At 40.6% G+C, this 121,896-nt stretch overlaps 2 protein-coding genes across 3 annotated transcripts; one reads left to right on the forward strand and one right to left on the reverse strand.

Moving 5' to 3' along the window:
- The first annotated feature begins 7,582 nt into the window (after window positions 1–7,582).
- On the forward strand, window positions 7,583–41,294 carry LOC140737042 (SERPINE1 mRNA-binding protein 1-like). Of its 2 annotated transcripts, none has more exons than XM_073063148.1 (9): window positions 7,583–7,944; window positions 24,618–24,774; window positions 31,916–32,056; window positions 32,584–32,667; window positions 32,776–32,850; window positions 36,885–37,065; window positions 37,316–37,357; window positions 39,228–39,401; window positions 40,965–41,294. In XM_073063148.1, exons 1-9 carry the CDS (start codon window positions 7,692–7,694, stop codon window positions 41,019–41,021), a joined length of 1,164 nt encoding a protein of 387 aa, XP_072919249.1. In that variant the 5' UTR covers window positions 7,583–7,691; the 3' UTR covers window positions 41,022–41,294. The 2 variants fall into 2 exon arrangements, with proteins under 2 accessions (XP_072919249.1, XP_072919250.1); XM_073063149.1 differs by having other exon boundaries at window positions 32,596–32,667.
- Window positions 41,295–49,294: 8,000 nt separating this feature from the next.
- On the reverse strand, window positions 49,295–120,995 carry il12rb2 (interleukin 12 receptor, beta 2a). The gene is made up of 16 exons (XM_073063147.1): window positions 120,712–120,995; window positions 100,572–100,678; window positions 98,304–98,588; window positions 97,590–97,704; window positions 94,150–94,376; window positions 91,583–91,725; window positions 89,015–89,162; window positions 85,101–85,180; window positions 67,905–68,118; window positions 64,698–64,892; window positions 63,522–63,623; window positions 63,281–63,433; window positions 60,800–60,940; window positions 60,101–60,212; window positions 58,853–58,952; window positions 49,295–51,118 (listed from the first exon to the last, which is right to left on the reverse strand). Exons 2-16 carry the CDS (start codon window positions 100,639–100,641, stop codon window positions 50,594–50,596), a joined length of 2,610 nt encoding a protein of 869 aa, XP_072919248.1. The 5' UTR covers window positions 100,642–100,678; window positions 120,712–120,995; the 3' UTR covers window positions 49,295–50,593.
- Window positions 120,996–121,896: the final 901 nt, after the last annotated feature.

Consider the following 121,896-nt stretch of genomic DNA (forward strand, 5'->3'; position numbering starts at 1 on the left):
AGCTTACAGAGAGGAGATGCAGCAGCTAATGGACTGGTGCAGAGCCAACAACCTGTCTCTGAATGTGAATAAAACGAAAGTGATAGTTGTTGACTTCAGCAGAGCACGGAGCAACCAGTCTCCACTGAACATCGACGGCTCCTCGGTAGAGATCGTTAAGAGCACCAAATTTCTTGGTGTTCACTTGGCAGAGAATCTCACCTGGCCCCTCAACACCGGCTCCATAGCAAAGAAAGCCCAGCAGCGTCTCTACTTTTTGTGAAGGCTGAGGAAAGTCCATCTCCCACCCCCCATCCTCATCACATTCTACAGAGGTTGTATTGAGAGCATCCTGAGCAGCTGCATCACTGCCTGGTTCGGAAATTGCACCATCTTGGATCACAAGACCCTGCAGCAGATAGTGAGGTCAGCTGAGAAGATCATCGGGGTCACTCTTCCCACCATCACGGACATTTAGACTACATGCTGCATCCACAAAGCAAACAGCATTATGAAGGACCCCATGCACCCCTCATACAAACTCTTCTCCCTCCTGCCATCTGGGAAAAGGCACCGAAGCATTCGGGCTCTCACGACCAGACTATGTAACAGTTTCTTCCCCCAAGCCATCAGACTCCTCAATACCCAGAGCATGGACTGACACCAACTTACTTCCCTCTACTGTGCCTATTGTCTTATTATTTATTGTAATGTTTTGTGCACTTTATGCAGTCCTGGGTAGGTCTGTAGTCTAGTGTAGTTTCTTGTGTCATTTTATGTAGTTCAGAGTAGTTTTTGTATTGTTTCATGTAGCACCATGGTCCTGAAAAATGTTGTCTTGTTTTTACTGTGTACTGTACCAGCAGTTATGGTCAAAATGACAATAAAAAGTGACTTGACTTGACTTGACATGCTGCCTGCCCTGCTGAGTGTTCTAGAATTTTCTCATTAAACAAAGTCATGCAATTGAAATCTGCTTTAACCCGGAAAAATGCATGTTGTTCCTATTTGTGGATCCATGGCATCTAATGGGAAATTCAACCCCGAAACTTTCAGCAGGACTTTCATTTGTGTGAGCGCTGTTTTTTCAGTATAAAACTCCGCAGGCAATGTGAGCAGGAATGCTACATCCAAAATGCATCATCAATGCAATTTTCATCCTCACTGGTCGGAGGCACAATTCTTACTTATCACAGAACAAACAGCCAGGAGGCTCTCCTTGGACCTTTGCACAAGAACATGCCTTTTGTGGACTATTCCTCACCTGTCTGTCCAAATCCCTCTGACAATTTGGAGAACTCTCAGACTGACACCACTGCCCCATCTTTGCAACATCCATTCTTTACACAGTACTACTTTCATTGGAGAGGTGTTGTAGTGCAAATTGTCCCTTTAAGGACTAGCTCTGTAATTATAGCTGCAAGGCTAATGCCAATAAGTACAAGATCTTGCCAAAGCTCTGTGGAGTGGAGCAATCGAAGTTGACATAGACAGTTTGCACAGGGGACACTGCTGAGTAAACTTTACAATTGTGGTTCGCAGACAGACATTCAATGCTGTTTACACACTGTTAAAATGCAGTAATGACATATCTAGGCCAGTTTTAAATAGAAAGCTCCAAGTTTAAAGCTTAAAATAGCAGCACCAATTATTAAGAGCATAAGAAATAGGAACAGCTATAGACCATTCTGGCCCTTCTACCTGCTACACCATTCAATAAGTTTATAGATGGTCTTTTATCTCACTGGTAATACTAACCTCAAAATCCTTTATTCCTTTAATATCTAAAAGAAAAATATTGATCTCCACAGTCCGTTCAGTCCAGAGTTAAAAAGGTTTACCACTCTTCTTTTCCAACCTTGTCTTTCATGGCTGGCCATTGATTTTCAGAATGACCGCTGGTTCTAGTCCCTCAAGTCAGGGGAAAACTTCATTCCTGCATCCACCCTTTGAAGCCAAGTTTTGTATTTTTCGATTGGATTATTTCTAGTTTTTTTAAACTTTGGAGAGCATAGAACCTGCTTCAATCTTTCATCGTGGGACAGTGTCCCGCCGCAGGAATTGATCTGATAAGCCCTCAATTAGCTCCCTAAATAAGAAACAAAAAGGAGTCGATGAGGGAAATATCGCTGATGTGGTATTTGTGGATTTAAATAAGTATTTGAAAAGATGTCAACATTGAAAGCCTTGAAATAATGGAAGCTGTATCTGGGTGGATAGAAACTAAGCAAGCTAACTGGAAATAGAACATTAATGAAAGGTTAATTCAATTACTGTAAGGAAATGAACAATGGCGTCCCCGCAACTTGATACAAGGACTATTATTTTTCATAATATTAATTAATGATCTGCATTTGGGTGTACAGGATAAGATACAGATGATGGAAAGCTTGCATGCATACTGAGCAATGAAGATGATAGTAGAAGACTTTAGGGAAATAAATGCAGATTAGTCTAATAGGTGGTTGAGCGGCAGGTGAGAGATTTGAAGTATTACATTTTGGTAGCAACAATGAAAAGAGCAAAACTTAAACCAGAGGGCACAATTCTAAAAGGTACAAGAGTCAATTGATCTGGAAGTATATAAGACCATAAGACAAAGGAGCAGAAGTTGGCCATTCGGCCCATCAAGTCTGCTCTGCCATTTTATCATGAGCTGATCCATTCTCCCATTTAGTCCCACTTCCCCGCTTTCTCACCATAATCTTTGATGCCCTGACTACTCAGATACCTATCAATCTCTGCCTTAAATACACCCAATGACTTGGCCTCCACTGCTGCCCGTGGCAACAAATTCCACAGATTCACCACCCTCTGGCTAAAAAAATTTCTTCGCATTTCTGTTCTGAACGGGCGCCCTTCAATCATTAAGACATGCCCTCTCGTACTAGACTCCCCCACTGTGGGAAACAACTTTGCCACATCCACCCTTTCCATGCCTTTCAACATTTGAAAAGCTTCTATGAGGTCCCCCCCTCATTCTTCTAAACTCCAAGGAGTACAGTCCAAGAGTGGTCAAACGTTCCTCATATGCTAACCCTCTCATTCCCAGAATCATTCTAGTGAATCTTCTCTAGATGTGGATAAATCGTTGAAAGTAATAGACCAGTTTGTAAAAGTTGATTTAAAAAAATAGAAGATCCTTCATTAGAGGCAGAGAGGAGCAAAGAAGCACATTTGTAACTGGTTCAGTCACAGCTGTTGTGTGTTGTGCTGAGATGTGGGCAGCACACTGCAATAGAAATGAGAAGGCTTTGGAAAGATTACCGAAGATATTTATCAAACTCATTCCAATGGTGAGGTGACTTCAGTTCTGTGGATGTATTGGAAAATCCAGAGATGTAATTGTTGAAGCAGAGGATCATGCAATAAAATTTAATAGATATATTTATAATTCTGAAGGGACGCGACAGATGGAGCAGATAGGGAGAAACTGTTACTATTGATGCAGAGAGCAAAAACTAAGGGACATTAAATGAACATGATTGGCAAAAGCACCAAAAGTGACATAAGGGAAATATTTTTACAGCTTACACTACTGTGGTAGCACATTCCAGAAACTAAGGTGACGTAAGCAGAATCAGCTGGAAGTATAAAGCCTCTGAAATGTCATTGGGAAGAGGAACTAGCTAGATTATTCTTACAGAGAACCAGTACAGACTCGATGTGGCAAGCAGCCTATTGCATAGAGTAACCATTCTATGACTGTTTATACAAAGGCACTCAGGTCCCTCCAAGCATCAATATGTTTCAAACTTAAACCATTTAAAAAAAAATCTGCTTTTCTATATTTTATCTGCTGAAATGAAAGTCATTGTTCCACATCATGTTCCAACTGCAATGTCACGCCCTTGTCAATATCTCCTAGAAGTCTTTGTCCATCCTCCGTGCAGCCTATTCTGCCACCAACAGCAAACATGGTCATGTGAAATTTGGTTTTCTCGTGTAATGATTGTAAACAGCCGTGGTCTTTAAGTGAAAAGAAAGACAGTTATTGCCAAATTATCACTGTTGAGAATATTATATGAAACATAATATACTCATGTTAAGTGCTGCAATAAGGAAAAACAGCATCTCAAATAAAAAATAATTTGCAATTATTCCTGGAACATGAGCATCAAGTCTACTCCCAGTCTGTTTCCTAGTGGCAGATAACATGATATTCAACGAAGTAGATCAGTAGTCAGACACTAGAAAATACCTTTAAATTCTAAGCCCATTTCTAGCAGTTGTAATATTCAAGCACTGGAGGCAGTCAATCAAGGGGTGACAAAATGGTTCCCTGTACCAAAGAAATGAGTCAATAACACAGAACCAGGCTAAGTGAACATAAGGGAAGAATGGGGAAGATGCTGTTTTAGGATTTTGATGTACAGATTAAGATGGGTCCAATGATTGAAAAATAAAGTGCTGCACATGTTGGAACTATGAAATAAATTGGAAAATACTGGAAGTACTCAACAAGTCAAATTGACACAGTTCAGACAGAAGTCATTTCAATCAAAGTTAGGTGAGCCAAATGACCTTCTACTTCCATAATTGAAAGGCAGAATAGTGGCAGGTTGCCTGGGAGCTGAATTATTCTCAGATTCACAAATGGGACACGTATCATTCCATCTCATTGTGGCACTGAAGATGCTTTAAGAAGTAGTTTAGCTCATACACTTTCAGTTGGATGTGGAATATACATCCACATAATGAGATGTATGAGCAATTGCTTACTTTACTTAAGCTTATCCATTCCCCCCACCCCCACGGGGCATAGGCCGCTGACAGCAGCTCATCTGAGTCTTCCGTATTGAGCCAGTCTTTCAAGCTGTTCCCAAGTGTAGCCCATTGAAGATCCCTCCTCTCCCAGGAACGAGGTCTCTGAAGCTTGCACTAGCATTTCTGTGGCACCATTTTTTTTCACAGGTTGGGATTGCTCGCCCCACGTGTAACCCTCCTGCTTTCACAGCTGGGCTTGGGACTGTCCATGCTGAAGTTCAATGAGCAATTGCAGCATATTAAATTGCCACCATATAGAAGCCTATATGTCTCTCTTCCATTCAATGAGATCATGACAGACCTTCTACTTCAACATCACTCTCCTGTATGGATAACATGTGCCTTGATTCCCTTTAGATCTAAAAATGTGATCTATTGCTCTCTGTATTGGATATACCTGTAATCAACAATAGAGCCTCCTGACATTGTGAGAGAAATCCACATATTTACCACCCACTGGGTGAAGAATATTTTTCTCTTGATGTTCTGAATGGTTGACTCTTCATTGTAAAATTGTGATACAGTAGCTGGTTGTAGATACCCCTGAAAAGGGAATCATCATTCCTGCCTTTGCCCTGCCAAGCCCCTTAAGAATGTTGCCAATTTCAAGGAAATTGTTTCTCATTCTTCGGCTTTAATTCTAATTGGAGATATAATTCAATGAGCTGCCCCTTTCAGACACACTCTAGTTATCGTTACAATATCCAGGGGTGTTTGACTTGTTTGAGGTTTTGGGTCCCGCCGATCTTTGTAGGTGACAAAGGTCACGAGGGATGTACCAGAACATGTTTGGTAATCACTTAGTTTAAATGATTGACTCTTATCGGTACAAACAGCCTTCCTGTCTTCAAAGTCCCCTCCCATATGGAGGACAGATGTTTCCCTGTCAGATGTCTGCTTTCAAATAATAATGAGATTGTGTTCATTTGACCCTCTTTATTATATACTGAGCTCAAATTCACGAGTATTTTGACATCAGTTGTTTAGTCATTGCAATTGGAACACGTCCTCTTTAGATCTTCTTCCCTATTTGGTGGTACTGTTTTAGATTTTTTACATTTTCTTTCCCGTTTGCAAGGATTTAAATTTGCCTTGACCTCTTCTAGTTTACCTGGTAGGCTGAGATATCTTTGTTCAAAGATGAGGGTGGTAATAGTTTCAAAGGTACATTTAATGTCAGAGAAATGCATACAATATACATCCTGAAATGCTTTCTCTTTGCAACCATCCATAAAAACAGAGGAGTGCCCCAAAGAAAGAATGAGTTATATATTACAATCCCAAAGCCACCCCCAGCTCCCCCCACCCACGTGTAAGCAACAGCAAAGTAACGATTCCCCCTCCTCCCCCACCAGCAAAAAAAAGCATTGGCACTCCCCACTGAGCACTCAAGCGTGCAGCAAAGCATCAATAAAGACGCAGACTTGCAGTGCCCCAAAGAGTACTTGTTCACCCAGTAATTCCACATACCACAGGCCCTCTCTCTACATTTCGCAGCAAGAAGGGAGACATAACAAACAACTCGCTGATTTACGATGTTAAAAGTCTATGGTGTCGCTTTTTCCAAGCTCTGTGCCCAAAGAACTTAGACCTCTGGGCACAAAGCCAGCATGTTGCTTTCGATTGTCCGACTCCCACGAAACACCGATTCCCTGCAGAGGCACCGACCATGAGTCTGCCTGCCTCCAGTGCCATGAGCTCCTGGAATTCTGAAGGCCTGCTAACCCTCTAAGCCTCATCTTTGGTATATTGAATAATTGCCAGTTGTGAGACCCCAAGAGCGGGTCTCATTCCAGTAAAGAACTGAAGTCAGCATGTAACTCCAGGTCAGGGTCTTCAAAAGAAAGGGAATCGGTGGGAAAGGGAAGAATAAAGATATTAAAAATAGAAATAGAGCAGCTTCTGAAGATACAAGCCAAGGAGTCGGTGTTAGGCACCATTATTTCCTCAGCTCCACCACCCTAGTGTCTCAGATGTTGGTGGGCAACAACTTCTTGGGGGATGTTGTGGAGCCTACCTGGGGTAAATAGATCTCCAAGCAAAACCAACTCTGGTAATCATGTTGTTGCATTGCAGTGTTTTTTCCAGCATTATTAAAATTCCTGGCTTTTAAGTTTGGGTATTGTTTATTAAAACTGAAAACCAAGTAGGATAATATTGTGGTAATATTGGAACAGAGTCAAGGTATAGGGTCAGTCCATGGATACCAATATGATGGGCAATACATTAAGATACATGACAGGACATAGCAAGATTTTGCTATACTTATTGCAGCTAAGATGGCAAATTCTGGAAAGGAAGGTACAGGGACATCATAGTTGATAAAGGAAGCTATGCTACTGCAGGTGACCATAGGTCGCTGCTTGTGTCCTCGGTAGAATTCAGTGCCATGTGTTACATAGTTGCATAGGATGAACTGAGGCCACTGCGCTTCCTTCCTGATCTTCTTGACAAAACGCACATCCCAGGAGACGGTTGACAATCTCATCCCCATTGCAGCGGCCTCGAAGCCAGCATGCAATACTGCTGGCACTTGGTCTGTGCAAGAAAGATCTGAGAGGGAACTCTTCACCACGAGTCTTGGCGCGGTTTCAAAGTTCTAGATCCGTGAAGGTGCTTTCAGCTATCCAGCACGACATGCGGCGCGCATCCACAATGTGCTTGGCAGGGTTGCAGTTGCGCATCGCCGGGGCTTCGCAACAACAAGGCGGTGCACGCCGGGGATTGTGGTGCCGCCGGGGGTGCGCGCCAGGTAAGTGCCGAGGATTGGGAACTCCATCTCCCGTGGAGCGTTGCGGTCGGGCCGTGCGAGGTCGCCCGGATGGCGCGGCCCGTCATGCAATGCGAGCAAGAAGACCGTCTCTAACCGGCCATTTTAGGCGGATCCAATCGGTTCCTGCAGCCTCGCAGCATCCGAACGTAATCCGACGTTCAGGGGGCCCATCATGCCCGGGAACTTACAGGAAGGCTTCGGCTGTGTCGTGACCAATCGGTTCGACCAACTATTTGATGATGAATCCGACCCTTTCGAGATTTTGAAAGAGGCCGAGATCAAGAAAGACAAGAAGGAGAAGGACAACAAGACGGCAGTCTCCAAGCAGCCCCCCAAGAAGGAGTCCCAGAAAGAGAGGAAGGTGCCCGTTACGTCCAGCGACAGTAAACCGGAGTCTCAGGCGCCTGTGACCTTGAGGAAAGAAGGTAATACGAGCTCCCGCCGCGCTCTTCCGAGCACCCTCGTTACTTGAGGCGGGAGGTCGCAGGCCGCGGGCTCAGCCCCGCTCACGGCAAATGTCAGCCAGCCAGCCTCCCTCCCTCGTGTCGGGGGAGTGTGGGGAGCTGCCCCACTCTAAACGTGCAGCGGGTGGCCGGCCAGGCCTGCTGAGGGTGGGGTGGGTAGGGGTTGTGGGAATGCTCTCGGAAAATCCGCGTGTTTCCATTTGTCCAGTAAAATTAGGTCTGGTGTTCAGGATTACAGGTGAATATCTGCACCGCTCTAAATTTAGGAAAGAGTATTTTTTTCAAATGATAGATCAGAAGGTTTGCACTAATCTGCTGGTTGCTCTGAAGCAAGCTTGGGAGCTAGTTAAAACAGCCCCTCTCCGTCACACCTCACAACTTCACGACTCAAGCAGAAGCAGTCCTTGATCATTTACCTCTCATGCCTATTTTGTTTTAATTCGGGAATGGTAATTTGTGGAAGCAATTTATTTGTAAAGAATAATCTAGGTGCAGTTAGTGTTGTAATTTATAAAGTTGTAAAGCCAGAAGGAGCACGTGGGTGACGTGTAGCACTCTGTGCACATACTCAATTTAACAAAACTAAATATTCCGGTTTGCTCTGAAGCTTGTACGAGCTAATGTATTGGTTCGAAAAAAGGTGCACCTTTTCCTACACTTCCAATTATAGACACTTGAAAGTAATGGCCACCATCTTGTTTCAGCAACCATGTTTTCTACTCCATTTTTTTTAAAGAATTAATGCAGTGTGCTTTCCGGATAATATGCATCTTGCCAGTCTTGTCCTATTCAAATTAAAGTTATTGCACGATTACTAAGTGCACATTATACGCTATAATCTTAAAACTCTTTTTGAGTGTGTATTAGATTTTAGAAACTTAATGTGTTATATGCATTGCCAAATAATGACTTTTGCATTTAATCCCATCATAGGATTTGATTGTTAAAATAGTCTTCTCCATCTGAAGTAATCAAAAATAATTGTATTCTTGGATCACTTTGGATTTTGCTATACTTGCAAAATCAGTGTCGTCTTTAAGCAAAAAGATCTGAGTACTGCATGATAAATGAAATGTAATCCACTCTGTCAAATAAGGTGACCCTCCTGGGATCCTGTCAACTAAAATCCTTGAGTTTTGATATGACAACCTGAGATTCAGAGGAGCTCTTTATACTAATTATTTGTTGCTTATTTTAAGTTATTCCTTTTCTGTGGTATATTTTTGCTATGAGCTAGAGTTTACACCAGTGTAGATTGTTAATACTCAAGTATAGACTTGGAAGCTTTTCAAGCTGTCAACAGAATGTTTATTGTTGAATTTTAGTTCTGTACAGTACTGTGCAAAAGTCTTATACATTCTAGATTAAAAAATGTTTTAGATGTTTGTCTTCTGCATCAGTGTGCCAGCAATAAAGGGGAAATACTAGATTTCCAGACATTCATTTTCCAAAATATTAAACGTTGTAGAGAAAGAAGTAATAGCCACTTTTCAAATAAAAACTTGATTAATTTGTAGGTATATAGCCGAGTGCACGATTAAACAAAATAACGAACAGGTGCTAATGATCAATGAGATACGTGTTGAAAGAACTAAACTGAATAACTGAAACAGAAATGGGTGTAGAAAGAATCAAACTGGGCAAAGAGCAACCAAAAGGTGAAGATGTGACAATTTAACCATCAATTCTTACACCACGGCAAGGGTGAGCATAAGAATAAGACACAAGGTCATCCTACATCAGCAATGTCTCTACAAGCAGAGTTTTCCTGGCTGACAGGAGTTTCAAGATGTGCTGTCCAAGCTCTCTGAAATGCAGAAAAATGGGCAAACATTGGAGACAAATGCAGTGGTCGACCGCAGAAACAAGAGTGCAATTTTCATCTCTTCTAAATCAGTAGTGCAGACTACTTTTAACTCTGAACTCTCAGAAACTACTGGAACTCAAGTACACTCCTCTGCAATCTAGAGAAGTCTTGTTAGAAGAAGTCTTCATGGTATAGATGCTGCCAAAGAGCCATACCTCTGAAGTAGAAACAAGGCCAAGAGACTTGCCTACTCAAACACAAAGACTGGGGTGTTGAACAATGGTGGTAAGTGCTCTAGACTGACAAGTCAAAAATTTTTAGTGAAAAGAGGAACAAGGAGTTCTGTGACAGATGGTATGGCCTCCACAGAGCCCTGATCTCAATATGATCAAGGCTCTGTGGATTACTTGTAGAGACAGAAGCAAACAAGATAGCCAGAGTCTGCAGAAGAATTGTGACAAGTTCTCCAAGATGTTTGGAACAATGTACCAGGTGATTTTCTCATAAAACTGCATTACAGTGTACCTAAGGGAACTGATGCAGTTTTAAAGGCAAAGGATGGTCACACACAGAAATGATTTGACTTAGTGTTTTTTTTACTGTTTATTGCTCTTGATAGTTTTTTTTTGATATTTGGAAACTTTCCTCTTCATTATTTTTGAAAGCATCCTCTCAAAGTTTTTTTAATACATGTGCTTAAGACTTTTGCACAGTACTGTACACAGTGGCCACTTTATTAGGTACATCTTGTTAATGCAAACATCTAATCAGCCTATCTTGAGGCAGCAACTCTGCATAAAAGTATACAGATATGGTTTACGAGAGAGGCTAGAGGAGAATGGCTAGGCTGGTTCAAACTGGCAAGAAAGAGAGAGTAACTCAACCATTCGTTACAAAATAGCGTGCAGAAGAACATCTCTGAATGCACAACATGTTGAACCTTGAAGTGGATGGGCTACAGCAGCAGAAGACCACACTGGGTTCCATTCATATATGCTACAAACACAGAATGGGCTACAATACAGTTGAAGATTGGGAAAACATTGCATGGTCTGACGAATCTCGATTTCTGCTGTGACATTGTGTCCCCCCACTTGCTGCTTTCAGCAGTGATTGTTTCCTACGTGATTCCCTTGTCCATTTGCCTCTTTCCACTGATCTTCCTCCTGGCACATATCCTTGCAAGCAGAACAACTGACACACTTGCTTCTGCACCACCTCCTTCACTACCATTTAGGGCCCCAAACAGTCCTTCCAGGTAAGGTGGCACTTCACTGTGAGTCTGTTGGGATCACCTACAGTAACTAGTGCTCCTGGTGTGCCCTGTCTATATCAGTGAAACCTGACACAGAATGGGAGACCGCTTCACTGAGCACTTACATTCAGTTTGCCAGAAAAAGCGTGATCTCTCAGTGGCCATTTTAATACCACTTCCCATTCCCATTCAGACATGTTAGTCCATGGCCGCCTCTACTGTTGCGATGTGACCACACTCGGGTTGGAGGAGCAGCACCTTGCGTTCCATCTGGATAGCCTCCAACCTGATGGCATGAACATCAATTTCTCAAACTTCAGGTACTGGCCCCCCCCACCTCCCTCTCACTTTATCTCCTTAGTTGTCTGGTACCTCCCTTTGGTGCTCCTCCTTTCTTCCATGGTCTTCTGTCCTATCAGATTCGCTCTTCTCCAGCCCTGTATCTCTTTCACCAATCAACTTCCCAGCTCTTTACTTCAATCTCCCCTTCCTGGTATCACCTAACACCTTGTGGTTCTTCCTCCCTCTCCCTCCTCCTCCCCCCCCACTTTCTTTCTGACTCTTCGTCTTTTTTTCCAGTCCCAATGAAGGGTCTCTGTCTGAAACGGTGACTATACTCTTCCATAGATGCTGCCTGGCCTACTGAATTCCTCCAGCATTGTGTATGTGTGTTGCGAGCATTGTTTAAATGCCCCATGTATTGTTGCCGACCATGTGCATCCCTTTATGACCAGTCTTCCCAACTTCTAATGGCTATTCCAGTGGGATGACATGCCATGTCACAAAGCACGACATTGCAAGTTGGTTTCATAGGCGTGATAATGAGTTCAGTGTCCTTCAGTGGTCTCCACAATCACCAGATATCAAACCAATTGAACACGTATGGAATGAGAGATTTGCAGCATGAATGTACAGCCCATAAGTCTGCAGCAACTACATGATACTATCATGTCAATGTTGACCAGAATCTCAAATGTTTTCAGCACCTTGTGGAATCCATGCCATGAAGAATTCAGGCTTTTTTGGGTGCATAGGGGCAACCTACCCAGTAGTCGAAAGGTGTATCCAGTAAAGTGGCCACTGAGTGTGTATTGCCATAAACGTTTTCGCTTTGACCACCTACCGTCCAAAGTCTTCTGATATTTCACATCCCCATGTGGTAAGGATAGTAAGAATCACATTAAATGCAGTTTATATACAGCAGAAGTGTTTGGGTATTTGGAAATTGACTTTCTTGCTTTTCTTCCATGTAAGTTTGCTGTGAGTTGTAGATTATGAAGGTATTTGCTGTTTATTTTATTAAGGCCTACATCTGAGCACTAGGATCTGAAATTTTCAGCAATGCAAATTAGTAAATTTAATGGTGTTCTTAAGTAATTGCAATGTTGTCTAGAAGAGGAGTACATTGGAATTTTTTGCAGTTGAGAGAGAATCCATTCAGTTTGTTTCACATGAGGTTTTACTTTCATTACTGGGTTTGCACAGTACTTCAAACCATAGTTACTTTTAAGCTTTATTAAGTAATTAGTGCACAACCAGTACCCAGACTGACAAAAAGTTCAATACCCAAATGTACGATTAACACCCAGCAAGATAGCCAGCATCTTGATAAGAGAAATGGTTATTTTGATCGAAGACCCTTTGGAATATCTTGATGGTTAAAGACTAATAGATTTATTTATTATAAGAGCAATGTTAAATCTTTTACAGATTTTTTCCCCCCAGTTTGATTAAAAGATGGCAGTTCAAAGAACATGAAACTCGGGATGCATCTTCAGGTGATGATTGAGCTGTTAGCTTCCTGAATTTGTTATTGTGATGGCACTTTATCTAATTTGATGTCTAATTTCAAGATAGACAGTGTCCCATTAACTTGGAACTCCAGTGCAGAAGGGGCATGCAGTCAAGGCCAATAAAGATGGCTTCAAAATGGATCTTATGATCTGGCCAATTTCAATCCCTGAAATTCAGCTCTAAAATTACTGTACTTCCCTGTGACTGCAGATATATCTGTCCCAAAACCAAGAGCAGTTGGTGCATTCTGATGCACCAGCACTTAAACTTAGCCACCTTAGATCTCAACTTTTCTCCACTGACTGCAGTACAGGCCCAAGTTGTAAAAGTAAATGTCTGTAGTCTATCCCCTTTAAGCCAGTAAATTCAGATAATCACAGTTAAGCATTTCTGTTGCAACTAATTTGCCTACATGCATCATGATTTTGATGCTATAATTCTTGAGTGAAAACAAATAGTAAAATTATATCAAGGAAAGATGCATGCAAATAGATTGTGTATTTTATGCATGGCTTTATATTGTGAAGCAGTTACAAAAGAGTTGACAAAAAGAAGCACTTGTTCTTTTGTAGATGGAGCTAAAAATGTGAAAAGTGGTATAAACAGAGTGACATGCCAATAACTGGTATGACTTTGGAAGTGGGAAATAGTTTGTACTATGTTAAAATGATCACCATATATTAAAGCTTTTTACTCGTTTCTGAAGGATTACATTTAAATGCTCTGAATGCTTGTACAGTACTGCTAATTGCACTTGGGGAAAATAGGCATTGGTAACATGACCGGCATGTGGTTCTAGCCATTATCCCTTTGGAGAGACAAAGTGGCTATGTAGATGTAGTAAAGGATTAAATTTTTTAAAAAAATTAATATTTCTATGATCTGACAAGGCCTGTGCTTAATGCCCTTTTGAGAAGGTTGTAATGAATCTGCACTGAATTGTTGCAAGTTTTTAATTGCATTGAAAGATTTGTGTATACTCGTTTGAATTTAGACTGACTGAATAGTTGCCAAGAGGCAATTTTTTTCACTGGAGAGTTCAAAACAACAACAACAATAGCTGGGCTATTGGGGGGGGGGAGGGTGTAGATGAGAAATTTATCCTTTAACTCTTCTCAATTTTCTGTCTTGGGATGACTGGTCAGTTGTGAGATTAAAATTGATTTTTGGATCCTGAGGGGATTGGGAGATGGAATGGGGAAAATAGACTTTAGACATGGATTAATCCATGGTCTTGGTTACTAACAAAGCAAGCCTGAGGTACCATATGGTCTACAGTATTTTGAGTAGTTAACCAAAAACTTTTAAAGTTGATGCTAAGGAGTCCAGGAGTAAAAGTTCTAGTGTTTTATCTTTTATTTCCCAATGAATTGGAAATAGTAGTGCTTGGTTTCATTGATCAGCTGTCCTGTGGTTAGGTACTACAGGTTAGGGATTTACTGTCATGGGAGTCTTTGAATTGTGGTACAGCATTTTTTAGTTCTAAATGTTTTAGCTTTTTAGCTCGAATGGAGAATTCGCAGGGTGAGGAAAGAGTGGGAAAACCCAGCTTTCTGAACTTGGGATGCAGTAAGATATTTTGGCATGTTTAGTTGCATCTATGTGACAGTAGGATTGAATATATAAACTGGTGTGTCAGTTGCAAATAAGGTGGCTGTTTTGTGCTGGATGATCATTGGGTTGTAGAAAAATTATGAAGTCTTGGAAGTCTTCTGGTTAGTCTCTTTCGCCAAGGAAAATAGAGTAAACGAGAAAAATTTATCTAGTTCTCTGATTTTATGCACCATAATTAAGTCTTGACCTTCTGAACAATCTGTTTTTAATCTTAACTCGTAGCAAAAAATGAGTATTTGTAAATGTACAGTGAAATTTCACCTTTCCAATAATCTGATTAGAGCTCTGCCAAATGTGAGCTATGACCTGATTTGTGTAGTGTTTGTGATCCCTTGTGTGCAAAGCAACTGAATTTTGGGTCTTGTGGGTCTTCCAATTGTTAAAAAGTTTACAGAGATTCAGTGTACATTTATTAGTGAAGAATGTATAAATTTTGCAACCTTGAGATTTGTCTGCTTACAGGCAGCTGCAAAGCAAGAAGCCCAAAAGAATCCAATTTAAAAAAAGACCAACTCTTAATGTGCAGGGGAGGAGGAGGGGAAACACAATCATGCAAACAATAGAAGCGAGCAGCAACAACAGCATATTCTGAATTGAGTCCCTGGATCCAAATCCCCAGAGCTGCCTGGAGTAGGCCCAAAGTTTATCATAGTAGTGGGGCAAAACACTGCAAAGTTCACAGATGTAAAGCACAGCAGCTAGGGGCTGTCTCAGGCTCAGTGTCGTGGAGAGAGGAGTGAATATCGCGGGAGAGCCAGCAAAATCAGCCTGACTCACCCTCCCTCCCTCTCTCCCCTCCAGTCTATCTGAGCCAGCGTTAAAATAGTGACACATACCTCTCGTTAAGACCCGGGCTCCGCAGTGGTGAATCGCTCCCCACCAAGCGATTTGCTCCAGGCCTGTATTTCGCTGCTGATGAAACCATTCTCCAAATCTTGCACGGGGTTTGTTGGATGGGTATTGATACTCCTCTGCCTCGACTTCTCTCTATTTTGCTTCGCCTTCACTTGCCCTTTTCATTACTTGCAGTAATAGTTTACTACAATTTACTGCAAAAAATGTTACTAGTAAAGTTTTCAGTGAGTTTCTTTGCTTTTGAACTACCAGTAGTGTCATCTTAAACAAGAAGAAAAATCTTGTTCCTGTCAGGAAGCAGTTTTAGGGTTTTTTTTAGCATTCTGCCGCAGATCCTGAGGGTTTACCCTCTTTTTGATCAACATGTAGTGTGGGACTTCAAGAACTGTACTAATATCCATAAAAGATAACATCAAGCACACTGCTCTATCAGAGCTTCTTGTAAAGTGTTCAAAATAATCAGTCAGATAAGGCAGGTGCAATTTTCTCTCAACAAATCCCCTTTATTTTAGACACAGCATAGGCCCATCCGGTGCTTCAAACTGAATTGCCCAACGGCCCCTGATTTAACCCTGTCGTAATTATGGGACAATTTATAAAGACCAATTAACCTACCAACTGGTACATCTTTAGACTGAAAGGAAACCAAAGCACTGAGCTCCATGTGGGGGGCATATAGTCTCCATACAAATGATGTTGGAATTGAACTCCACCACAGGCCATAATGGAGTCCAGCTAACTGCTATGCTACTGTGCACCCATTTACTGCCTCCAATTAGTACCATCCAAATGAAAGTTTATTCTATTCCTTAATGGGTTACTAAGATTCGACCAACACTGAAGTAAACTGGTTTATAATTACTTCGTTTATCACTACTTGAAAAAAAATGTCTAGTTCCCCTACTGTGGCCACAGGGGATTGGAAAAGTTATTGTTGGAGACTCTCCAATTTCCTTTGTAGGAGCCAAGATAGACTTCATGGCCTGAAGATTTATCCACTCTTAAAGTTAAGCCCAACTCCTTAAAATGTTTATCCTATACTTGTTCTACCCCTGGGAAACCTAAGCCCCTTTCTTCTGAACCATCTCTTCATCCACTAAACCAACTGTCTGTACTATTTTTTTGCTAGTATATCTCACAATATTGGTGTTGGTCCTCATGTTAATCCATATTTTTTTTGCAACAGATATATGCCAGCGATTTGTGTTTTCATATGTAAATTGCCTTATTTGTCCCCAAGAAGAAACAAGTTCATTTAAAAAAAAGATATAACAATGCTATTAGGATGTCCTGTGCTTTAGTAGAACCCATAAATTTGTAGATAATTGAGTCGGCAATAGCTTCAGCTAACTAGGGTTAATTAAGTTACCAGTTGGAATGGCAGATGTTATCGAGTCATAGTCAGAAAAGTACAGCATAGGAACAGGCCATTTGACCCATCTAGTCAATGCTAAACTATTTTAAACTGAGTAGTAATGACCTGCACCCAGACCACCGCCCTGCATGTATATATCCCTTCCATCCATGTACCCATCCAAAATTCTCTTACACATTAAAATTGAACTCACGTGCACCACTTGTGTTGGCAACTGTTTAACCCTGAGTGAAATTTCCCCTCATGTTCCTCTTAAAACATTTCACCTTTAACCCATGATATCTAGTTGTAGTCCCATCCAACCTCAGTGGGATAAAGCTTGCTTGCATTTACCCTATCAACACCCCTCATAATTTTGTATACCTCTATCAAATCTCCCCTCAGTCTTCTGTGTTCCAAGGAATAAAGTCCAAACCTATTCAATCTTTTCTTGTGACTCAGGTTCTTCATTTCAGGCAACAGCCTTGTAAATTTTCTCTGTACTCTTTTCAACCTTAATTACATTTTTTCTGTAAGGTATGTGACCAAAGCTGCCCACATGCTCCAAATTAGGCCTCACCAATGTCATAAATAACTTCAACATAATATCTCCTCACCTCTACTAAATACTTTGATTTATGAAGACCAATGTGTCAAAAGCTTTCTTTAGCACTCTATCCATCCATGACACCACTTTTGATGAATTATGAACCTGTATTCCCAAATCCCTTTGTTCTACCACACTCCTTGGTACCCTACCCTTCACTGTGTAAGACCTACCCTGATTCGTCATCACATAGTGGAACACATTGCGCTTGTCTGCATTAAATTCCACGAGCCATTTTTAAGCTTATTTTTCCAACTGATACAGATCCCTCTGCAAGCCATGATAGTCTTAACCAATCTTGGTGTCATTTGAAAATTTGCTGATCCAACAAAAAACATTGTACACAATACTGATCCTTGCAGCATTCCACTGGTTACAGGCCCCTGGAAAGACTACCATCTGCTACTGCTGTCTGGTTTCTCCCAAAAAGCCAATGTATAATCTAATTTACTACTTCATCTTGAATGCCAAGCAACTGAACCTTCCTGACTAACCTCCCATGCAGGACTTTAGTAGACAACATCCACTGCCTTGCCTTCATTGACTTCCCAGATAACTTCCTTGACCCAGCATGCATAAAGTTGACCATCCCTGATCAGCCCCTGTCAATCCAAATACTTGTTTATCCACCCTGTAGAAAACCTTCAAGGGACTTCACTACTGATATCAGGCTCATCAGCCTATCATTTCCTGGTTTATTCTTTGTCTTTCTTAAACAGTGGAACAACATTAGCCATCTTCCAATTCTCTGGTACCTCACCTGTTGCTAAGAGTGATTTAAGTGTCTGCTAGGGCCCCTGCAATTTCTGCACTTGCCTTCCATAAGGTTCGAGGGAACACATTGTCAGGCCCTGGAGATTTAAACACCCTAACTTTCCTCAAGACTCCTCTAATATGTATTGAGTCCATGACCTTGCTGATACTTTGCCTCATTTCAGTAGACTCCATGTCTGCCTCCTGAGTAAATACAAATGCAAAAATATCCACTTAAGATCTCCGCCATCTCTCTTGGCTCCATTCTGATCTCACAGAGGGTCAATTTTTTCCCTTGCAATCCTTTAGCTCTTAATGTACCTGTAGAGTGCCTTGAAATTCTCCTACATCTCGTCTGTTAGGGCAACCTCATGCCCTTTTAGTCCTGAATTCTTTCTTAAGTATTCTCTTGCATTTCTTGTACTCCATAAGCACCTCATTTGTTCTTGTCTGCCTAACCTTGTGATGCACCTCTTTTTCTTAACCAGGGCCTCAACTACTCTTGAAAACCAAGTTTTCTTAAACCTGTTACCTTTACTTTAAGTAGGCCTTCTACTTGCCAGGTACACCTTCCCTGACCACATTTGACAAATTATCCCAAAAAGTCCTTGTAACAGTATGGGAATCCCAGTCAATATATGGAAAATTAAAATCACCTATAAAAACCTTGTTTCTTGCAGTAATCTGCAATTTTATTAAGTTTATTCCACTAAATCTAATGGACTGCTGGGTGGTATATAATATAGCCCTATTAACATAGTCATACCGTTCTTATTCCCCAATCCTCAGTTACACCCATAAAGCCTGACTATACGAGTTCTCTAGTCTGTCCTGACTGAACACTGCTGTAACATTTTCCCTGGCTAGTGCACCACCCCTCCCCCTTTAATCCCTCATGCAACTGTCTCTAATGGCTGCAATGTCATAATTCTATGTATTGATCCATCCTCTGAGCTTATCTGCCTACAATGCTACTTACTTTGAAATAGACACAGCTCAGAACATTAGTCACTCCATGCTCAAGCTTTTGCATCCTGACTTTGAGGTCTTAACATAAATCCCTGCCCCATGTAGTACTAGCAAACCATCCCACTAAGATATTAAACCCCCTCCAGGTCAGCTGCAGACCATCTCCTCTGTGCAGGCCCCACTTTTCCTGGAAGAGAGCCCAAAGATCCAAAAATCTTGTCCTCCCTCCTATATCAATTCTATAGTCATGTGTTAAGCTATGACTTTACTATTTCTGGCTTCACTAGCATGTGGCATAGGTAGCAATCCTGAGATCGCAACCCTGGAGATTCTGTTATAGTCATAAAGAGGTACAACACAGACAGGCTCTTTGGCCTATCTAGTCTGTGCTGAACCATTTAAGCTGCCTACTCCCATTGACCCTGCACACCTCCATTCCTCTACCATCCATATACCTATCCAAACTTCTCTTAAAACATTGACATTGAGTTCGTTCCACACTCTTATGATCTTTAATGTCCTTTAACTCAGCACTTAACTCCCTGAAGTCACTTTGTAGAACCTTGTCACTCTTTCTACCTTTGTCATTTGCTCCTACATGGACCATGAGCTCTGGCTGCTCACCCTCCCACTTAAGAGTGTTAAGGGCTTGATTGAAGATGTCCTGGACTCTGGCACCCGGGAGGCAACATACAATCTGGGAATCTCATTCCCGTCTACAGATCCTCCTTTCTGTTTCCCTGGCAGTTAGGAACTATTTTTTATAAATGACCTGGATGAGGAAGTGGAAGGATGGGTTAGTAAGTTTGCTGATGACACAAAGGTTGGAGGTGTTGTGGATACTGTGGAGGGCTGTCAGAGGTTACAGAGGGACAATGATAGGATGCAAAATTGGGCTGAGAAGTAGCAGATGGACCCACTCATCTGGGTTGAAGTGGTTCATTTTGGTAGGTCAAATATGATGGCAGAATATAGTATTAATGGTAAGACTCTTGGCAGTGTGGAGGATCAGAGGGATCTTGGTGTCCGAGTCCATAGGACGCTCAAAGCTGATGCGTAGGTTGACTCTGGTTAAGAAGGCGTATGGTGTATTGGCCTTAATCAATCGTGGAACTGAATTTAGGAGCCGAGAGGTAATGTTGCAGCTATATAGGACCCTGGTCAGACCCCACTTGGAGTGCTGTGCTCAGTTCTGGTCGCCTCACTACAAGAAGGATGTGGAAGCCATTGAAAGGGTGCAGAGGAGATTTACAATGATGTTGCCTGGATTGGGGAGCATACCTTATGAGAATAGGTTGAATGAACTTGGCCTTTTCTCCTTGGAGCAACGGAGGATGAGAGGAGACCTGATAGAGGTCTATAAGGTGATGAGAGGCATTGAGCGTGTGGATAGTCAGAGACTTTTTCCCATGGCTGAAATGGTTGCCACAAGAGTACACAGGTTTACGGTGCTGGGGAGTAGGTACAGAGGAGATGTTGGGTAAGATTTTTATTCAGAGAGTGGTGTGTGTGTGGAATGGGCTGCCGGCAATGATGGTGGAGGCGGATATGATAGGTCTTTTAAGAGACTTTTGGATAGGTACATGGACCTTTGAAAAATAGAGGGCTGTAGGTAAACCTAGTAATTTCAAAGGTAGGGAGATGTTCGGCACAACTTTGTGGGCCGAAAGACCTGTATTGTGCTGTAGGTTTTCTATGTTTTATGAAGTGAAATGAAGAAAATTGATGTCCTTGAGTGGCCTGGTCAGAGTTCTAACCTTGACCTGATCGAACATCTCTAGCAAGACCTCAAGAATGCTGTCCACCACTGTTCCCCAAACTGGCGCAGCTTGATCAATTTTGCAAGGAGGAATGGGCAAATCTTGCTCCATCACATTTTACAAAGCTAATAGATTTATCCAGAAAGACTACTGGCTGTAATAGTTGCAAGGGGTGGTTCAGCTAAGTACTGAGCAAAGGGAGATGAATACTTTTGAACTGCCGACATTACAGTTGTTGTATTTCTAGTGTTTCATGCTTAAAGAGTTTCCTTGCTTTCCTTTGGGCTCTATGGAGGGGTGGGGGGAGAAGGAGGAGCACGTGATTGACAAATAAAAAGTCTCAGTTAAATTGATCAAAATCCCTGGTTGCAATACTCATTCAGCCCCCAAACCTTTGTTCACATAAATACTTACACCAGAACCTCTTGCCTGAATAGAAGTATTTCTTTGGTCATTTAGCAATGGGCAAGCAAAAGAACTTGTGAGAAAGTGAAACTGGGATCCACTTTATAAACAGTTTTTTGCATTTATTATGTTACCAAAAATTCACTGATATTAAATTGTGCAAGTGTTCAGTTTATTAGCAAGGTAACTTTTTTTCAGAATGCTTTGAATATTTAAGTTTAATTGTAAAATTGGTCAGCTTTCTGAATCTAATTTAAATTGTATATCTAACTAAAGAATACAAATTCTTCCATTAATTGGGCTAGGCAAGCATCCATGGAGCAAAACAATTAGAGGGATGCAAGTTGCCGAGAAGGGGTAAGGAACTCTGGTGGATAGGAAAGATAAGTCTCCATCTCGGATTGCAAGACCCTGCAGCGGATAGTGAGGTTAGCTGAGAAGATATCGGGGTCTCTTTTCCCGCCATCATGGACATTTACACTACATGTTGCATCCACAAAGGAAATGGCATTATGAAGGACCCCATGCACCCATCATACAATCTCTTCTCCCTCCTGCCATCTGGGAAAAGGCTCCAAAGCATTCGGGCTCTTACGACCAGACTATTTAACAGTTTCTTCCCCCAAGCTATCAGACTCCTCAATACCCGAAGCCTGGACTGACACCTTGCCCTACTGTTCTGTTTATTATTTATTGTAATGTCTGCACTGTTCTTGTGCATTTTATGCAGTCCACTGTAGGTCTGTAGTCTAGTGTAGTTTTCTCTTTTTTATTATGTAGTTCAGTCTAGTTTTTTGTACTGTCATGTAAACCATGGTACTGAAAAACGTCTCATTTTTACTATGCACTGTACCAGCAGTTATGGTCGAAATGACAATAAAAGTTGACTTGACTTGAAGTGTTGACACTGAATATCTGGAGAGGAGGTGATGAAATGTAGCAAGAATGAACGTTACCAAAATGAGAAACTTGCAATGGCTAATTATTTGAAATTGTTGAATTCAACCACCTGAAGATAGCAGTGTACATACAAAGTTGCAAGTTAACTTGCTATTCTTTCTTCCTTGCATTTGCATTTTTCTTTGGAGCAATGCAAGAAGGGTAAAGATGGGTTAGCAGAAGTGAAGGTGACTGAAATATCTAGGGTACCATTGAGCACTGAAAAGAGATGCTTTGCAGTGAAAATCACGCCTTTGTTACTATGTTTGCTCTTTGAACTTGCACGTGGTTTGGTTTCAGTTTGTGGAGATATTTGGGGATTTAATTTTTTAAATCTGGAATACAGTTCTAAGAAGACAATTAAACACAACTAATCTTGAAGAAATTGAAGTGATCTCCTTTAAATTATTCCATTTAATGATGCCCTGAAACACCTATTTGATAAATTGTCATGATGGATTCTGTTTGGCAGTTCCAATTTTTTTCTCATCTTTTTATCTATTGATTCCCAAAAAGATATTCACCTAATTCAACAATCCATTGGAGCAGAAGATTCTAAGTTATCAGTCTACTCACTGCAGTGAAAATAGCCAACAATTTATTCTGAAATTGCATCTTCCTATTTTTAGACTACTTTCCAACTGGAAAATAGTTTCCTGTCATGTACATCACAAATGTTTCAATGCAATCTCTTCTCATTCTGAGAGTTTGTGAATTTGTGGCTATCATCATCTTTTCCTCCATGAAAGTTTAGTGCGGGGGTTCCCAAAAAATCTGTGGTCCATAGATCCTTTAAAGGTATTGGCCCATGGCATTAAAGAAAAGGTTGGGAACCTTTGGTCTAGTGGATTGCACAAATATATATTCAGTGGCATTGAGTGTATGTTTGTGGTGTTCCACTGCTGCAGTCCACCTACTTCGAGGTTTGACGTGTGTTCAAAGAGCTCTAACACATAGTTATTTGAGTTACTGTCGCTTTCCTGTCAGTTTGAACTGGCCTGGCCATTCTCTAACCTCTATAATAAACAGTGTTTTCTTCCACAGAATTGCCACTCACTGAATTTTCTTTTTGCTTTTCACGTCATTCTGTGTAAACTTAAGAGACGGTTGTGTGTGAAAATCCCAGAAGATCAGCAGATTCTAAGATACTCAATCCACCCTGTCTGGCACCAAAAACCATTCCACGGTCAAAGTCGCTTAGATCACATTTCTTCCCCATTCTGATGTTTGGTCTGAACAACAACTGAACCTCTTGACCATGACTGCATGCTGTTATGTATTGAGTTGCTGCCACATGATTAGCTAATGAGATAATTGCATTAAAGAGCAGGTGTACCAAACAAAGTGGCCTCTTGGAGTGTGTGTTCATTGGTTAGAGAAATAAAAATGGGTGCTGCTGATAAGTGTAGCTTTACCAAAATCATAATCTTTTACTGTAACAGACACAAAATGCTGGAGAAACTCAGTAGGCCAGTCAGCATCTATGGAAAAGAGTACAGTTGATGCTTTGAGCGGAGACCCTTCATCAGGACTAGAGAAAAAAAGATGAGTCAGTCTAAGAAGGTGGGGGGGAGAATCGCAAGATAATAGGTGAAACAGGGAGGGGTGAATTGATGGGCAGAAGAGATATTGCTGGAGAGGGGGAAATCTGATGGGAGAGGACTGAAAGCTATGGAAGAAAGAAAAGGGAAAGAGCACCAGATGGTGGTGATAGGCAGATAAGGAGTAGAGGTGAGAGGGAAATGGGGATGGTGAGGGGGGCATTACCAGAATTTGGAGAAATTGATGTTCATGACATCAGGTTACCCAGACAGAATGTAATGTGCTTCCCTGCTATTGCGATGAGGCCACATTTGGGTTGGAGGAGCAACACGTTATATTTCTTGAACTTCTGGTAATGTGATTCCTATCCCCAGCCATTCCACATTCCTATTTTCCCCTCTCACTATATCTTCTTACCTGCCAATCCCTTCCCTCGTGCTCCTCCCCCTTTTCTTCCATGGTCTCCTATCAGATTCCACCTTCTACAGCCCTTTATCTCTTCATGAATCAACTCTTTACATCAGGCCCCCCCCCTCCACCTTCCAGGTTTCACCTATCTTGTGTTACTTTCTTCGCTCTTCCCACCTCCTTACTCTGACTCCTCCAGCATTTTGTGGTGTATCGCTTGGATTTCCAGCATCTGCAGATTTTCTCTTGATTGTGATTGGTATTTTATACTGCAGTCCCTTGCAATAAAGGCTAATTTGTGAACAGACTTTCTAATTAATTTTAATGGTATGTTAACTTTATCTTTTATGAAGCAGCATAGACAGATCCCTCTGCAACCTTTAATAGCTTCCTGATGTTTGAAAATAATCATGTTTTCCTGGCAAATAGTTAACATTTCCTGTGCTATACTTTATTAAAGAATGACAGTGTTGTATTGTTTTAAGATTTAGATGTGGGATCATTTAGTGGAATTGATGATCGCTTTGAGGTTCAGTATTGTAAGATTTACTGTTTACAAACTTGTATTTTAGGGGTCAGGAGAATTGGTAGAAAGCCTGAGCAGCAGCATTCTCAAGGTGAAGGAAAACCTGGTGAGAGGAGACCAGATAGAAGACCACAACCCCGTGACCGACGTTTTGATAGACCTGTCGAAGAAAAAGCTGATGGAGGCGAATTCTCATCTGAAAAGTATGTGTAAGCTGGCCATCAATAAGGGTCAATGTGCCTTGTAGAAGGAAATATTTACTTCTATAGGATGAGCCTTTTATTAGGGCACTGATAAGTTGCCTTAATGTGCTTTTGCATGGCTAAAATTGTTGTACTATAAAGTGATGGAAAAGATACTTGCCAAAATTAGGTTCCAGTTGACGTTGGGAAGATTCCTGCTATTTTCAGTATTTATTCTCTTAAAGATGTAGAACATTAAATGTAAACCATTACAAATGTTGGATTTTCTATCGATACTGCCACATTAGCAAATACATCATTAGCATGGCAAAGTACAAGTATGTACAACTTTGGAGTTTTGGAGGAGGGGACTTCTGTTTGGAAATCTGAACTTGACTTTTCCTTAGTGGCTAGATTTAAATTATACCTGAATTGTTACTTTGTTAAGTATTAATCTTTATTTTAAAAGGGATTGGTGTATATTGATATGAATTCTTGTATAACAAGTTAATAAACATTAGAAGGATCTGCATATCAAGATAAACCAACTCTTGAACTGCTAGTCAATTTAAAAAAAAATGCAGTATTTGTTCTCGGGATTTTAATTGCAAATTTTATCAACATCAGGTAAAGATATTCATGTAATGGGTTGTGAAGTGGAAACAGCCAGTATTATGTTTAATTTTAGATTCATGTGTAATTTTAGATTCATGTGTGTACAATTTATTTGTTTTCAAGAATTATTGATGAGTTTTCATAAGCTGTCATGAAGTCTTGATCCTGGCTGGAATTTAAATAGCCATTTATTCCAAACTGTTAAGTTGCTGTTCTTGCCAAATGCACTGCATTTGTTTTTCTTTGCTGCGGGAGAGCCGTGATTTTCTTCTTGCTCGCTTTTCTTTTGTAGTTTTTATTGTATGTTTGTACTGCTTTTTTTTCTTTGGTTTATCGATGGAGTCACCTAGAAGCTGTCAGTGGTTTCTGTTGGGTTTAAATGAATGAATCCTACAGCTAGTGCAGAATTTTAGAGTGGATTTATTTTCCAGGTGCAGTGGAACTACTAGCAAAATTAGATATTTTTCCCTTCACTGTCTATGATCTTGTAGTACGTATAGCATAGTTCAGTTTAGAGGTTTCCTCACAGATATCATCCTTTTTATTCCTGCGACAAGCACCAGTTCTGCAGTGAACTTCAGTTGCATTCATCAGAAAGCACAGGCTCACAATTGATTTGAGATACTAATATCATCCATTTAATCTCAGTTCTTGGTGAGGCCAGTGCAATCTGAGAAAGATTGGTAGAGTTTCTGGGTAGACCAATGGGTAAGAATAAATTGGATAATTGCTCTTATTTTGAGCAAGTAGCTGACAATACCTGAATTATTGTATGAGTGTGATTAATATAAAATAGCTTCAATAGGTATATTCAATGTCGGAGAAATGTATACAATTTATATCCTGAAATTCTTCTCCACAAACATCTATGAAACCAGAGTACCCCAAAAAAATGAATGACAGTTAAATGTTAGAACCCCAAAGATACCCCCCCCCCCCCGGAAGCCCTCACTCTCTCACATAAGCAGCAGTAAATCAATGACCCACCCCCCACCATCAGCAAAAAAGCATTGGCTGCCCTCTCCTCCCTACTGAGCACTCAAGCATGCAGGAAAGCATCAATAGAGACATATTTGCAGTACCTCAAAGACCCAGTATTTGACATACCCCAGGTGCTCTCTCTCTAATAAGGGAAAAAGAGGTGTCCCCGTTTCACAGTGAGAGGTAAGACATAGCAAAACAACTTGCTGATTTATGGTGTTAAGAGTCTGTTGCATCACTTCTTCCGAGCTCTGTGCCCAAAGAACTCGGGTCTCTTTGGCACTCGGGCAGCGACGGCACGGGCCTTGAATCCGCTCACCTCCAAGACCACGAAAATCTGGCACCTTGAAGGCGTACTAGTCTTCCAGGCAGCATCTTGGCTTGTCTGAAAGTGGCTGGTCATGAGGTCCTAAAAGTGGGTCCCATTTCCGCAAAGAACCAGGTCAGGGTCTTCAAAAGAACCTTGAAAAGGAAAGAGATATCAAAGATAGAAATAGAGCTGTTTCTGAGATGCAAGCAAAGGAGTTGCCGTTAGGTGCCATTGTTCTAAGCTCCGCCCAAAAAGCTGAGGTTTGTTAGGTGGTGAGTTTGTTGCTCTAGATATTGGGGAGCTATAAATGATTAAAGTCTGAATGACACCCAATATTCAAACATGCTGATTTAGTTTTTCCAGAATGTAGAGCAGTGACTTGAAGTTGCCTTAACAGATATGAGTAAGTAATGTTGCACTGTTGTTTGAATAGTTTCAAATTCAGTCTTGGCATAGCTGAGGGATTGAATGTTTTCTTAACACTATTCTTCAATGAATTTAAAATCTGCATTTCAGCTAAGTAGGATGTCCAAAATTGTAAATAGGATATTAGTTTGGGGGATCACTGTGTTCAGCACTTAGGCTGCATCCACAAGAAGCGAGATTTCTCGGCTAACCATTTTATTTCCTGTCCCCCTCCCTTTCTGACATGTTGGTCCTTGGCCTTCCCCTTCTTCTTCCATCCTCTGCAATTCCCCACTCAGCCTCTTAGCTCCCCTCCCCGTCTTTCACTTTGTGCCCCTCCCTTTCTTACACCTATCATCTCCCAGCTTCTTTCTTCATTCCACTCATTTGTCTTCACCTGCGACTTAGCTTGTCCCCTTTCTCCCCCACCTTGTTCTGCCATTTTTTCCATTTTTAGTCCCGATGAAAGGTTTCTGCCCAAAACGTCGACTGTGGATTCATTTCCATAGATATTGCTTACCTAATCTGCTCAGTTTCTGCAGCATTTTGTGTAGGTATATTTGAAATTGAAAAACTGCAATTCTTGGGTATTTTGCATATATTCCAGTGGTTTCATATTAGTTGTAGATTTGAAGTTGCTTTTAGGATGAATTTCTTTTTTGTCTAGTCCTTACTTTTTGAAGTGAGTTTTTGTTTATTGTGGCATCTTAACATGTACACAGGTTTGTGGTGCATTTTTTTTAGTCATTAGCAATTCCACATCTGAGAAGTAATGTTTAGAAAAACATAATGGAAGAGTGGTTTACTGAAGATTAGTTTTAACCTTCAGATTTTTCTCCATAAGAATCCAAAATGAGTGGAGAATAACTAATAAATTCTGTAAGAAATTCATGAAAAACCACTTTGAGAAAGCGTTGGAATTTTTATCAGACATAGCTTTCTCTTGAGTTTATGTCTGCTAAATTAGTGCATTGGGGAGAAAAGACAGGATAACACTGATACAAGGATATGCATAAATTGGGATTCTATGGAGCTCTAATTGAAGTGACTACTGTTCTATGTTTTATGTTACAGTTGATTATTGCCTATTGTGGGTGTTACTTGTTCATACCTAAATACTTATTCACACAGTGTTCTGCATGCAAAAATGGATTACAGTAGGAATGAAGTTTTGCAATCATGAGGACATATCCCCATCTGATATAAAAGAAGGATGGACATTGGTACAGATGGTGGGCTGAGGACAGTGGTGTCTTGTACGGATGTTTGGTTGGAAGGAGAGTAGTTGACCATAAACTAATGGACAGAGGGGCCCGTTGCTGTCCTGTAATGTGTTATATAGACTTGAAATTCTGACCTGCCTGTCTTGTATGCTGTTCCAAAAACAATGCTTTCCCAACCTCCTCGTGCTTAGTATGTTCTTGATGAACCCAACTCAAAGATCACTGCAAGAGGCAGTAAAATTGCATTTAGCTCTACTGCAGTATATGTACTGTATTACGTTACTGCTAATTTAAAGTTGGTCTTAATAGTATTCTTCATGTATGGCCTTGTAGCTCATTTGGTTGTACAATCTGTCCTTTCTATTGCATAGCAATGGCATTGCATAGAACACCATAGTTGATTTAAAATTCAGTAAAATTCTAATAATCTGACATTCTTGGAACATTGGCTGTTGACTAGGAGCTTAATGCGACAATGTCCTTTTTATTTACAATGTTGCAAAATAGAAAATAAAATTTTCATAAAACAATTGGGTTGATCAGAATTTCAACTGATTAAAGGGGGTTGAATTGCAGTCTTTCTCTCCTTGTTTAAAAATTCTGTTTCCTTATTCTATTGGCAGATTTATTTAGTAAACATGTTTTACTACCTGTTTGATAGGTTAATAAGGTTTTGCTTTCTAATACAATGATTTAAAAAATGTTAAGATTCAGAAAACATTTCTTGGGTAGTTTCAGATTGATACTTGGTAGTCCTGACATTCATCTTGATGGTATTATAGTGTCTGTGGTATTGTTATTTTTATGCAAGTTGGGTCAAAAAATATTTTGATTGAGGGTATGAATAGGGTTATTTTCACTGGTCATTAATTTGAACAGAACCAAGCTTTGAAAATGCAAAAGAAGCATATGTAAGCTTTAGAATGCTAAAATCGAGTAGTGCCCTGAGATGTTTTTAGTTTTCTGCATTAGTGTGTCAGTAGAAAAGAGCAAAGTTCAGATTTCTAAACATTCATTTTCCAAAAAATTCAAGATTATGGAGAATTTTTTTTTGTATTTCATTACAGAAAGTAACATGGGCCACTTTCCCAAAAAACGTGATTATTTTGTAGGTTTCGAGGCCAGTGCATAATTAAACATGAGATAGTGAGTTGAATGAACTAAACTGAGTAACTCAAACAGAAACAATGTAGAAGAAGTCAAACTGGGTGAAGGGGTGAAGAACAACCAAATCAAAAGGTGAGGGTGTGACAGGCATGACTGTTTAACCTTCAAATCATTAATCTGTGCGCCATGGAAAGTGTGAGTATAGCAACAAAGCTCAAGGTGGTAATGCTGCACCTGCAAGGTCTCTCCCAAGCAGACATTTTGCAGCAGACCAGAATTTCAAGAGGTGCTGTTCAAGCTCTTCTGAAGCACAAAAAAATGGGAACGGTTAAGGACCAAAAATGCAATAATCAGCTACGGAACCTGAGAGTGGCAATGAGCAGTACATCAAACTGATCTCCCTTCTAAATTAAAAGAAGTCCAGCACTGCTATCAGCTCTGAACTCAGAAGCCACTGCAACCCAAGAACACTGCTCTGTAATCTGAAGAAGACTTGTCAGAAGTGGACTTCCATGAGTTGTTGCCGAAAAGCCATTCCTCCGAAGTTGAAACAAGGCCAAGAGACTATGCATAAAAATGCAAGGATTGGGGTGCTGAACAATGATAGCAGGTGCTTTTCACTGGTGAGTCAAAATTTGAAATTTTTGGCTTGAACAGGATACAGTTTGTCCGTAGAAGAGCTGGAGAGTGCTCCATGCAGCCAACAATGAAGCATGATGGCGATTCCCTGTAAGATTGGAGCTGCATTTGTGCAAATGGAGTTGGTAAATCTGGTCAGAATTGATGGAATTATGATTACCTTTGACAGGAACTTGGAAACAGATGTACTCGGAGAATTGCACAATGGAAATGTTTACGTTGCTTAGGGAGCACTTGAGCTTCTGGATAGTTTTGATGGTTGGTCTGAGGAAATGCTCTTGGACTAGAGTGATTGATCTCTAATAGCAACTATCTTCCTTTGTGGAGGCATGACTTCTAACTGTTCTAGTTTTCCTATTGGTGCTCTGATAACCAGTTTTATTCCTTGAGACTATACACTCTTATACTGACAAAGGCTGGGAGGTATGTTGGTGAGTGCTGTTGGCAACACCTTCTTGGACTTGTAATTGAGAGTAAACTAATGGAGCACTAAATAGATAGATTTTGTGATCAGGACCTATAAGCATCTTTCCATGTTGACAAGTAGGTTCTTAAGTTGTAGCTATTGGAAGGAACAGCTTGTCTAGTGGTGCAGCTAGATCCAGTGCTTTCGGCTATTTCTTAAAGCTGTGGATAGTCAAGATGAGCTTGTGACTGACTTTTTAATGACTATCTCGATAGCAAAAGGAGATGGATCATCCCCATGGTATTTCCAGATGAAGTGGTTCGGTTTACATTCTGGGTTTTGCCTGAAGATGGGTGGTTCTTGTATTCACTACTTTTTAATTTCCACTACAATTCAACTAAAGAAGTAGGGCGTTTAAATGATCTGAATATCCTTCTCAAACTGTACAGCATCACCAGGTTGGTGCCTTATCATTGGGTATACCTGATGCAGCCCCTGGCATACCTTTTGCCTTTATTGAACTAGAGTGGTAATAGTGCTGATACATGAGGCAAGCTTGTGCTGGTGAACACTGCTGTTTGTAGACCAGAGTTCCATGGATTCCCAGTTGTCAGATAAACTTTGGGTTTATTCATCTGGCATAACAGAACACAATGATGGACATTTTGCTCTCCATCCTGCAATATTCCAACTCTTATCCCATGTACCTTTGTTTTTAGTGTTTAGAAGCCAATTTGTTTCCTTTAAATATATTAAACAACTTTACTCCACCCACTTTTGGTAGCAAAATCAGCATCTGTGGAAAAGTTTTCACTTTGATCCTATATGTCTTTTGTATCCTTGAATACCCATTTCATTCTTCTATCAAATGAATCAACCCAGTAACTTCATATGATGCTCCTACAACCCAGAGCAGGGAGTTTGCAATAAATGGCAAGAATCAGGAAGATACAGTGAGACCTAGATGTACACATAGAAAGTGGAGACACAGATAGAGGGTAAAGAAGGCATGCTTGTCTTTAACAGTCAGGGCATTGAGTATAGGAGTTGAAAAGTGATTCCATGTGTACAACTTGTCAGACATGCAGCTGTCTTGAGTATACATAGTCACTTGATGTATTTTTTTCATCTTTCTGCCAAGTGAGAAGGCTTCACTTCAAAGATGGCTCCAATTACAGATTGCTTAAGGGATGGCAGGATATTTAAATTAAAACTTGTATATATTAATGGGACTGATTCACACACTGACATTGCAACTATATTTACTCTTTAATATTCAAATCTTTGGAGATAATGTTTAAGCAACAGTATATTTTGGAAATTAGTAGCACTTTTGTGGAAGCAATTCATTCAGATGTTAACATCAATTATCTGTTGCATGTTTGTATGTAGATATTATGGTGAGCATCAACATAGTGTACTTATTAGCATGGGATAGTACATCATGGTATAACGTCTAATTTTCTCACAACATAGTCGGCCCCTAGATCGTGACAGACCACTGCGTGGACGTGGAGGCGGAAGAGGGCGTGGACGAGGTCGTGGTTTGGGAAGGAGTGATGGTTTTGACTCGCGCGGAAAACGTGAATTTGACAGACATAGTGGAAGTGACCGATCGTAAGTTAATATTGACTTTGTAAGATTTTTAACTCTAAATTTTATTATATTGAACTAATAAATACTGTTGAAAATGTTAACTTTAATATGAAGTGTAACTAGCTTGTACTTGCTAATATGCTGTAAATTAAGTGATAGTATAATGAGTGCCAATACAGGCAGTCCCCAGGTTGTGCGATTTCTGTTCTTGCAAATTATCTGTAAGTTAATATTTATTTTTCTATAGTTACCTACATTTGTCTCTGCATAGACTTGTAATAATTATTTCATTTTATTGACTAATCACTGTTAACATTATCCATAATTAAATTAATGGAATATATATGCTGTACCCAGACTTTAATGAATTTCATAAACATTAGTAGCTTGAAAAAGACTAACTTTATGCATATTTCCCTACATTTTTAGATTTCTGCAATTCAGGACATTCCTTACTTAGTGAATCCCTGTATTTAGAAATGCAATGCAAGTATTTTTTAAAAAAAATGAGTAATTATGTATATACAGCAGATATATAGAGAGAATAGTTTCTCTTCCAGTAGCCTGAAACCAGAGGACAAACGGGGTGGCAGTGGTTCACACAACTGGGGAACTGTGAAGGATGAACTTGGGTTAGTATGAAAACCTAATTACCTAATTATTTGGCTTTGCATGTAGTTTCACTTTTTTGTCGTAAAGATTACTTGACTAAACTTTTCTGTTACCTTCTCCAATTGTAGTGAACTCGATCAATCTGCTGTTAGTGAAGAAGTACCTGAAGGAGATGAGCAACAGGTAGCCGATTCTGAGAACAAGTGAGTATAAGAACAAAATTCTGAATTTAATTTTTTCATGAATCTGCTTAATGAGTTGAAAATTACTTAATAATGAAGAATAAAATCTTGTTCTGAAGTGCCTCATCACTTGACTCATCCTTTGGTTATTTTTTTGTTTCCTGGCCGGTGGTTAAACCCTTATCTATATCTTACTTAGCTCTAAGCTTCATTATCACAATCCATTCTTGGTTGGCATCTTCTTTAGTGCTGCTTTCCATGTATTTAAGATGATCCAAAATTCTGCTTTTGTCCAAAGTTGAATAATCACCCTTTTTTGTTTTTGTGGGGAGAAATTACTGGGAGTCAGAGAAATCAAAATCCATGCTATCTGGCTGGAAGCTACCCAAACAGAAGTCTGCAAAATGGAAGAAAATCAATTTCTCTAACTTCTGGTTAATTTTGTTTCACTTTTTTTTCTCTCTCTCCCCCCCCCCCCCCCCCCCCAAACTTTGGCTCCCCTCTGCTTATCACTTCTCCGTGGAAGCCTCCTAGTTTAATTTCTCCCATGGCACACTCTCCTCTCCTATTTCTTCAGCCCTTTAGCTTTTCCACCTATTATCTCCCAGCTTCTCACTTCATACCCTTCTTCCCTACCCCACCTGGTTTGACCTATCATATTCTAGTTTGTACTCCCTCTCCTCTCTCTCTCTCACCCCCCCCTTACTTTCTTATTCTGGCTTGTTTCCCCCTTCATTTCCAGTCTTGATGAACGATCTCTGAAGCATCAACTGTTTATTACTCTACTAGATGCTGCTTAACCTGTTTAAGTTCTTCCAGTATTTTGTGTTATATTGAGAGTATAATGTTCATTACAAATAAAATTAAAACTTAGCCAAGAATATGAAAATTTCAGTTGTCAAAATCTGATTACTGACAGGAATCTTGTACAGTGCCAGGAATAGACTTTAAAGTTGAATAAAAATTAATGCGTCTGTATAGTGTTCCTGTAAGTCACTATTGTCTTGTGTATTTGATATACTGTTGCAAACTAAACTGATCAAGAAAAAGGACCTAATGCTTTCTTGCTATTTGTGATGCATGAACTCTTCTTGGGCTTCCAGCTGGGTCCATGTATCAATTTTAACTGACATTTAGATGACAAACTCCAGCACCTTCATCAGGGATGATGCCTTGTCATGTCTAGTCCGGTGTTGTATACAGTCGGCTCTCCTTATCCGCGAGGGATTGGTTCTGGGACTCCTTGCAGATACCAAAAAACGTGAATGCTCAAGTCCCCTATTTAACCTGTCTGAATGTGGTGGACCTTAGGACCCAGCGGGACAGCTGACATTGACCACGGGCCTCTATCGACGACCCAGCCCGTATCTCACCTGTCAGACCCTGAAGCCCTCCTCATATACCCCTCCTCCACAAGCACTGCACCTGCATCTCCGTTCCCGCACCGGCGTGACCAGCAAAACGAATCAATGTATTTATTTAACCTGTTCAGTGCAGTGGACATTAGGACCCGGCGGCGGTGCTCTGAATCAGTAGTGTTTCTGTTCACAAAAATAATCACGATGGAAAATAAAGTGGATATAGTAAAGTGATCGGAAAGAGGTGAAACGCCATCAGTCATTGGAAAAGTGTTAGGCTACAGTCAGTCAATGATCAGAACAATTTTAAAGGATAAAGCGAGAAAGACACTGCCCCGATGAAAGCTACAATTATTACTGGGTTTTGGGTTTTTGATCCTCCACGTCAACCAGGCACGGATGGAGAGCGTGCTTGGGAGCGATGTGTTACTGGATCGAACTCGGAAACTTACGTTCCCGAGTCCGACGCTGAAACATACGTTCTTAATGCTTTATATGCATAGAATTGTAAAATATATACTATATACTTTTGACTAACTGACGCTAAATACCGGATGTACCTGTTCCGACTTAGTAAGAGAACTTCCGATTTTTTCCGATCCCAATCCACAATAACCTATGCACATCCTCCCGTATACTTTAAATCATCTCTTGATTACTTATAATACCTAATACAATGTAAATGTTATGTAAAATAGTTATACTGCATTGTTTAGGGAATAATGACAAGACAAAAAGCCTCTACATGCTCGAACAAGTGCTGGAACATCACTTGTGGGTTTTCTCGATTCGTTGTTGGTTGAATTTGCGCATGCTGAACTCACGGATAAAGGAGGGCTGACTGTACGCTCAACTTAGCCCTCAACCAATAGCTTTCTCCTGTCTTGCCTTATTTAAAATCATATTCCAGTTCTTTCTTAGAGAGACTTTTGCCTTTGAAATAAGAAAGATCTCACTCCTGAATATGAACTGGAAAACAATTTTAAACAAGGTGGGGCAGTGGAATACTGATGTCTTCTGCTCGCTCTCTCTCTCTCCCCCCCCCCCCCCCTTTTTTTTTAAAGAATGGTGTGACATTTGCAATTTTCCACTCTGGAACCATCCCTGAATCTAGTGATTCTTGAAAGGTCACTAATAATGCCTCCCTCTACAGAAACCTGGTGTAGAGTCCATCTGGTCCAGGTGACTTGTCTACCTTCAGATCTTTTGGCTTCCCAAGCACTTCCTCCTTAGTAATAATGATTCTCATCTCTGCCCCAACACTTAAATTTCTGGCATAGTGTTGGTGTCTCTCACAGTGAAGACTGACACAAAATATTCAATTAAGTTCATCGCCATGTCTTAGTCCCCCATTGCTTATATCTCCAGCATCGTTTTCCAGCAATCATGAACCTAGCCCAGCACATCACACAAACCAATCTTCCATCCTTGGACTCTCTTTACACCACACGCTGTCGGAGCAGTGCTGCCAGGATAATCAGGGATAAGTCTCACCCAGCCAACACACTTTTTGTCCCACTTCCCTCCGGGAGAAGGTTCAGGAGCATGAAGATATGTACGGCCAGATTTGGGACCAGCTTCTTTCCAACTGTGATAAGACTGCTGAACAGATCCTGTTTATATTCCAAATATCTGGACCTGACTTGCACTACTGTACTTTCCCTTTTCTATTTTCTAATTGTGATTTATAATTTAAATTTTATATTTACTTCGATTTGTACTTAAGGGAGCGCAAAGCGCAGAAACAAATATCACTGATTGTACGCTCTATCAATTGTTTGGTGACAATATAGTATTTGCATTGTATTGTATCCAATATCCACTTTTGCCTCTCTTTCACTCTTTCATAGATTTGAAAACAAAACACTTGGTGTCATTATTATAGACCAGCTTACCTTCATATTTAATCTTTTCTCTCCTATTGTCTTCTATTGATTTTTGAAAGCTTCTCACTTCTCTTAACTTTCCACTCATCTTTGCTATATTATATGTCCTCTCTTGCTTTGTGGGAGAGTTTGGGCCTGTGCAGTTCTTTTGTAGAAAGGTGCTTTAAAGAAGCTATTATCAATTCTTCAGTGAGAAGTTATTGAGATACTGTATTTCATTTGCAAGTGAATTGGGCAGATGGATTTTCAGAACATTGTCTGACATTAAGGTGTATATTGAAGAGGTTGTAGCACCATAATAGGAAATTGCTCAAGGAAAGACATTTTCAGAATTAAGTGATTTAAAAATGTGTACCCTCGCTTGTCAGTGTTGTAACATCTTTCTCTCAGCATGTGCATGTAATTATAGAATACAGAATTTGCAATGGTCCTAAATGGAAAATTTAATCTGAAGATGCCTGATTTGTACCTTCTGCTAAATACGGACATATTGTTAGCATGATTTTGGGTGACAGTTAATTTGGGAAATTGTAGGATCTTTATGGTAAGTTGGTAATGGTACTTTTCAAAAGCAGATACATTAAAAAGTGTTTAAATTGTAATATAGATAACGGCTTGTATGAATTGAGATATGGAAGAGATTGGCCATGGTACTGAATTTTTTGGAGAAAGACTTGGGTTGTGAGAATCTGGAAATATTTTGATTAAATAGTGTTACCCTACAATATATTGTATCAATATCAGGAAAATCTAAATGCAGCTTATAATTGAACTTGTGTATTGAATCCTCACTGATGTTTATTGCTCTCAGGGAAAATGAAGTAGAAGAAGTTAAAGAAGAAGGCCCAAAGGAAATGACTCTGGATGAGTGGAAAGCCATGCAAGATAAAGAACGGGCAAAAGCTGAGTTTAACATTCGCAAACCTAATGAGGGCTGTGATAGTAGTCAGTGGAAAAAGGGATTCGTTTTACGCAAGCCTAAAACTGAGGAGGTAGGCATGGCACGATTTGTATTGCAGAATTGAACTGTAATATAATTTTTTTTGTTGTAATCTATTTTTGGCATAGTTTTACTTCCTAGGGTAGATAGGTTTTTAGGAATTACACAGTAACTAAATTCTTTCCCATCTTTTTAAATTGTATATTGATAATTGTAAAATACTTCAGTGGTTTTTGAGCTTAATCATTTGTCATTGCTAACTATGTGTATTCAGATTTTTTTTTGTGCATTTTATCTGCTAGAAGCGTTTTGAGAATGAAGATGTCCATACTTTGGAATACACGGTAATCCATTTGTATTTTTGTTCATTTGCACACTTAAGATCATTGTCACAAACTAATTTGTATGTTACTTTGGTAATTTACATAGTATGCAGTGACATGTTTGTTGTAAACACTATTGAGGCCTAAAGGAAATTGCCTGTTCTAATCTGTGCCATCAAAATGTATATATTTCTTTAGTGTTGTAATTGTGCAGGGGGAGTTTTGGATCAATGATGGAATTCTCTGGTGTACTTTATTTTAGGATCAACATCTAGAACATAATGAATGACTGGGTTCTTAACAAAGGGAACGCACTAGATATGGGCAGGCTTTGTTTGAAAGTACTTATCTGGTAAAGCTTGCTGAAGCTTTATTGTAGAAATGCTTATTCAAAGAAATTTATGGATGATCAGCATCATGTATCAAGGGGTCACAAATTTACTGCACAGTAGACTAAATTCTGGGCAGTTTGCTTCATGAGTGGTTTTGATGAAGATAGCTTTTTAATTTTACTCAATTGTATCTGGAATGAAGGCTTGTAGTAGATGCAATGTGACTACCTTGTACTGATGCTTGGTTTAACTTATTATGCCTTCCGTCACATATTCCGTTTGGAACATGAATTCCTTCAATTGAGGGCATTTATCCGAATGTCAGGATTGCTACAATCCATTTCATTGTCATCTTAAAAATGGGTTTTGTTATTCCACTTAGCTTTTTGGAAAAAAAAGTACAGTTTTGAACTTTTAAATTGTTTTCACAGGCTTTGGTGCTTGATAACTGAGCTGACCCAAATCTCTGAAGTACAAGTTAATGAGCTTACAGACTTTATTTTGAGGCCCTCTGATTAGGGTCGACTGTGGATATTTTGTTCTAGCTGTATACCTGATACACAAGCCAGGGCATTATGATACAGAAGAGCAAGCTGTTGCCCGTGCAGAGGGCTTTTCCCCTCCATGCAACTGATGAATCCAAAGGAGACCAGTACAGATTGGTACCAGTAGTGTCGCAGGAGTTGCAAATCACTGTTGAATTCGATGTAGGACAGCCTTTAGGGACTCCAGCTCTCAATTTCCCCCCTCCCCCTCGGGTTTTACTCCTGAAGCCTTCCCCATGAGTGGGTATAGCCACAAGACACCAGAGATTTGAGATCACAGTTTTCCTTTGAGATGATCAGCCTGCCATGGCTGATGAGCTCCTTCTGCCTGAAAATGGTTTTAAAGTGCCAGTAACCCACCTTTGCCTCCTCTGTAGTAGAAACTATTCCACTAGGCTTAGTAGATCGGCCACACATGAAGGCCAGGAGCTGGACTTGGTTGTCAAATGTAATTTGAGAGGCTCACCATTGGAGCATTAATAGGTAGTCGGAGCTTATCCCCGTTACAACCCCTGGCTATGGCAGCCTGATGACAACCGATTTTTATTTTGTATAAAGGCCCTTCCCATGAAATGTTGCATCTAGCTAACTTGATTGAGGTGTGTCTAATTTTGAAATGCAGTTAATATTAAAGTTCACATCAGTAGAGACAATTTATTTGTGCTTGGTTCTTGATCTGTATTAATGACCTTTTTGAAATGTAATTTGAAAATTCATGTTAATTTTCTATTTTGGATGTGGGGTATTGTTCCTCCCAGTTTGTATTTTTTAATACGAATGATAAAACTTGAGTTGATTGAAGTACATCTTAAAACAATGTGGGATTGTTTTGAAAAGCTATGTTTCTATAGCTTTTCTACAGTTTTGATTTTATCTTTTAAGCATTGAACTGTATTGCATATGCATTGTGCAAAATACATGGTTTACACATTAAAAAAGGCTTGCATTTCATTGATTTGCAGAATGACTGCTGTGAAGGTTTTGAATTTGAGCTAATCTTTTTTTTAAACATAGGTTTCTGATGAATCTGCTCTGGACCATCACTTCCGCAAACCAGCAAATGATATAACCTCTCAGCTGGAGATCAATTTTGGTGATTTGGGCCGCCCTGGTCGTGGTGGCAGAGGCCGAGGTGGCCGTGGCCGTGGTGGAGCTGGCAGGAGCATTCGTGGAGTGAGACCAGATAAGGTATCAACAGCTGCACTGTGGTTTTAAATGCATGAAGCTGTATTTTAACAAGATTGGAGTGTTAAAGAAAACATTGCCTCTAATAGCAAATAGCATCTATGATACTGTACATGTATAAATTGCTTGCCTGAACTGATACTTGTTGGGTAGGCAGGAATAACCTGGCCGTGGTGTCTGTTCATGATTTAGTTGACCTTGCTAGAAAGCCTCCATTTGGGTATATCTTCAGACTGGAACAATAGTGGTTGCTTCCATAATTTAACAAACTCGTCACAAGCTAGCTAGATTTATAAAAGAATGTTGATTTGTTGCATGAAAGATTATCCAGTATTATAATTCATGGTGCATTTCTCTATCCTGCTACATTTGGTTTGAAAAAAATGCAGAAGGAAGAAAGAGACTTGCATCGTTCACAATCTGTAGTTACCATAGCTAAGAAAGAATGTCTAGTGCAGTTATTGTAATATCTAAGCTTCCTCAGCTTATGAAAGGTGCTACATCTTTTCTACCCTGTGAGCATCTGTACTTAAAAATTCTGCTCCAGCCAGGGGAGAATAGTTGGAGTGAAATTATCTGCCGTTTAGCTTGTTAGAAGTCTTTGTAATAAGGATTAGTACCAGAAACATCTTGAGCACAAGTTCTTGGGCAGGCAGGTAGAATTTAATGGAATAAATCTTAAATTGCAGTGTAGTATTAACAGGTGCTCAATCTGTATCTAATGGATTTATAAAACTTTAGGCTGTTACTTATTTTTTAAGGGACAGCTGAATTTTAAAATGTGGTTTAAATAAAACATGCAGTTCAATCATTTTCAAGTTAGAACTCATGAATTCCAAGAAATTATGGAGATGCATTTTGGTGTGGGGCGGGGGGGGGGGGTTACAAGGAGAGAGAATGTCAACAGGGGACACAGGAATTTTGTTTCCTGGATGTATATGCTCAAGTTTAGTCTGGCGGTGCAGATTGCAGAACTGGTAAGTGAGACAAGGATTGTTACTGGGTCCCTTGACATTTGTGCTAAGTATTAATGAATTGGATTTGAATGTAGGAGGAATTATTAAGTTTGAAGATGACCTGGAAGTTAGTGGTGTGGTAGATAACAGGATTGTCTGTCTATACCATGATATTGATTAGTAAGAAGGGAGGAGCAATGTTAGGATTATATTCCATCTTCCAAGTGCTAACTGATGCATTTGGAGGGTTAAAGGTAAGACAGACAAAATGCTAGGGTGGTCAGGCCTTGGAGAGCCCTCTCAAATAGAAAAAGACCTTGGGTATGAATCCATTGATCCTGAAAGTGGCTATATGGGTATGTAGGTTAAAGCATGCAGGATGCTTGACAGCCAACATTTGTGATTTAACTTTAAACATTCACTTTTAAGTATGAAGCTTATTACTACATGAATATATAGTGTACTGTACTGCAGTGAAATATTCACAAGTCTGTAAGGCATTGGGAATTTGAATGACTCAAAAGATGTTTTTCATTTCTGAAGCTAGTGTGTTGCACACCTATTTTTCAAATTTAGTGTTACTGATCAGTTTTTTTTTTAAATTTTGCAGTCTAGCATCTCTGTTCCAAATGTCGATGACCCAGAAGCTTTCCCGGCTCTGGCCTAAATGGAAGTCGTCAGCCTGGCCTGAAGTCCTCGGGAGGGCCCCCACTCTGTGAGGCTTGCATGCTAAAGGAACCCTTCTCAACCATATTAACAGGAAAAAAGAGAAAAAAAAGACTGTCATCCATACCATTCACACCTATGAACTGTTCACAAGGAGTTGTTGAAATGGACTTCTCTTGCTACGCAGAAGCAACAAATATTGATAGCTGATTTTATATCCACAAAAATGGTAGCAGAGGGAAAATCTGTTTTCATAATAAATTTTCAGAAATTATGCATTCTTCATGAATTGATACTTTTTTTGTATTGCTGCTTAAATATGCATTTCCTATCTAAAAATATAGGTGTGAAGAGTGTGCATTATGAGTCCAATGAGGTGCTTATTTCAATACATTTAGAATCCTTTTGCCTTCAACAGATATTCACTCCGAGTGCAATTTGGTGTGGTGTTGATCCATATTTCAACTGGTACAGTTGGTTTGGAGGAAATACAAGAATGGAAAAGATATGCGTCTCAAGAATGACATTTTTCTGGGAAATCCTTCATTGCAGCTTGACAATGCAATGGTTAGTTTTCCATAGCCGACCCCACTGTTTGAATTGTGGTGCATTCTGAAAGATTTTGAAATTATAGCTAATGGAACAGATAGATGTGATCAAAATGTTTACTACCAAATTGTTTTGCAGATAATAACTTTTCCTGTAAAGTCTTAACAGTGGTAAGTGCTGGTAAATATCAACATTAATTACTGCAGTATAGAAGAAGGTGGGTATAATACTTTACAGATCTTTGCCACCTCTTTCAATGAAGAAATTGCTTAATTTCACTATTCCCATTTTTCTCTTACCACTGAAGTAACTCCTCCGGATATTATCCAGCTGTACTTTGGAAGCTGTTGTAATGTCTATACAGCCCTGTTGCACATAAGAAGTCTTGTTCACTCATGCCTTCTGAATCCCTTGGCTTATTTAGAAAACCTCACTGGACCGTACTTTTTTCCCCCAAGAATGGTGGGATTCATGTTCCAAGACCTCTGCTATGTAGTACTATTTAGGTACTGCTACATTAGTATGACCAGGCCTTTTTGCTTTGACTTCTATTTAACATCTCTTCTGCCTGTCCTTCATGGTTGCTGAAAGAAGACTAGCCACACTCTACAGCAGTCTATGTTGTCCACTAATTTTTAAGGCACTGAATCTATAATCTCAATTTGCTGAGCCACCTCAATGCTGTGTTTTTTTTTTAGTATTATGGCAAGCCCAAATTACTGGAAATGGGGATTTTCAACAAAGTGCTACATTGGAAACCCAGCTTTTATTTGGTTCCTAAAGTTCTAATGTTTCTGAAATGTTATCAAAAAATGAGATACCATTGTCAGTTGGTAAAATACCACATTTCATGTTTTTGATATTTGCAAATGCCAAGTTTGAATATACACATCTTAATATTGTATAGGTTTAACATTGCACTGGTAAGCTTAAATGGATGTTGACAGCAAATTGCTAGTTTTTTAAAATCCCAAAAACACTTGAGACACAGGTAACATGTATTAAAAGAAGTTGATGTTTGTCATTGGGTAGTAGTGAAAGCAGTTGTGAATTATGTTACAGTTTGGGTACAGCGGGAAGATGTTTTGCATTGCTTAGTAGTTTTTAATGTCGCTTCACATGGTTGTTGTTTTTTCAGACCTTTGAGTATTCAGATGATGGGATAGATACCTCCTGTTCCCTGTCTTGTTTTCTCACAGGAGGTGAGGTGCAAAGTTTTTGTGTTGATAAAAGTTGTTAGGGTATATATTGGAGAGAATCTGCAGATGCTGGAAACCAAAACAACACACAAAATGCTGGAGGAACTCAGCAGGCCAGGCTGCACCTATGGGGAATCAAACACATTGTTGACGTTTTGGGCCAAGCCCTGCCAGTCCTCCTGAAGGGTCTCGGCTTGAAGCGTCGACAGTACTTTTCTCCATAGATGCTGCCTTGCCTGCTGAATTCCTCCAGCATTTTGTGTGTGTTGTAGGGAATATACTGATCTGAGTTGATCCACAGTTGGGAAGGTTTTGTTCCTGTTGATATTTTGAAAAATCTAATTTTGCCCTTAGTGCATCAAACTTCTTTTACAGAACAGTTTGCTATACAATGCTACAATGGATTTCATTTTACAATAATCTTTTTAGTATCCTCATACACATTGATACCTTTGGAGATTATCTAGACACCTAGAAGCATTAATAATCATGAAATTCTTCATTTACCATTTCCACTTCAAAGATTTATCAATTAGTATTGAGTCCTACTTAACAGAATTGCTGTAAGATAGTCTAAAGATGGATTTTTACTGACATCTATGTCAAGGTTGCAGTTGTATGTATTTAGAGTTGCTATTTGCAAAACTACAGACATGGACAAATTGGCTGTATGGAGTTTATCCTTATGATAAATAAGGAATGTTTTCACAATTAATATTTTTTATATAATATCCCAATACATGAACTTCACAAATGTATGCTTCTGGGATGGCTTGTGCTTTGGTATTGAATGAATCACAATAAGTACAGGTTTGGATGCAGTCCATTACTTGAAGACGTAGTCTGATTTACTACTAAATTAGGACAAGAAACATTCTCTATGCCTAGGCTAAGGGAAACTGATTTGAGATCCTGTCACCTTGCTTTAATTAGCTGCAGGTTAAAGGCGGCATGGTACTTGTAAACCTGTTTTTTAAGTTTAAAAAGAAGTCAATAGAGAGTACGTACTGTAAAATAAAAGCAGAAAATATCAGAGTTTAAAGCTATAATGAAGGGCCATGAACCTGAGCTTTCCAAGGATTTAACTGGCTTGCTGAGTAACCCATGCTCATTTCTGTTTTGAAAACTAGCTATCTGCATTTAATGACCCCCTTTGCCGTTAAAACGGCATCAGTTCTCAATGTACACTGTTGTGCAATTTTGGTAGGTTGTTACAAGCATCTTGGAGACTGGCCGTCTCGCTTGCTTATGTCTCTCTAGGTAATCCCAGACAGCGTATTGACATGGCTCTGTAGAGGTCATACCATCTGTTGCAGAACTCCCTGTTTTCGCTGAAGATACTTTATAACCTTGGGGTCATTGTTCTGCTGATTGATAATGCGTAATTGATGAGAAACTGCTTGTACTCTTCAGCAATGAGAATTCCATTAATTCTGACCAGATCACCAATTCCACTGGCAGAAATGCAGCCCCAAATCTGCAGGGGATCTCTGTAGTGCTTCACTGTTGTCTGCAGACTCATCCATATTGCACTCTACAGCTGTTGCATGGACAAACTGTTTAAGCCAAAAATGTCAAAGATTCCAAAGCACTTGCTGCCAATGTTCAGCACCCCATTCTTGTGTTTTTGTACATAGGCGAGTCGCTTGGTTTTGTTTCACTTTGGAGGAATGGCTTTTTTTTTTTTTGCAGCAACTCTTCCACGAAGCCTGCTTCTGACAAAAATCTGGATTGTGAAGGGATTACTTGGGTTTCAGTAGCATCTTTGAGTTCAGTGCTGGACTTCTGATTTAGAAGGGACATCAGTTTGATGTATCTCTTGTCTGCTACACTGCGTTTCCATGGGCAGCCACTGTGTTTCGTGTTTCTTCGTATTTCTTCAGAAGAACTTGGACAGCACAACTTGAAACTCCTGTCTATTGCAACAGTTTTGCTTGTGAGAGACCTTGCTGATGCAGGGTGACCACCTTGTGTCTTGTCTATATTTACTCTTGCCATGGTGTAAGAATTGATGATATGAAGGTTAAATTCAGATCTGCCATACCTTTAAGTTTGGTTGGTTTTTTTGCCTGCTTTGATTCCTTTACACTGTTTCTGGTTCAGTTACTCAGTTTGGTTCATTCAACTAATGTCATTGATCATTAACACCTGTTTGTTTAATCATGCACTGGGCTATATACCTACAGAGTAATCAAGTTTTTATTTGAAATGTCTATTACTTGATACTTCAACAAACTACAATATTTAAATTTTTTTTTAATGTTAGTAACATTAAAATTCACTGTTTTCTGCTGACACTAAAGCAGAAGGCATAAAATATCAAACAAAATGTATTAAAAATCTAGGGTGCCTAAGACTTGTGCTGAAGCATCACAAAACAAATCCACTTTTTTACTTCAAGAATATTAACCACTATTCTAAGTGGTACCCTGTTTCCAACATTCCCCTCTCAATAGATTTAATAATTTTTAAATACTGAGGGTTTTTAAACTCTAATAGCACTGACATATCCTTAAGAGTGCATCATTTCACTTCGCTAGTTTTCTGTCCCTTTTTCTGTATTGTGTTTATCAAATTGTCTTCCTCCACTGCCTCATTCAGTTTGGATGCAGTGTTACTGGTCTTGATTATTTTGGCAGACTGTATCACAAAGGTTTTCTCTTGGCAGACTACCTCATCCACAGTAGAATTTTGGCTACTCTTTCTACTAAGCAACAACACTTGTTAAATGTGCCATCCTCCAGCTTTGTACCACCTTAAACCTACTATTGATAGGTGGTTCAAAATTAAATTGCGCTTAACTTCCTACAGCTAAATGTGAGACTAATGCTAAAACATCTAGAAGATGACTATATTTGAACCATTATGTTTCTCTAACTGGGTACCATCTCTGGGTGAACCAAAGTTCCCAACCTTATTGTCTGACCGTATGTTTCTTTGCAAACATTGCCCATTTTATGAAAACTACCTCAACCCATCTACTGGTGGGCATCACCACTTCCTGATTTTACGCGATAGTAGCCTGATTCTTTGTCTTGTATCATCTGGCTTAACCTCCCACTGTCATTACTCTGTTGCTGTGTCTCAAATTTTAAATACTTGGTGTTTGGAAAATTGGAAACAAGGTTATATATGGATATATTTATTGCATATCATTGTATAAAACCTCCAATGCTTTCTTGGTTCCAACTCCACCACACATTGTCTGCCTGGCTTCTGTCCCAGTGGAGTTGTCCTCAGGATGTTTATATTTTCAACAAAACCATGACTATCTTGTTTTTTAAAAAATAGTATAATATGCTATTCTTTGATTTTACAATACATCTGAGTTGCTGGTGGGAACCTGGAATAATCACATCTGTGTATAAAAATAAAACTGCTACTAGAATTAGCTATAAGTTTTCAATCATGCATTAGAGGTAAAGCTGCACAAACTATTTTCATGTTCTCCTGTCTACCATTCCTAGTTGGTAAACCTGCTTTTTAGATCTTGGCTGATTGGCATTTTTTCAAATGAGAAAATCTGCAGATGCTGGAAAACTGAGAAACACACAAAATACTGGAGGAACTGAGCAGGCCAGGCAGCATCTATGGAAATGAGTACAGTCGATGTTTTGGGCAGGAAGGGGTTTGACCTTGAATGCTGACTGTACTCTTTTCCATAGATGCTGTTTGGCTGCTGAGTTTCTCCAGCATTTTGTGTGTGTGTTGCTTGGCATTTTCTGTTGGCTTATTTGTCTGACTTTAGTAATCCTTAATTTTCACCAGCTAGTATATTTTCCAATGGAATGGAGCCAAGAAGTAGCCAAGAAGGTTTAACTGGAGCTTTTGTATAATTGCAGTCTACTTGTTTTTGTTTGTCTATTTTAATATTGGCCTTTTATATAGGACATTTGTACATACCCTCTAAAATTGGTGAATAATCTATATGTAGAGTTCAATAAATGCTCAGTTCCCAATTTCACATTATGCAATGTTATGTATATTGGGTCCAGGGGTGGATGACCTTGTTTATCTCCATTTTAAGCCTCCATCTACTGTTTTTTGCCATTTCAGTCTTTCTCCCAGATTTTAATTAGGAAGTGGTTGCAAAGCACCTGTGCAGATATCTGTTTTAGATATGTTGGATTATGTCAGTGCATGCAATGTATTTGTTACTTTTTGTTCCAGCTTTATACTTTAAAGCTGCTTTGTTTATACCGTGAAGAAAAGCATGGCGATTGTACTTAAGATGTGTATATTCTCCACAGTAACACAATGAAAAGCTTACTGAAAAGCAATCCTTGCTAAGGAAAGCTGATTTAAGGGTTTGATGTATTTGGTTACTTGAATATCATAACTATGAAGACCAATTACATTACCAATTGTTGGATCAAGTAACTAAATTTCAGCATAAATAAGCAAATTGTTTTACAAATTTTTATTGCATATATTGCAGAATGAACTAACAAATGGATATCTCTTAGTGTCCCTTCGTAATTCTAAAAGTCAGAATGATGGACTGACTAATGTTGGAAATTCCTAGAAACAATTGAGTTACTGAGGTAAATATAAATATTTTGGAATGTTTATGCTAGCAGTCCTGTATTTACAACACATCCCTTGTCTAGGATATAAACAATCAACATGGAAAGGGAAATAGGGGTTTCATGTAGGTAAGATCAAGTGGGCATGACTAGTTCCTCCTGGAATTGTGGAATCTTGGCATGACTTCCACCCAATGTACCTGATTGGTCCCTTAATGACAATAATGAACAAATTGGGCTTTTGCAATAAACTAACGTGTGGTGCTTTCTGCTGCTTGCCCACAAATTGCCAAATTAATTTTCATGATTATTATCAAGTACCATAATTGGACGTGTATCCTAAATAATAAATGCAAATGTTGGTAAATTATTAAAAATAAACCAGTTTTTAGTGATAACATATTGTTGGAATTTCAGTGAAGAATGTAGCCTCTGGCAGGAAGGAGGAGAAAAGGCAAGATTTGGACTTGAATCTCAATTGCAGGTGGTTTCAGTCCTGGAAGAATGCAACAAGGTGAGGTAGGTGAAGGAAAAGGGAAAGAAATGGAGGCATCTAAAAATGTCTTTGTATTAAAAACATTGTTATTAAACATGACCAATAATACACTGTACCAATTAAAACTGACTTGGGGTTACTGTGCCTTGTGGCTCGAAAGCTGAATTGCAAGAGCAGTGTGAAGGAATGTGAAGCCTATGATACTTAGTTTTGGTGGACTGACATCTCTGACACTTCAATCAGCAATAAAATAAATCAAACACTGTTAACAGGTCACAAGTTGATCTTTAGTTTTGAAATTGCTTTTCTGAATCTTAGTTCCATTATGTGTAGTGACAGTTGTGTATTGCTTCCTTAGTTTGAAAATACTTTCAATTGTTGGTCACTAACGGTCATTAAATAAATTAATGAAAAGTTGTGGCAAATAATGACAGCAAAAGGGATATAAATGGAGTGCGTTTGTGATTTAATTGAACTGTATCATTGACATTTCCAGTGAAATAAAGTTTGACTTTTTCTTGGACAGTACTTTCTAAGACACCAATTTTGAAGATTTTCTCAAGGGATAGTAGACAAACATGGATGCAATGGAAATCTAAGAGGATATAAATGCAAGCCCTTGCAAATAGTATTAGTTATAAAATATATCATGCATTAATGTTAAACGTTGAGATTTATTGAAATCTATATGCACTGACCAGTCAATATGCATTTGTAGCATTAGTGTTTATTTGGAAGAATTATAGCCTAAATTTTGGATGATGGCAGGCAGAGGGGCAAAATGAGCAGATTGTATTTTTAAGGTAAAGAGTAACATCAGTTTAAATTTGTCATGTGATTGGGTTTAATTTTCAGTATTTTATGCCGATGGATTGAGAGCATGTGACTGGTTTAGCAATTCTGAGATTTTGGCTGATCTGGGAGACAAAAAAGCAAATTAGAATAGAAGTGAAATATGATGGAGACAGTGGAGACTGACTTCAGACCTAACAAAACTAACTTTCAAGATCCCTGCTGCTTTAAATTCACACATCCAATCAGCCTTTGAATCTTTGGCTCCTACAATGCTCCATTGAACTGAAGTGGAGTAACACCACGATTTTCTGTCTTGAGGACCTGGCAATTTCTGACATTGTCTTCTCAATAATCTTTTTAATGCCTCTTATACCATTTTATTAAGCAGATGCCATCTGTCACCACCACCTTAGGCAGTATCTCTTCTGGTCTCCTGTCATGGACAATGTACTTTAAGCCCTTTTCATGTCTAATAAAACTTTTAATTTTGTATAACTTATTTATTATAAATTACTATAATTTGCATTTAGACAGGCAACGTAAAAATTTTTACTTCATGTATATGAAGGATGTAAGAAGTGTCCTGATGAAGGGTCTCGGCCCGAAACATCGACAGTGCTTCTCCTATAGATGCTGCCTGGCCTGCTGTGTTCCACCAGCATTTTGTGTGTGTTACAACTTCTAATCTGTTGGTTTACAATCCGTGAACGCCAACTAATTTGCATACTTAAAAGTTGCTTCAGTTTGAATTCTTAAATCCTTGGAAATGTATCCATAATTTCATCACGTTTCTATCTCATTTAAAACAAATGTAATGCAATAACCACACAGCAGCCTGCTTCAAGACTGTTCATTTGTTCAGTTCGTGTTTTTCCCCATGCAGTCGTAAAGCCTTCAGTTGCAAGTTAAAAATCATACCACTTCTGCTGCTATCTAGCTTGAAATAATCTTACTGGATAAAATTAAATTCTTTTTTTAGTTGGCCCCAGCTAATTTAACATTGCAAATCAGAAGATTCATTTCAAGTCCCACATCAGCACTGAATTTTTTCAATATAGATTGGGTGTCAGCTGCAATCCTGACTTCCAAACAAACAAAAAGTTAAGCTTGTGTGAGTGGTTAGGACTTGAATTAAGATGGTAAGTGTTTCCAGTAATACAACCCAGCAGCTTTAAGCCAGTTATGATTTATTTCCAAAATATGACATTTGGCTTCAGAGTGCTATAAAATGGGCACTTAATTGTATATTTTTCTTGCCTTTTTAGATAATTGATAATACCACACATTCTCAATATTTCACCTGAATGGCCATTGTTTTTTAGCCATGATATTGCTGATGCTATTTATTTGCAGGAGAATCAAAACTGACTCTAAACTTAAATGTCAATCACATTATTAGCAACGTCATGCTCCTTGGATACTCTTACTATCATCTGGGTATCAAATATAGCACCTTCCCAGTTTGTATAGCACAGTATCACCAATGGATTTAATGATTATATAAAGTGCCCCTTCAAAGGGCTGGACCTGGCCTGCGACCTAGAATCACTTAATCAGTCCAGATACAGAGAGCTGATACTAATGGTACTTACACCTTCATCAGACACCAATCTGTATGCTAATTCTTAGACAAGACAATATTAAGGTTTAAGTTCTGGTTCTGCTGTTAATGGTATTGACAAAATCTATCTTGTGGCACAAGAGTAAGCTATGCCATGGAGGAAAAAGTAACCTGTAAATGTTTCCATTTATCAGCATAGTAGTTGTACAGTTTATCCAAAGTAAAAATGTCCAGCTTTCTCACAATACATATAACTGATAGGAGACACTGCTATTCACTTGGTTCCACCTATGGTTGTCAGTAATCCTCAATCCAGGCTAAGGCATAGGTAATTTATTTAGCAGGAAACAAGAAACAAACAAGATGTGCCCAAATGGTGAGCTGTAATACTTAACCTGATAATAGGCTGGAGTGCTCTCAAAATACTAGCTGTATGGATTAAGAAAATTATTCTACAATTGAACTACAGTCAATTCTCACCACATCTAATGTTAATTTCCCTTCGTAAGTGAGTTCCATTCTGGATAGGGATGGAAGAGGCATGAATGAAAAGCTGTTAACAAAATCTTGACTTGTCTCTGTAGTGTTGTCTGTAATATGTATAAAGTTGGAAGGTATGTATCCAATGCTTTGGTCTCTTGCAGAATTTATTGAATCTGTTAGTTGGTTAATTTCCCCAGAGGACAACTTTTCGATATATGAACAAGGGAGTTGGCATTTGTAATCCAGAATATCCACTTGACTGTTCCCTGGTGAAAGATCTTGGCTCAAATCCTCACTCTGTTGTGGCTGACTAGCCATGGGCTGAATATGGAATGTAGACAGCTGGCTGCTCTGATCTTGATTAACAGCCTCCATACCATTGCAGAGTTCCTGGACAGATGACGTTTCCTCCACTTGTAGAGTCTCGGGATCTTCATAAACTGAAGTTGTGTCAGCTTGGAAGTAAGGACAAGTTAAATCCATATTGCCCTGTACCAAATAAAAAGCAGATTTAAGAATTATGAAACTTGCAAATATGTTTTGTTTATTTAAAACTAATATATTAACTGCACCAGAATTGTTCAGTGTTCTAGATGTGGACTTGGTAACACCTTATTGTTGCAGTAAGACTTCTATTCATAAGGCCTATGTTCAGAGTTTATTAATTGGGTTGACTTAAAAGGAATTCCACAAAGTTGCTTTGACAATTGGGTAATCTGTTTCCGTGCTGAACCAGGCATTAATAAACATTCAAAAACAACAAAGCTAAATGCATATTTAAAATTAAATCCAATAAATACTGTGCCTCTTAAGTGGTCATCTGCATTGAAATGTATGGCTTTACCTGGATTTGTGCCAGGTTAAGTATATAGACTTCACAGCAGAACTGCTGGAAAATGGAATGAAGCAAGTCTGCTGTTGGAAGAGAATTCCCATTGATGGGTGAAGTTGAAGTGACAGTGGCACCACCTCAGAAATTCCAGGACTTCTAGGTGCACACACTGTCCTGCAGTAGTCGAGTGTGTGGCTAAGTGCAGTAGTTTGGGACCAGTGAGCTTTGGTTATATTTGTTTTAAGTAAGCTATTTTATATATAAAGGGACAGATCCAGTCCACAATTTGACTAATTAGTGCCTCGTTGATTGGGATAGGTTAATGAGCGCAGGGCAATGGAGATAAACAGCAGTTTCAGTGATCCCCATAGTGGGTGATATTTCTCAACCCCCCCCCCCCCCCCCGGGGCACTGGGAGTTTTTAAGGGGGCAATAAAGAAAAAGGGTGTGGTGAGAGAGGGTGCTTGGAAGGAAGGGGGCAGCTGAGGGATTGGAGGCTTAAGATGAATTTCTTAAGAATTTGATCTGCAGTGCCTCATGAATGATCATGTAATCCATCAAACTTTGCCGTGCATTATAGTTGTTCAAAAGCAATGCAACATGTATTTGGCATAGCATAAGAAATCTGGAGTGACAAACCTGTTATTTCCAGATATTACCTTTTACTACTGTATACAGTTGGCTTGTATGATTCCCATACTCTAATCATGCAGTGACACAGTTCCTGTGAATTATTACAGTATGGTATTCATGGGGTAAAGTTCAGAATCTGCTCTATCTTGGTGGCATTTCTCTAGCCCATGACATAATCGAAATACCGTTGTCCCACGTTTCCTCAGGCAGAGATGATTTTGCCTGACCTATGATGATATAACTTAATGAACGGTTGGGCTTAAGAACCACAGACCCCCGCTTAATGAGAGTTCGCTTTACGCCACCTTGCTTTCACGAAAGACCTACATTAGTACCGGTTTTCGCTAACTGAAAGAAATCCGAAGAGAATTTTCGCTTTTACGAGAAAAGGCGCCCGCTTTAATCTTGTAAACACGAGGAAATCTGCAGATGCTGGAAATTCAAACAGCACACACAAATGTTGGTGGAACACAGCAGGCCAGGCAGCATCTATAAGGAGAAGCACTGTCGACATTTCGGGCCGAGACCCTTTGTCTTGTGTTTACCCCGAGAAAGACTACCATGACCGTGAAGCCTTGCGCGGGCAGGTGTGTGCTCATGCGTGTACATGCCGAATTTTTTTCCCCTCTACAAATCGGTTTTGGCTAAATCTGCCCGATTCTGATAAGTGAAACTATGCTCTATTAGGATATAGAGCATAGAAATATACAGCACATTACAGGCTCTTCGGCCCACAATATTGTGCCACCATGTAACCTGCTCCAGAAACTGCCTAGAATTTCCCTATGGCATAGCCCTCTATTTTTCTACATTCCATGTGCCTATCAAGGATTCTCTTAAAAGACCCTGTTGTATCCGTCTCCACCACCGTCGCTGGCTGTGCATTCCATGCACACATTGCTTTCTGTGGGAAAAACTCACCCCGACATCCCTTCTGTACCTACTTCCAAGCACCTTAAAACTATACCCCTCATGTTATCCATTTCAGCCCTGGGAAAAGGTCTCTGGCTATCCAAAGGACCAATGCCTTCATCATCTTATACACCTCTATCAGCTCACCTCTCATCCTCCCTTGCTCCAAGGAGAAAAGGCTACGTTCACTCAACCTATTCATAAGACATGCTCTCCAATCCAGGCAACATCCTTGTAAATCTCCTCTTAACTCTCTCTATAGTATCCACATCCTTCCTGTAGTGAGGTGACCAGAACTGAGCATAGTACTCCAAGTGGGGTCTAACCATGGTCTTATTTAGCTTTAACATTACCTCATGGGTCTTGAATTCAATCCCACAGTTGATGAAGTACATCACACCACACACCTTCTTAACAACAGTCAACCTGCGCAGCTGCTTTGAGTGTCCTATGGACGTGGCCCCTAAGATCTTGCTGATCCCCCACACTACCAAGAATCTTGCCATTAATATTCTGTCTTCAAAATCGACCTGCCGAAATGGACCACTTCACACTTATCTGGGTTGAACTCCATCTGCCACTTCTCAGCCCAGTTCTGCATCCTATCAATGTCGTGCTGTAACCTCTGACAACCCTTCAGACTACCCACAACACCCCCAACTTTTGTGTCATCAGCAAACTTACTAACACAGTCCTCTACTTCCTCATATCATTTATAAAAATCACAAAGTGGAGGGGTCCCAGAACAGATCCCTGCAGAGCACCTCGGGGGAAGTTAGTTAATTAGCAAAAAGGTCGACAAATGCTCAAACCTAAAGATAAATGCACCAATGGTCGACAATACGCTTTCAGGTCACCAAGTGAAGGGCCAGTATTCAAGGAGACCCTCAGAAGAAAATAGGCAGAATGGTCACTCTAATTCTGCCAGTAAGTAGCATGTTATAGGATGTTTCTCATGATGTTGTTTAATTCATAATGAAAATGGCAAAAGGAGACCTAACAAAAAAAGAAGTGCAGACTGTACAGTGTGGAGTATCTGAAATAGGGAATTGTACCCACACCAACAGCAGCCATCTGTTGTGTGAAACATTATTTTTCAAATGAGGCAATAAAACCAGCCAGACTTCTTGAAAGTTTGAAAATACTTTCTGATAAAGTAAACAAGAACTTAGCTTATTTTCAGTCACTTCATGAAAAATTTCAGAAATAGGAAACACTTTAAAACATTGTTGCCAGTAGTTTGCAAGAACAGTGATGGTTTATGTGCTTCATACAATATTTAATTGCTAAATTTGGAAAGCCCCTATACACTGGGAGAAGAACTGATCCTGCCAGCAGTAAGGGATGTTTTCAGTACAGTTTTACATAAGCCACCAGACCAAATAATTAAAGGGATTACACTCAGCGATGACTGTTTTAAAGACAAATAGATGAAATTCTGAGTAATAGCTTTGCCAGGCAACTAATTTTTCCTCCTTGGTTATGTTCATTTCATAAAAGCTGAAGAGCATTGTTCAAGAGATGTTATTTGCAAGGGGACTAGAAACAGATACAAAGGGGGAGTTAATATTTCAGATTGTTGAGCAATTTTTCAAAAAGGACATTCTGCTCATCAACATTCTTGCTTGTGCAACAGACTGTGCATCATCAATGACAGGATGTCACCATGGAGTTATTACTTATTGAAAAAGCTATATCTAACATAATTGCCATTCAATGTGTAACTCACAGACAACATCTTGTCACAAAATATCTAAGTGATCCAATGCAAATAATTAAATACTGTTATTACATAGGTAAATAAAGTCCCATGTTCTCAATTCTCGACTACTTTGACAGTGTTGAGAATGATGAAAGTTTGAATGCTCGCTGTTTCTTTTGGGAACTGCCTGAGATGTTTTTATATGCTTGAAACTGATAAAATTCTTTGAAGACTTGAGTAATCAACTCAAGAATATTAGGCATGAAATTGCTTATTTTTCAGAATTATTTGCAAAGTTCTCAATTGCAAGGAAGTGATGTGAGTCATTGAGTCAAATCAGCTGTCTCCACATTTCTGTCCAAGTTAACCCTATTAAGTGCAACATTGGGCATTTTGATCTTTCCAATTTCCAAGCCTCTGACTTGGAAGAGAAAGAAGGAATTCCAGATGCTGATTTTCAAATATACTGTGCCCACCTAGGTGAGCACGTCAGAGAGATTTCAGGATCTTCACTTGATCCAAGTTCCTGATTGGGTGGAAGAACTGATCTCTCTACAAAATGACTTTGAACTGAAGCACAGATTCAAAAAAAAAATCGTATCAAGAACTTTGGTTACAGAAAAATATCTTTGAATTCTATCTTACACTGTTGATAAAAGTCAAGGTGTTCCTTATTGCCTTTCCAACATTGTATTTAGTGCAGCATGGTTTCTGTGCACTTTCAAAGCAATGAAGCAGACTGCAAAGTACTGAATGTGGGGATCTGAGACTCCCAAATGACATTCAGACTAATGTTACTACACCAAGTCCATCCACCTCATTGAAAGGTGAAAAAGCAATGAAGTAGTGAATAGTGTACACTCTAAAATTGTTGACAAGAGTTGTTTTAACTGTAACTAAAGAAATAATTTTGTGGCTTTAAATTTGAATAATGTTTGCAATTATTTGTCACTGCTTTGAATTTTCAGTTCTCATTTTCTTTCACTGTGCATTGTAAATTAAAGGCCTTTATCTTTTTTTTGTAATGGCTGGAAAGGGTGGGGTCACTGGGGATGTGGTCTGGGAGCCAAAGAGGCAGTAAACCCAAAAATGTTTGGGAACCATTGGTGTACATGGACTTCAGTAAGACTTTTAAGATTCCACATGGTCACCTGCAATGGAAAGTATGATCACATGGGATCCAGGGAGAGCTGGCTAATTGGATACACAATTGGTTTGATGGCAGGAAGGTTGTCCTTTGGACTGGAGTCCCATGTCAAGTGATGTGTCTGAGGTTGCTGCTAGGCCTTTGCTGTGTATCATTTGTATCAACAATTTGGATGAAAATGTACAAGGCATGGTTAATAAGCTGGCAGATGACACTACAAGAGATGGTTATCAAGAATTACAGCAGGATCTTGATCAACTGAGTAAGTGGATCATGGGATGGCAAATGGAGTTTAATTCAGATAAATGTAAGGTTACATTAAGAAGACAAATCCTGACAGGACTTTCACAGTGTACTTTCCATAGAACTCTGAGTGTTGGAGAATAGAGGGGATCTAGGAATACAAATACAGTTGAGCACACCTTATCTGAAAATCCAAAATTCAAAAACCTCCAAACTCTGAAATTTTTTTGAGCGCTGACAGGACGCCACAAATGGAAAATTCCACAAGGCGCTGGGAAGGTTTCCTGGCAATGTGCAGGTCTCCATGAACTACAGACAATTCTGAAAAGTGACCTCACATGCCTGGAATGGGGCCCAGTTGGTGCCAGTGCCAGTTTGTTTACAGTGGTCATCATAGCTAGGCCTTTGTGTATTACTCTCAGTGATTACCATGTGTTTTGTGCTTATTCTCTGCTCTGTGCTGTTAACGTGTTGTTGAAAATGTCAAAGTCCTGCAGTCACACCTGAGGAAGCATTTGTGGTTTTCAATGTCAAGTAGGAAGAACAGCATGCTTGCAGCAGTGTGCAGAGGTGAGTGTGGAGTTTAGCCTGAAGGATGCTGTATATGCATGGAACACTAACTAAAGACAAATTTATGCCTGGCACAACTGCTGGATTACAACTACATTCAGTGACAATATGTACAAAGTGCATTTGAAGGATTATGTATGCCAAGTGAGATAAAGACAATGTCAGAACTCCTTACAGGGATACCATCAGAGTCTGTCAATAAGCTGCAGAAAGTGGATGTCCAAGAAGTTCTTAACATTGATAATGAATCTCCAGTTTTTCATTCAATGACCGATGGTGAAATAGCTGAAATGGTTCTGAATCGATGTGCTCATGTGAAGATGAAAATGATACTGTTAACACAGTAGAAAAGGTGCCCATAGGTACATGGAGAAAATGTGTGATGGCAGCATGCATTCATTACAGAACAAGAAATTATGTCAGCTTATAAAAATTAAAGAAAGATTGCTGCAACACAAATCATTAATGAGGCACAGGACACTGGAAGAAGCATTCAAACGAAAGTCATCCAACACAGTGTTTCATCCCGAGAGTATCCACTCTCATGTCCCTCAACACCTTCTGATGTTCTTCCTCACAATGTTTGGTGCTGCATTTATCAACTTTTGCAAAATTTTTCTTTTTTTTGGTAATTACAAAACATTATTTTTGCATGAAATCTGAATTTCATCTCCACCTAAAATCCAACGTTTGAGTATAACATGACCAGTGTCATTACTGAGTTTAAAAATAAAATGAGGGCTTTTTCTCGATTTTTGTTACACTTACCTGTGATTAAATTCAATCTTTTGATCTAATACCTTACATAAAACCTAAAAAAAAAGTAAAATACAAATACACTGTACCGCAATACTTTAAACAAAACACAGCATCATAAGTGGAGACCGAAAGCCTGCCGTTGTTTGTTGGTGTTCAACAGCTGATTCAGGTATTCTGATGCTGTTGTGCTGCTTTTATTAACTGGCACATATTCATTATATTATTGGGTTATAATAATTGTTATGTGTGTTGAACAAGTGTAAGACAGACTGCTTTCCGGTAGCATGTAAATTCAGAGAATTGGCAAAGCCAAACAGCCATTGACTGTCCATCTGCATGGCTGAGGTAGTGATAGGATAGCTTACCTTACTGATGGGTCAATATACATATTGTTTCATGCACAAAATAATTAAACATATTAAATAAAACTACCTGGAGAGTATATGTATAGGCTGTATATGTAATGTAAATTGATTCTGTGTTTAGACAATATATAAATATTCCAAAATGCAAAAACATTCAAAACTCTGTTGGCCCCGTGCATTTCAGATATGGGGTGCTCAACCTGTACATTGTTCTCTATAGGTGGCATCACAAGTAGATAGGTTGGTGAAGAAGGCTTTTGGCATCCTGGCCTTCAGTCAGGACATTAGGTTATGGAAAGTGGATGTTACTGTATATTGGAGTTACTATACAAGATAATGGTGAGGACACATTGTGTTCAGATTTGGTTGCCATGCAAAGGAAAAATGCTATTAGGCTAGAAGGAGTGCATAAAAAGTTTACAAGAATGTTGGCAAGATTCGAAGGACTGAGTTATAGAGAGAGGTCAAGTCAACTAGGACTTTATTACTTGGCATGTAGGAGAATAAGGAATACTGAATATAAAAGCACAGGTATGATGAAACATACAGTATGTTTCCTAGCATTGGGGAATCAAGAACAAGAGGGTAAATAGAGTTTTAAGGGGAGGGAAATTTAATAGGAACCCAAAGGGCAGCATCTAGTAAAGGATTGTGTGTGTATGGAAATGAGGTACCAGAGGGAGTGGCTGAGGCAGGTTCATTCACAACACGCAAAAGATAAGTGGACAGGTACGTGAATTGTCCTAGATTAGATGGGCATCTTGGTTGGAATAGGCCAATTCAATCAAAGTGCCTGTTTCCATGTGGTATGATTGGCTGTTTTGTGTATATTTAGGGTTATCATTACCTTGTTTCTTGATCTGAAGCGGGAAATAGTGCTTGCATACTGCGCCATCTAGTGGCCTGCACTAGAGCTGCTAAGGTTTGTTGAAAGCAATGCTATTTGCATTGATTGGCAGATATTGGGAAGAATTCTCCAAATAAGATGCAAATACCAATATTTTCCCAACCCATGCAGAATGTATTTTTAAAACATAGAATATAAATTTAAACATCTTACCTTGATTGCAGTGTATTCCTTTGCCCATGTACAATTAGCTGGATCAGGAATCTTTTTAACATACAGTTGAGATGTAAGTTTTGATAAAATAGACAAAGCCCTACATCAAAACAAAATACAAATGAGAAGAGCACTTCATGCAACTTAGCTTGAGGACTGATTATGTAATTGCATATCCTATAAATCTTCCATGATGAGAACAATCTAGACAAGCATTTGCCAAATTATTTTTTGGGACTTCTGTGGTGACCATCAGAGAAGACCACGTTTCATGCTGGGAATGGGTCTTTCTCATAATGTTGACTGACCTAGAACAGGAAACTGGGAAAGTTACTCAAATTTAATGGGCCTAAAGCAGAATAATAGATTTATGGTGAAGAAGCAGACCATCAAAATGACATTTTCAAACCAATTTTGGCACCATTTCTTTGCTTCCCATTTGACAACATCAGACAAACTTAAAAAGACTAACAGCAGAGATCTGATTTTATGCTTTTGAAGTAATTGGGAAAATGAATTTAGATGGACCTATTTTATGGTGATTGAGCTAAGTAAGGTATGACCTCAGCAAATCATTCGAACTATATTGTGCAATGAATGAGTTAATTTTATCTGCTGTTCTCTCAATCATTCTGGTGGATGCAAGACTGAAATGCTTGAGGCAAAGGCACAGTGTCACACCATATCTGTTCTTCTAAGGCAGTAAACTCCATTGGGTGGTTTCAGAACTGAACTCTGCTTGTGCCTGACTGTTAATTTTGCAGAACTTTATTTCCACACTTATGGACAAGTCTGCATTGATGTTCAGAGGGTTTGACCCTCCCAGGTCTGAGAGTGACTACATTACCTCACATAAAGTGGTGATGTAAATGAATCTGAAGGGCACAAGCAATTGAGTTAGCCTGGGAAGTAGCTTACCCCATCTCATTTCTCCCCCCCCCCCCACCACTTTGCATCAATTGCAGACCTTGGAAACTGCTGCTCACAGTCACTTTGATTGTGTAAAATTATTTTCCACTAGATGTCAAAATTCAGCCAAGACACAATTTAAAAAGGAATTCCTGATTAAACCTGGCGGTTGAAAGCACCAAATGTGGATCACAATTATTTAAAAGTCTTGGCAGCTGCAAGTTTAGACTACACATTAAACAAAAACAATACATGCTAATTTTGAGAAATTTGGAGCACTAACTCTATTTTAAAAAAAAAAAGCTAAATGTTACTATAAGTTATTTTGGTAAATATTACCTGCTTCTCACCGACTGCCATAAACAAAACCCAGAAACAACTATTGCGACTGAGAATGTTACTGCAACGACAACCATGATGATGGACTTGCTGTTGGGGTGCAGGTCTGTACCTGGAGAACAAGAACATTTCAACAGTTTGAATCAGCTGATCAGCAGACTGCCGAAATGTGACCTTTCTGATTTATCTCTCAAGTACCAAATAATGCTGAAATTCTGTTCTGTGACCAATTAATTATTTCTCTGCCTTCTATCCCCACTCTGACTTTACACAAGTGATAAGTGATGTTGAGACATGACTGTTCTTTGATGTTAGGCCGTAAGATATAGGAGCAGAATTAGGCCATTTGGCCCATTGAGTCTGCTCTGCCATTTCATCATGGCTGATCCATTTCCCTGTCAGTCCCAATCTCCTAACTCCTCCTCGACCCCTTCATGCCCTGATAAATCAAGAATCTTATCAACCTCTGCCTTAAATATATATAAAGACTTAGCTCCGCAGCTGCTTGTGGCAAAGAATTCTTCATATATAGGTCAAATTATTTGATAGGGTATAAATCATTTTGTCTTGTGCTCTGCTATGCTCTAATGTATATACTGTAAGGGTGGGTGTATACTGTTGAAAGTGGCAGCTTTGACTCCAGCTAAAGATCTATGACAGTGTGTTTAGCTGTGATATTCAGAGTTCTGGTATACTTACTTTTGTAATGCAAGTAAAATTTGTGAGGCATTCCACTCTTTCCTTCTCCAGTTTTAGTTATGGCTGTCATCCATACAATATATCGTGCTCCTGGTTTCAGGTCTGGTATTGTGTAACTTCTGCTGGTTGGATCAATGCCCTCTATACAAAATCCACAAAAAAGAAAACATTGTTATTTCCCCAAATGGAGTGGTTTGTTGCATTTTGGGCATCTGTGTCACTTTTTCATCCCAGTAATCATTCTTCCTCCTATCTCACTACTGCTTCTCGTGTTAATGTGTCGAAGTGGGACTGGGCTCTTAGCTATTTATTTCTTGACTAGGTACAATGAATGTAACCCTTAACCTCCCTATTCCAACCACAGCAAGTCGCACAAGACAAACAGGCCTATCAGGCAAACCTGACACACATATAATCTATTTCTGTTTGCCCATGTTTGGCCCATATCTTTCTAAAGCCATCCTATCCTTTCCTAAGATGGCACTGATAAGTGGCAACATTTTGCATGCAGTTCCAATGGGAATCATAAAATATTCCCATTTAGGAATACTACAGCTGAAATCCATACTCACAGCTATGGGTACTTTAGTAAGCAACATTGCTTTAAGACATTTCAAAAAAAATGTTTCTTGATCCTGAAGATCAGTGGACCCTGGACAGCAGACTCAGGTCACAAGTGTAATTCCCCTTTAAGAAAATGGAAGCGTGCAGGTATGATTGAAACACAAAGGCCTCAGACCCCCTACTATCCTGCTGGTGAATGTACAGCCTCTGGAAAATAAAATCAAAGACTTCAGAGCAAGATTGCTGTACTAGAGAGGACATCAGGGACTTTCATAGAAACATGGCTAACCCCTGCCATTTCAGACATAGCGCTACATCCCAAAGGCTTCACTATGCACCAAAAAAACAGGATTGCTGATTTTTTTTTAAAGGTAGAGGAGCTGGGGTATGTTTCACGATTAACTCATTATGATGCACAGACATTGCAGTTCTGTTTCAATCCAGCTCACCAGACCTAGAACACCTAGCGGTCAAATGTCATCCATGTTATCTGCTGAGGGAGTTTTCCACCATCATCCCAGTAGCGGTGTACATTTCAACACTGGCTGGCTCTGGAGGAGCTGAGCACCATAATCAGCATTCATGAAACACACCCTGATGCCTTCCCCATCATTGCGGATGATCCCAACCAGGCCAACTTAAAGAAGTCTCTGAGTAACTACCAACAACTTATCACCTGTGGACCAGAGGAGCCAACACACTTGACCACTGTTACACCACTATCAAGAATGCTTACCGTGCCATCCCACACCCACACTTTGGAAAGTCCAGTCTCCTGGCTGTACTTCTACTCCTGGAGTACACGTAGAGACTAAAGACCTCAGCACCAGTGGTGAGGAACACAAAGATCAAGGGAGGTGGAGGAGTGTTGAAAGGACTGCTTTGAGTCAGTGGACTACACAATACTCAGGGATTCATCTTCAACTACAATTGAATATGCCACAACATCAACAACATCGAGACCTGTGTGGCTGAGTGTGTGTCTTCAAGAACATACCAGATATACGCAAACCATAAGCTATTTTAAAACCAGGAAATTCATAGTCTGCTGCAGGCTAGATCTGTGGCATTTTAGACCGTGATCTATACAAGAAGTCCAAGTACACCTTAGGGAAGGCTATTTTAAGAGAGAAAAAAACCAATTCTGATTGAACACAACGACAGACTCAGATGCACATCAGCTCTGGAAGGGTTTGCAAGGATTTCTTCCTACAAGGCGAAGCCTAACAGCATGAATGGTTGTATAATACTTCACTCCCAGGTGAGCTCAACACATTTTATGCACGCTTTGAAAGGGAAAATAAAACGACACCCGTATGAATCCCTGCAGCACCTAGTGACCCTGTGATCTCTGTCTCAGAGGCTGACATCAGAACATCTTTCAAGAGGGTGTACCCTCATGAGGGATCAGGTCCTGATGGTGTACTTAGTAGGGCACACACCCCTGAGGTGCACCAGTGCTGCTACTTCCAATGGTTCTATATTTTTATAAGACCTTCCATTTACTGACTGCTATAGGGATTTATAGGGGTTGGTCATAAATACTGAACTGATGTAGAAATTTTGGCAAGATTTACTGAATGTTGGAGATGGCTTAAGAGAGTAAGTGTCAGAATCATAGGGACACAGGGAAAATGCTTACTGAGTCATCATTTACACTAAGCCAAATTTATTCCAGCCAGATTCTAATCATTCATCTACCCACTAAGAGCAATTAAAAATAACCATGTAATTTATCAACCCATGAGTCTTTTGGATGTGGAATTAAATTTAGGCACCAATGGGAAATGTGCAGTCACAGATAAAATGGCAGGTCCACACAGACAGTACCTAATGACAGGAATGAAGCTGGGTGTGTTCTTGTGCCCTGTGCCAATTTCCTGTGATTCTGAATTTATTTTCTTCTGTCATACTTACTATAAATTGCAGGAGGCAACTCTGAATCTTCTTTCTTGATGTAGATGGTATAGCTATCAATGCAGCCCGCTGTTTGGTCCTTTGGAATATCATTCCAGAAGATTTCTGCAGTCTCGTATTTAGTGAAGACAGAAGGCCCTGACTGTGGAGATGCTAAACAAAAACAGATAATGCCTTGGTTAAAATGATCTGTTTTTTTTAAATGAACCCAATGTTTGAATATTACCATGAGTCTGATTACCTTCTTGGGCTGTGTACTTCCGAGTTGAAAGTGGTTTTCCTGTTCCATTTTTGTAAACTGCATAGACGGAGATCTGAAAGCATGTCTTGGGTTTTATATTTTCTGTAACACGGTGAGAGACATACTTATTAGAAAGTATTCCGCCGTGGTTCAAACGTTGAGCAGGGGTGTAGGAAATACAGAAATGTGAATTAGGGACTGGTAGGATTTAAGGAGGGCGAAAACGGTTGTGTGTATCAGAAACTGTGCAAAACAGAAGAGCACTCTCCTCAAAACAGGTGGAGACAGAACCTCTGAACACTTCAAAGGTAGCACACAAAATGTTGAGATATATGCTAAATGTTACAGAACCTAAGTTACTCTTAACAGACAAACAGAACAGGGTTGCAAGAGCTGAACAATTGACACCTGTACTTTTACTCACCATTCCTGTGACATTTCACAACAATCCCAAATTCCCCTTCCAGTCCCTAATTCTCCCTACTGTTTCTGTTCAAATATTGCTGTAGTAGTTAATACATGCACTTTTATATTGCATCTCCTTAATTGTTATAGTCACCCATTCTCACAACACTACTTAACAAGTCTTTTCAGTTTCCCCCAAAATCTTCTTGCTTCCTAAATGTTTCATTTACTTCTGATTTCCAAACCCTACAAATTTTAGCTTTTTCTAAAAATATAAGTGGATAATCAGCCCAGGTTCTAGTTGTTTTTTCTAAAACACACGCTTCAACAATCTGTGCACTATAACAACAGAAGCAATAGTTTTCCCAAAAGTCTTGCTGAGATTCTATTAAATAGCAATGCAACAGACCAGAGATTAAAGTTGCATCGAGGGCCCGTTTTCTTTGGTACCAGCACAATTCTGAAGACAGGACCGAGCGAACAGTAGTAACTTATTTTCATGCAGATTTATTAAGGATGCTCACATGAAATCTGTTATAGCAGACCTCTGTGTCCGTTTTCCCTTCTGCCCTGATTCATTATGTTACAAATGGAAATCTATCCTACAATATAGGGTAATCTGAAACCCCCAAAATGAAAATGTGGTGCTGAATTTATTGCAGGTCCAATAATACACGATCACATCATTATGCCAGGTCCAGAAGCCGAACAGGCTGATAGGTTTTATGATAATGATGATGCAGTTTGTTTAAAGAGGGTAATCTAGTTTACCTGTTAATCTTGCTGAATGGTTCTGAGGAGGAAGTTTAATCCAATTTATATTTTGATTGAGCTTGCCATTTACTTCCGTCCACTCGACCACATATCCTTGGACTGCCATTGGTGTTCTTACTGGTTCCATCCACTCAACTAAGAGCAAGTTATTCTTGGTATACATAGTGGAAATGTTTCTTGCTGGAGGAAGATCTATCCATTAAAAAAATCAATAAATAATAAGTGAGTAACTAGCTTTTTTTAAACTCAAGTGCAGATTTATAAATGGCATCAAACATTTACCCTGTGAGTTTCTGTACCATGCAAAACAAGTTTGCACCAATTCAAAATACAATCTTGGGAAGTTACTGTGTGGGTTACCTCAACATATGTAACTGCAATATTTCAATGCCATAGAACGGAAATAAGGCAGGCTTTGTTCCCCGGTTCCTGAATGTACAAACAGATATAATGGGTCAGGCTCAATTATAATGTTGCCTTAGTGGAAGATGCTGGCAATGATATTCATCTAGGCCCATGTACCAAAAAGAAATCATCACTGGCTCCACATTGTGGGGAAATGCCATGCAACTGTGATTTTCGAAGTTATTGATTGAGTAAAGCTGTCAATTTACCTCCAATTGGTACCAAATTATCTGATCTTGGGTGTAATGATAACAGGGGCATCACTAACTATCTCGGGGAGGAAATGGAAAATAGTATACTTATTTTATTTTGCTGCTTGAAGTGATTTAACAAGTAAGATAATGCATTAAGTGGTAAAATAGTCCTGCCTTTACAACAGTGGCTAAACATGGAATGCAGTAGTGACTTTCAGTAGCAACTAGCCTCCCTTTCATCTGAATAATGCCCTGCTAGATTCATGAATTGTTCTTGCATGTGTTCTCTCATTTTATGATTTAAAAAGAATTCAAACCCTTCGTCCTAAACTATTCATGTGCCATTTATATCTCTCAGTAACTGTTAAATCTCTGTAACCTCACCGCACCTGGCGTGTTTTCTTTAAAATTTTCTAAAAGAGAAAGAAAAAAACCCCAAAAGTAGATCTTATGTTCAGAAGTATTTTCTTATACAAGGCCATTGTAGCTTTTTTTTTTAGTATATGCCAGCCTTTAATTTTGTCTTTCTGCCTTCTAGATGCTCTGTGCATTAGATGTGTGTGTGTAAAGCTTTTCACAAATGGCAGAAAGTTCAAGGCCACAATCCTTGGTTGGGCATTGCTAAACAATTGTAGGAAGAACTTGCACTCCCGAAGACAGGGTGAGCACCCCTTACCCAAAATACTTGGGGCCAGAAGTATTTAGGAATTTTTCAGATTTTGAAATATTTTTGCATTTATATAATGAGATAGCTTGGGGATGAGACTCAAGCCTAAACATGAGATCTATTTACATTACATGTACAGCCTGTACATATATCCTGAAGGTAGTTTTATATAATATTTTAATAACTTTGTGCATGAAACAATAATGAGTACGTTGAACCATCAGAAAGGTAAGCTATCACTACCTCAGCCTCACGGGTGAACAGTCAGTCGCTGTTTGGCATCGCTATCATTCCAGACTCTGAATTTATGTGCTACTGGTAATCAATCTTTGTCATGCTGGTGATCATCACACATATATATGAAAGTATAATGTGTGCAGGGTAACAAAAACAGTACAGCAGCTCAGATGAATACCTGAATCAGCTAATGAACAACAACAAACAACGGCAGGCTTTCAGTCTCCACTGATAATGTTGTGTTATGATTACAAGTTTACAGTATGCTGTATTTGTACAGTGTTGAATTAGCACATCCCAGCACAGTTATTCTGTCCTTGTCATCCTTATTTCCCGTAGGAACTTTCTCATCCGCTATAGTCAGTGTCTTCCTGGGCAATAGTGCCAGAACGATGATCAGCATTGTAGACTTGTTACGGTGTCAGATTTTCATCAGCAACATCTTGCCAAACACATCAATGAATTTCTCTGCTGTCTTGTGATCAGTAGACACTTTATTACCATAAATCTTCAAAAGTTTAACGCCATCTCTTTTCTCAAATTTCTGGAACCACCCTGCTGAAAATTCACAATTACCTAAAATTTTCAGTTCATCATGATAAATCTTTGCTTGTTTCATGATCAGCATATGTTCAGTGGCATAGGTTCACTCCAGCATTGATGAATTCACTTTCCCAATATATGATTAAGATCTTTATTTTTCGCATTATGTAGTACTTGTCAATTTTTCATTATCTTCCGTTCATTACTTTCAGCATAGAACTTTAACAGCTTGTCCTTCTGTTTCTTCAGGTTGTAGATGGTGGTCATTCCAACACCATATTCAGTCAGATGCTTCACAGTTAAACTGCTGTCAAGTCTTTTCAACAACTTGACTTTCTGTGTTATAGATAAACATAAATGCTTCCTCCTTTTTCTTTTCACTATTACCCATAGGGATAACTGCAGGCCTCTGTGACATTTTCAACAACATCTTAACAGCACAGAGCAGAGAACAAGCACAAAACACATGGCAATCACTGTGACTAATCCACAAAGGCTCGGCCACGATGGCCACTGGAAACAAACTGGCTCCATCAGGACCCCACTCAGGATATCTGAGGTCACTTCTCAGAACTATTTGTGGTTTGCAGAGACCTGTGCGTCGCCTGGAAACCTTCCTGATGCCTTGTGGAATTTTCCATTTGCGGCATCTTGTCAGCAGTGCTCAAAAAATTTCAGGAATTTGAAAATGTTTGGATTTTGGGATAAGGGTGCTCAACCTGTATCTACAATGTTACTTTGCTGGGTTTCTATATTAATGATTGTGGGTCCCAGGGAATTACTACAGAGAACCCTTATTCTGTTACAAGCTATTTGCATGACAGACTGATGAGCTAATGGGATGGGATAGAGACTGAAGGTAACTATCTCATCCTACAGGCATGATCTGTTTCTGTGCAGTAAACTAAGGCAGTTGGAAATATGAAACACAGCTCCTGAGAATTAGGATGGCCATTGGATTAAGGTGCCAGAGGAAGCTAACATTTGTAGACCATTCACCCAAGATGAGCCAATCCCCTCACAAGGAAGAAGTGGATGACTCAGAAGGGAGAAGCATAGGAGGCAACTGAGGAAACAGGTTTCTCCTGCTTTTCTAGACCTCTTAAAGAGAAACCCCAGATCTTCCAGTACTGTGAAAACAGAAACATTGTGTTTTACCTCTGAGAGATGACAGGCGGAGTTCAGATGGTGGAGAGCTGCCCTTGGAGTTGTAGGCAGACACGGTGATGACGCAGCCTGTGCTGGGAATGCCCACGGTATACCATGTGTTTTTAGTCTCCCTCGTCCATATGGTGGAGTTATTCTTTGTACTTTCCCTTAGGGTTACATTATAACCCCGGACTCTTCCTCTGATTTCAATTACCTTGAGAGGCTATGATAATAAAAATATTTTTGTTATTTTCCTCGAGGTTTCAATTAAAACAAATGATTCCAATAAATATAACTTCTCTCCTAAATAAATGCAGCTTTCCCCTCTCCAAAATATCTTGTCAGTGATACTTTGAAGCCAATGCATGCTTATAGTTGTGTTTTCATCTCTCCTTTCGATTGGTGGATGCATTAATACTTGGTTCATGATACCAGGAGATGCTGGAGAATGGAATAATGGTTTGGCTTATGTACCAAGCCTTTTCTCACTCACTTCCACTCGTTACCATGACATGTCTGATCTACATCAGAACTTCCAGTGATCTTGAAACTCTGAGCCACCAGCTGTGTGGGGGGTGGCTAGTAGATAGTGAGGCAAGCTGTCAAAGCTTGACCATCAGGGAAAATGCGCTGGAAAATGGCAGATGTGAGGTGTGGGAGGACAAACCAGGATAATGCTTACACAGAGAATGGTAGGGCTCAGTTAAGCGTAAAGATAAAGGGATCTGGGAACACAGATAATCCCAGCGGCATCACAGGTAGACAGGGTCATACGGAGAGCTTTTAGCACAAAACGCTTCCGTAAATCATGGCATTAAGTACCGGATTTGCGATATTATGTTGAAGTTGTATAATTAATTTATTTATTGGGATACAGCATGGAATAGGCCCTTCCAGTCCTTACAGCCACGCTGCCTAGCAACTCCCAGTTTAAACTTGGCCTAATCGTGGGACAATTTACAATGACCAATTAACCTATCAACTGGTATGTCTTTGGACTGTGGGTGGAAACCAGAGCACCCGGAGGAAACCCACACAGCCATGCAGAGAACGTACAATCTCCTCACAGACAGTGGCATGAATTGAACCCTGGTCACTGGTACTACAAAGCATTGTGCTAACCACTACACCATCATGCCACCCTGTATAAGGTAATGTTTAGATCAAATTTTAAGTATTGTGTGCGATTGTAGTTACCTACCTACAGGAAGGATATCAATAAGGCTGAAAGAGTAAGGAAATTGCCAGGACTGAAGGACGTGAGTGATAGGGAATGGGTGAATAGGTTAGGACTTTATTCATTGGAGGGCAGGTGAATGAGGGTGATCTTATAGAGGTGTACAAGATAATGAGGGGTACAGAGAGGGTGAACACATGCAGGCCTCCCCCCCCTCAAGTTTGGTGAGACTAGAAGTTATAGGTTTAGAGCAAAAGATGAAATATTTAAGGGGAAGCTTTTCACTCAGAGAGTGGTGTGGGTCAAATGCGCTACCAGTGGAAATGATAGTCATGGGGTCAATTATATCATCTGAGGAAGTTTAGATACAGAAGGTATATGGATGGGAAGGACTTGGAGGGATTTGGTTCAGGTGCAGGTAGATGGGACTAGGCAGAAGATTAGGTTGGTACGGACTAGATGGGCTGAAAGTCCTGTAGCACACTGTGACTCTATAACTGCTTTAACCCAGTGCATCCATCACAATTTTTGAGGGAGATTTCATTTGTTGTCTTAACCACACTGGCGTGAGAATCCTCTAAGCTAATGCAAAACCAGGGGGCAGATTTGACCATTGAAGCCGATGTAAACATGAAAACTTCCTGTCTATAAATAGAAAGCACCTCTTCTTCTGTATCAGATCAAATGTGAGAACGTGGTGAGTGCACATGCAGCCAACCAATTGTGCAGTGAACTGACTGGGCCTTGTGTGTGTGAGCGGCAGTCTCTTTTGGAACTTCCCACGGTATGCGCCACCCAGCGTGTACCATTACCAACACGACTCAGTAAAAATGTTTAATCATATCACTCTACTGTTGCTCTAGCTCCACGCAATGCATAACACCTACTAAGACTGGCACTGAGCAGTTTGAATTTGTACCATTATAATTTGGTTTTGTGGTTCATGATAGCAGGTTTGCACGGCCTCCCATGGATTGAAAATTGGCTTAGTGGGAGAAGCTAGAGAGTGGGTGCCTCTCTTGGAGCCTGGTAACCAGTCGTGTGCTGCAGGGGTCAGTGCTGGATCCGTTGTTGTCTGTCATCTGTATCAACAATTTGGATGATAAAGTAGATTAATTATGCAAATCTGCAGATGACACCAAGATTAGGGGATGTAGTGCACGGTGAGGAAGACTGTCAAAGCAGGAGACTAGAACTAGAGATCATAGGTTAAGGGTCAAAGATTAAATATTTAAGGAGAACCTGCGGGCCACCTTCAGGATAAGAACATGGATGGGAGGGGAGATGGAGGGCTAAGGTTCAGATGCAGGTCGATGTGACTAGGCAGAATAATAGTTTGATATGGACTAGATGGGCCTGTTTCTGTGCTGTGGTGCTCTAAGAGTCCACATGGACAGTACGCAATGGACAGACTGAACCCAGGTCTTGGTGCCATGAGGCAGTGGTTCTACTACTACGCCATTGTACCATCTCCTTCTGTTGTGGAATGAGAAAATGATTCTGAGTATGTAATCATGATCTTGATTTACTGGTTAAAATAAAACTGTTTCTATAGGCATTAGACTGCATCCAAATCAGCACAATCAACTCTAAATAGACCACTCCAGACCGTAAGGGTTTTGAAAACAGCATGTATTTGGATGCCACTTTCCCATTACAATATTTCTTTCATTCTTTCCAGCTTTAAGCAATGTTGGTTTTCATACCTGTGCTCACCGTTCATTCTGCTCAAACTTGGACTTAGCAAACTCAATTAAATAAAAAAAATATTATTTTATAATTGTTCTCTTTCTAAATTTAGCTCTGTTCTTACACTTCTCTCTGGCATCATCTAATGGGCCTTTTGCCCAATTCAAAATTCAAAAGCACATGGAGCGAAGAATTAATTGGCAAATATCCCCAGCTGACAAGATTGTTTTATCCATAGTAGGATTTATTTTACCTTAAAAGAACAATACTGAACTCTAATAAGAGATATGGAAAGCTACCGAAGATAACCTAAAAAACGAACTGAATTCAAGTTGTGAGGATTTAGAAAAATTACATACATAAAGATTGTAAGGCTCAAGCAGCAAATACTTTGCGGAGTATTGGATATCAGAAATGGACTTTCAACCACTGCTGTAATTCAATTGATCAACATTATAAAAACCCAGTAACAGTCTACAAATAGGATTGAAGTTTACAGCTTAATACAACTATAGATGCGCATGTTAGCTGAAAAAATCTTTTTGTAATTCTTTGAGGAAATAACAGGCAGGATAGACAAAGATCAGTGGATGTTGTTTACTTGGATTTTTGGTTCTTTGACAATGTTCTGCACATGGGGCTGTTAAATAAGAGCCTACAGTATTACAGGAAAGATACTAGCATAGAAGATTGGCTGACTGGCAGAAGGCAGAGAGTGGGAATAAAGAGGGCCTTTTCTGGTTGGCTGCTCATTACTGGTGAGGTCCTGCAGGGGTCAGTGTTGGGGCCACTAATTTTCACACTAAATGTTTACAATCTGGATGTCTGAATTGATGGCTTTGTGCCCATGTTTGTGAATGATGCAAAGGTAGGTGGAGGGGAAGCAGAGAGTCTGTAGAAGGACTTGGACAGATTAGAAGAATGGTCAAAGAAGTGGCAGATGGAATATAGTAGAGAGATGTGCATGGCCATAAACACAAAGAATTCCTTAAGCTAAAGTGTAGTGAATCTGTGGAGACGAAATTATTGGGTATATTTAAAGCAGAGTTGATAGGTTCTTGATTAGTAAGGGCATTAATGGTTATGGAGAGAAGGCAGGACAATGGGGTTGAGAGGGAAAACAAATCAGCCATGATGGAATGGCAGAATAGATTTGATAGGCTGAATGGCCTAATTCTGCTCCTATCTCTTATGGTCTTATAGTTTAAGAGTGAATATAAAGGGTAAAATTATTGGGACTCAGGAAAAATTATTCTGGGAGTAAAGATTTATCTTTTTTCCCTGGGTACAATTTTTTTTTGCAATCAATTACCTGCTACAGAAAGTATTCATTACTGTTGAACAGATTTACCCTCAGATGACATATTGAAAGCCTACTGAATTACTGTCAAGGTTGTGGAGGGAGAGAGGATAGAGAAAGTTACAGATCTTTAATTTGTTGAAATTTAGCCAAATCTGACATGTGACTATGTGAATTGCATTGAGTGCTTGAGTCTAGAAAGTTTAGACGCAACAGATTTGATAAAGCAAATAGACATTTTTTTCAATTTTTACTGTGACCAAATGAGCCCTACTTTATAGATAAAACTACAGCTGTTTTCAATAACTGCTGCAGTAAAAAACTATGTATTTTCACAAGTTTATGCCAAAGAAAAGTAAAACATGATAATGAAAGCCGCAGAATTTGGGTTAAAATCAAACCCAAACCTTTGAGTGCAAATTTATTCTGAAACAACACCTTAGAATTGAAAGGACAGACAGGTAGGCAGTGGGATGGTGTGATTCTGTTGGTAAAAAATGAAATCAAATCTTTAGAAAGATGTGACATAGTATCAGAAGATGTTGAAGGGTAGAGTTGTGGGTAGAGTTAAGAAATTGCAAGGGTAAAAAGACCCTGTTGGGATATATACAGACCTCCAAACAGTAGCCAGGATATGGAGATAGAAACACCACATCAAAAGGGCGATGTTCCGATAGTTATGGGGGATTTCAATATGCAGGTAGATTTGGAAAATTGGTTGGTGTTGGATCCCAAGGGAGAACATTTGTAGAATGCCTACAAGATGGCTTTTTATGGTAGCTTGTGATTGAGCCTACTAGGGGATCAGCTATGCTGGATTGGGTGTTGTGTAATGAACTGAATTTGATTAGGGAACTTAAGTAAAGGAACCCTTAGGAGGCAGTGATCTGAATATAATAAAATTCACCCTGTAATTTGAGAGGAAGAAGCTAAAGTCAGATGTATCAGTATTACAATGGAGTAAAGGGAATCACAGAGGCATGAGAGAGGAGCTGGTCAAAATTGATTTGTAGGAGACACAAGCAGAGATGATGGCAGGACAGCAATGGCTGGAGTTTCTGGGAGCAATTTGGAAATTGAAGGATATATACATCCAAAAGAAGAAGTATTCTAAAGGCAGGATGAAGCAACCGTTGCTGACAAGGGAAATCAAAACCAACATAAAAGCAAAAGAGAGGACAGATAATATAACAAAAATTAGTGGGAAGTTAGAGACCGGGAAACTTTTAAAAACCAACAGAATGTAACTAGAAGAGCCATATGGTGGAAAAAGTGAAATATGAAGGGAAGCTAGCTAAAAATATCAAGGAGAATAACAAAAGTTTTAACAGAATTTTTTTTAGCTATATATGAAGAGTAAAAGAGAGACGAGAGTAAATATTGGACTGCTGGAAAATGATGGTGGAGTAGTAATAATGGGGGACAAGGAAATGGCAGATGAACTGAATAAGTATTTTGCATCAGTCTTCACTATGGAAGACACTAGCAGCTGCAGGAAGTTCAAGTGTCAGGGAGCAGAAGTGAGTGCAGTTGCTATTACTAGGGAGAAGCTGCTTGGGAAACTGAAAGGTCTATAAGTCACCTGGACCACATGGACTACACACCAGGTTTCTGAAGGAGGTAGCTGAAGAGATTGTGGAGGCATTAGTAATGATCTTTCAATAATCAATAGATGCTGTTATGGTTCCAGAGGACTGGTAATTTGCAAATGTCATTCCACTCTTTAAGGAAGGGAAAGAGGCAGAAGAAAGGCAAGTATAGATCAGTTAGCCTGACCTCAGTGGCTGGGAAAATCTTGGAGTCTCTTGTTAAGGATGGGGTTTCGGGGTTCTTTAAAGCACATGATAAAATAGGCCAGAGTTAGTGTGGTGAACTACATATACCTGTCTGGACACACCCCCCCCCCCCCCCGCTGACTGCTCCTGTGGCTCCTCCCACAGACCCCTGCATAAAGGCGATTGGAGGCACTGCTCCTCCCTCAGTCTCCAGGATGTTGTGTGATGGTCTCTTGCTGCTGACGGTGCTCTCTTCCAGCCAATAAAAGGCTATCTCTCGCCTCGCGTCTCCGAGAGTTATTGCTGGTGCGTCAGTTAGTATGGTTTATTAAGGGGAAATCTTGCACAACAAATTTGTTAGAAATTCTTTGAGGAAATAACAAGCAAGAGAGACAAAGGAGAGTTGGTGGATGTTGCATACTTGGGTTTTCAGAAGGACTTTGACAGGTGCCACACATGAGGCTGCTAAATAAGAGCACAAGCTATTACAGGAAAGATACAAGTCTGGATAGAGCATTGGCTGATTGGCAGGAGGCAAACAGTGGGAAGAAAGGGTTGGCTGCTGGTGCCTAGTGGTATTCCACAGAGGTCTGTGTTGGGACAGCTACTTTTTATATTGCATTCCAGTGATTTGGATGATAGAATTCATGGCTTTGTGGCCAAGTTTGCAGATGATACAGAGATAGTTGGAGGGGCAGGTAGTGTTGAGGAAGCAGGGAGGCTGCAGAAGGACTTGGACAAATAAGGAGAATGGGTAAAGAAGTGACAAATGGAATACAGTGTCAGAAAGTGTATGGTCATGCACTTTGGTAGGCAGAATAAATCCAGAGTATTTTCTACATGGGGAGGAAATTCAAAAATCCAAAGTGCAAACAGACTTGGGAATGCTCTTGCAGGATTCCCTAAAGGTTAATTTACAGGTTGAGTCACTAGTGACAAAGGAAAATGGAATATTAGAATTTATTTTGGGAGGACGTGAATGTAAGAGCAAGGATGTAATTCTGAGGCTTTATAAGGCACTGGTGAGGCCTCATGGAGTATTGTGAGCAGTTCAGCGAGGGTTCAGCGGAGGGTCCCACGAATGTTTCCAGGAATGAAAAGGTCATTGTATGAGGAGCGAATAATGGCTCTTGGCTTCACTTGCTTGAATTTAGAAGCATGGTGGGGGGGGGGGGGGGGGGGGAGGGATCTCATTGAAATCTATCGAAATGACAGGGTGGATGTGGAGAGGATGTTTCCTAGGGCCAGAGGGCACAGTCTTGGAATAGAGGGATGTCGATTTGGAATGGAGATGAGGAGGAATTTCTTTAGCCAGAGGGTGGTGAATCTGTGGATTTTGTTGCCAGACCAAAGACTGTGGACTTCAGGAAGGATAAGACATTGGAACACAAACCAATCCTCATACAGGGATCAGAAGTGGCGAGAGTGAGCAATTTCAAATTCTGGAGTGTCAATATCTCTGAGGACCTATCCTAGATGCAACATATTGATGCAGCTATAAAGAAGGCAAGACTGCAGCTGTATTTCATTCAGAGTTTGTCAACTAAAGCAATTAAAAACTTCTGCAAATGTACCTTGGAGAGCATTCTGACTGGCTGCATCACTATCTGTAATGGTGGGGGGGGGGGGGGGCTACTGCATAAGATCGAAGGAGGTTGCAGTATTCAGCTCCATCATGGGTACTAGCTGCCAGAGTATCCAAGACATCTTCAAGGAGTGATGCCTTAGGAAGGTGGCATCCATCATTAATGACGCCCACCACCCAGGACATGCCCTCTTCACACTGGCACAGAAGCCTGAAGGCACACACTCAGTGATTCCTCCCCTCTGCCAACTGACTTCTAAATAGATATTGAACTCATGAACACTACTTCACTACATTTACTTCTTTTATTTTCTTGCACTACTTAACTATTTAATAGACATATACACTTATTGTAATTTAGTTTATCATTTATTCCATTATACTGCTGCCATAAAGTTAATAAATTTCATGACGTGTGCCAGTGATATTAGAACTGATTTGGATTCTGATTAGTCAGGGCATGAAAGGTTACAGGGAGAATGCAGGAGAAGGGTTCGAGAAGGAAGTGGTCAGCCATGATGAAATGGTGGAACAGACTTGATGGGCTGAATGGCCTATTTCCGTTGTCTTATAGTCGTACCTGAATTAGGACACCGGATATAAGACCATAAGAAAGAGGGGCATAAGTAGGCCATTTGGCCCATCGAGTCTGCTCTGCCATTTCATCATGGCTGATCCAGTTTTCCTCTCGGCCCCAAATCCTGCCTTCTCCCAGTGTCCCTTCACACCCTGAAGCAATCAAGAATCTATCAATCTCTGCCTTAAATATACAGTAGATAAAGACTGAGCCTCCACAGCTGCCTGTGGCAAAAATTCCACAGAGTCACCACTCTCTGTCTAAAGAAATTCCTCCTCATGTCCATTCTAAAAAGATGCCCATTTATTCTGAGACTGTGTCCTCTGGTCTTAGACTCTCCCACCACAGGAAATATCCTGTCCACACCCACTCTGTCAAGGCCTTTCCCTATTCGATAGGCTTCAATGAGGTCACCCCTCACTCTTCTGAATTCCTACACTCTTCATTTGACAAGCCTTTCAATCCTGGAATAATTTTTGAGAACCTCCTTTCAACCATCCCCAGTTTCAGCACATTCTTTCTAAGATAAGGGGACCAAAACTGCTCACAATATGCCAAGTGAGAACTCAACAATGCTGTATTAAGTCTCGACATTACATCCTTGGTTTTATAGTCTAGTCCTCTTGAAATGAATGCTACCATTGCATTTGCCTTCCTCACCACAGGCTCAAGCTGCGAACGAACCTTTAGGGAATCCTGCACAGGGACTCCCAAATCCCCTTGCACCTCAGCTTTTTTGTGTTTTCTCTCCATTTTGAATATAGTCAACCCTTTCTGAAGGTTCTGTCAGCCTGATAGAGATAGGCGCATGTTGTGTTGCCTCCCAGGTGCGTGGGTACGGGATGTCTCGGATTGGGTGCAGAATATACCGAAGGGAGAGGGTGAAGAGGCAGAAGTGTTGGTACTCGTTGGTACCAATGACATTGGTGGAACAAGGGAGGAGGTTTTGGAGAGAGAATTCAGGGAGTTGGGTAGGAAGCTGAGAAGCAGGACCTCCAGGGTAGTAATTTCAGGATTGCTGCCTGTGCCACGTGCTAACGAACGCAAGAATAGCATGATCAGGCATATTAATGCGAGACTGAGAGACTGTAGGGGCAGGGCTTTGGGTTCCTGGATCACTGAGGCCTCTTCTGGAGGACTTACGACCTGTACAAAAAGGACGGGTTACACCTGAACCCAAAGGGGTCCAATATCCTAGCAGACATAATAGAAGGCAGAAAAGCAGTTTAATAGAACTGTTAGGGAAGGTTTAAACTAATTTGGCAGGGGAATGGGAACCAGAGTGATAGGGCTGAGGAAGGGGGAAACAGAAATAAATCAGATAGCGTGCAACAGACATGATAGAAAGGACGGGCAGGAGATGAGGCATAATCGCAGCCAGTGGAATGATTTACAGGGCAATAGAGGCATGGTGCAGTTAGAACAGAAAACAACAAATACTGGACTGGAAGTGTTATATTTGACAGCACACAGCATAAGAAATAAAATGGATGATCTTGAAATTCAGCTACAGATTGGCAAGAATGACGTTGCAGCCATCTCTGAAACTTGGCTAAAGGATGGCTGCTATCGGGAGCTGATCGTCCAAGGATATATGGTGTATCAGAAAGATAGGTTAGTAGGCAGAGGGGGTGGTGTGGCCCTGTATATAAGAAATAATATTAAAACATTTGAAAGGGATGACATAGGATCGGAAGGTGTAGAGTCCTTATGGGTTGAATTAAAAAATGGCAAGGGTAACAGGACTCTAATGGCAGTTGTATACAGGCCTCCAAACAGCAGCCGGGATGTGGATTACAAATTACAGCAGGAGATAGAAAAGACGTGTCAGAAGGGCAATGTCATGATAATCTTTGGGGATTTTAACATCAAAGTGGATTGGAAAAACCAGGCCAGTACTGGACCTCAAGAGAGAGAATTTGTGGAACATCTAAGGGATGGCTTTTTAGAACAGCTTGTTGTTGAGCCCACTAGGAGATCGGCTGTGCTGGATTGGGTAATGTGCAATGATCTGGAGATGACAAAAGAGCTTAAGGCTAAGGAACCCTTAGAGAACAGTGATCACAATATGATCGAGTTCACTTTGAAATTTGAGAAGGAGAAACTAAATTCCAATGTGTCGGTATTTCAATGGAATAAAGCAAATTACAATGGCGTGAGAGGGTAACTGGCCAAAGTTGACTGGAAAGGGACATTTGCAGGAAGGACAGCACAGCAGCAATGGCTGGAGTTTCTGCAAAAAGTGAGGGAAATGCAAGACAGATATATTCCAAGTAAGAAGAAAATTTTGAATGGAAGAAGGACACTACCATGGCTGACAAGTGAAGTCAGAGCCAAAGTAAAAGCAAAAGAGAGGGCATACAAGAAAGCCAAAACTAGTGGGAACATAGAGGATTTAGAAGCTTTTAAAGACTTGCAAAAGGAAACTAAGAAGGTGATTAGGAAGGAAAAGATGAATTAGGAAAGGAAGCTGGCAACTAATATCAAAGAAGATACTAAAAGTTTTTTTAAGTATATAAAGCATAAAAGAGAGTTGAGGGTAGATACAAGACGAATAGAAAATGACGCTGGAGATATTGTAATGAGAGATGCAGAGATGGCAGAAGAACTGAATGTATATTTTGCATCAGTCTTCACAGTGGAAGACATCTGCAGTATACCGGACATTCAAGAGTGTCAGGGAAGTGTGAAGTACGTGCAGTGAAAATTACGACTGAGAAGATGCTTAGGAAGCTTAATGGTCTGAGGGTGAATAAATAAGATTCACGAGAATGATTCCAGGAATGAAAGGGTTACTGTATGAGGAAAGTCTGGCAGCTCTTGGGCTGTATTCCCTGGAGTTCAGGAGAATGAGGGGCATCTCATTGAAACATTCCAAATGTTAAAAGGCCTGAACAGATTAGATACGGCAAAGTTATTTCCCATGGTAGGGGATTCTAGGACAAGAGGGCACGACTTCAGGATTGAAGGACGTCCATTTAGAACAGAGATGCGGAGAAATTACTTTAGTCAGAGGGTGGTAAATCTGTGGAATTTGTTGCCATGAGTAGCTGTGAAGGCCAAGTCATTGGGTGCATTTAAGGCAGAGATAGATAGGTTCTTGATTAGCCAGGGTATCAAAGGGTATGGGGAGAAGGCAGGGGAGTGGGGATGACTGGAAGAATTGAATCAGCCCATGAACGAATGGCAGAGCAGACTTGATGGGCCGAATGGCCTGCTTCTGCTCCTATATCTTATGGTCTTATGGTCTTTCCTTTCCTCTACCAAAGTGCATAACCATACAATGGGACTGCAGCAAGACTCAGTCAAATTGGAAGAATGGGCAAAGAAGTGGCAGATGGAGTAGTGTTGGGAAATGTATGATAATACAGTTTGGTGAAAGTAACAGTAGTGCAGAGAATTATCTAAATGAGGAGAAAATTCAAACATCAGAGGTACCGAGTGACTTAGCAGTCCTCGTGCAAGACTCCCAGAAGGTTAATTTACTGGTTGAGTCTGTGGTAAAGAAGGAAAATACAATGTAGGCATTTATTTCAAGGGGAATAGCAAGGAAATAATGCTAGGGCTTTATAGAGCATTAGTAGGGCCGCATTTGGAGTATTGTCAACTGTTTTGTGCTCCATATCTCAGAAAGGATGTGTTGTCATTGGAGAGAGTCCAGAGGAGTTTCATGAGGATGATTCCGGGAATGATGGGTTAACATATGAGGAGCGTTTGACAGCTTTGGGCCTGTACTCACTGGAATTTAGAAGAATGCAGGGGTGGGTGGGGTGGGGGGAATCTGATTGAAACCAACCGAATTTTGAAAGGACTAGATAAGGTGGATGTGAAGAGGATGTTTCCTCCGGTGGGGGGCATCCAGAACCAGAGAGCACAGTCTTAAAATTGAGGGGCAACCTTTTAGAACAGAGGTAAGGAGGAATGTTTTTTAGCCAGAGAATAGTGAATCTGTGGAATGCTCTGCCACAGACTGCGGTGGAGACCAAATCCGTGTGTATATTTAAAGCAGAAGTTGATAGCTTCCTGATTGGTCTGGGCATCAGAGTACATGGGCCACCAGACTCAAAAACGGTTACTTTCCCCAAGCATTAAGGCTGATCAACATGTTCACTCACTAATCCACTGCTCCACACACCACCCCCACCACTACTTCATCATTTCCTGTCTGTCACCTTGTGTACAGACATTCCTGTACCAAGAGTCATTTTATGAATGCAGCTTCTATACATCAATTTTATATTGTGTATGACTATATGTGTATTTTTGTAATTGTGTTTGGCTTTTTTTGTGCTGAGAGTAACAATAATTTCCTTCTCCTTTACACTTGTGTACTGGAAATGACATTAAACAATCTCTCATCCACAATTCTTTCACTTTCTTGGTTATTCTGTTGTACCGTAGCCTTCTCACATTTCCCTGACTGTTGAAGCATGTTTGTCACTCCTGAATGATTCCAGACGATGCTGACACTGGAAGTCCTATCGTTCCCTGGTGGAGTGTCTAAGGATGGCTGAGAGGAAACAAATTCATCCTGCGTCTGGGTGCCTTGATCAGGAAGATTTCTTTGCATCTTTGTCCCTGAAGCATTGCAGTGTTAAATCTTTATATTTAAAAAAAATCACATTTCTAAATTAGATTTTCTTGAGTAAGTCTCCCTGGAAAGTGGCTGATGCAGTTTAACCCAGATCAGTATGAGGTGGTTCATTTTGGTAGGTCAGATCTGATGGCAGAATATAGTATTAATGGTAAGACTCTTGACAGTGTGGAGAATCAGAGGGATCTTGGGGTCTGAGTCCATAGGACACTCAAAGCTGCTACGCAGGTTGACTCTGTGGTTAAGAAGGCATACGGTATATTTGTCTTCATCAACCGTGGGATTGAGTTTAAGAGCCAAGAGGTAATGTTGCAGCTATAATGTTGCAGGACCCTGGTCAGACCCCAGTTGGAGTACTGTGCTCATTTCTAGTCACCTCACTATAGGAAGGATGTGGAAACCATAGAATGTAGAAACCACAGCTTCTCTCTCATGCCTCTGTAATTTCCTTTCCTCCACTGTAATAATGATACATCTGACTTTAGCTTCTCCTTCTCTAATTTCTGGGTGAATTCGATCATATTGTGATCACTCCCCTAAGAGTTCCGTTTGCTTAAGCTCTCTAATCAATTCTGGTTCATCGTACAACTCCCAATCCAGAATATCTGATTCCCTAGTGGGCTCAACCACAAGCTGCTCTAGAAAGCCATCTCTTAGGCACCTTACAAATTCCCCTTCCTGGAATACAGCATCAATTTGATTTTCCCAATCTATCTGCATATAGAGATCTCCATGACTATTGTAACATTTCCCTTTTGACATCCATTTTCTATCTCCCGCTTAATTTGTAGACCACATCCTTAACACTGTTTGGAGGTTTGTATACAACTCCCATCAAGGTCTTTTTGACCTCCCTTAATCGCAGGACTCTGCAGAGAGTGGTGCGGACAGCCCAGCGCATCTGTAGTTGTGAACTTCCCATCATTCAGGACATTTACAAAGACTGGTCTGAAAGAAGGGCCCAAAGGATCATTGGACACCCGAGTCACCCCAACTACAATCTACTCCAGTTGTTACCATCCAGGAAATGGTACTGCAGCATAAAAGCCAGGATCAACAGGCTCCGGGACAGCTTCTTCCACCAGGCCATCAGACTGATTAACTCACGTTGATTTGAGTGTATTTCTATGTTACATTGACTGTTCCATTTATTAAAAATTATTATAAATTACTATGATTGCACATTGCACATTCTGACGAGATGTAACGTAAAAATTTTTACTCCTCATGTATGTGAAGGATGTAAGTAATAAAGTCAACTCAATTCAATTCAATTTTTATTCTTGCAGTTCCTTAGCTCTAGTCACAATGATTCAATGCCTTCTGACCTTATGTCCCTTCTTTTTAATGATTTAATTTCAATTTTTACCAACAGACCAATGCCTTCCTGCCTGTCCTTTCAATACAATGTGTACCCTTGGACATTAAACTCCCAACTATAATTTTCTTTCAGCCATGATTATGTCATACTTGCCGATCTGCAACTGTGCTGCAAGTTAATCTATCTTATTCCATACACTGCAATCATTTAAATATAACAACTTCAGTCCTGTATTCACCCTTTTTGATATTGTCTGCCCTTTTACATTGCAACTCATCCTGTTGACTGCAACTTTGCTCTATTAACAGCCTCTCCTCACTACCCATTGACTCTGTTTCTAAACCAGCTACCTCACTTTCAGCACTATCAACCATCTGTCCTACAATAATTCCTGCATTGAGACACACGCAGCTCAGAGCACTAGCTGCACCATGTTCAGCCTTTTGATTCCTGACTTTGTCTGAGATCTTACCAACATCTGCCTCCATAACCTCTGCACTAACTGTTCCAGCACTCTGGTTCCCATCCCCCTGCAACTCTAGTTTAACCCCACCATGCAGCATTAACAAACCTTCCCACCAGAAAATTAGTCCCCCTCCAGTTCAGATGCAAACTGTCCCTTTTCTATAGGTCCCACCTTCTCTGGAAGAGAGTCAAAGGATCCAAAAATCTTATGCCTTCCCTCCTACACCAACTCCTTAGCCACATATTAAACTGAATAATCTTCCTAATTCTGGCCTCACTAGCACGCGGCACGGGTAGCAATCCTGAGATCACATCCCTGCGGGTCCTGCCTTTACCTCACGTCTAACTCCCTGAAGTCCCTATGCAGAAGCTCGTCACTTATCCTACCTATGTCATTGGTACCTACATGGACCGAGACCTCTGGCTGTTCACCCTCCCACTTAAGAATGCCTCAGGATTTGAACTGAGATATCCCAGACCCTGGCACCTGGGAGGCAACATACTATCTGGGAATTTCATTCTCGCCCACAGAATCTTGTCTATTCTCCTAACTAACAAATCCTCTGTGCCTCTTCTCCTCCTTTCCATTCTGAGTCACGGAGGCAGACTCAGTGCTGGTGACCACTCACTGTGACATTCCTCTGTTTGGCCACCCCCCAAAGTGATACACCTGTTGTTGAGGAGGGTGACCACCGGGGTGCTCTGTACTGGCTCCTTAACCCCATTCCCCTTCCTGACTGTCACCCAATTTCCTGTGACCTGAACCTTGTGCGTAACTACCTCTCTATACGTCCTATCTATCACCCCCTCAGCCTCCCAAATGATCCGGAGTTCATCCAGTTCCAGCCCCAACTCTTCAACGTGGATTGTTAGATGCAGCAGCTGGATGCTCTTCGCACAGCTGTACTTTTCAGGGACACTGGATGTCCCCCTGCTTTTCCCACTTCCCATAAGTGGAGCATTCAACCAAGCTGCCCGGCATCTCTACTGTCCTAGCTGAGAAGTTATAAAGAGGGGGGAAAAAGCGTAACCTCGCGCTTTTCTTTTCTTTTGCTTTCTCTAACTGACGTTCTGTTTGTGGAAGCCTTGAGGAGCTGAAGCCTCAAGATCACCACTCGGACTCTGTCCACTCAGTTGATGGCCGCTGCGCTTGTCCCTGCCTTCCTTTGAATTGCTCTTGCTAATCAATCCTAAACACTGATTGGTCATTGGCCAAAGCTCTTACCTACTGCTGCCTTTTGTAAACAGGCAATGAACCCGAGTGAAATCCCCTCCCCTCAAAACTTCCAGTGTCCGGATTGGCCACTGGACAAAGACCTTTTTCAGGTTGTTTAATGTAGAATATGGCTAAGGTAAAAATCAAAGGTAAGCTTTCATCGTCTGAGCAACCAATTATACCTCAGTAATCTCAGTGTAAAAAGGAGGGGAGGACTCCCAGGAGAAATCCACCAGAAAGCCAAGGCTTCCTTCCATCGGCACCATTCAATTTGATGTAGCTACAGGAAATATCTGGGCACAGGTGCAAGGGCACACTTTAGTGACAGGACATGCAGCATGTACTCCGCTCAAGACAGCCAGATGCAGACAACAAGCCTCAAGGCAGTTCCTGAAGGAATAACGAGGCTTATTCCTGACTGACAGATCAATTTTTACAATCCCTGGGTATCTTAAAATATTTCTAAACTGATGAAGCACTTTTGAATTTTGTCAGTTTTGGAAACAGTTGTTATAGAACATACTGCAGATTAACTTCACACAGCAAATATTGAAGATACAGGGTTGACTTCAACCATGGTTCTGTGGGTTTCGCTGACAACCCTTTCCAGCTCATCAGCATTTTATTGTTCAGTGTGAGCTTATGAAAACGCATAGCTTTCCATTGCTTGTGTAACTGTAAACAGAACAATTTTAGACCTGAGATGTCAACTCTGTTTAACTTCCTGACCTGCTAGCATTTTCAGCACTCTTATCTGAAGAATGCCTCTGTAGCATTCAACAAAAGAGAGCGGAATTGAACTGCAGTAGGCTTTGTGATTTTGATGTGATGTCATTGGCTATGGAGGACATAGAAAGAGTAGCAAAACTACAGTAAAGGTAACCATTAGCAGGGATAATCACCTCAGCCTGAGAGCTTCCTCATCAGTGACCTAGATCAGAGGCCACTTTATTAGGTACACCCGCTCGTTAATGCAAATATCTATTCAGCTGATCACATGGCAGAAACTCAATGCATAAAAGCACGCAGACATGGTCGAGAGGTTCAGTTGGTTCTTCTGACCAAACACCAGAATGTGGAAAAAAATGTGGTCTAAGAGATTTGGACCATGGAATGATTGTTGGTGCCAGACAGGTTGGTATGAGTATCTCAGAAACTGCTGATCTCCTGAGATTTTTACACACCACAGACCCTAGAGCTTACAGTGAATGGTGTGAAACATACAAAAATAATCTAGTGAGTGGAAGTTCTGAGGATGAAAATGCCTTGTTAATGAGAGAGGTTAGGGAGAATTGCCAGATTGGTTCAAACTGACAGTAACTCAAATAATCATGCACTACAACAACGGTGTGCTCTTTGCACAACGTTTCTATATGTACAACATGTCCAACCTTGACATGAATGGGCTGCAGCAACAGATCACAGACATACACTCAGTGGATATACAGACATACATACACTCACCTAATAACGTGACCAGTGAGTGTGGTAGCTAAAGTCTCTTACCTTCCACAGGAGAGTGGCTCTTGGGTTGTCTGGATCTGATGAGTCTATGGTGTACCAGGCATCCAGATGTCCAATAGGTGCTGTGCAAGGAAAGCAAAGAAGCTACTGAAGTTAAATAGTCACGATGGAGCAGGTTCTAGAAATACAAAATCCCTATTTTGGAAGGAATAACAAGCTGTCATATTATCTGAAAGCTACAGAGCAGCTGTAAGGGCAGAGTGATTAGGACATCATAATATCACATAATTAGCCTTTCAGGATTGCTGTAGAGTTGGCCAACATTGAAACATAAATCCTGTTAAGCAACCTTCATTCAGGTTTATCTACTACATCGATCTGTGTGACGAAAGGAGTTCAGGGACTTGGGTGCTCAGTTAAAGGGCAGGACCCCCAGGGATGTGATCTCAGGATTGCTGCCTATGCCACTTGTGGCACACAACCTTGATTGATATATTTAAATGTGGTCCAATTAATTAATTTACTTTATCTTAAAAAAAAGTAAATTAACTTAATTGGTTTATATGGTTAATTCTTAGAAATACAGGCAATAACATTTATATCACAGTAATAAACTAAGTCCAGGAGTTGATAATTCCTGAACAGCAGAAAATCCCAGAACTCTTGGAAAAATACGTTTACCAGATTTCAATTTTACACTTATTTATTGGTAATTAATATTTTTCTTGCTTAAGATTTTGTTTTAACGATTAAACTTGTTTGAACTCAATTTCAATACTCACTTCAAGCTTACACCAAATATTAAAAATACTGAAAAGAAAAATTAAACACTTTCATTCCTCCCTGTACTGAATTCACACTTCCTTAAAGTATACATAACTGACTCTCACATCAATAATAAAAAAAACGATGACGTTAAGTAGGTTTGCACAAACGGAATTCAAACGTGTCAACTACCATCATGTAACTCTTTTACTCTGGCACCAAGTGAGAAGACTTAATAATGAAAGCAATTATTTCAATGTGTTTCACACATTTGGTCAAATCATTCCTTCATGCCTCACAAAGAAAGTAATGATGTTAGCATTCTGCTTTCTTGCCTTTTGAGTCAGGAGGCAAGATGTGAATAAGTAAGAATGAGTTATCTACACAGAGGCAACTGGCTAACACTGCTGAGTGAAAAACACCCTCTAGGATTTTAGGGTATTACCTTCAATGCTCCTAATGCATTCACTGGAGTGTTGTTCTTCACACTCCATTTCAACTACCAGGCTCAGTGGAAATTATATTACACCACAGGCCGGCATCTGTCTGTCTCGAAAGACAATGACAGATGATAATGATCATAACAAGCCTGGCTGGAATGTACACTAGTACGAAACAATTAAAAAAATGTGTTTTAGTTCGAAGGTCCGAAGGTTCATTTATGATCAATGTATACAATTTGAAATTCCTCTTCCTTGGGTAGCCATGAAACCAAGAAAGAACAGAAAAGCAGCACGATCATCAACCCCCAAAATCCCCCCTTCCTGCACAAAAAGGGAACAAAAATGGAACAGGCACATTGACCCCCAAATCCCTCCTCTAGCATAAAAAATTAATGAACAGAATATGCACATTGACCCCCAAATCCTTCCTCTAGCACAAAAAAAATTAACAGAATGGAACAGGCACATCGACCCCCCCCACAAATCCCTCCTCCCACAAAAACACTGAACAAAATGGAACAGACACATCAACTCCCAAATCCCTCACCCCACACAAAAAAAACAAGAAAAAATCGGGCTAAAAACATAGAATATAAAAAAAACCGTAAGAATGAAAAAAAGTCTATAGTCCAAGTTCATGTCCAAAATGCAGAAACTCTGGGCCCAGTAGCAGCCCTTTCCTTCTCCGTGGCAGAGCCATGGAAAGACACGCAGCCAGTGCTCCCCCTCCGCACTCGCCTCGATGCTTCAATCTCCCTCATCACTTTAATCAGGAATGAATGGAAGAGTTAATCGGCGAGATGAAGTCGAGCATCGACTCACAGCCTGCCCACCATGAGGTTCCTGCACACTGCCTCTGCCTCCAGGACTCAGAGCACTGGAACACCCAAACTGCAAATCACAGTCTCCAGCTTTCCAGAATCACTTCCAAGACAAAAAACAAACGTAAAAGACACAAAAGAAGTGAAATATATGGTTTCATGATCTATCCAGGAGATATCGACTGAAGGAGCACTGTACACAGGCACCATCTTGTTCAAAAAAGTTTTATAAGAGTAATTACAGTACTAATAAGAGGAATAATTAATGGTCACGAATACAATTGGGTCTTTAAGAGACTTAGATAGGCATACGGAGCTTAGAAAAATGGAGGGCTATGCAGTAGAGTAATTCTAGGCAGCTTCTAGAGTGGGTTACATGGTTGGCACAACATTGTGGGCTGAAGGGCCTGTAATGTGCTGTAGATTTCTATGTTCTATATCAGAAATATCTGCCAGACTGACACCACCAATGCTCAGTGGATGCCAGATTACTGTAGTTGATTTTATATAAGTAAACTGAAAATCAAAAGAGACTGCAAATCTGAAATAGATAGATAGATAGATAGATAGATACTTTATTCATCCCCATGGGGAAATTCAACTTTTTTCCAATGTCCCATACACTTGTTGTAGCAAAACTAATTACATACAATACTTAACTCAGTAAACAATATGATATGCATCTAAATCACTATCTCAAAAAGCATTAATAATAGCTTTTAAAAAGTTCTTAAGTCCTGGCGGTAGAATTGTAAAGCCTAATGGCATTGGGGAGTATTGACCTCTTCATCCTGTCTGAGGAGCATTGCATCGATAGTAACCTGTCGCTGAAACTGCTTCTCTGTCTCTGGATGGTGCTATGTAGAGGATGTTCATAGTTATCCATAATTGACCGTAGCCTACTCAGCGCCCTTCGCTCAGCTACCGATGTTAAACTCTCCAGTACTTTGCCCACGACAGAGCCCGCCTTCCTTACCAGCTTATTAAGACGTAAGGCGTCCCTCTTCTTAATGCTTCCTCCCCAACACGCCACCACAAAGAAGAGGGCGCTCTCCACAACTGACCTATAGAACATCTTCAGCATCTCACTACAGACATTGAATGACGCCAACCTTCTTAGGAAGTACAGTCGACTCTGTGCCTTCCTGCACAAGGCGTCTGTGTTCGCAGACCAGTCTAGCTTCTCGTCTAACTGTACTCCCAGATACTTGTAGGTCTTAACCTGCTCCACACATTCTCCATTAATGATCACTGGCTCCATATGAGGCCTAGATCTCCTAAAGTCCACCACCATCTCCTTGGTCTTGGTGATATTGAGACGCAGGTAGTTTGAGTTGCACCATATCACAAAGTCCTGTATCAGTTTCCTATACTCCTCCTCCTGTCCATTCCTGACACACCCCACTATGGCCGTGTCATCAGCGAACTTCTGCACATGGCAGGACTCTGAGTTATATTGGAAACATTGGATGCTAGAAACACTCAGCAGATTGATCACATGAAGTTCAAATGAAGATATTTTAAAACCAAAATTAAATGTTTTCTCTTGCCACAGATGCTATCTGCACAGCCGTTTTTCCTTGCCACAGATGTTGTCTGACTTCTTGTATATGTTGGCAGATAATCTGACTGCGAGGAGCATGAATGCCTCCTGGCCTGGTGTCCTACCTGCACTCTGCAGTTGGGGTTACTGGGTAGTGATTAGGATTGCCACTTCTCACCAGTACTTTGCGTGGTTTTAATTCAATGGAAAACAAGTATCAAAGCTGAGGAATCTTCATATTCTGTAAGCATTTGCATCACATTGCTTACTCAAAATAACAAAAACTAGACTACTGTATTTTTGTGTTTCATTTTCTTTTACATCCTTAAAAGTATGAAATGGCTTCATGGTCCATGCAAACACAACACTAGGGGCATACTGTACCTGCCTCTGGAGTCTTGGTGACAAATGAAGAGCTCCAATTACTCCACAGGCCTCGGGTATGATGTAACTTAGAACGAATCAGGAACGTGTATTCCACATAATGCTCCAAACCAAACACCATGCAACTTGTCGCATTGCCCAGGGTTTCCTGAAATCAAACCAGAGTATATTCCAATATAGGTGGAAGGTTACATTCACCATGATCTCTCAGGCCTCATCTATCTGCTGTGAAAGGTACACCCACTTTGCTGTGCCTCACAATTCAGGCTACTTTCTTAAAAGTGATGGGGAATTCTGGAGTCCCTTGCCAATGGAGGAGGAAGCAGTATGGTACCAAAAACAGTGGGCAATGGATTACTGGAGTGAGCTTTTACTCAGGTAACTCCAGTGTCAGCCTTTGATAAGCAATAAGCTTTTAATAATGCAAACTGAGGTCCTACGTTATACCACTACAATGGATGGTAAGCTTCACCCATCACGCCACTGAATATTGAGGCTGAAAGTGAAATCAATTATCAAACGGAGGTGCTCTCAGCTCAATGCATTCATCTTGCCCAAGATTAGAATTGTTCATGTCTTCTCAGGCACATGAAGTAGTAGAGAGCCCAGTGACATGGTGTCATGATAACATCCTTTCACTTGATGTCAGCAAAACAAAAGAGCTGGTGATTGGCTTCAGAAAGGGGAACAAATGGCCCAGAATTTGAGAAAGTTGAAATCTTCAAGCTCCTATGTGCGAACATCATGATTAGCCTGTCCTGGTCCCACCATGTTAGCAAGCTCACCAGTGCCTCTACTTCCTCAGGAGATTACAAAAACGTCAGCGTGTCACCTTTAACCCTCACCAGTTTTTAACAATGCATCTTATCCATAACTTACTATGTAACCGTTCTGCCCATTAATGCAAGAAACTGCTGAGAGTTGTGGACACAGCTGAGTAGATCAAGGAGACCAGGTTCCCCAGCATGGACTCTGTGTACACTTTTCGTTGCCTCAGTAAAACAGCCAACTTCATCAAAGTACCCATCCAGCCCAGGTATTCCCTCTCCTCCACTCTCCCACTGGGCAGAACAAAACCATGAAAGCACCTGTCACCAGGCTCAAGGATAGTTTCTACCCTGCCCTTATAAAACTATTGAACAGTTCCCCAGTCTGATAAAATGGATTCTTAACCTCATAATCTACCTCATTATAATCTTGCACCTTATTGTCTACCTGCACTGCACTTCCACTATAACTGTAATGCCATATTCAGCACTGTAATTGTTTTGCCTTGTACTGCCTCAATGAAACAAACAGTATGCAAGGAATTTTTTCCACAGGACCTTGGTACGCCTGACAATAATAAACCAATTTACCAATTTAATCAACTTAGTGGAAACTTGGGCTTCAGTGCACAGGTTCTGGGATTTCATTAATCTCATTAATATCAGTAGATCTGCCAAAGTACAAGTACAAAAACCTCTTGATGACTTAAGTTTCACTTCAGTCCTCAAAAGCTTGTACCTGAGTCTGACTATTTCCATCATGCAGGTGCTGAAGATGTAACTGTAGGAGCATAGTGGTATGTCTAAAATGGTTGATGCAAACAAGGGACTTGAGTAGAATTTGTTACGTACTTGAAAAACCTGCTAGTTGCTATCATCTAACAGAATAAATGGGAGTGACTGAAGGCATAGAGCAGAGTCTGTAGATAATGGCATTACCCGTGCCAGAAAGGGTTAGAAGAGTGGTCAGAGGAGCACCCAGATATGCCAACCAGGAGACTGCATGCTGCACATGTATGTATCAGAATCAGCATTAAACTATAGGACATAGGGGCAGAATTAAGCTAATTAACTCATCGGTCTGCTCCACCATTCAATCATGGCTGATTATTTTCTCTCTCAAGCCATTCTCTTGCCTTCACCCTTACTAATCATGAATCCTTCAATCTCCGTTTTAAATATATCCAATGACTTAGCCTCCACAGCAGCTAGTGGCAATGAATTCCACAGATTCAACACCCTCTGGCTAAAGAAATTCCTCCTCATCCCTGTTCTAAAAGGAAGTCCTTCTATTCTGAGGCTGTGCCCTCTGGTCCTAGACTTCCCCAACACAGGAAACCCTCTCCGCATGTGAGGGATGCAAGCAACGGTTTATGGCTACAGGGCCATGCCTGGAGAAAAATGAGGAGGGGAATTCGCAATCTATAGCAAATCTACAAAGGCATGTAATAAATTTATGTGGCAACAAGTTAAAATAAAATCTTGCATAAAAGACTTCCAAAGTGCTACAAACTGAGGAATGCAAAAAAATTCCTCAAAATATCTCTATTAGTTTCTTTGAAATTTCAACTGATCGATCGGCCATTTTATATGTGAATGGCCTCAGTGAGAGTGAAAATGATAGGAAGGGGAAGCAAAATGTACCACTTCATCCAAATGCATAGAAACACCAGCGGAGCATTGAAAACATGAAAATCTGTCCTGTGGAATACTGATGAAAAAAATAGTTTTCATAAAATAAAACTGTAGTAAGCTATCAAATAAAAATACTGGAGGTGGAGCAAACAAAGTTAAGTGTTACCTTTCCCCCTTTGCTGTTGCTTGCAATTTTATACTGGATTTCAAACAACTTTGCATTCTGTCCATCTTCCCAGTATACGGTGCAAACCAAGGGAGTACTGTTGCTACATTCTATCCGACTGATATTGGGAGGATTGGGTTTCACTGAGAACAAAACAAATAGATTGAAGCCATAGTTACTGCAATGATACCGATACTGTATATAAAATTACAAGCATCACTGAGCTTTTTATATGTAGTACAACACATAAAGGCCGAGAAAGCAAACTCTGGAGTAAATGCATATTGAACATTCAACAGGAATGCCTGACAGCAACTTTATCAATGAAGTTAGCTCAGAGGTTTAACTCTTTTAGTGCCATCACCGTAGCAGCATGTCTCATGTTCTACACCTGTCTGAATATCCTGTGGGATAGTCACACCCACTGTCGCCCCTTTCCCTGCTGTACAGCTTGCAGGTTATCCCCCTTCAAGGGAAAGATGTCAATACAAATTACATATTTGCACTAGTATCCCACTACATGAATCCAGGGAAACAGTGCTATGCTCCTCCAAGAGGACCACAACCTTGTCATTGGGCTTGGAGGCTTGTGTGCCCCAATGACCCCGAGAGCTATGTTGGCTGGAGTCAGGGTTCTATGCTTTGGCTCTTGGGAAGGTCACCAATGCCAAACAGGTCAAAGGGTGAAGGACAGAATAAGAGTGGTTCACCGGTCCTCCAGGTTCAGGGGTTCAGCTCAGGGCTAACTCCCCTGACGGGTAAAAAAATTGCTACAGAAACAGCAATAAAGAATCCTTCTACATCTGAGTGAGATGGTATTCCTGGACCTGGATGACCGGCAGTAGTGAAAACCAAGAGGAAGCTACTGACATGATGAACAAAGTCCTGAACTCCACCAGAGATGAAGGACCTTTACTGCTGCCATAAATGTCAGCGGTGTTACGAACAGTGAGTATAGTGCTGTTGTCATACTGAAAAGGAATCAGCCCAGGGTGAGTAGGTTTCCTGAACAAGCTGGGCTCTTATTAAGTAAATAACCACAAGATGACTGATAAAGAACAAGACAACTGGTGTAATGTAGCCTGACCATTCAACCAGACCTACAAATTCACCACAACATCCTGTTGCTGATTCGTTGTCCAGAGTATTTAAAATTTTTTTAAAAACTCATTAGGCAAACATAATAAATTTCTGTTAAATAGCTGGATTAAGCCAAAATGGGATTTTATTTTTCTAAAGGTAGGCTCCGTAGATTTAATCTAAATCAAGGTTGTAAATTGATTTTAATTAATACTATTTACCACATGAAATTTTATTGACAATGTTGAATAGTAAAGTTACTAAAAACCTAAAAATCACAAAAAACCTCTTCAGCATCATGTGACGTCATCACTATGTCGACTTATCATACTATTTGAGAGTGAAACATTTTCAATTTCTTGTACTGCGTCTTGTCCTAGCATTTTTTGCCCATTATAATTTTACATGCTGGCATTATTAGGTTCTCACCAACTGTGTGACTTTTCCTTTTCTGGGTAGTAAGTTCCGCTACTAAATAACTTGCTTCCTGAATCTTTTTATTAACAGTGACTTTATTAACAAAAGCTTTATTCTGTTGGTTTTGAGATTCTGATAGTTATTAAAAATAATCAGCACTTCATGCTCCTCATCAGCCTACTGTCCTCCCCAATTATCCACAGCCTCTCCTATCTTGTGTCAAAAACTCAGAATGGACTCAACCAAATAAGCATGGTCCTTCTGTGCACTGCCATACTGGACTGACAGACCTCTAACAAGATTGCTAATGGGGCTGCTCTGTCACCGCAAGCAGTAGCATCATGCATTGCGCAAAGTGAGAAAATGCATTTGTTTAAAATCACGATCTCTCGTGGAACCCTGGTCTAACTCGTAAAGAAAAACTAATTAGGCTTGATTCTCGATAGCACCAGACTCCTGCAAGAATCAAACTCTTCTTCCTCGCTAAAAATAAATAAATATGTTTTAAAGATGAAAAGACCTGCCCAAAATCAAAGTTGAATTCAGTCTGTGGTAAATTTAACTCTGGCCTTTTAGCTTTATCAATATCTCTTAACAAGAAACTGAGTCTTATGTTGATTATTTATTTCAGCATTCTATCTACCATATTCATTGCCGCACCTTATTGACAAAAAGCTGAATGTCAGCACTGGTAGTAGACCTGTTTCAACCTCACCCATTACTTGAACATATTTTGTATGGTGATTTATTATTCCCATACAAGTTGCAAATGACTTCTTTTATTTCTACACTTATGTAATGGTTGGACATAACACAGAATGTGTAAACTAAACTGTGTGTAATATTGTACATATTTGCCCTTACTTTAACTAGAAAATATGGCAATTATATTAGTGGTTGAGTTACCTGCAATATCTATTCAAGGGAAAGTTATCATTATTGTGATACTTAAGCGGTATTGATATGTATTGGTAAAGTTCTAGGATGCCAATGAACTAGTCACTCAGACCATGGGCTCAACATGATTCATGAACACAGTACACACTTAAATAAAAAAATCTATTACACACTAATCTCATCCAGAGTGAAGTTCATGACTGCCGAAGATCGATTTCCCAGCTGGTTTGAGGCAGTTACCCAAGCCATATAGGTAGAGAATGGATCAAAACTGTGACCAAATTCACAAGCAAAACCTGAGCCTTGATGGTCATGTGTCTTTCTGTGTCTTGTGCATTTTCCGGTTGATGGTTCTGCAGAGGTAGCCGAGGCAACAAAACTATGTGACTCATTTCTGAACCTGAAAAAAAATATACAGTTGTGATTGTTAAAATATATCTGAATATTTGAAATTACAAAGGATGCAGACCTTCCATTTATGCATGGAGAAAAAGAACGAATAGCCATTGCAATAACCAAATTGAGTTCAATTTCAGAATTTCTCAGAGCTGTTGCAGAAATGATTTTCATTGAAGCGTTTTGCACCCACACAACTGACATCTGCTGTAACACAAGATTTAAAGTGTAGCTTCAAGCCTATGCCACATTTCTAAACGGACATGGAGCCAAGATAGCTGAATATACATGCACATTGAACAGCACGATGGAAGGCAGCAGTCAGAGACTGACTTAGTAACTAGTGTCGTACGCCATTTGTTGATGGAAACAGAAGTTCTTGATAGTGACAAGACTCCATTGATTTAAAGCTATCAAGTTTGAGGAGAAGTTTCTTTACACAAATTGACGAAGGAGAATAGAATGGTGTGCTAAGCATAAAGACCCATGAGTGCTACGAGGGGACAGAAGCAATGACATACGCAAAAATGCAGAGCAGTTGAGGGGGAGGAGAAGATGGATTTATTTTCACTTGCTCTAGGGAAAAAAGAGTTTCCTCCTGTTTCTCATTGATCCAGGGTACTGTAGATCATAAACCTTTCATCAACAGGCTAGCAGGAGGTAACTAGGACCGGGAGAAGATGTAAAGTTTGAGAAAATCTCAAATCAGGTTTTTAATCATGGACATGTCAGAAGTTCAGATCTGGGAGAATTTATGGAATATTTTCTTCTCAGGAAATTAAATCAATACATTAATTTCCAAACATGAGGAAATCTGCAGATGCTGGAAATTCAAGCAACACACACAAAATAGTGGTGGAACACAGCAGGCCAGGCAGCATCTATAGGAAGAAGTACAGTTGACGTTTCAGGACAAGAGCCTTCTCTTGGCCTGAAACGTCGACTATACCTCTTCCTATAGATGCTGCCTGGCCTGCTGCATTCCACCAGCATTTTGTGTGTGTTACATTAGTTTTCAATGCAGGTTACTTCTGTACATTTAGTAGAAACATAGAAAACATACAGCACAATATAGGCCCTTCGGCCCACAAACATATGCCGAACATGTCCCTACCTTGGAACTACCTAGGCTTTATCCATAGCTCTCTATTTTTTGAAGCTCCATGTAGCCATCCAGGAGCCTCTTAAAAGACCCTGTTGTATCTGCCTCCATCACCGCCGCTGGCAGCCCATTCCACACACTCACCACTCTCTGCATAAAAAACTTACCCCTGACATCTCCTCTGTACCTGCTTCCAAGCATCTTAAAAATATGCCCTCTCGTGCTAGCCATTTCAGTTCTGGGGAAAAGCCTCTGATGATCTACATGATCAATACACCTCTCATTATCTTGTACACTTCTATCAGGTCATCTCTCATCCTCCATCGCTTCAAGGAGAAAAGGCCGAGTTCACTCAACCTATTCTCATAAGGCATGCTCCCCAATCCAGGCAACATCTTTGTAAATCTCCTCTGCACCCTTCCAATGGCTTCCACATCCTTCCTATAGTGAGGGGACAAGAATTGAGCACAGTACTCCAAGTGGGGTCTGACCAGGGTCCTACATAGCTGCAACATTACCTCTTGGCTCTTAAACTCAATCCCACGATTTCCACAGAGTCAACCTGCATAGCAGCTTTGAGCGTCCTATGGACTCGGACCCCTAGATCCCTCTGATCCTCTGCAATGCCAAGAGTCTTACCATTAATACTATATTCTGCCATCATATTTGACCTACCAAAATAAACCACCTCACTCTTATCTGGGTTGAACTCCATCTGCCACTTCTCAGCCCAGTTTTGCATCCTATCAATGTCCCATTGTAACCTCTGACAGCCCTCCACACTATCCACAACACCCCCAACCTTTGTGTCATCAACAAATTTACTAACCCATCCCTCCACTTCCTCATCCATAAAAATTACGAAGTGTAGGGGTCCCAGAACAGATCCCTGAGGCATACCACTGGTCACTGGCCTCCATGCAGAATATGACCCGTCTTCTGTGAGCAAGCCAGTTCTGGATCCACAAAGCAATGTTCCCTTGGATCCCATGCCTCCATATTTTCTCAATAAGCCTTGCATGGGTTACCTTATCAAATGCTTTGCTAAAATCCATATACACTACATCCACTGCTTTTCCTTCATTAATGTGCTTAGTCACATGCTCAAAAAATTCAATCAGGCTCATAAGGCATGACCTGCCCTTGACAAAGCCATGCCGACTATTCCTAATCATATTATGCCTCTCCAAATGTTCATAAATCCTGCTTCTCAGGATCTTCTCCATCAACTTACCAATCACTGAAGTAAGACTCACTGGCCTATAATTTCCTGGGCTATCCCTACTCCCTTTCTTGAATAAAGGAATAACATCTGCAACCCTCCAATCCTCCAGAACCTCTCCCGTCCTCATAGATGATGCAAAGATCATTGCCAGAGGCTCAGCAATCTCCTCCCTCGCTTCCCACAGTAGCCTGGGGTACAACCGCTCCGGTCCTGGAGACTTATCCAACTTGATGCTTTCCAACAGCACCAGCACATCCCCTTTCTTAATATCTACATTCTCAAGCTTTTCAATCCACTGCAAGTCATCCCTACAATCACCAAGATCCTTTGCTGTAGTGAATACTGAAGCAAAGTATTCATTAAGTACCTCCACTATTTCCTCCGGTTCCATACACTCTTATCCATTGTCACATTTGATTGGTCCTATTCTCTCATGTCTTATCCTCTTGTTCTTCACATACTTGTAGAATGCCTTGGGGTTTTCCTTAATCCTGTCCGCCAAGGGCCTTCTCATGGCCCCTTCTGGCTCTCCTATTCATTCTTAAACTCCTTCCTGTTAGCCTTATAATCTTCTAGTTTCATATCATTATCTAGTTTTTTGAACCTTTTGAAAGCTCTTCTTATCTTCTTGACTCGATTTGCAACAGCCTTTGTACACCATGGATCTTGTACCCGACCATCCTTCCCATGTCTCATTGGAACGTACCTATTCAGAACCCCATACAAATATCCCCTGAACATTTGCCACATTTCCTCCATATGTTTCCCTGAGAACATGTGTTTCCAATTTATACCTCAAAGCAGAATGACCTTTCCTCATTCAATGCTTCCTTTGTCTTCTTGTTTTTCTCTAAGCATTCAGTTACATGTTCAATGGAGAAGCAACTTACCACAGAACAGTTTTTGTGCTGATAAGTGTGTCACGCCCTGGTTCCCAGGTACAAATTATGTCACCAGTCCTGCCTTTCTGAATGCATTTCAGGTTTTGGGGTGGATCTGGAGGATCTGAAATCATAGAATTTGGAATTTTTGATGTAGAGTTAGTTCTAAAATTAATTACTGTGTTTATCATAACTGCAGAAGTGCATTATGCTATTAGACACTATTTCGGAGACATGAAAGTTATCTTGTGCCAGTAAAGCTGAACAAATAGGTATGAAATTAACAACAGAAGGTCTCGAAGGATGAGAAATAATGAAAATATCTATTAGCTCAATTAGTGTTTGCAAATATAAAGAAAAAGTTAAAGGTTTTGATGCAAAAATGAAAGCAGATCAAACAATCATTCAAAAACCCTTTAAGCATTATATCTGGGAGTCAGGGTGGATGAAGGGGAAGTCAAGGGATTAAGTGAGGCAGAGGGGCCACAGGAAGAGAAAAGAGGTGAGTCCATTGGACTATGACCCTCTTGTCCTGTGATTTCTGCTGCAAAGGCAGATGCTCAAGAACTAGCAGTCTGTGTACTGAAGTCTGGCGAAGTAACTTTTACTTTTCCATTACGCCATTGTCTTGAAAAACTTTCCAAATTTATACTGATATCAGTTAAAAAAATCTAAGAAAGTTAGTAATTAGTCGAGGTGATGAGTGAAATTAAAGCTACTTACGGCCAGCTTTGACATCAATTCCGCAGATCAAATATTCAGTGTTGCAGTGCAGTTTACATGCAAAACTGGACTTTTTTTTTTCAAATTTTGGTATGTGCACAGTAACTTCATTAGCAGAGATCTGTATTGCAACCAGCTGCTTGACGTTGTTTTCAATAATACAGAGTTGTTGGGTTGCACACACATTGTAGGATGATCTTTTTAAAATGCATGATATGTTAATGCTAGATCCAAGTCTGATTATTGAAGCAGGGCTGACTCGCATTTCCCCGTTAGCACAGGATTCTGGAAAAAAACTCATCTCTTAAGTCATGTAGTTAGTAGATTAAAAAGCAGTTTGAAGACATCAGCAAATAACATTCCCACCATGATTGTTCTGGGCTTCTTTCAATAATTCACATGTTAATCACTGTTTTAGGAAATGGTTAAGATTTTTCTGGTAGAATTAACAACAATTATTTCCACTATTTTATCATTGCTGTTAGGGGGCCTTGTTGATAGTGAAGCAGGTTACAATGAATTACAAATAGACTCTGATCATTCAGGGAGACAGTTGAGGAATGGCAAATTAATTTCAATTTAGCTAAGTGTGAGGTGGTACATTTTGGACAGATTTACGGATTAGTACTTGAGTATTGTGGACAGTTTTGGTCATCCTGTTATAGGATGGACAGTGTCACACTGAGGAGGGTACAGAGGAGGATGCTGCCTAGACTTGAGGACCTGAGTTATAGGGAGAGGTTGTCCACACTGAATCTTTATTCCTTAGAGCGTAGGAGACTGAACGGTGACCTAACAGAAATCTCTAAAATCATGGGGGGAGGGGTATGCATATGGTGCATGGTCATAGTCTTTTCCCAAGGGTTAGGGAGTCCAAAACTAGAGGGCACAGATATAAAATACCAGGGGAGATTTAAAAGAGACCTTTGCGAGTACAATTGCAACATTTAAGAGGCATTTTGACGTCTACATGGAAGAGAGGGGCTTCAAGGATTATGGGCCAAACACGAGCAACAGTGTCTAGCAGGGAGGATGCTGAGGGTATGCATTGACCAGCTGGGCCAGGGAGCTTGTCTCCATGCTCTACTACTTTATTATTCTCCCTAAATCTGCAACTCAGAAATCCATAAATTATTATGAAACCTTTAGAGAATTCCAAAGTTATAGATAATATACTATAGATTATTTTTCTGGGGTAGATCATTTCTTTCCATTTAATAAACTATATTCTGTAAAACAACACAGGAGTTACAGACTCTGATCAAATTATCCTTACTCAAGCTAACAGTTATTAATAACTTATGGTCAGTGCAATTGGAGCTCTCTTCTGGGTATCCTAGTGTGCAAATTATTTTATAATGCTTCTAGGTAATAATTAATAATATTTTTCTGTGAATGGCTTGGTGGCAAATGTATTATGGGTTGGTGCGTGGCCTAATGGATAAGGCATCGGTCTAGTGATCTGAAGGTCACTGGTTCGAGCCTCAGCTGATGCAGCGTGTTGTGTCCTTGAGCAAAGCACTTAACAACACATTGCTCTGCGATGACACCGGTGCCAAGCTGCTTGGGTCCTAGTGCCCTTCCCTTGGACAACATCGGAGATGGAGTAGAGAGGGGAAGGCTTGCAGCATGGGCAACTGCCGGACTCCCATACAACCCTGCCCAGGCCTGCACCCTGGAAACCTTCCAAGGCGCAAATCCATGGTCTCACGAGACTAACAGATGCCTATTACTATTATGGATTGGCACCTAATTTACAGAGAGGCTCTAGGTTCTTGTGCTGAATTAATTGATCAAACAAGAGACTCTGTGAGGGCACTAGAAGCCTTTTTGACAATCGGCTCTTCATACAACAGTAGCTAAATACTGCAGCTGCCAAAACTCAGAAGTAAAAACTGAAAATTGGTAAATGGTTAGTAGCTCAGGCAGAATCTGTGGTGAAAGTCAGTCAGTATTTTAAGCTGGTGAACTACTCTTAATGTCATTGAACTGTTCTTAGGAAGGTGATTGAACATATTTTGGGAATTTTATGTAAATGTCTGTGGTTTGCTGCACGTGAGAGTATAGTGGAGAATAGGATTTAGTACTGAACTAATACTCTTGAAATTCAACTACTTATTTACAAAGGATTACTCTTGCTTGTCCAAGTTCAGCGTTTGATGAAGACAGAAACTCAAAAAAAGGTTAAGAAACTTTAATAGGTACGAGGCTGATGATTTACTCTCAGTTATCTACATACACAATCAAGTCAGTTTATATTAAGCTTACCAGTTCCCTTGGACTTGCACAGCAAGATGGTGATTAGGCTAGCTATCCAACATATTCCAACAAACTCCATCAAACATCACAAAAGAAGTTGAGATTGTAGGTTCTCCCTGAAAAGAAATAGTATAACACTCTCAGTTCCATATGATCAACTTCTGCTGCCTCTGAGGCGTTGACATCTAGGAGCTTGAAGCTGCTCATCCTTTCCACCACCGAACCTTCAATGAGGTCTGGTGTGTGGTTTCCACTTGCCCTTCCTTAAATCCACAACTAGTTCCTTGATCTTGCTGAGGTGACGTGGCTGTTGTGACACCACTCAACCATCTAAACCATCTCACTCCTGTGAGCCACCTTATTGCCATTTGAGATTCTACCAATAACAGTGTGCTCATCTGCAAATTTATAACTGCTATTTCAACTAAGCTTAGCTATACACTCATGAGTGTAGAGAGAGTAGAGCAGTGGGCCTAAGCATGCATCCTTGAGGTGTGCCTGTGTTGAATGTCAGCAAGGAGGAGATGTTATTTCTGATTTGCACTGACCAAAGTTTCTCCAGTTACAGATGGAGGTACAGAGGCCCAGATATTGAAGCTTGGCTATTAGTACTGAAGGGATGTCGGTGTTGAACGCTGGGCTGTAATTAATAAACAGCAGACCAATGTATGTCTTGTTATTGTCTAGGTGCTCCAAAGCAGAGTGGAGAGCCACCCTGTTGTAGATCTGTTGTTGTTGTAGGCAAACTGCAACTGGTCCAGGTCCTTGAGCAAGCAAGAGTTAATTCCGTACAACCTAAAATGACTCTGCCTCAGATTATGGACACTCAGTACCACTCTGCAGCAGACCTCACATTTTGGTTGGTTCACCAACCCTTTGACTGCACTTTCCTCAAAGGGAACAGGTGTAAGATGGGTAGGCTTGGCCATTAACCAGTTGGTGGCTGTATGAAGGGGGGGGGGGGCATCAACACAACCCAGGTTTTAAAAGTTTCATACAGACACTAGATGTATGAAAATAAAAACTGTTTATGAAAGTTACAGATGCTGAAGTTTTATTTTTATATGTGTAGCTTCAGAGTTTAGGCCATCATGAATGACATGTGCTGTCAAGTGAAGAGGGGGTATGTACACCTGACAGAAACACTGTTCCCTTGTGCCTTCGCACCGGCATGTGATCTTCTCCATCATAACTCACACTTATTCCAATCCACTGCAGGAGGGAAGGAAACTGCTTGTGCTCCCCAGCTGCATCCTAATACAGAGAAGCCTTTCATCTGCACAACATGGATAATTCAAGGGATCAATTGTGTCATGAACTGTCTCTTTGTCAGACATTGCTTGCCCAGGGACAGAATGTGCAGGTGTGGCACTTCGGCCGATTTCAGGGATAATTCAGGAGGGAGATTAGTGGGGAGGGACGAACATGCAAGGGAATCATGAAAGGAGCGCTCTCTGTGGAAAATGGGGTGGGGGGGAGACGTGTTTGGTGATAGATCCCTTTAAAGGTTCTAGAAGTTGCGAAAAATTATGTGTTGGATGTGAAGCTCAAGGGGGGTAGGTTAGGAGAAGAGAAACTTGAACTCTGTTAAGGGAAGTTGGGATGAATGTGGATGTCTGAGAAATGGTGGAGATGTGGGTGAGGGCAGCATCAACGGTGGAAGAAGTTAAACCCCGTTCTGATGGATTGGAAAGGAAAGCCTCATCCTGGGAGTAGATGCAGTGGAGATGGAAGAACTGAGAAAAGGAACAGCATTTTTACAGGAGACGGGCAAGAAGAGGGATAGTCAAGATAGCTGCGAGAAACAGTAGGTTTATAAAAGACGTCAGTAGACTGTTTGTCTCTGGAGATGGAGACAGAGAGATTGAGAAAGGGGATGGTGGTGTCTGAATTGGACCAAGAGAATTTAAGGGCAGGGTAGAAGTTGGAGGCAAAGTTGCTGAAGTTGATGATCTCAGACGTCAGTGTAGAGCAGAAAGAGTTAGGAAGCATTATCAGGGGTGGCTTGGAACATGGACTGTTCGTAGCCAACAAAAGGGCAGGCATGGCAGGGGCTCGTGTGGGTGTGGGTGTGTTACCCCTTGAGTCTGGAGAAAGTGGGAGGAGTTGAAGGAGAAATTGTTGAGGGTGAGGACTAATTCTGCCAGATGGAGGAGGAGGGTGATAGTGGAGGGGAACTGGTTGCATCTTTTGTTGAGAAAGAAGCAGAGAGCTTTAAGGCCTTCTTGATAGGGGTATCGAAGTATATAGAGATTGGACATCCAGGGTGAAAATGAGGTAGTCAAGGCCAGGGAATGGAAAGTTGTCGAGGAGATTGAGGGTGTGTGAAGTGTTGTGGATGTAGGTAAGAAGGGAATGAATCTGTTGTTGTGAGAAGCTGAGGGGTCAGTATTTTAACATGCTTGTAGCCCATAGTGTTGTTCATTGAATTAGAATCCAATACAAAGATGCCCCCTCCAAAACAAGCTGCAAAGACCAAAGAGGAAGGAAGTTCTGGAACAGATTGGAATAGAGGAGACCGCAAATGTTGCCCAAGAATGTGTCAGCAGCGAGAGGAATGCAAGTAGGGTGACCACTAAAAACAACTTGAAGATGTTATCTGAAAGAAGGTGGATGACTCAACCTCCCTTGCACATTTCAGGCAAGGCTGGCAGGCTGAAAAGGCTTTCATAGGTCGTTTCTGCATTGCATAATTTTGCATGTGGAGTAAAATAAATCTAGCATAACTTTTTAAGTCATTGCTTCAGCAGAGCAGTCACCAATGCACAAGTATTTGCTATAGATGGAGACCCACACTGAGCTAATGGCAACATGCTGCCCATCCAGATGCTTCAGTACCATATAGTTATTACTGCTCGGGGCCTTGGAGTTTGGCATTCAAATCTGGCATCCTCTGAAAGAAGTTTGTATGTTCTTCCCATGAGCATTGGATTTCCTCCGGGTGCTCTGGTTCCCTCCCACAGTCCAAAGGTATACTGTTTAATAGGCTAATTGGTCATTATAAACTACCCAGTGATGAGGCTAGTGTTAGATAGGTAGGTTGCTGGGCAGTTCAGCTCGTTGGGCCAGAAGGCCCTGTTCTGCACTAAGTTCATTTTATTTAAAAAAGCACAGCCAGAGAAGTTCACTACTAGAACCAATTGCGGATCATTATAAAAACATAAAACAGAAAACAACCATAAGATCATCATCAAAATTAGACCGCTTGGCTGATTGAGTCTGCTCCACCATTCCATCATGGCTGATTTACTGTCCCCCTCAACCCCATTCTCCTACATTCTCCATGTAACCTTTGACACCCTGACTAATTGAGAACCTATCAACTTCTGCTTTAAATATACTCCATGATGTGGTCTCCACAGCTGTCAGTGGTTATCAATTCCACATATTCACCACCCTCTGGCTAAAGAAATTCTTCCTTATCTTGGTTCTGAATGGACACCTCTCTATTCTGAGGCTATGCCCTCTGATCCTAAACACACCCTCTGGATATATGCTCTCCACATCCACTCTATCTAGGCCTTCCAATATTCAATAGGTCTCAATGAGACCCACTCTCATTCTTCTAACCTCCAGTGAGTACAGGCTCAAGGCTGATTTATACTTGTGTGTCGCATCTATGTCATAGGTATTGCGAACCCTATGCCATAGCGTGACGTGCACCTCTCCAGAAAAGTTGCTCACGCATCGCGGTGACACAGACCACAACAACTGTGATTGGTCCACTTGGTAGCATTGCATTTCTTCCTACGTATTTCCGGTTGCTTCTTCTCCGCCATGTCTGTAGGCTGTGCGTACACTGATAAGAAATAGATGAACCAAATTGTCAAATCTACCTGCCGACATGCGAAAATGTTTGAAATGCATTTCCTCGTCCGTGTCTCTCACAAAGAAACTCAACACAGTGGCATAGAAACCCCACCGCCAACTAGCGTTTTGGCGCACACCAACGCAAGCTTGCTACGGCGTAGAGCGACGCAGAAGTGAAAATCAGGGTTACGGCGTAGGCTGCAGCATAGCCCGTATGCACAAGTATAAATCAGCCTTCAGAGTATCAAACGCTCTCCACACATTAACTCTTTCATTCCTGGAATCATTCATGTGAACCTACTCTGGAACCTTTTCAATGCCAGCACACCTTTTCTTAGATAAAAGGCCAAAAACTGCTCACAAGACTCCAAGTGCAGTCTGACCAATACCTTATGAAGCCTCAGCATTACACCTTGCTTTCATATTCTAGCCCTCTTGAAATTAATGCTAACATTGCATTTGCCTTCCTTACCACCAACAGAATCTGCAAGTTAAACTTGAGGGAATCCTGCACAAGGACACCCAAGTACCCTTTGCACCTGATTTTTGAATTTTTTCCCTGTTTAGAAAATAGTCTATGCCTTTATTCCTTCTACCAAAGTGAATAACTACACACTTCCCTACATTATACTCCATTTGCCACTTTGCCCATTCTACCAATCTGCCCGAGTCTTTCTGCAGACTCCCTGCTTCCTCTTGCCCCTTCACTTACCTTCATATCATCTGCAACTTGGCCACAAAATCTTCAATTCTATTATTCAAATAACTGACATTTAGCATGAAAAGCAACTGTCCCAATACTGGCCAATTCCACGCACCCTTTAGAATACTTCTTTGTCGTTAGGATATATCTATCCTGTGCCTTCCGAATTGCCTCCAGAAACTCCAGTTCTTGCGGTCCTGCTGTCATCCCTTTCAGATCAACTTTGGCCGGCTCCGCTCTCATAACTGTAATTCCCTTTACTCCATTGCAAAACTAACACAGCTGACCTTAGCTTCACCCTCTCAAACTGCAGAGAGAACGGTATCATATTATGATCACTGTCTCCTATGGGTTCCTTTGCTTCAATCTCCCTAATCAAATTTGGGTCATAACACTCAATCCAGAATTACCTTACCCCTAGTGGGCTCAACCACAAGATGCTCTAAAAAGTCATCTCGTAGGCATTCTACAAATGCTCACTCCTGGGATCCAGCACAAAACTGATTTTCCCATTCAACCTGCATATTGAAATCCCCCATAACTATCGTAATATTACCCATTTTACATGCTCTTTCTGTCTCTCATTGTAATTTATATCCCACATCCTGGCTACTATTTGGAGGCTATGATGTGGGATAGGTTACTTGTTTAAAGAAAGCTATCAGCTGAGATCTGATGGGTAGAATTAAAAGAAAACAACAAGAGTTACAACTACAATAAAATTTGCCTGCAAGCTTCCTGTAGTAATTGGACACTTTATGAATTGGTGAGGTTTGCCTCAAAAAGCAGGTTAGTGTTAAGAAGAGGATTTGTTGGGCCTGATCCCCAGCTGCTTTATCCACCGCCTGTGGATTCAGTTGCTCTGCTCCTACCCAGTCTGCGAAGGTGAGTCGTGGCTGGTGGCCTTTACTTTGGCATGGGTTTAGTGCTAGAGACCATGGACAAATTTCAAACCTACCTCTCCTACACTTTGCCCCTCCAAACTTTCAATTAGGGGATGGGTAGAACATTTTCCACAAGACCATAAGACATAGGAGCAGAATTAGGCCATCTGGCCCATCGAGTCTGCTCCACCATTCAATCATGGCTGATCCTTTTCTCTTCTCCTCTACAACCCCAGTTCCCATCCTTCTCCCCGCTACCTTTGATGCCATGTCCAATCAAGAACCTATCAATCTCTGCCTTAAATACACCCAACAACCTGGCCTCCACAGCTGCATGTGGCAACAAATTCCACAAATTCACCACCCTATGACTAAAGAAATTTTCCCTGAAGGAAACCATGCTGACTTTGTCCTATCTTGTCCTGTGTCACCAAGTACCCCATCACCTCAACCTTAATAATTGACTCTTAACATCTTCCCAACTTCTGACGTCAGGCTAACTGGTCTATCATTTCCTTTCTGCGACCTTCCTCCTTTCTTACAGAGTGGAGTGACATTTGCAGTTTTCTAGTTCTCTGGCACAAATCCAGAGTCCAATGACTTTTGAAAGATCATTTCTAGTGCCACCACGATCTCTAATCAGAATCCTAGGGTGCAGTTTTTCTGTTCTGGGTGACTTATGTATCTTTAGGTCTTTCAGCTTTTTGAGCACCTTCTCTCTTGTAATAGTAACTGCACCCACTTCTCTTCCTTCACACACTACAACATCAGGCATACTGCTAGTGTCTTCCACAGTGAAGACTGACACAAAATATTTAGTTCATCAGCCATCTCCTTGTCCCCAGTTACTATTTCTTCTGTCTCATTTTCTAGCGGTCCTATATCCACTCTCATTTCTCTTTTATTTTTAACATACTTGAAACAACTTCTACTATCCACTTTGATATTATTTGCCAGCTTGCTTTCATATTTCATCTTTTCCCTTCTAATGATTCTTTTAGTTGCTCTCTGTAGGTTTTTAAGAACTTCCCAATCCTCTATCTTCTCACTAATTTTTGCTTTGTTGTATGCCCTTTCTTTTGCTTTTACATTAGCTTTGACATCCCTTGTCAGCCAAGGTTGTACTATTTTGCCATTTGAGTACTTCTTCACTTTTGGAATACATATGTCCTGCACCTTCCTCATTTTTCCCAGAAACTCACGCCATTGCTGCTCTGCTGACATCCCTGCCAGCAGCTCCTTCCAATTTACTTTGGCCAACTCCTCTCTCAGACCACTGTAATTTCCCTTACTCCACTGAAATACTGCTACATCAGAGTTTACTTCCCCCCTATCAAATTTCAAGTTGAACTCAATCATATTGTGATCATTGGTTCCTAAGAGTTCTTTTACCTTAAACTCCCTAATCACCTCTGGTTCATTACATAACACCCAATCCAGTATAGCTGATTCCCTAGTAGGCTCAACGACAAACTGCTCTAAAAAGCCATCTCTTCGGCATTCAACAAACTCACTCTCTTGAGATGCACTGCCAACCTGATTTTCCCAATCGACCTGCATGTTAAAATCTCCCATGACAACCATAACATTGCCCTTTTGACACACCTTTTCTATTTCCTGTTTCCACCTCCCAGCCAATGTTGGGAGACCTGTATATATCTTTTTACCCTTGCAGTTCCTTAACTCAACCAATATGGATTCAACATCCTCTGATCTATGTCACATCTTTCTACTGATTCGATGCCATTCTTTTCCAGTAGAGCCACATCACCCCCTCTGCCGCCCTCCCTGTCCCTCCACTATAATGTGTAACCTTGAACATTCAGCTCCAAACTACAACCATCCTTCAGCCACAATTCAGTGACGGCCACAACATCATACCTGACAATCTGTAATAGTGCTACAAGATTATCCACTTATTTCTTATACTGCGCACATTTAGATACAACACCTTGAGTACCGTATTTGCTATCCTTTCTGATTCTGTATCCCTAATGATTTGATATTCAGCCTGTTGGCTGCAACTAAGTCCCATCAACCACCTGCCCTTCCTGACAATCTGATTGCACGCTATCTTTACTTTTTTGACCATCTGTCCTATCCTGAGTCCCTTCACTCTGGTTCCCACCCCCCTTGCCAAATTAGTTTAAACCCTCACCAAGAGCTCTAACAAACCTGCCTGCGAGAATATTGGTCCCCCTCAGGTTCAGGTGCAACCCATTGCTTTTGAAGAGGTCATACCTCCCCCAGAAGAGACCTCTATGATCCAAAAACCTGAAGTCCTGCCCCCTGCACCAGCTTCTCAGCCACACACATATCTGCCAAATTGGCCCATTTCTGGAAAGTACATTATAGGGTGATATTAAACACAGCCATTAGTGACTCTCAAGGACATGGAAGCAGTCCTCTCTGCCTTTCCGACTTCTCCCTGTCCACAGGATGTGCAGAGCAGATCACAACAGAAATGTAATACATTTCTGAGCACAGTTAAATTGCTTCTAGAGGTTATACTAAAACCAACACAGAAGAAGGTTCTATCATGTGTAGTACTGAATGGGATTTAACTACAAATAGTGTTGGGAAGGTACGGATAGATAACATAATCAAATTCAATAAGGGGTCCATTACTGATGTTGATATCAGTAATTCTACAAAAGCACAAAACAGATTGGTGACAATAGGCTGCTCAAAATAACTTGTTGTTTTGTTATGACAAAGAATTAAAATAATAAACATCTCAAAACAGGTGTGTGTATGCCCAGGGAGCAGCTTCATTTGCAAAATATTTGACAAAATGGATGGTGTATTACTAAGAAAGAGACTACAAAAATACATAGAATAGTAACAGGAAGACAGCAGAAACAGAAAAATGGAAAAAGAAAGTAATAAATATTAATTTCAAAATGGGAGTACAAGAAATGATCTTGAAAAATATAACAAAACCAACAAAACATTTTTATAACTTCCTCAAAACAAGTTTTGTTATTTAAGACCAGATGCAAGTAATCTTGAAATGGCAGTTTTTTCAATAATTGCTTTGTGACAGTGTTCATGGCGGAGTACAATAATATACCTAACACTTCAGGATAATTAAATAATTCAACAATTGGAACTCACTAAGTTTAAATTTAAGACAGACCATTCACTAGTACCCAATGTTAGTAAAAACAAAATCAGAACTGTTATAACAGTCTCTCAGACCCTACTTAACTGAAGAATAGAAAAAAAATCAGTATAACTCAATCATTTAAGATAACAGACAGAAACCAGTAAAGTCATTGTTCGATTTGTATTCTGGAGGTGTTACTGGAATTTATATTAAAGACAAAATGACCAAGTACAAATAAGCTAACTGAGCTGTTTACAGAGTAAATTTTTATGAGATGACCAATAATGTAGTAGACAGTATAATGTTTTCTCATCATTTAAAAAATATTCAGAATAGTTTCATAATAGAGACCTTTAGAGAAAAGCCCAATGAACTGAGAGCAACTTATCCACCTGTTTAGGAAATGGTTCTCAATGATCAATCAAGATGCATTGAAAGTGATTGTGCACACAAACTGGGAGAAATTGATAGTTGGATCCAGGGAATACTTATACAAATCTCCCGTTGGAGCTTTGAGGCCTTGGGAACTGACAAATGAACATGCATTACATCCCATCTGAGATCAATATTTTCTTTCTATGGCATTTTGTCTAAAGCTGTTCAGTGTACACTAGATTTGACACAAGCTATACTCTGTGAGAAATGTCAAAACTTCTTCCTGTTTTTGTTTTCTAGCTCTCATATAAATGTTAATATTTTGCCTTTTTGCATTTTTTATTTTCCCCAGCTACTGCCTGTCTGTGAAAATTTGGGATGGAACAATAAATTCTTTCCAACTCACCTAAGCAAGCAAGATCACTTTGTATTTTCATACTATCTATATTAATTTCCAAATTTTTTTGCATTGGCAAACTTGATTATATAATTCTCCATTGTGTTCTCCACATCATTAGTAAGTATAGCAGATGGTTAAGGCTTGAAGTGTTATCTGCAATTATTAGGATTCTGAAGTCATCAAAAGGGTCAGGAATGAGAAACTTCCTTCTATAGGTGTGAAGGCTAAGCTAAGGAGACCAAACCTTAATCAGAGCAAGGCTACTTATGACAGAAATTCATAATGACCCTTCACTCAAAGCTGGTAAAAAAACACCGACAAAAAAAATCTAAATTATTTAATTCTGAAAAAGGCAAAGTTCCAAAGAGGATGTAAGAATAGAGTTAACTGGAAACAACTCTGCACGTGAACTTGAAGAACACAACTGGAAAAGAAAAAAGGCACAAACCAGGTAGGTTTAACCATGTCAGCAAGACCAAGGAGCTGATTATTGATTGAAGGTCCATGAGCTAGTCAGGAGATCAGAGGTAGAGCCGTTCCTTGGTGTTAAATGTTGGAGGGCCTGTCCTAAGGCCTGCACAAGTGCAATTATGAAGAAGGCATGGCAGTGCCTTTACTTCCTTAGTAAGATTTGGCATGCCATCTAAAATTCTGACAAACTTATATAGGTGTGTAGTGGAGAGTATATTGACTGGCTGCATCACAGCCTGGTATGGAAAATCCTACAAAAAGTAGTGAATACAGCCCAGGCCATCATGGGTAAAGCCCTCCCCACCATAGAGCACATCTACAAAAAGTGCTGCTGCAGGAAAGCGGCGTCCATCACCAGGGATCCTCACCACCCAGAACACGCTCTCTTCTCACGGTTACCATCAGGAAGAAGATACAGGAGCCTTAGGACTCACACCACCAGGTTCAGGTTCAGGAGCAGTTACTGTCCCTCAGCCACCGGGCTCTTGAACCAAGAAGGATTTATTCGGATTTCTGACTGTCACACACATTTGGTAACACCATCTTAACCAGAAGTCATTAACCGGTATTCTGTTATGTATTTATTGAGAATGCCCACAAGAAAATTAATCTCAGGGTTACATGTGGTGGTATATACTGTATGTACTTTGACAATAACTTTACTTTGAACTTTTTGATCCTTATTTATTATTTCAAAAAAATCATAACCTGGACTGAGAAAAAACCCTTCCGCATTGACATTAATAGATTTTTGTCAGCCAAGGCTGTGAAAGAATTTGGAGACAGGGCAGATGAAATGCAGCTCAGATGCAGATCATTTTAATTTCATTGAACGATACAGAGGGCTTAAAGGGCTATTCCTACAGAGTTTCTATTCCTGGATACTATACCCACCAACTGAGCAATGGGAGGCCATTCTTGACAGTGAATGCAGACTTCCAAATGCAAAGCACCTTGTGTTCTGCCCAAATCAGCCTCTGTAGGTGGACTATATCATCAGCACCTATGTGCTAGGTCCCTCTCCTCCAAACTGATATTTGTATTATGCTTTCCATCTCATTCAGCTGAATCCAGTAACTGCCTGTGTGTGGATCCCGCCTGTAAGGCAACATTTGATGGCGGAGGGTAGGGAGGGGCTTGGAGTGTAAGACTGTATGCTTCCATCGCTATCTGCTGAGCCCTGCACTGGCTCAGTATCAGATAGGTGCACGGAACAGATACCCCACTATATCCACCCTAACCATTAACGCGCATCTGAACTAAACAAGTCTTTCCATCAGATCCCCCTCCCCCCACCCGCCACTCTGATTCCCCTGATCTTCACCTACGCCAAGGGCAGTTTACTGCTGCCAACTAACCTTCCAACCCATGTGTTTGGAAGATGGGATGGAAATGGAGCACCGTTCAGCATGTGAAGGGAGACAGCCCAATGTTTGAGAAGTGCAGTAACAGGGTGGGGGAGGGGAAGGAAGCAATGGGTTTACATTAATATCATCTGTACCTATTGAGTCAGAGGTGGACAGATGGGGAGCAGAGTAATAGATTTAGTATGAAGACACCCTAACTCATCATCATCTCCCTCAGAAATTTGTATATACAACACAGTAGATGACCCTAACCTCCTCAGGTTAGCACCAGCTGCCTCTGGCTGTGTAACCCTCCACCTTACAAGGCGTACTTCTCTTGGACAATGTGTGGGTATCATGGCCGTTGTGACTGACTATCTGCGGTGAGAAGTGGAGACGAGGCCTGTAACCTTGCTTCATGTGAACGCGTCGCTAAATGCAGAAATAGCCGTAAGATGAAGGCTAAGGGAGTGGTGTGTTTATCATGAGGGTACTGAACTTGTAGCACTGTATCAGAATCCCCAGGATGGTCTCATGGCATTTACCATCAGCCCCCATCTGCCACTTAACTGTATCTGTGCAGATACCAGCCACCTTTCCTCTTTTACATCATCCTAACCAGCCCCTCTACTATTTACCACCAGCTTCACAGTTGACTCCATTGTTATGAATCTGTCAGCAGCTTCTCTAGCCATAATGCACTTACATTGAGGTGCAAGATATCTTTAAGCTGAGCAAGCCAACATTTTACCTGTTGTGGAAACTTGCTGCTGAGTCAACTGACTAATGAAAAGTGTGATCAGTGCTAGCTGTACACTACAAACATGCAAATACACCAAACTGGCTGCATTCCACAGAAGGCCCAAGATAATGATACATGGTCAGTTCTACTACTGCTTTCAAAAGGTGTTAAATTTAGTCCTCAAAGTTTCAGGCCAATGCGTTTCCATGGAATCAGAAATCTGACAAAAGCTCTCTTTAAAAATGTTAATAGTTATGACTACTAAGAGTGCTGGTAGGTTCAAATTATAACTTGAAATAGTAATAGTTTTTCTCTCAAAAGATATTATCCTACTGTTGAGAATTTCTGCAACGTAGTTCTAATTTGTAGCATTTTCGATGAACTCATATGGCTTCTCAGAGATGCCAGAAACATCAGTGGAAGGAGTGAGCAATCATGCCCATCAGAGCAGGAAAGTTTATATTATTTAAAATGAGATGCCCAAGGAAAATGGAATATAAACATTTTGTGGCCTCAAGGTGCAGTGCTTATATTAGTTCACCTAATTTTTCTTTCTGGTTTATACAACTTTAATCTTGCTTTAAGTTTCAGTCTTCTAAATGCTGATTCGTCAGCACCTTTGAGTTGACCAATGCCAGTGGTGTTCCAGCAAACTTAAATATGGCATTGGAGCTGCACTTAATCTCACAGTCATAAGTTTAAAGTGAGTAGAGCATGGTGGCGAAGGACACAGCCCTGTGGTGCACCTGTGCTGATGAAGATTGTGGAGGAGATGTTGTTGCCAGTCTGAACTGATTGGGGTCTGCAAGTGAGGAAATTGAGGATCCAGTTGCACAAGGAGGTATTGAGGCCAAGGTGTTGAAGCTTATTGATTAGTTTTGAAGGGATGATAGTACTGAATGTTGAGAGGTAATCAATGAAGAGCATCTTGATATATGCATCTTTGCTGTCCAGATGCTTTAAGGTCGAGTGAAGAGCCAGTGAAATGGTATCTGCTGTGGACCTGTTGCGCTGGCAGTCAAATAGGAGTGGATCCAAGTCATTTTTCAGGCAGGAGCTGATATATTTCATCACCAACCTCTCAAAGCACTTCATCACGGTGGATTTAAGTGCCTCTGGAGGCACTTAACTTAACTGAGGCAGGTCATCAAGTTCTTCTCAGGCACCGGTAGAATTGAAGCCTGCTTAAAGCAGGTGGCTACCTCAGACTGCCGAAGTAAGTGTGAAAGATATTGATGAACACTCAAGCCTGTTGATTTGTTACAAGTCTTTAGTACACGGCCAGGTACCCCATCCGGGCTGGACATACACAAAACTGTAAAGATGGGAAACTAATACCATAACACAAATATCATGACTGTTTTATTAATAATATTTATTTGATTATATGTAGTGGTAGTTTACTTTCTTTTAGCAGGGTCACTGGAACTCATAATACTGGATGGAAATGTGTTTCCACACTCCATTTGGGCCGATTTTAACTTCAATGTGGGTACTCCAGAGAAATAGAATGTAATCAGATGGAAGGCTGTGGCTGTGTATTTGTACCCTTTCACAAAAACTCTTCAGTAATATTTTAAAACCTGATTTAGCGAGGCAATGTCATAAACCAGGTTCAGTTCTTGGTGATGAGAGTTGTCCATGCTTGTTGTAGTTAGGACAGTCCAGTTAAAAAAATAAGGCAGCTGAAAAACTAAAAGGGTAGCTTTCTGTATAGACCATTTTCCTCTTTTATTGTTCAATGCTATCAATGTATTTAATGGAAGGATTTTCAGTGAACCATTTGCAAACTAAACATTCAGAATTTATGTCAGGACTTCAGCTCTATCTCTCACACTATCCCTTAATTCAAAATAAATGACAAGCTCAATTTTATGGGTAGAGCCTAACACAATAAAGCAGAAAACCCAGAGCACTGGATTAAGTTAGATATCAATAACCCTAAAGAGAATAAAAATTGAAAGCCTCCATGAAATCAATCTCTTAAAAAAGCTCATGAATTTTTTCATGAAAAGGATATTCTTATTGCCCCTTGAAACAATTTACAACTTGCCTGTGAAGTTTGCCAACTTCAGGATTTTCTGAACTAAATATAATTAAAAATGAGTTTTATCATAATTTCTATTGATCTCATTCTTTGGAAGTATCCACGGAAATTCTCCCTAATAATGTCTGTCCAGGGTTGATTACAAAAATCTGATTTTATCAAGCAATTCACCAGTTACCAGACCCATCACCACTCTTCTCCATCTGGCAGAACTGGTCCTCACTCTCAATAATTACTCCTTTGGTTCCATCCACTTCTTTCAAACAAAAGGTGTAGCCATGGACACTCACATGGGTCTCATCTAAGCCTTTCTTTTTGATAGCTACATGGAACAGTCAATGCTCCAAGCCTACACCAGTATCACTCGCCAACTTTTCCTATGCCACATCGATGACTGTATTGGTGCTGCTTCCTGCACCTATGCCAAGCTCATCAACTTCATCTCCAACTTCCACCCTACCTTCAATTTTATATGGTCCATTTCCGACAACCCCTACCCTTTCTCGATCTCACTGTCTCTATCTCTGGAGACAGCTTATCTACTGATAAGTTTTTATAAACCCACTGATTCTCACTGCTACCTGGACTACAGTATACCACTTCCCACCCTGTCACTTGTAAAAATGCCATCCCCTTCTCACAATTCCTTTGTCTCCACTGCATCTGCTCTCTGGATGATGCTTTTTATTCCACAGCTAGTGAAATGTTCTCCTTCTTCAAAGAAAGGGGCTTTGCTTCCTCCACCATTAATGCTGCCCTCACCCACATCTCTTCCATTTTGTGCACGTCTGCCCTCACTCCATCCACCTGCCACCCCACCAGGGATACTGCTTCTCTTGTCCTCACCTACCATCCCACTAGCCTCTGTGTCCAGCGTATAATTCTCCGTAACTTCTGCCATCTCCAATGGGATCCCACCACCAAGCACACCTTTTGCTTTGCTTCCATTTTTCGCTTTCCACAGGGAACCCTTCCTATGCAACTCCCTTGTTCATTTCTCCTTCCCCACTGATCTCCCTCCTGGTGCAAGTGGAACAAGTGCTGCACCTGCCCCTCCACATCCTCCCTCACTACCATTCAGGGCCCCAAACAGTCCTTCCAGGTGGGGTGACACTTCACAGTGAGTCTGTTGGGGTTATGTACGATATGCAGTGCTGCAGGTATGGCCTCCTGAATATTGGTGACACCCGACGTAGATTGAGAGACCGCTTCGCTGAGCACCCATGTTTCATCCACCAGAAAAAGCAAGATCTTGCGGTGGCCACACATTTCAATTCTACTTTTCATTCCCATTCCAAAATGTCAGTGTATGGCTTCCTCTACTGCCTTGATAAGGCCACACTCAGGTTGGAGGAACAACACCTTATATTCCATCTGGGTAGCCTCCAACCTGATGGCACGAACATCGATTTCTCAAACTTCTGGTAATTGCCCCCCACCCACCCCCAACATTCCCTATTCTCATTTCCTTCTCTCACCTTATCTCCCTACCTGCTCATTACCTCCCTCTGGTGCTCCTCCCCCCTTTTCTTTCTTCCATGGCCTTCAGTCCTCTTCTATCAGATTCCCCTTTCTCTAGCCCTGTATCTCTTGCACCAATCAACTTCCCAGCTCTTTACTTCACCCTTCCCTTTCTTCCAATTTCACCTATCACCTACCACCTTGTACTTCTTCCTCCTCTCCCCCCACCTTCTTACTCTGAAATCTCATCTCTTTTTCCAGTCCTGATGAAGTGTCTTGGCCCGAAAACTCGACTGTTTTACTCTTCCCTAGATGCTGCCTGGTCTCCTGAGTTCCTTGAGCATTTTGTGTGTGCTGCTTTGAATCTCCAGCATTTGCTGTAATCCATCAGATAATCCCAATCACTTTATTACAACACTGTTTTAAAATATTCACAGGGACCTAATCTGCACTCCATGCAAATGTGCTTTGCATATCCAACACTTTGCATTTTATTGTTATATTAGCACCATCTTTTCCCCATAGTGAGTCAAATATAATTACTTGCTTCCAAGTAACTAAAATGTATGAATGAAGATGATGGCATTGAAGGTGCTGAAGCCATCACGACAGTGTAGGGGGCATGCACTGCCATTATTTACTCTGATAAGAGAATCAAGGATACTCTATTTAGTAATGAAGCCAGAATTAGAACGCATGGAAACCCTAGAGAGAATGACCAGAAGATCACTGCACTTATTATTAGTAGTTTGTTGTTGCTCCTTTCCGCGCCTTGTGGTGTATTGGGCGACAATCTTCCCGTTTCTTTCAGCACCTGTCTGTTTTTTAAAAGGCCGAGTTGCTAGCTTGACACTCAACCCAGCACGGATGGAATGCGTGCAGGGAGCCAACCAGATTCAAACCCGGGGCCACTCACCTCTGAGTCCGGTGTGGATGGCACTACACCACTGGCTGGAACATTAGTATTTTAAAAAGGGAGAAATGAAGGCGATAAACCAAGATTTTAGACTTTAAGGTGGTTAATATAATGGGGTAGTTTAAAACAAAGTAGAGAAACTATTAGTTGGTTGATCTGCAGGTTGCCCATTCAGGATTATAAGTGAATGATAAACTCGGTTCTTTGGCAAGCAAAAAAAACTATTACAATGATTGAATAATAAGTAATTAGTGCCAGTATTAAACTAAATAAAAGTGCTTAGGTGAAGGTAAGCAATTGTGCAGATCATATGAAATGGAAGGATTATATCAGAAAGATAAAACAATTGCTTTCCCTTTCTCAAAAACCTCCATTGTTTTCACCCAAAAGTTGAATTTAAAATCCTTGCAGTCTTACATCCGTCCATTTCTTTCCAACAGAGGGTGTCATGAAATTCACCCCAAAACTTTAAGAGATGTGGTGAGGCCAAGGAGGAACATTGAAAGTAGACCACTAACTAGGCTATTTTTTAAAAAAGTGAGGAGATTCTGCAGGTGCTGGAATATTACTTCCATTCTCACTGTTATATAGTGGACGATGTAACAATAAAGAGTTCTTTTCCTATTCTAAAACAGAAACTAACATGAGAACAAAAAAAAGGTAATAGACTTCGTATATGCAAACTACTTCCTCATTTATTATTACAGTAGATCTCACAAGAAGGAAGTAATCTTCGATTTATACTTGATTAATAAAACAGATGAGTAATTAAACTGAATAAAGAATAGTTGCAAAATATAATCATGCCTTTTTAGGTTGAATAATGACCCTTGAAGAATCTTAGTCCAATGGAGAGAATTTTTGCCCTAATGTTCTGTTTGTAAAAGAAAAAAAAAGTGAACACTAGATCAGTAGTGGTAGGGGAGACATAAGATAGGCCAAGTTTATACGAGGGAGCTTATCTGGCATCAAATACTAAGTAGGCTACAATTAGCGGAATGAATGATGCAGCTACTATTTTTGTTGCTGCATGAACTCATCCTCTCTGACAATATCATACTCATTTTAAAATTCATTTATGGGATGCAGACATTGAAGACAACATCAACATTTTTAATATGCATTCTTTTTAACTCTTTGTAATTTGCCAAAAATAAAATCTAAAATCATTTCCTCAGCCTTTGAATCACATAAATCCCAAACTTTGGTCAGCCAGCTGTGTTTTTATAACAATTTAGTAATTTGATGATTACCTTCCTTGGAAAACAGCATGTTATCTCCTGAAGTTCGACATTATATCCAGTCTCCTTTCCATCACTAACATGTTTAGACATTGTGAACCTTCCCCCTATTTCACCTCACCAGTGCTGAAACTGTACACACTTGTACCATTTCTGGGCTTAACTGCGTTTCCCTTGATTTCCTTAATCACCATATATCTAGCACAGGGTCAGTGTTATAGAAGCACAGAAACAGGCCCTTGGCCTAGCTCATCCATGCCAGACCAAACTGTTCAACCTGAGCTAGTCCCATTTGCCTGCATTTAACCAACATCCCTATAGATGTTGGAGACAAGAGACTGCAGATGCTGGAACCTGGACCAAAAACAAATTCCTGGAGGAACTTGGAGCATCCGGTCCAGATGAAAGGACCCAAATGTTGACTGTCTGCTTCCCTCCATAAATGCTGCCTGTCCCACTCACTTCCTCCGGATTTTTATCACTCCCTCTAAACCTCTTCTATCCATCTACTTGTCTAAGTGCCTTTGAAACCTTTCGATTATATCCACCTCCACCACTTCCTCTAACCAGCTTGTTCCATATACCCGCCAACCACTATGTCCCCTTTAAATCCTTCCCCTCTCATGTCAAACCATGCCCTCTACCCTGGGATAAAGAGTGCAACCATTCAGCTCATTATTTTATAAACTTCCATAAGGTCACTTCCCAGCCTTCTACTCTCCAGGAACAACTTGTTCCAGACTATCTAGTCTCTCGTTATCTCAACACCTCTACTTCTGTACCATCCTTGTATTTTTCTGCACACTTTCCAGTTTAAGGCGATCCTTCTTATAGCTTGGTAACCAGAGTAGTACCAGATCCCATTTGGAATATACTCAGGGACCGAGCCCCAACTTCCCTTTAGGGTTTGGGTCCAAAGATGTATTACAATCTAAATAAGAAATTTCTTCACTCAATCCTAAATGCCCAACCCCTTATTTTGAAACCATCCCTTGCTTCTAGACTTCTCCGCCTGGGGGAAAGTTCAACACTGCAACTATCTTGCCAAGCCCAGTAAGAACTTGGCCTATTTCAGTGAGGTCACCTCTCATTCCACATTTAAGAGGACAGACCATGCCACGTGATAGACTTGCCATCCGAGTAATCAGTCTGTGAGTATTCACTGCACTCCATCAAACACAAATACATCCTTATCGGGTAAAGACCTGTAAACAATCTTTCAAACCTGTGCATGCACTGGAGAATACAAAGGAGATTCACTTGGACGCTATCTGGACTGGAGGGCTTGAAGAAGAGGCTGGATAGGCCGGGCTTGTTTTCCTGGAAGCAGGGGTGAAGGATGACCTGATCCAAGTATATGAGATTATGGGAGGCACAGACAGGATAGATAGTCAAAATTATTTTCCTCACGGTAGGGTACTAAAATAAAGAGAGCATAGGTTTAAGATGAGAGGAAGGAGTTTGAAAGGTGATGGGGGGGGGGATTTTTATTTCTTAAAACCACAGACAGAACGGTTGCCTGAGGAGGTGGTGGAATCAGTTACGTTTGAGATAATCAGGCTGGTACTTAAACGGGGAAGGCAAAGAGGGAATAAACACACCGAATGCGAATAAATAAGCTACACAAACGTTGTCCGAACATGGTGGGGCGAAAGGCCCACCTCTATGTTCTTGGGTCTGGGGTTCCGTTCTTTGCTGTCCCTCAGCGGGTCGCTTGTCGGCTTCCATTAGTTCGAGAATTAGCAGTGTAACATTCAGTCATCTCCATCTGCATTCTCCTTTCCCACTAACATGACAGCCCAGGAGGAACCACTTACCCATTTAATAAGCGACAGTACTGCAGACAATGAGGGGCCCAAAGTGCCTTCCTCTCTATCTCCAGACCAACAGCCCCAGCGCACCCACGCCAGAACTTCCACCCCGGACACTGAGTCATTCGGCAGCGAACCGAACGAGGCACCCTTCCACAACCTGACTCATAGAATACTCCTAAGCACCGACACCCCGCCCTCTCCGGTATCTAGGATATTTTGACGATAACGATCGAAGCCATCACCGTAGCAGGAGCTGACCTGTACCCCAACGGCGAAGGGTTATCGACCCCTCCACAGCCGCAGCGGGGTTCCCAGTATTTCCTACTTTAAGCGCACTCCTAGCAGATCTTCTAACTTCGGCAGAGCAGATGAACGAATGGAAATAAACAATAATCTACCTGTACTTTCGGCGACTTTAATCTTAGAAGAATGTATCCACACATTTATTTCCCCCTTGCCCTTTTTACTATGATTCATACTTGATGGAAACATTTATTAGGTTGAAATCCGATGTTAACGTTAAACATTTTCCAGACAAACGGCAAATTAATTCCGAACTGAGGACACTATCTAACGCGGATAATCTTTGGGAAAAAAAAAGAGAAATAAATCCGACTTTTTACGAGGATAATGTAACTCTTGTTAAGGCTCACCATCCGCCAGAAACACCCCCTACTTCCCTGCATTGAGCTGGATCTCACTCCCCCGCCCCCGGCTGCCCAAGGGGAAACAAGGACTCCGCTGCCCCGAAAGCTGGCAGCTTCTTAGCGCCAGAGACCAGTTCCATGAACACAACGCATCGCCCAAAAGGAAGAGACCGGATCACTCACGGTTCACATCACTCCGGCACCGCCGCTCTTCCACGTGTCGCGACTCCTCTTCCCCCCGATGTAACTCAACGCCGGAGACAGATCACAAAGGGTCGCCACAGAATGAGCCCGACTATTCGATTTCCTTTAAGGGGAGAATGATCGGTGATACTGTTTCTGACAAATTTTAAACAATATAGCGTGGCTGCCGTTTAAACCACACACTTGAACTGGGTTCCTCAGTGCTGTGCTCCTGTGATTCTATTTCAGAGCCCAGCCGAAAACCACACGGCTTTCACACCTCTGAAATGTGTGATCCTTCTCACACACAGTCATCAAAAAAAGAGCAAACTGCTGCAATCTAACTTTCTAACGCAGAAATGTGAAATTGAAACCTGCTTTCCGAGCAGCCTCAGGATTGGAAGGAGTGTTTAGGTCCTTTATTAATGCGGAGCGTTGGACATTACATTGTCGCTATCGCCTAAAATTTACATTAAATGTACATTGCAGAAGCAAACCGACCGGCCCACTGACCGGTCTTTCTGTATTAACCCATCCCAGGTTCCCCACCCATATTCATGTCCACGAAGGTAGTTCTCCCTCTCCTCTGTACTCCCTATAGGGGTATCTTTCCCTTCCTCTCTTTGTGTGCCTATCCATTCTGAAAGCTGAATGTTCAAAAAGTTAAAAATAAAAGCCTGACCAAAGGAAAACATCTTACGTTTTGAAATTGCTCCATTAGGATTCCCTAATCTTGTTGCCTCAAGTTCTGGAGAGAGAAGGGAGGGGAAGAAAAGGGGAGGGGGGAGAACTGTTTCTTAGTCCAGCCTTAACAGTTCCATTCTGTAATCACAATTGTTCATTGTAGTTAACTCTATTGAATATTAATCCATGGAGTAGCTGATTATCTTAGCACTTTTTCTTGTAATTTTATATATTATATATATATATCCATACATTGTGCAGAGATAATTAAGCATTTTGTACCATTCCCATTTTCAATTACTCACCTTGAAAATGTTTCAATCAGGAATATTTTCCCAATTGGATTATTTGTATTGTACTCTTGAAGAAGGGTTATATTTCACCTGATTTTCTGTTCACAAGCATACGTTAAGAAATCCTCTCCTTCTTGAAATAAAATAACATTATTAATGTGTTTATTCTCTTGGAATAATTTCATGATTTTGCTGAAAAAAACAACAA

The sequence above is a fragment of the Hemitrygon akajei genome, chromosome 12 (assembly GCF_048418815.1).
Source record: "Hemitrygon akajei chromosome 12, sHemAka1.3, whole genome shotgun sequence".
Taxonomy (NCBI): Eukaryota; Metazoa; Chordata; class Chondrichthyes; order Myliobatiformes; family Dasyatidae; genus Hemitrygon; species Hemitrygon akajei.

Coding starts and splice junctions, on each gene's coding strand:
- LOC140737042 (XM_073063148.1), top strand. CDS start 7,692: ATGCCCGGGAACTTACAGGAAGGCTTCGGCTGTGTCGTGACCAATCGG. Junction 32,851..36,884: donor GTAGCCGATTCTGAGAACAA/GTGAGTATAAGA, acceptor TATTGCTCTCAG/GGAAAATGAAGTAGAAGAAG. Junction 37,066..37,315: donor GCAAGCCTAAAACTGAGGAG/GTAGGCATGGCA, acceptor TTTATCTGCTAG/AAGCGTTTTGAGAATGAAGA.
- il12rb2 (XM_073063147.1), bottom strand. CDS start 100,641: ATGGAGTTTGTTGGAATATGTTGGATAGCTAGCCTAATCACCATCTTG. Junction 97,705..98,303: donor AATTGATGTCAAAGCTGGCC/GTAAGTAGCTTT, acceptor CTATGATTTCAG/ATCCTCCAGATCCACCCCAA. Junction 51,119..58,852: donor AGGAATACACTGCAATCAAG/GTAAGATGTTTA, acceptor TATTTGGTACAG/GGCAATATGGATTTAACTTG.